The 144179-nt window shown below is 40.8% G+C and overlaps 1 protein-coding gene and 1 long non-coding RNA gene across 5 annotated transcripts; both read right to left on the reverse strand.

Annotated features, from left to right (window-relative positions):
• Window positions 1-287: 287 nt before the first annotated feature.
• sgcg (sarcoglycan, gamma) lies at window positions 288-63797 on the reverse strand. 4 transcript variants are annotated; one of them, XM_088638415.1, is made up of 8 exons: window positions 63314-63797; window positions 31911-32105; window positions 24257-24358; window positions 19885-19972; window positions 10693-10812; window positions 8054-8126; window positions 3030-3153; window positions 288-2554 (listed from the first exon to the last, which is right to left on the reverse strand). In XM_088638415.1, exons 2-8 carry the CDS (start codon window positions 32103-32105, stop codon window positions 2381-2383), a joined length of 876 nt encoding a protein of 291 aa, XP_088494541.1. In that variant the 5' UTR covers window positions 63314-63797; the 3' UTR covers window positions 288-2380. The 4 variants fall into 4 exon arrangements, with proteins under 4 accessions (XP_088494541.1, XP_088494539.1, XP_088494538.1 ...); XM_088638413.1 differs by having other exon boundaries at window positions 31911-32108; XM_088638412.1 differs by lacking the exon at window positions 63314-63797 and adding an exon at window positions 53009-53360 and having other exon boundaries at window positions 31911-32108.
• Window positions 63798-71357: 7560 nt separating this feature from the next.
• LOC148657742 (uncharacterized) lies at window positions 71358-74573 on the reverse strand. Its single transcript, XR_015940526.1, has 2 exons — window positions 74210-74573; window positions 71358-72717 (listed from the first exon to the last, which is right to left on the reverse strand). It is a non-coding gene; the product is annotated as an uncharacterized LOC148657742 (long non-coding RNA).
• Window positions 74574-144179: the final 69606 nt, after the last annotated feature.

The following is a 144179-nucleotide window of genomic DNA, read 5'->3' on the forward strand; positions in this document are numbered from 1 at the left end:
GGGGTGATGTGAGCAGAGAAATGAGTCACTAGCCTGGCAGAAGCACCCTGACTTCAATTTCTAACAGAATAACAGTCTTGCTGTCTAAAACCACTAATTTAAAAAATATGTATCGGTGGCCTTATTTAGGCAAAACTCTCTAATGTGAAGCTGTATTTTAATGTTCTAATCAGGTTGTCTGGTTATTCTCAATGAGCCTTGTTACCTGTACAGAGACGGTCTTGAGCAGTTGGTCATCTTTACACAGTGTCCACACATTGAAGGACAGGTAAGAGCCAGTAGGCAGATTTAGTTGAATAACACAAAAGCCTTTTATTTCTGCATACAAAGTTTGGTTGTTAACTTCATTGGATTTTATAAGATTGCCTCAGCTTTTTGCCTTAGCGCACAGTGCTCCTTCAATAACATTTAAAGGATTTTGTTTCTGTTATTAAGAAATAATTAAGAAATAAACTGGACTGAACAATGAATGTGCTATAGCAGAATGATACCAGCATCATGTTATATTTCAAAAGTTCTATTTATTTATACATATATTTATATATAAAGTGGGTGTGAAGATATATCTGGGAAATGAGGTGGCAACACTGCCAAATATTACTTTTCCCCATCAGAGAAAACCAAGGCATTTCTAATTCACAAATCACAATTCTTTCTCTAAGCATTTTTCTGGCACTCTTGAAAGGCTGCTTAAGCAAAAACAATGTATAAATAATATGAAGCCATTGTTTTGTAATATATACTGCAATAAGGCCCAAAGGAGTTCAAAGGCAAACTGTTTTGTTGATTTTTAGTTTCAGCTGCTATTTAAAATAGGTCTTGCATTTTCACTGCTGTAACTAGCTAGCTTTAAGGTTATATTTGTTCAGATGTGCCGGAGTAGGTCCTATCTCTTTTCCAGTGGCTGTTTTAAACCCCCGTACCACTGATCCTCATAATGTAAATCTCTTTGTAGCTCTGCCTTATTGACTATAATCTCTATATTTTAATTGCCACCAGTTTTAACACATCACTTTCCACAAAACAAAATGTCCAGGTCAGTAACTTTAGAAGTCTACCTCTACACTGTTTTTTTATTAGTTAGACTGGGCCTTTTCTAACATTGTCATTTCACAAATTTGTTTAAACAAATGACTTAACCATAATCCTAACAGTGGACACAGTGTTTTGGAAAGAGAGGGTTGAGAATATGCAAGGATGTCACATTAAGGAAAAGCATGATGATATTCAAATTAATACTGCTTCACCAGGCAGGCTATGTTTTCAGTTATGACCATATTGTATATGCTGGTGTGCGGGTCATATGTAGAATCTTTTGAATGACAAAAATATAGTGAATAAATATAATGAATACAGAAACTCAAAACAGGGAATTTCACATCAACTAGCGGGACCTAGCAGACTACTTGTACCTGCCTGTGAAGTAACTTCTGTAACTTGGTGCGGCCCCGTCATTCTCCAATGAATCAGAACCCTTTCACGACTTTTTAAATGCTAACGAACACCAAACAATCCTCTACTGATATGGCAGTGAAATGGATAACTACACACTTAGACAATAACTTGTTTTTGGAAGTATGTAGAAACAAAAAAATGAATGGATTAAAGGTTTCTACTTAAAAAAATTAAAGGATCTCTTGTGTGGCACGTTCTCATGTACTGTTTTCCCCACTGGACGTCTTGAGAAAGAACTGACGGTAGTTTGATCCCAGATCTTTAGGGTTTGCTCCTCTCACGCCAAGAACATGCTTGGTGTGTTTTCAAACTTGCTTTTAAATCAAAAAAGAAACAACATATAGTGGACTGTCTCTCCCATTCCTCGCGAGTAGATTACATTTCAAACAACCTCAATGTTACTGCAAGCACACAAACAACTTGTTGCATAGAAGACACAGGGCCAGGAGCCGAAAAGGCCTCTCTACCGTCTGTGCACACAGCAACACAGAAGAGCTCCAGACAAACACCCGGTTTGGCACTTAGCTCTTTTGCACACGTTAGCAGTAGCCTTTTTTTAAAAACATAGGTAAGTAATTCCGTATTAAAGTGGTGAAAGAATACAACTGTTTACGTGAATGTATACACAGCATTTTAAATTATTGTCTCTAGAACAGTAGAAATGTGGACAAAGCTGCTTGGTAAACTGGCAGTTTCCTTTAAAGCTGTATTGTGCTCTTCGGTGTCTCTTGAAGGCTTATGTACTGTAGTTAGTTACCCTTCAGAGAGGAAAGGGGCCCTGGGGATTCTCTGAGACGTCTTCGGTTTCTATTGAAGGCGTGTGTTTTGTCAGTCATTTGGGGCTGAATGTTGACCTCAGAAGCTGAAAGAAAATGAAATCCCAGGAAAAAGCCTCCAGAGAACAGGTAGGAATCCCTGGGGGGGGTTATTGGCAGACACGGCTGTATTCATGGCACGTGGAACCCACGCCCGCCACAGACAAGTACAGTTTTCCATCTGGGCACACACACACTTCGTAAAGTCCCTGAGAGTTTCCTGGCACTCCTCTCGTCCCCTGAGGTAACTTGGGCAAGCGCACTGTCTCAGCGTCCAGGATCAGCTGTGGAGGAGCAGAGATCAGTGAGAGGTCAGGCCGCAGTATTTATAGGCAGTTGCTACAGCAAGGGTTTTGTCCGTTCCCTGAAGCCTTCCTGCTGCGCGAAAGAGGAAGAGCGGCCGAAGCCGAGTCTACTGAAGACCGCAGAAACAAAGAGGGATAAAAACCAATACAGAATTATGAAACTGGCTGTTCTTTTACATGCCAAATCAAAATGCTGATGTTGAAAATGTTGAATAAGATATTTCATGCGGGAACAACAGACCTGAAGCTGAGAAGCTCCATGCTGCCACTATATTAACCCACCAACGTCTCCTACACAGCCAGCCAGAGGCTCACCTTTGGCTGATCACTGTCGAGAGACACAGCCCTCGTGTTAGAGCCAGAATACAAATGGTGATATCTTGCCGTTGCGATGACAGCTGTAGCTACAGGATGCTCTGGCAGGATTTTGAGGAAAAATGGCATTGTGTCTTACCGTTCCCTCACTCGTGTGGAGCAAGATGTCCATCTGAGACGTGGCCTCTATGTTGCCTGCCAGCGCCTTGATGTGCACTCCTTTAGGGGCGTCCATGCTCAAGGACCGGGTCGGAGACTCCAGTCTGAACTCAACGAGGAAAACAGTACAGGCCTTAAAACTGACCACATCTACCAACTATTCCACCTGGAACAAATCGCTCTCGCTTAGGTAGCCTGAGCCTGGATGCCAAGCTAACATCATCACGTTATGTGGAGCAATCTGTCTGGTCACACACATATGCAGCTCTACTTGTGTCAAAAGGCTTGACTGGAGCCCCATCTTTCTGCCGGACTCTCGAGGAGAGCCCACGTTAACTCAACCCATCCAGTTTTTTAAGCACACTTTCCTTAATAAGGCTTTGCATCCAAAACACATCCCACCATCTTGCAGGATCATAACCCTGCTATCAGGAATGTGCCTGCAGGTGCTCGTTTGCAAAGTGATTGTCAGGACGGAATTTGCTTGGAGAAAAACACCTGACAGAGAAAGAAAGTTCTGAACATCGCTGGGATGCACAGGGTATACAAGTATGCATGTACAGTTCAGCAAATCACGAGATTTGACATGGCTAAGCAATTTCAGACAAGTTCGTTTCCTACATGTGAGAGCATGCCCTCCTTAACCGAATAACGCTAATAAAAATAACTGTAGTTAACATTTAGAGCCTAATAACAGAATAAGAAATGAAGGGAACTTTTAAAGAATTATATTACACCAGACTAAAGCGGCATTAGGTAACACAGTAATGCTCTTGACATTAGAAGTCTACTAGTAATTCAGGCAAATATAATATAATAATATACTGTAGGAAAGAAAAAATATTTAAGTTCGGTTTCTAAGACAAAAATCCACAGGATGAATACTGAAGAAGCAAAAGCACTAATGAATTTATTTTGTTTCCTGGGAATACTTATGAAACAAATCTAGAAAATATTTCCCAGATAAATTATTCCTAGCTGCCTGTTTTGTATATATTCTTTAAAAGAAAAGGCCACAAGATGGCACCATCACCCTGTTAGAAAATAAAGGAGTTACACTCTTTCTTTTGCCTTATAATAATAATAATAATAATAATAATAATAATAATAATAATAATAATAATAATAATATAACCACTTGTACATAAGATTTATTAATCCCAAATTTTCAAACCATGTGTGTGTTCTATCAGAAATCTAGTGAATCATGCTGCCATTCATATGGTCCAGAACTGATGAACATAGCATCATGCCCATGAAGATAAAGCCCAAATTAGTAAACAAACACTGAAACAGCTTTACCACAAAAATGTGGATTTTCAAACAAAACCTTGTAATCTTGGACAGCCTAAATGCATCTTTGTTACAAAATGTTTCTAATTGTCATCACACTAATGCTGCTAACACTGCTCGGTGCTGTTCTCCACTACTGGAGGAGTCTCTAGGCAACAAATCCAGCGACATCAGACAGCAGGGGCTCAGCTCCTGATTTCAGAAAGTAATCTATGAAAAAGTGGCTGGTTTTCCATGGTACAACCAATGCAAAAAGAAAAGACGAAAAAAGTTAAATAAAAATAGCAAAAAACGTGATTAAATCTATATTCTGTTGGTACCTATTACTCACAGACTCTGCTTGAATAGTTTATTCAGCACTTCACAAGATCAATGGATGACCACTGATCTAGAGAAGACTCTTAAAAGGTTAGGGAACCGCCTTCTGACTCAGGGCTCCGGCGCTTACAGCTGCAGCTGCGATTTGCCTCGCAGAAATCTCATTTCTTCTTCAGTCACTGACTGAGTAAAACTCAAATCAACTAAAATATCCATTCATCCATTTTCTAAACCTCTTTATTGGTTCAGGGTCCTGGAGAAGCAGTAAATTAAAATAAAGCATATGCCCTTATAATTTTAAGTGATATGATCTTGAGAAATAATTAAATACACTTTTTTGACAGGAATTGAAACTGTTATTGCTTCTGCTCTAAAGCTGTATATGTCCCAATCGTAAATGATCCGAGAGACATGAAAAGATAAACATTTGACGTTCTGCTGTGATTTGAGATTTACTAGGGATATAAGGGTCTCAACTCACATTTTGCTCTGCATTTCTGTCTCAAAAGCACACACATTGTGTTCATTGCATTAACAAAAAGTAATATCGGGAATATTCTGAATTTTCTTTACATCTGCATGAGAAAGACACTCTGTTGTAGGTTCTTCAAAACAAAAAACCAGACCCTCAATGGAATTTGTGAGGATTTACATTAAACACCCTCAAACTGAACCCTGTCAGATGTGTGCTACTGTTTGGTTCCTGTTCATCAGATGACAGTTGCAGGGAGCTGCCTGGTGATGGCAGCAAAACCTCTCTGTAATGCTCTCACTGTCGACAAGTTTTGGAAACAACAGTTTCAACTTCATGTTGACTTCGTCTAGAATGAGTACACAAGGGATAGGCACTCTTGGACAGGGATTAGAGCATTGTTTTTGTTAGGTTTGTTACCATGCTTGGAACAGTGTTGCTTCAAGGTTTGAATGCTTCATGGGAGAATATTACTCTGCACATGAAGTGGGACTGTTTCTAACTCCACTAGGAAAAAAAGTAAAACTATGCCTATACCATTCTTAAAATTGTCTTTCACTTCTGAGTTTATAAGAACTTGGCACGAGATCCTGAAACGAATGAAGAAACTTAACTGTGATATATTTTGCTGATTAACCTCAACACACAAACTGAAACCTCAAAACACACAGACCTCTGGGAGGAGATCTTAAATACTTTAATTCCACAGATACAGATACAAACCAAGCCCTTTCCCAAAGGCACACAGCAGGGGACCTACTTCACCCTGCACTGAATTGCAGCTCCACCTGGGTGATCCACAGCAGCAGGTGGAGAAGTGAGAAATTACTTCAGCACTTGGATTAAAGATAATAAAGCCCAGAGTGGAAGTGAGCCAGAACACCAGGGTTAACATCCCACCTCTCCCAAAAAGCTCCACTTGCTCTTTAACGAGTGAGTAACCAGGACATTTCATCTCCAATAGCACAGTGTCCTGTGTCCCCATACTGGGGAACTGGTCTGGACAGTCCAGTCAGGTCCACCAAGACCGCTTGGAGCAGCAGCCTGGGTTTCTCTGAAGGCCTGCCCTCCCAGGAGCCACCAGGCCCAGCTGTGCTCTGCTCCAGGGAACTGACCAGCTCCGGCTGCTCAGGGGCAACAAGCAGCAGGGAGTTAGAGGAGTTAGCTTACGTAGCAGAAAGGATTGACAGAAATGTTTCTACTACATTCCCATAATATTTTCCAGCTTGCGTAGTAGTTAATGAAAACCTTTTGTGTGTTTCTGTATCGTGGTTCTAAAGCTGTAGAGAGAGTACTTTTCCACCAAAAAGGAGGTTTAACTGTGCCGCAGCTAGAAACTTATAGCAGTTGCAGTATATTTTTCTGCAGCACTAATGAGTGCAATTATCTCAAAGGACGAGAACTCTGTGTAAAACTGAAGTAAGAGATCTGCGATCCATAATCATAAATAGAACAAACGAGTACCTTCTCAGAAGTGGATTAATTAATCAAAATCCTACAGACAATGCACGGGTAACTAATGCAGCCTGTTTCCATTAATACTATTTTCTATATAGAAAATATATCCAAAGGTGCAAAACATAAATATATATCCATCCAAGACCAACCCTGGCTGAGACAAAAGAAGTTATCAATTATGTTCCTGTGTAATTTATTAACTACTTGTAATCAGTGAGTTTTCCTTTTCATGGACAAAAGGAGAGGTTTATCAAATACTGTGCTTCTCACCTGAAATGTTAAACCCTCCGTATAGTTTTCTTCTTCTGACATGTTTCTTCCAGACCTTTTGTTTTTATGTTGACACGTCATAACAGCGAATAAAACGGTTAGGCTATCAGCCAAAAGTGTAGAATTGACATCAAGGGATGTGAAAAAAATTGGATTAAACACTAGTAAGGCTGCATTTGGTATAATGTGCACAATTGTGGGCACCACGTTATAGAAATACACTGCTGCTCTGGAATCAGTCCAGACAAGAGCAGCCGGATATCTTCTGAGGCTTAAAGGAATGTGCTGCACTGACAGACTGAAGGACCGAACCTTTTTAATCTGATTCAGGTACTTACAAACTTAAGAGGTGCTGACAAAGTTAACCCAGCGGGTTTCTTCAGAATGAACAGTGAAACACGAAACACAGGGTGTAATTAGGAACTACTTCGAAATGAAGTGCTTTTTTACTCAAAGGGCTGTGTGGGCACGTGGGAGTATTGTAGCCAACACTGTTTCCTTAGAAACATTTGATCAATAAGCTACAGTACTAACTACCTAACAGGCCAACATTCATTTTGTTGTAAATGATGATAAAACTGAAAGCAGAAAAGTAATACGACTTATAATGAACCCCCAAAAATCATTGTGAAGGCCTGGGAAACACAGCCATCCTCATTTGTAAAGCTGTAGAAATGTAATAGATAAGATCTAGTTGAAAGCAAAGAACACACTGATGATTTGAAATTAATTTTCAAATCTTAATGCTCTGTTTAACATACTATTGCATTACAAGTCATCTTTTCTAAATGTATGCTTTTGTGTTGACTGCCAATAATCCAATTCATGCCTGAACTATTGTCATCGGAATCACAAAGGGAGATTAAGCAGACCCCCAGGCTGTGCACCTTTTCAGTGGAACAGGCAGGGGCAGAGTGAGGAAACAGGAGGAAAATGGTGCTTCTGCAGAAGACGTTCAGCTGGGATCTCGCCCAGAGAGCTGTAGGCCCTCCTGCCTGTGTGTTAGCATCTTCCCTGGGGGTATTTTCAGAAACATGAGCAGACAGTGAAGGTCTGATACAGCTATGGACACGATCAGGGATGTTCGGCGTGCAGCATCTCTAATTCACTTCCTGCCTGGCTGTCTGCTCGCGCCATCTCACCGCGGTCTCTGCGCCCTGCCTGTGCTGGAGCACGGGGCTCGACGTACTCACCTCAGGTCCTTAAAAGCCTGAGCCTTGACTAGCGGAGTCTCCACCGAGTGTTCGAAGAGAGCGCCTTCTGGACCTAAAGAAACGGAAAAGGTTTAGGTTGTATTGTGTATGGATCAGGCAACCACTCCTGACACAGCTGGACTTCCCTGGGCTTCAGGGAGGGTTTCGGACTGGTAAGATACTGGCATTGCAGGTGCAGAGAACAGTGTCACCTGGGGATTTTTTTTATTGGGAACATAGTACAACAAGCAAATAATAAGTGGAAACCCAATGATAGCAAGAGGCATAAGAGAATTATAATCTACCTTTGCCAAAATGGATAATTGTTACGATTACTGTACACCACTGTACCCTACTGTGAGCACACTATACTGTTGTGTACTATTGTACACTACTGTGAGTGCTGATACATCTGGAACAAAGCATAACAAATTATAGCTGCCAAGCAAGCATGAGAATAGAAACATTTGCCTCCAACATGGCTCAGGGGGCCTTTGAGAGTTCAGAATGGCAAACTTGTCTCCCTTTACCTGCGTTCCAGTTCCCCATCCTCGGCCCGGAGTTACTCCCCTAAAAACAGCTCCCATTCCACAGCGTCTACTGGCCTTGAGTGCCTCCTGCCCCTGAGTCCAGACTGACAAAATGAATATTTATTGCAATGAGCCCTGTCCCCAGTTTTGGCCATCAATGCTCTCTCTGTCTGATCATGCCTTCTTTATAGCCCCCCTTTCCCAACTTAGGCCTTTGTCGAGTCCAGTAACGCACAGCGCTGCTTGTCCGCTGGCTCTGGACAGAGGCTGTTGACCTCATGTGGCCGCACGTTCCTCTCCCTGCATCACAAACTCGCCTCCCGCTACTAATCTGTCGCTTGGAACGGAAATAAATCTTGCAGCTCTCATGACAGCTTAAGGGAGCATGTTGTGTGTTGTGTGTTGTGTGTTGTGTGTTGTGTGTTGTGTGTTGTGTGTTGTGTGTTGTGTGTTGTGTGTTGTGTGTTGTGTGTTGTGTGTTGTGTGTTGTGTGTTGTGTGTTGTGATTGTTCCGCTCTTTGGTTGTGTGATCTCAGAGATTTAAAAACACATTTAAATATTATTGCACTAGTCTTGTGCACATAGCAAAAAAAACTACTTAAAATATAAGAGCAATATAAATGTTTGTTTTACTACAAACTTCCAAATGACTTGAGCTAGAGAGCACTCTATTTCTTCAACATGCTTTCTGGTTGTGAGTAAATTCTCCAATCTCTGGGTAAGTGCCAAACGGGCAGCTCACAGTCCATCCTATCTTTAGGATGTTTGAAGGAGCATTAATGCCTTAATAACACTGGGATGAGTCCTTAAGCCTGGTAGAGCGAGATGGCAATGTTACAGATTCCACACACAATGGAGTGCACTTCTCAAAGGGTGAAATGTTATTCATGAAGCCGTACAGCAGATGCATACAGAAGTGATTGAGACATTTCCAGTGATTACCTCAGTCTGACTTTCAGGAAACTGCAGCGGCACCTGGCTTTGACTGGAGATGAGCAAAATCTCAAAGGCATGAACCTGTTTTACTCTGTTACTTATGATCTACACCAGCTTGAATACGGCTTGCATTTCAAAACGTCTCGCAAAAATGGAGTCCTGCATTATAAAAGCTGGAAATCAAAGCTGGAAGTTTCAAATGGCCCATGGCTGGTTTATTTCATTACATTTAATTTCTATGATGTAAAAACAGAGGAAGATCAGCTGCTCACTAATCTGTTCTCTTCGAGTAATTGTTTTCTGAAAACACCTAAATCGTGGTGTGAGACGTTTGAGAAGTTTCCACAGTGTTGTGGAAATGAAGAGGGCCTTTGTACATTAGCGATGACCCAGACTGCCCTCAGCAGCAGGAAGCACCCCCTGCTGCAGTTATTAGAAGAAGCTCTTAGCAAAATCACCCTCATTAGCAGAACGGCTAGCTGCTCAGAAGCCCAACACGCTCACTCTTCAAGTGTTCAAGCTCACGACGTTCGCTCCTGAAAAATCTTCAATTACAACTGACCTAAAAAAGCCAGCAGAAGACTTCAGGGAGATGATGGGAGAATAGGGTCGCTTTAAAAAAACCAAGTGAACATCTCTGGATGCTCAGTAGCTTAATGGCCCACTGCTGTTTCCAGCTCTTTGAGTTAATGAGCGGGAGGGAAGAAGCAAACAGGCCAACTAACTGCAGGCGCTGATTCCGCTTGGCGAAGCCACTAGCACAGAACAGAACAAGCGCTCGGAGCCCAAGACTACAAACAGTGTTGTGCCCCCACAACAGAGAGAGGCATAAGAGAAATATAATCTACCTTTGCCAAAATGGATCATTTTTGTACACCGTTACGATTACTGTACACCACTGTGCCCTACTGTGAGTACACTACATTGTTATGTACTTGTGTCCCACAAGGGGACACAACGGTCATGGTCAGTGGTCAAATGAGTGAATTTCGTGTCGAAGGTGCAAAAATGGGCAACATAACCTGTTTACAAACAGAAAACAGAAAAATACCCCACACATGAAATATAATTCTTATTAATGCAGGAAACAGCTTCCTGTGGCTCCATTCGAGGATGTGCCTGATGGACATGTAGAGTACGCGCACCAGCACATCGGCGCGTGGCGAAAAGTACCTGTCACGCGGAGCTTGTCTGTCCCCACCACCACTTCCTTCTCGTCCGCGGAGAAGAGCATCTTGCCGGTGGCGGAGCTGATCTCGAAGTGCTGTCCTTGAGCTTCCACCATCTGCGGACCTGCAAGAACGGCAAGCAACCAAAAAGACAGGAGGAACTATGAGAGCAACCAACAGGAAACTGTTATACTGAGAAAACTCTTTTGAGGAGTATTAGCTTTTCAAACTTTGATGTCAATCATCAAGAAAATTGCTTTTCTTATACAATTGTATTGTTGTCGTTTTTTTGTACTTCTTACCGTCCGAGAGCTAGCTAAATAGCATTTCGTTATACCATATACCTGTATATGAGTATAATGACAAACTTGAACTTGACTTGACTTGATCAGGACATAATTGCCTAGGAAGAAAGCTGAGACAGACTTCTCCTGATGCAGCTCTCAGTTTTAGTTTATTTTTCATTAATTAGATGTATTGCTTTCAGCCAGATTGGGTTAAATATCTTCTTGCCATTTGTATCACTCAGTAACATTTCAGAGACACAGTGAAGCATTCTCTGACTAAATCCCACTTTGCATGCCTTATTTTGCTATATGCAAAGACAGGGCAGAGATATACTGCTACTAGTCAGCATGATTTTATCATGAAATACTCTGACAAATGCGCCTTAACTCTCAGCTTCATTTATGTCCTATTACTATAGTCATTATGTCGTATTAGTTGAATTTTTACAACTTTACTATTAACTTTGATATTTCTGATGATTCACAGTGGTCCCTCAAAAAAACTTTCATTATCATACCATACATATCAGATTTTTGGTTCTCTCTTTCTTTGCCTTTTCTGTTTTAAGAGTTGAAGATTTAGAGGTATTTTTTTCACCCAGACATTTTATCCTCACAAATCTGCAGCAAGCAAGTCGCCGAAACCTCTTCTGAAGGTGACATTGACATTCACAGGCATTTAATACTCTTGAAAACATAAAACAAGCAGCAAAGTACCTCCATCAGATTATGTCTCTGGCGCAGGCTAGTAAAATAAAAATGTATCAAAGTGCTGCGCTCCCTTAAGTGCTTTCTAAAGAGGAAAATAAAAACAGGCCTTATGTCTGCTCGTGAAGGCATGAAAACAGCCCAGCTCCACCCACACCTCCCGCGTACAGCACAGCAGGGGCAGGTCAGAGCCGGTCAGAGGCCGGCTTGGGGAAACGGACACGAAGGATCGCTCGTGTGCATTTAGGCCTTCCAGGTATGCAGTAGCTGTTATCACTCGGATAAGACAGCCGGGCGGGCAGGAACTCTCTTTCACGGGCAGCGTGCTGCTCTAACGGAGACTGCATTCACTTCCATGAAAAACTGCAACCCAGTTCAGGCGAAATCAACATTCCAGCTCCTGCACCCAAGACGCAAGGCACTACGAATCCGATGACCCTTTAAATCGAGAAGCAGTCTGACCTCTCAGCTGGTCAACAGCAGCGGCCATGCGGTCTCTTAATTATCTAATTGAAGAGGAATTTGCTATCCTTATATATTACGGAATGACTATGTGTTCAGAAGGAACATTTAAGATTTGGCCCTGTAACTATCAATTTAGAATCCAGGAATAAAGAAAACTGCAACGTAATTCTTTACGGTTTAACAATTCTTTATGTTCTTCTTTAGCTCAGTGTGCAATCTGCTTATCTGCAGCTTTTTTTACAAATTCATTCCAAAGCGATATAAAATGTTGTTCATCCCTAGGGATCGGTTAGGTAGTGTACAGTAAATTTTTCATAAAAATATGCATTAAAAACATTGCATTTCTGACCACTTAGATCAACACTATGAGCTTTAAGGGGTGTGAATGTCACCACACTGCTGTAATTTATTTGGCGTCCCTAAATTCTAAACTTACAACATTTAACTGCCTACTTCACTAACTGCCACTAGAACAGTAGACGCATACATCATTTGTACATTACCATTTGAAAAGGACTCTTATTAATTTAATGGACCAGAAATTTATAGTCAGTGAAATCGGTTTAATACTTTTATGGTTGTGTCATTCTGGTGTGAGTCAAGCAAAACCCAGAATAAGACTTGCCTTTTGAATTTCATTTTATCTCAACAGAACCAAAATAATAATTTCTTGCAATGATATAACGCTTTTCATCCCAGAGAATCCGAAAGTGTTTAATGTAATCACCGAAGTGCAGCTCTGCTGGGGTGACGCACAGCAGCCCCGCTGCACTGCAGGTCAGGGGGAGGAGAGGGAATTACTCCACCAGCTGCATTATGGCTCACCTTTAGTGGGGCCAGTTTATGCAAGCCCAGAGTGGAGCTCAGCCAGGACACTGGGGACAACACACCTGCTCTTCTGAACAGTGCACTGGCATCTTCAAAGACCAAGCAGTCAGGATTGCAGTATAATGTCACCTGCCACAGGACGGTGTCCCCAATCTCCACAATAGGGCACTGGAGTAAAAATACTGGACCAAAGAAAAGAGCCCCACCTCCTGCTCCACCAACACCACTTACAGCAGCAAACTGGTTTTCCTTGCACATCTCTCTTACCAGTACAGTACCCATCCGCGCTTAGCTTCTGAAGATTATCTCAAGATTCCACATACAAGGCTTGGTTTAGAAACTGTTTTATGTGTTTGTCTAGCAGCGAAAGAAACTTCACTTTTCCATGCAGTAAGTAAACATTAATATAATACTACAATATCTCTGCTAACCTCACTGATATCCTCTTACTGTTTCATTGAGAGTCTGCAGTTTTAAAAGCACAGGTACTGCACTGAGCTCTATTGTGTTTGTTTGCTCCACATCCTAAAACAGCCTCTCAGCAGGGTCCCTGCGCAGTCCCACTGCACAGCAGCCCCAGACGCAGCTAGGCGTTTAAATTCAGCCTTCTCTGATGAAATGAAACGTTGAAAAGTGGACCTGCGACTGTCCCAGAAACACTGCTGTGGAATTTTACTGTTCACAGCAAGAGAACATGTTCTGAAGAACTACATGTTTCACTCTTTGGATGATGTAACAGGCATGCCGGGTTCTTCCAGGGCAGGAAATATCCACAATTCTTCTTCGTGCCAAACCAAAAATGAGGCATAACTGTGGTCCCACAAGCATTTCCTCCTTGCCTAGCACAGCTTTATTTGCTGTAAAGTATCATTGGTGATTGCAAAACCCTTCGATGTCTGTAATCGATGGCTGACACTAACCAGGTCAGCAGTGAGGGTGAAAAACTCTTTATCATGAAGGGATGGTCTAAAAAGAAAGCAGAACAGTTCCTGTAGAAGCCCCCTTGTGGACCTACAGACACAGAGCCTTAAATCATGTTTTAAAAAGAAGTGTGGAAAAAAAATGATTATCTACAACCTCCATGAATACAAAACAAGTTTAATGGCCACGCTCAGAGCTGTCAGTAGATTTTAAACATCCTTCCCTGAAAACCAAAGATGTCATGCAGAGTTTCTAAAGGGAAGAGAATTTAACACTACAGGCACAAGTGCTTCATATACTTTTATGAATGAGCTATCAAATGCCACCTGACTTGATTCAACTAAACGATTCATGCCATCAGATTATGGCAGTTTTATATGACCTAAAATGAAATGTCCCCTAATTGTCTTTCTGAAGATCGTTAATGCTTTCTCTCTTACTCAGAGTCAAAGGGTTACGTGGAGGAGGTGAGAACCTTCCAAAACCTGCACTGCCGTGGAAATATGATAATCTCTAAAATAATTCAATTAGTTTTGCAATTTGTCTTCACCTAATTACTTTGATATTACATTATTTTCCAGACCTAGCTGGACGCATATTAAAGACGTGCAAATAATAGTCTCTGTCAGCTTTGGGGTCTTGCAGAAATAAATATCAGCTCCTCATCGTGGAGATGAAAAGGAAGATATTTGGTTAAATTAAGTTTTAATGGAAATCTTCGAGGACAAATGAAAGAGGGAAAGCTAATGGGCTTTATGAAGTTATTAATTAAGTTTGGTTTATGAAATTGGCTGCAGGGTCTGACTGTGAAGGACATTATTGAGCCCCTCTCTCACAAGCAGCAATGCTTCATTAACGCTGAGCTCTGCCTATTATAACTTTAATAGACAAATCCCCATTGCTTCCAAGCACAACAATACCAGTGCAAAAAATGCAATCTGGGTCTATCAAGGTACAAGAAAAATATGCAGTCAGCCTTGGCAGTGATGCAGTTCAATCAATTCAAGCTTAACCTTTTCCTCTTGGAAAATGCCAATAAAAACACAGGCTCTTGCTTTGTATATTTAGTGTCCGTTTGCAGTTGAATATCGAAAGCCACGACTCAAATCCTCTTGCTATGCGGTGAAATCACTTTCGGATACCTTTTTCATAGACAGTTTTATAGTTCTAGGCAAAATCCTCAGTATGTGGTGTATGTAAATCACACCTCTACAACCCCTAAAGAGGATAAAAACAACATTTCCTTGGTATCTGTTCTAACAACAGACAGAGGGGCTTTGTCACTATGTTTTTGATTCCTCACTAATGAAACTCACCAGGTCCTAGATGATAATCCTAAAAATATAAACACAAATTCCAAGTGTATTTACACAATAGATTTGTAACATTTGCTACACGACGAATTCTCTGAGGTATGGAGAGATCCTCTGACCGAGGATACTATGGCCTGGGTTGAACAAAAACTGCTGGCAGATGATTCTCAGCAACCCAGCATTTCACAAAAGCTTAACTTGGCTAAAAAATAGATAAGACCCACTTTACAGTAAAGGCTTACGTGAAACTATTAGAAACAGGACTAATATCACCCGTTAAACAGAATTAAAAGCAAGTGCAGAAAGGCAAGTATTAAGACAGCATATGAAAGTGTCTGACTGCCTTGCAAGAACCAATATGGGCTGGGAGATCATTCGACAGCCTTGGAGCAACAGCATATAAAGCTGGGATCTCCCTGGGCTTCCCAGGATATGGAGGCTGGATACGGGACACGAAGGAAGACAAGAGTCCGTAGATCACAGACGCGCAGGTGTTTGGGGGGGAACAGGGATTCAATTAAGCAAAAACAGAGCGATATGCTCGTGCATTTTAGATACCCTTAAGATCTGAGCCGCTGAGCTCTGAAGACACCGTGACTTGTTAAGACCACATTTGGATACATCAGTAAGCACCGCACTGCAATGAACAAGCCTGGAAAAGATAAACGCATGTTTTAGGACGGACACGAATGGACACAGCGTTGTGAAGATGGAAAAAGACACAATGACAAAAAAAGACAACAGTGGAACATGAGCTTCAGATGCACGATTTAATCAGAGATGGTTCTGAGGCTCTTGACACCCACACCTGGACTAATTCCATTGCTAACAGTCTTTTCCATAAGGAACTTCCTAGTGAAACTAAAGTTCACACGGTTGTGGAATTGATAAGGAAGGTCAATCAGCATAACTCTGGTCTTGACAGAGTTCAGATGTAAAAAAATGTTTCATCCATTATTTAACAAAATCTAAGCCGTGTGACAAGGTGACAATTAGTCACTATGTGATGCAATTTGGGTGTTACTAATCAATATGATACCGTATTTATGAAGAATCTGACCCAATGGTAACATATAGATATACTGTATGAAAAAGGACTAGGACCAAGAACAGAGCCCTGTGGGATCCCAGAAGTGATAGAGTTTGGCGAGAAGGAGCAATGAACCATTTGAATAAGTCGAGAGATGACTTAAACCGTCACAGAGCGGTTCCATTAAAACCAACAGCCATTCCTAATCTATTCAGAACAAAGTTATGGATCAACTGTATCAAGGGTAGCACTGAAATCCAGAAGGACACAGGCGAACAAAAAATGATCGGCATTCATCAGCAGATCATTAGAACCTGTAATAACAGCTGTTTCTGTAGTATGCATCAATCTGAATCCCAATTAAAACCCTTCATACAGATTCTCAGTAGATCACTGAAATCACTGAAAACAAGCCATTACAGAACCTTTGCCAAAACCGTTAGACAATGGTTGATAATTAGTGAGTAGCTTGGAGTTGAGTTTCCACTTTGTCACAGAAGGATAGTAGCTGAAGTTTTAGGGTACAATTTCAGATGACAGTGATTCATTGAAGGTACGCCTGTCATCAGATCACATAACTGCAAAAGTTAAAGAAAACAGTGGAAACAGGATCCAGGGAACACGTGAGCTCGGCTGGAGACTCTGCGAAGTGAGATGCACTAACATTGAAAGTATATGAACTGTGCTCGGAAGTGGAATCTGATTTCTGATGTTATCAATTTCAGTGTGAGAGAACTCGGAAAACGTATTGCATGAAAACTGTAGACTCGCTAGGAGTGATATCTGTAAGTGGGTTTAGAGATGATGCATTATGGAAAAAAGGGTTATAGGATTACGTCTCCCTTCTTCGATTAGCTTCCCAAAAAGCGCTGATCTAGCAGTAGCCAGTGCATTACGGTAGGATAGCTGGTGTTGCTTTAAGGCAAGTAAATGAGCAGACAGGTCTGCATCCATCCATCTGTGTTCAAAATAATACACATGAGATGTCCTGGAGAGGCGCTGGCTGTCACAGCGGGGAAGGATGTGGAAATAACACTTCCGAAAGATTTTTCAGTAGTTGAACAATCCGAAATGCCACCAAGTGTGGAATTCTGAAGCACAATGGAGTCCTCAAGTCTCGCTGGCTAAGGGCAACTGACAGGAGAACTGGAAATCATTTGGATATATAAATCTAATTGATCAAATTGATCGAGCAAATCAATTGTTAAAAAAAAACAGAACCAAACAAATGACTGGATGATCTGAAATAAGATAAGATCAGTTTATTGGCCATATACAATTTCTTGCATTAGGAATTTGTCTTTTTGGATACCCCAGCTTGCTCTCCATGAGACACGCAGACGGGGAGAGAGAAGCTTGGAGTCAGAGTGCAGGGTCAGCCATTTATAAGGCACCCCTGGAGCAGTTGGGGTTAAGGGCCTAGCTCAGGGAACCAATGGAGTAGGATTCCTCTGTCGGCCGCGGGATTTGAACAGGCAACCTTCCAGACACAGCCACAGATCCTGAGCCACAGAGCCACCGCTCCGCCCATAGATTCAAGAAACACAACTGCCCAAACAAGGACTTGAACCCTGGACCCTCAAACTAAAAGTGCTCTACCAACTGAGCTATCCAGGCTCTGACATGCCCAACTCAAGGTGGTACAGGTCACTAAGAGTCTAAGCACAGGTGATAACAAGATCCAGTGTCTTCAGAGGTGTGATCAGTGGGCACATTCATGTGCTAAGTAAAGTAAAGCCAAAACAATCAAGGACAGCACATGTTCTGCTGAGAGTCAATACAAATAATTATTTAATTGTCTTAAAATTCAAAATCCTTATAGAATTGTGCAACAGGGATGACAAAATAGCTGAAAACTCTTAACAATAATTCTGCCTTGGTATCCTACATACAAGTGCAATTGCTAGAGGCAAGACAGACGCTGTCTTCGGTGGCATGAAATCAGGGTGATGTGCAGTCAGTGTACGAGGGCCTGTCTACCTGGGGCCGGATTCATGGGGTCTCACTAAACAGAGTTCCCAGGGGCAGGAACCTGCATCTAGCCTCATGTCACCACAGGGAAGCACCCCACTCTTGATTCAGTGATGCCACTGAAATCTAAAGCAGTTTGTGGCCCTAAAAACAGTCACTCAGCTGCCACACCCAGCACTGTGCAATAGTGTCTTCTGTATCACTGTGCCCGATACTGACTCACCTGGAGATGAGAGTCAAAGTCTCCAATCGCCTGGCATCCCTGTTATATTCTCTGAATGCGGTTAATCAGATCACTACTCCTCATGGGCAGCTTGTAGGCTTTCCTAATAAATTTGGATGTCTGTGAAATAATCTTGATACTCCCACTTCATAAAACAAAAACCAATTATCATCCCCCCTGAGAATCAGTGTATTAAAAACAGCATATTAGTCAATTTAATGCTGCTCTTCTCAACACTTTGAGAAAGGTGTACATTAATTATTAATAAGAGTTTAATTTCAAGCAAAATAAGTTGAGGCCTTATGAATTATGATGAGCATGTGTGGTCCTAATTAACTAATGATCAATAATCCATTAACCTCTATCAGTTTCTTGAGAGCAAAAGCTACATTTTGTGTTTCTGTCATCTATCCATTCCATAAAATTGGACTGATTTTTATCCATGCTGTGTACTGGAGAACTGTTCTGAAGCATAAAAATTTAATGGAATCTATTACTGTCCATGGCATCAGCTCAGCCGCCTGTGTGATAACAGATCTGTACCCACAAAGTGTAAATTATTGATTTTTTACAAACATGACCTGATGGATTTCTTTAAGCAAAATACAACTCCTTTCACAAAGTTCTACCTTAGGACATGATTAAAAATCTAGAGTACTGCGTGCGATATGGTAATACACACCTCTTAGGAGAAAATTGACAAGGTTGAATGAAGTTAACAGGCTGAGACTACAAGGAATATTGCAAAACAAAAGGCTACATGATTCACTCTCAAATAAAGTTGTAATCTACCGTCTTTTACTGTATTACATTTACAAAGTTGTGTTCTAAAATAAACTTATGTTGCTACTTTGTTATTATTTTCTGCATTGTTCCAAATAGCCTTAATTTTGTCCAACAGAACAGCACTTCTCAATAGCTTCTTGAACTGTGAGGGGTAACTTTCTTCCGAGTTTCACACAGCAGTATCCCTCAGCAGGTCACATCAGGCTCCCATCTCTTGTCTTTAAAAGGGATCTTTGGGGAGCACAGGGAGGGAAAGGTTACGGGGCGACGGAAGAGCCCTCCTTCTCAACCACAGTGAAACACGATCTCCTGCATTTCAGACGGACAGCATCAACATCCAGCTCAGCAGCCGAGCTCTTGAGAATGACGTCAGTGTGACAAAGCCACTGAAGAGTGCAGCTTGTGTCTGCGCTTTTGTTTGTCACATTTTTGTCAATATTTGGTGAAAACATCTTTCAGAGACCTTTTTTGGACCTGGTTGCTTGGGAAACGGAACAATAACAAATATCTAATCTGCTTTTCTTGCTCTCGAAGCATTAGAAAATGCTAGCAAAAGAGCAAAACTGTCCAAAACATTTATTCTTTTGATAGTGGAACGTATGAAATGGTTTTAGAACCAGAAAGTCCAGTGTTATGATTTTGTCAGAAGAAAACAAGTTCTTACCTACTGTTAATCTTCCTGTCACATCCCCGTCTTGGTTTCGGGCATTGACTGTAACGTTCTGAGAGGAGTGAAGAAGCAGGGAGGACTCCTGGAGAACAAAATAACCGGATGAATTCAAGACCTCCTACAATTTTTAGAAAAGTGGCAGCTCTAATACAAAGGTCAAAAGTTCAGTAATGCATTTTCCCTTATTGCAGAAAACTTCATGTTGTTTAAAATCCATTATGGGCGAACTAGCTCATGAAAAGCTCAGAAAAAGTCAGCTCAGGTCTGAATGAGTGTGACAGCTGGCAGTTCAGTGGTTGGGAGAGAGAGCTGGAGACCATGATACTCCCAATACCTGGAGAGTTCACACCAGAAATTGTGGAGCAGAACTGATGTGTAGCAAGCAGCTCTGTTTCAATTTAAGAATCTAATTGATAGGAGCAGCTCTTGAAATCTTTTCTACCGAATATATCCAGCACTGCTGTGAGCCTTGTGACTCCACACAGACTCACTGATGACCAAGGCCCATTAATGGGTGATGGGTCCAATAGAGGATATGAAGACCAGAATCAACTTACTAGCACTTGATACCATGTATAATATGAACTTGTATGTAACAGAAGCATTTTGCTGTTAAGAGCTGTCTCATATTGCTCTATTACCTTGTTTCAAGTTTTTTTGCTCCTTTATTTAAACAGATATGTCAACAGTAAAACAAGGACCTGGAGACCCATTTACATAGCAAGACACTTCCTGGAGCAATGTGACTGCAGCATCTTATTCAGGGATACAGCAGCAGTGTTCCCCAGGGGATGTGAACCCGTGACCCTCTGGCCATGCTTAGAAAAGCAAACTTAAGCACTCAGCATGCTTTTTGCTGTTTTTGTTTCTAACCAGATAAAATCCATCTTTCTTATGTGTCATAAACTGCTCTTCCTTGCAAAAGCCTTGATATAGCCACTTCAGCAGGAATGATATATTTCTGAAACATTCTTGCTGCAGTTCCCATTCCATTAACAGGTGCTCAATCCTGTATCTTTGGTTTTCCTCTTTGGGATTGGTTTTTAAAACCGTTCAATGGGAAGCTCAGGTAGTATCATGACTCCTGCAAGCTTGGTCATTTAGAATTTCCTTTATTGCCCACTAGAACTACCCATGTTCCAGCCAATAAAACACAGACAGCAAAGCTCCGCTCATGATACCTGTGCAAATGCATGTTTGCGGGCATATAAATCATGAACCCAGAATCCCAGGTGGTTCTCAACGAACGTCTCTATTCGTAGTTTTGCTCCAGATATCGATTTACAAACCATTTACGACAATGCACCATAACTCATTTAAAGAACACAAGATCTTAATAATAAAGTGAAACAGAGTATCTAATAGCGCCCCAAAGGTATTTATTAGAGCAGATTAGATAGTGGTGCTGGAAATCAAATCTCAAGCCTCAGCTAGTACACTTTGTATGTAGTCCTTCATTAACAGTTCAGCTTTTCACAGCTGACATTTAATCTTTGAACAGAGGCTGACGCGAGTTCCTGCTGCTTTCTAATTACAGGGAAATGTGCCCAAAGCATGGAACAGATTTGTAAAGCTCTTTTTCAGAGATCGTTTGAAAGGTTAAGTGTTGCCTCTTAGCGATTCCAGCAAAATGAGCACTTCTTAATTAACATGCTTTTTTTTTTTACATACACTAAAATATTTCTTCATTTTTAGAATGAGTTGCTAAGCAATTCTAATTGGAAATGGTACGCGTGAACTTTCGGATTCTTAGGTTGCAGAAAAAAAAGATTTGCTTTGAATAATAAAAGAGCATAATAGAGCTTTTTGCTATACAATACATGCAAGGAAAGGGTATAATATAAATGGAGTGGTTAGGGCAGCCAAAGTCCAACAGGTTTAACTGGTCACCTCCAATCAGTAATTTCTAAACACTAGGGGCCATTTCATTTTGATCACTTAAGCAGGTGATTTATGTAATTAAGCAGTTTCAGGGTCATTTAAAATGAATATCCCAACTCCCTGTAGCTCTCAAGGATCACAGTAGGCCATTCCCAACTGAATCCAGCTCTTTTTTGTGATTGATCTGCTTGACTATTGGTTTGCTTGTGTCTGCATCCAGTCTCCCTCACTTCAAGGGTACTGGTTCCTACAGCTTCGGCACAAGCATGTCCTCGGCTTACTGACCGTTCTTCTGGACTAAGCAGCTCTTAATGTGTGATCAATGTCTGAACAAATGGCACAGGTGGCAGAAACAAGAGACCTTCCTTCTACAAAAGCCCAGTCGGGTATTTTCCAGGCAGCACACCTGAATAAGGGCAGTTCTGAAAGGCAGGAACTGGCGCAGGATGACAACAATTACAAATCCAACTTGACCCTTTTAAAAGTTGAAAGCAATTTTAAAAATATGCCGTGTTCGTAGCTCTTGCCGTACAGTAACTTTAAAGTACTTATTTTTTACATTGTTAATTTTGTAAGTTTCTTCAAGTTTCATTTTTGTTTTTCAATCACATCCTCATCAAACTGTATATCAGATTTGAGAGAGGAGATCAGAAGTCACCTGATCCATGCGTTTCATCAGAAGTGCTTTGGAGTGTTTAAGCTCCGTACCCCGTGCGACGATTCATTTCCCAGAGTAGAACTAGGAAAATGTAACTAGTCTTAACTAGAAAGTTGTGGGTTCATATCCCAAAACAGGTCAGACACTGCTATTGTACACTTGAGCTAGTCACTTCACTAGAAATATTCCGGCAAAATATCCAGCTGTATAAATGTGTGTAAATGTAATTTGTTTTAGTTAAAAGCATCAGCCAAATATATTTGTAGTAATTACCATGAGTAGTAGTGTTTGAGCCAGTGGAAACACTGTGACTGGGCTAATCTGCATACAGTCTCACAACCGGACTCACCTCTTTATTATACCCAGAGTGCCAACAAAACCTGATTCCCTTAGTGAATGAAATAAGCAGTATCACCAGATTATCTCTATCATCTCTATCTCTATCTTCTGGACTCTATGCACTAGTTGCTGGGCCATTTGACTGTTATTTCAGGGGTAAAATGTATGTAAATTAACTCAACAAGCTTGCATAAGGTGTGAAGCAAAACTGGAAAATAAATCAAGAGCACACTTGAGTACGCGGAGCCTGTGTGTTATAACATTATCTAGGGTGAGCAATCATTCACAGGATCTCAGCTGCACTGGAATCTATTCAAGCAACCTTCAATGCAGCACATCCTGCACCTCATTCTATAAGGCAAAATGCCTTGCTCTCAAGGACAGGGCCGGAATGAACATGAAATGCATTAGGAAATTACTTGTCAGAGACAAAAATAAAGACTTTCTTCTGGTTCAACTATTAGGAACCTCTGCAAACCTGCAAAAAAATCAGGTTTGTAAAAGGACAACAAGGGTATTCATATAGACTTTCTAAATAATTTGAAAGCATTAAAAAATTCTTATGCTAATGCAAAAAGGCAATTTCTGAATAAACAGACAGAGAATCTTCATGATGACATTGAGAATCTGCCCTTAAGAAACTATTTTCTGACTAAAGGGAATGCATGTTGTCAGCTCCTACCAGTGTGTCTGACAAAAACAGCAACATAAATAAAATTGAAAGTACAGCACTTAAGACTGTAGCCTGGTAACACATCATAGCCAGTTCTCAAGCAATGAAGAACAACACTGTGGGGCAGCAACTGCCAGACACAGATTGTAGAAATACTAAGAGTTTCAACAAAACTATTGTGGATTATCTGCTTCTTCACAAAGAAGCTTCTCTCTCTCTGCTGCTCTTGCAACACTTTAACAAGAACGCGTTTCAGACAGAAATGGTTTACAAGTTAGATTTTTGATTGACTCTGACCTTCCTCCTCTTTTTAGACCTCTCCACCATGCCAGCAGTGGCGAAAGTTTTGTAATTGTAATTGCTGGGTCTTGGAGTCATTTTGTGTTGGGGATAATCACAAGTAAGAACAAGAGCATTTTTAGTCATAGGATAAAAGCAGAAGTACAGTTTAAGGACACCAGCTAAAATGGTTTGCTTTACTGTAAGAGAGGAAGTACAAGTGATATTCAGATCAAGATTCTTTGTAGACCACTTATGGATAGAGACTTCAGGATTCTCCATAAAAACTCGGTAGTATTTTAGTGCGTCTTGCAATACAACTAGAGATTAAAGGGTTTATTAGATCAGTCTTTAGACTGTATTGATATTACAAGCAAAAGAATGCAAACTACAACTGTGAATGCGTCCTCAAGGATTTGTTTTAAAGAGCCTGCTTTATTAAGTTATTTAAATTACACCACATTGATATCTGGTAAGGATGAGGGTTACAGCACACAGAAAGGAATTCTGTTTATCGACCTGAGAATCACACCTACCTCTCTGGAGTGAATCTCTTTGGCATAGAGTGGAAAGAGAAATTCAGACTCTCCTTCAAGTCTGAGCCCATCGCTTGTTACTCTTAAAAGTCCCATTCCTTCCTGCAAAAAAGTCAGAAAGAGAGAGTAAGAAAAGCACTTTATTGAAATAAATCCTTGGAAGTTTTGGATTATCACAGTCGGAACTTTTTTACCTTCTTATTTTTACCCAGTATGTTAACTATATGTACAACATTCCTGAAGTGGCCAATGAAGACATCAGGGCTTGTCCCTGCGAGAGAAAGCACTGTCTTCCTGTTCTGAGACTGAATACCACAGAGTGGTATTGCTCCCTGTTATTGATAAAATGACTAAAACGTGGTTAAATATGTCAAAGTCCATTTGCAACTACATACAATATTTATAAATTATTTCTAGAATTATTTTCAACAATCTTGTCGCAATAATTGCTCATTGACACTGAAGCTCAGTGTTTTGAAGTTCAATTTCATCATCCTAAAGTTACTCAGCTTCCACCTGCCTTTGCAAATGAGGCACCACTTTCTATCTAGTCTGCTTATTATTTTGCTTCTTCATACCCCCAGCTTTCACTGGGACATACTTTAACTTTCACATGCGGGGAGCATGACAATTCATTGTATTTCATCCAGCTGTTTTCAGGAAAGGCCTGTAGACATTAGGACAACCTCTGGAACATGGTAAATTTCAACACAAATTATTTTCAAGTCTTGAAGTGATATTGTTCACAAGAAATAAAGCAGTGTATCTACAGTACCATTGTGCCTTAGTTTTATGATTAAACATTGAGACAGCGAGTTCATGAATTACATTATTGGTTATTCAGAACAGATATACAGTAGTTCTCCTTACAATTATACACCACAATCACACAAACAGTCCCAGACAGTCTAGTTTCAGGTCTGAGCACTAAAACAGCCAAATGCTCAGTGCAATCTCATTAATTTGAAATGAAGCACTATTCTTTCATAGCCTAATAATACTGAAGGAAGAAAATCACATCCCATTGCACAGTTACATGTTTGGCCTACAGTGCTCTTAACCAGCTCACTTGTCCAGCGTGACAATGTGATGCCAATCTCATCCTTTCAGGTTTGGTTTGTAAAGTGGAAGAGACCCTCAAGGCATCAAGAAGACATTTATCATTCGGCGGTTTTACAAGGCAGAGTAAACTAACGTATTATGGGCTTCAATATTAAATTAACTTGGATAATTTCACTCTAATTTGTGCTGTTCTGGTCTGTTGGATGCTTCTCAGCTCACAGTGGTTATCTTGGCTGACAAATTAAATCTTTTACAAGATGTGAAATGATTCTATAGAGGGTCAGCATTTCACCTGATGATCTTTAGAATGTACTATAACAAAAAGAAGAGTCGATTTTTTTGTCAAGAGAAACACATTTAGAAAAATAATAAAAAATGATATAACTTTAACAATGCACAAGCTGTATTACTTGTGTCAGTTTTTTTTTTATCTGTGAAATGATATGGAAATGTGAAAGAGCTCACAGGAATGGTGAGCAAAGGGAAATGCTATAAATGTATGTAACCTAAACCATTTCTGCAACGAACAGTTGTCCGTAACATCTGAAAGCAGTTGAAAATGACTGGCTGTCTCCAGCAATGAAATCTGTTTTTCCTTTTATCCTGGGTGGAATCTGATTAGGTGGACTGAGACAGGGTGCCATTTGTTTCACCTAGACAGGGGCCTAAGCCATTGAGCATATGTATCTGATTAAGATATATATGTAGAAAATAAGATGTTTGGGTAATCTGCAAATCGTATACCATCATGACAATTTTGTTAATAAAACTAATTGACAGAAACATAGGTAGAGATGTGAGAGAGAGTTTCAGTGGTTGTATTGAAGAGGAACTCTAGGGAGGCCACATTGTAGAAGCCCAGAGTGGAGTTTAACCAGGACACTATGGCTAACACCCCTACTGTTTCAAGCAGTGCCACGCGATCTTTAACAATCAAGAAGTCAGGACCCCGGTTTAACATCTCAACTGAAGGGTGGCACCTCCCACAGCACAGTGTCCCCAGTCACTGGGACATGGCTTGGATGTTCTAGATCAGAGGGAAGAGCACCACCTACTGGTTCACCACCACCTGTACCAGCACCTTGATGCACCCAAGAAGTCTCCCAATCCCTGTGCTGCCCAGACCACTGTTTTCGAGAGCCGGTGAGATCAGACCACTGGGCGATCATTAAGCTTCATGTTTATGGAGAACTAAAAATGTTGTATAGTACCTCTCGCTGGGGCTTGAGCTCTGCAACTGGAGAAGGTAACACTGATGACACCATCTGAACTGACACTAAATGGATATTTCTAACACGTAGAAGCCTCAGTGTTATTGAGGAATCATTCTACCAATTGCTTAAGGAAAAATGTGTCCAGTGGAAAGGGACTTTGAGGAACGTACAACGTATTTTACTGTGTGTGTCAGGATTTCTAACAGCATGCGGTATCATGCATGAGACAGGTTCAGGCTATATTCAAATAAGTGTTCATCCTCACATTCTGAGTGTACAGCCTGTCGAGCTAACCCTGTCATTTCAAATCCACTGCCACCCTTTAGCTTGGTGAGGTGTCAGCAGGTTTAAAGGCAGCCAAGGAACAGATGCATCTCACTTAATGTTGATCACAGCAAAAGCCAGTACTCGCTCAACTCTGGGGCAAAGGAAAACTAGCCAGGTGTGGAGGATTCCAAGCAATTCCAGTGATAACGTTCCACTCTCATTCTGTCAGTGTTATGAGGTTCTCTCTGTGCAGTAGTCATAGTGAATCTTGCATCAGTTTGCTCTTTTCTTTTGTTCTAACATATATATGGATTTCCATGACTGGAGAAACATTTTTACAAACCTAAATATCCATGTAAACCAAGGGTCTGAGTTTATTTTTGCAAAATATTAGCAATGACACTAAGTAAGAGAAGAAATAACTAACAGTGGCAAAACCCTTTGAAAACAAAATTACTACAAGACCTCCCAGCATCATCTCAGTGTTTTCAGTGGTTAGCTGCAGTATATTAACAACTGAAAACAAAAGCTATTGGAAAGGAACATGCAATCACTTTACAGTGACAGCACCGATTGGGCCAATTGTGCAGATCTGCTGTAGTGTGTTGAATGTGACATTGCAATCTGTCTTTATTTATCTTCCATTAAATGCCAGTAAGAGAAGAGAAAGCAACAGAGCGAGGAGTGTAAAGGAAAAATCAATGGCACCAACAGAACAATTAAAAAAGACACAGAACACAGAAAGAAACATTCTATGCTTCATGGATTCCAGTGTACAAGTACAGTGAAGAAATCATTGCTGAGTGCAGAGTGAATCATTGAGACACACCAATTATCCAGAACAATCGGGCGTTCTTCAAGCCAAACCAAACTTTCTTTACAATAATTGAACCTTTCTAGGTTCAGGTCCTTTCTGCATCGGTGCATATCAGTGTGTGTTTTTCTTAAACTCACAGAGAGCTGCATCTTGCCTAAGAGACGGCTGTGGACTTGAATTCCTGCCGGACGGACCCTGCCATTGGGCGGGACTCCGAGGAGCCAGTGAGATAGAGCCCAGGTCTGTTGGGCTCGTCCTGAATGGGTGGATATGGATCCGATGCAGGAGTGCCCCTTCACAGAATGGGTATGTTTCGAAAAGGAAGGAGCCGAGGCTACAAAACTCCGAGGAGCAGACATGTTACCGCACTGCTGGGGATTCATGACCGCTTTTGCCCATCAGTGTGCTGGTCCTTCATCACAACACTCTCCTCCTGGCTCACACTGGTGCAGGTGTCTGGGCCCCCATCGCACGCTGTGGTGAAGTATACCGCTGGACGGCCAATCTGCTCTGAGAAATGTAGGTGCCGCCTATCGTACTCACCAGCATGACCTTCTCTCTTGATCGGGCCTCTTTGCCTACGAGGTGAATGCTTCACTGGTTCGACTTAATTTTCAGACCTTCTAATTGGGGGAAAATAATTCTTAGCTTAACTTATTGCAGTTCTCGGTAACATCCAACAACTTAAGATATAGTGCTTTTGGCTTATCTTTCTTCCCATTTTGTAAAGAAAATGACAGCTCACCTTATTTCACAGCTTAACATAATTCACATGCTATTTTTTGTAATGTTTTTTTTAATACAAAATGAATCTGGTCCCGATTTTTGGATTTACCAGAGCATGTCTGGTAAAAAAGACAGTCGAAGTTTAAGAATATTTCAGAAAGGGTATTACACCATACTTTTATGCGGGCCGTTTGAAAAACCCGAATGGCACAAGGAAATGTAAATATACACTAACAAACAGAAACAGTTTATTGCATGATCTTTTTAATTGTACCCTTTCATATACCCAAGCACAGAAATACCTCTACACCAGAACTGAAGGCCATCCTTATTCCATTTTCTCATTTAGATAACCTCTGCAAAAACGGCATGTTTTCATATTGCTGAAGATTCTGAGGATTTTTGCTCCCATCTGTGACAAATCTGATACAGCCCACGGGGTCAATGCCCAATGGTTTTTTAATAGAGATTAAGTAAGGCAATGTTAAATTATTGCACGCACAATCTACTGTCTTGGGAGTCGACAAATTCTATAAACTCAATGACAGTCAATGAAAACACAAGAAGTAATATTTACCCGCCAATGCAGGAGCCCGAACAGACCATCATCTGGCTCCAGTTACTAGATAGTGATCTGTAATGACTGTTCTGTCTGAGATGCTTCTGACGACCAGAGTTCTGCAGATACCAATTTCATTGAAGAATTATCCCTCCTGGGCTGTGTGCCAACAGTGATAGTGAATCAATGTCGCTTGTGTGAATTAAGTACAAGCCTCTGGGGAGCAACACTTAATCCAATACATATCACTCAGCCAGTCTCTATAGGGACAAAGAGAGCTGCACACTAATATCTTCCAAAGAATCACTTGCAGTATAAGAGACTGGAAAACACCCCCAGCAACACCAAGGTGTCAGAAGGCCACATAAACTAAAACTCATCTTGGATTAGAACCAAAAGCCATAATCCTCCACAAAAACCAAGCTCTTTGTTCACTGCTGCGTTCATTTCACAGATGACAAGTGGTATTTTTGTACAACACTAGAAGTTTCGTTGTTAAACATTAAGCCCTCTGCACATCGTCTTTATTCATTTTCCAATTCAGAAAGTACATGAGTATTTAATTCAGCACACAAAATCCGATATTGCTCCTACTAGAAAGTCATGCACTCAGACGCCATTGACTTTACTTGTGTGCCTGATCCAAGATCCAAATCCCACATGGTGTACTTAGAGGAATGTCTTTTTTTGACAGCAGCAGAGAGGAGCTTCCTTGGGTATTCGGTGCCTTCTTAAAAAAAACATTCAGAGCCACCAGACACCTAAAGAGCAGCTCAAGGTCAGCTTTGACTACAATCTGCTATTTGAATAACAGAAAGCAGATACATTGAGCAGAAACGCTGTCAGGGTAAACAGTTAGACGCTGTTTACAAATACTTGTAAAATCAATCGGCACTGAAACATGCTGTGATCTTCAATATCTAACTGAGTCACAACTTGGCAGTCCATGGCTGAAGTTACTGAGGTGGGACTTTCGTAAAGGACAGCCAAGGACTGTTCAGAATATTTGACACTGGAAAATATTGTAACACGAGCTCTAGCCCCCCTCCACTCCCAGGAGTCATCACGGCAGTTCATTGGAACTGTCTACAGAGGAGAGCTATATAAAGGATGTCTCCCCTTCCCCTCCCCAAGTAAAACTTTCCAACTGTCCCCATGATTTTTTTCCCACCCAGCTGTCACAGTGCCCTGGGATGTTCATTTACAATTGCAGAGTCACTACACACTTTACACACTTCCATAGGCAGTGTGTTTCAACTTCATGCCGTCACTGTGTCTGATCAGGACAAAATTACCGGGACGACCTCATCAAAGGGGAATGGAGTGTTATCTCAGCGTCAAAGGGCCCTGTGGTCAGCCGTGCAGGCATACAGTATCTGATCCACTAGCACGGGGCTGATGCTTCTGCAATGTGCTCATACTGCTGAACAAGGAACCTTGTTTCCTCAGCCTGCAGCATGTCGCCTATTTTACTTCGCCTCCAATACAATATTCTTTTCTCTCTTTTGAAGTTTCTAATATGGTGCGATTGCACAAATTACAAATTAATTGCACAATTGTTCTTAATGCAGTTCTCCTTTTTTGATTTGATGCTGTTCTTTTTTCTATAAAGTTCTTTCTTTCTTTTCTATTAATGTATTGAATGATTTTTAATAGGAAGTTTTCTATTCTTTGATGGATTTGGTCTTGGGATGAACCTGTCCTTCGCTTCAAGCAGACCTACAGCCGTTCCCATTCCCTTCCATTCTACTGATCCCACATCCCATGCATTCACAGTTCGCTAATGAGTCTCTGACCCCTGTTGACTGTTTGAAAAGACAAGATCAACACTGGCTAATTAAAGAGACATTATAACCTATATAACTAGCATCCATCATTTTACTGTCAGTTTCTGATGTCCCTGATGTTTTTTTTCCCAACCTATGGAAGGAAAATAACAATCTCCTGTGATAGCCCCATCTTTACATACTGCACACTCTAATTTAATTGCATAAGACTTCATTAAAGCTCTCAGAGTGTGATGGCCTGCATCATGCCCCTAACACCATGTGTTGTCTAATGTCCTCACACACTCTGATATGTTTATTATTATGGTAGAAAAAATAATGGAGTCCACCTCAAAGTCAAATGCAGCCTTGTTTACCATTGTTTTGTTGTTTTACTTTGCACCCTCACCCTGTCAATTGCTTTTCCTTCTTCATCTCAATCTTAAATCACTCTGCTTCAGGACAGTTGTTGTTTTAACTGCAGAAAAGTGCGGACACACACAACATTAATGGACATCCCTCTGACAAGGAGACCTAGAAAACTCATACATCAGAAATGTGTCTCTTGCCTGACATGTCAGCCTGCATCTCATCATTGACTGTATAATACAGGACGATAATAAACTGCTTTGAAGTTGCCAGAAAATTGGTGCTTTAGATTGAATGTCAACTCTGACAAGAGAGTTCTCTATAAATGATATCTGTGTAACAGATGAAGCCCAAGTCATCAGTATACAGATTTTCCTGCACTGTCAGAGGAGTTAAGATATGTCAGATAATGATATGAGGATGTCTGAGAAGAAGAGTTTATTATTCAAGATAAAACCAAGATATTTAGAAATCTTATTTTGAAAGTGCCAATGTCCGAATCAGATGTCTTAATGGAAATCATTATTTTTAAACTACAAGTGCCAATTCAAAACCTTTTCTATGATGAAAGCCCACTTTGCTTTTTAGAGTTCTGCATATGTTAATCTTGAAAATGTATACTAGCACAGCTACTGAACCCCCACCGAGAACTGAACCTTAATCAGGACTGCAGAGAGTTTCTCTCAACCCAGGTTTGAAATCCCCCCAAAAAACACGTCTCCAGCAGCACATCACCTTCTGACATAGATTCCCTCAGATTCCTCCCGACATACAAACGCCGAGAGTCCCACCCGAACCCTACGAGCACCTCGTTTAGAAACCTTGCCGAGAGCCCATACCGTGAGGCAGAGACGCCAGAAGAGCACACACTCACCGCATTGAACCACATCACTCTGAGGATCCAGATGGTCAGGGCGAGGTTCACAACCAAAATGATGAGCATGAGCAGGATGAACAGGTAGAGGCAGCGCTTCCTCCAGCCGTAGATCCCGATCTTGTAGACATGCTGGCTCTCGTGGCGCGGGAGGCTCGTGCCTTGCGTCGTGGACGTGTATTGCTCCCGTACCATCTGCTGAAAAAGACACCAGGCCCGTCTGTGAAACCCAGGGGCTCACAGAAGGTACCCAACACTGCGGTCGAAGGAAACAAGCAAGGAAAGCAAGTCCACAGGCCTCCTTTCCTGCTCTTTCATCCGGGGGGCGGGACAGCCTGCTGATCTACGCGTGACCCATGCTGTCAGCCAGTCAGGAGTTAAAGGCATCAGGCCACAAACCTTGGCTTGACCTCTGCCAGGCCAGGCACCAGCACACAGGAGGCACAAGGTGAAAAAAAATCACAGCAGCATTCTGCATGCAGATACAGAAACTGAGTTTTGTTCCACTTACATCCTTCTTTATTTCAGGATGGAAGTGGCCTTAAGCAACTTCCTTAGATATTCTAATTAATAAAGCTAACTCAGGATCTGCATCCAAACACAGCAATACAAAAGGATGATGGTTCTTGGGCTTTAAACTCCTGTTGGCAGAAAAGATCGCCACAACTGGCTGTGTTAAGCATAGTGTTAAGCAGTGAAAATCTAAAACAATGAGCGGGGTTCTCTTTGGTCATGGAGACACTGTCCATCTGGAATTCTGGTTCCAAGCAATTTCACAGACTACTGCTCTGGCAGTCTAGGGAGAAACCTCTTACTTGAAAACTAGATGTCACGTTAATATGTGATTCTGCCTATAAAACGTCCTCTCACCCAAATCTATTGTAAATTGTCCAGCAGATTTATAGAAACGGTGTAGCTATATATATACACATTCCTTCGGTATGTGTGACCAAAGTCAAAAGTAACATTTCATCGCTTTCTCAGGATATATAGGTAATAAAACTACTGCTGGAATAACAAGATTGATAAGCAGGAAAGAAAAGATGCTCAAGTGGTCTTGCTCTTTTAGGGAGAACCAGGCAGTATTCAGGGAAAGAGCCAGCACTGTATGGAACGCAGGACAGCACAGTCTAGGGGGTTTCACCTACAGCAAATATACTTGCTGTGTGGGATTCTAAGACTGAAATGTTCAAGGGAAATTTTATAGCTTCTGATTTCAGATACAAAGTTTTCCACCATTTTTAACTGAACTTCTCCCTCAATCAAAATAATTTCTATTGCCTTACGTAAAAGCAAGAAACCCAAAGACTAAGAGATTTAAATGTCAGAGTAATGCCAGACAAATTCATTTCATGCTGGTAGAATACCCTCAGCACTGAAGTTCAGCTGAAGAACTAAGTGACATGGTAACAGTGCCCCATTTCATTTCAATTCAGTTAGGGAACAAGATGACAGCTGCTGAGAACAGGTATTAAAAATGAGTCCAAATTGCTGTAAATTAGCCATAATTACCTAAAATGTTTTCGTGTGGCACGGGGCTTTCAACCTTAAATTATCAAGATTACAAAATGGCCGTATTTTAAAATCTTTAACTCTGAAGTCAATCTGTGCTCCTCCACTGTGAGTCCTACCCTTCTGTCAATCAGTAGGTCTTAGCGGCTCTTTCTAAACATAGTCCACCCCTGGAAATCTGAAGGGGTGGGAAACTGGAGCTGTAGAATTCCATCACTGTCCCTGCAAGGTCCATAGCAGCGACTGGCAGAAAAGATCGGATTTTTCATGTGCACACCCACCTCTGAACAGGAACGGGTTGGCAGCACCAGGGGAGGTCAAAGACGTGACATGAAGCGCCACACTGGGCAAAACCTGGCAGCAACTGCCCAAAAGGCAAATTTTCTGAAGATCCACACGCTCCACAAAATAAACAGCAGTCCTTATCTCCCTTTCAGTCCAATAAAACCATGTCGCCCCCAGACCAGGGAGTGGCTTCGGGTGCTCAGCAGGCAGAACGTTACCAACGCGATTGGTCTCCTGCCTTTCCCAGCTGCTTATGTATAGGCCTTCAGCTCATTCAATAATAATAATAATAATAATAATAATAATAATAATAATAATAATAATAATTGCTTACACTTATAGAGCGCTTTTCTGTACACTCCACTCAAAGCGCTTCACAGGTAATGGGGATCCCCTACCTACACCACCACCAATGTGCAGCCCCACCTGGATGATAACTGAAATCCCCTCTCATCTCCTTCAGAGTCACTGGGTCTAGAAATCAAGCTCCCTGGGGCACTCGTGCTCAGGGCTCCCGGCACGCCAGCTGGCTCCGAGGGTGACTGAGCTGTAGCCGGCCGGTGCAGAAATGGTGGATTTCTTAGGGAGAGACTTCCATGTTTCACTTTTCTGTAAAGCTGGGAAAGACACAAAACCTGCCCACCCAACAGTTGGTTCTGAAAAGTGACCCATTTCCAATGCCATCCCTAACCTAAAGTGCTTGAAAGAAAAATCTAAGATCCATACCATAATGAAAGTGCTTTATCAAGGAGAAGCCTTTCCCAAAAGCTATTACTCCATTTTTATAGAATTTGTTCTGGCTTTACCATTTCAAAGTCGAGAGGAAACCCAAGATTTAGGGCAGGGCTGTTTCTCGGAGAATATCCACCACGACCTAAACTCCACGTCCTAGCCAGCAATGGGGAGATCGCGCTGCATGTCAGTATAATTGGAAGCTAATCTCTAATGAACATGTGCAGCCAATTAATTTTGTAGACTGATAAACCACAAGTTAATTTAGAAAAGGCTTCATCTACAAACAGTTCAGTACCTTCAATTCTCCAAGCTAAACAATCCCAAAAACAAACAATAAAAAAACAGGATACAGTACAGAACCCCACTATTTCTTTCTACCGGGATGAAGTGATAAAATGCTTTAGACTTTGTCATATCTACGATAGGTTGTACCAGGATCATAAGATCGCCATTTGTGCCACGTTGGTACCTACAATAAATCATTACTACAATGTACAATGTTAAAAGGCAATGACATAGTCTCATTTAAATGAAGATTAAAAACAATTTTCTTTTCTTTAACTTTCTTCAAATACTATTTGTATGAATTTATATATACAGTAAATATTTTTATATATATGAAAATTGCTGCATTTGTATTGTACCTGTATTCAGAGGAAGAAATTCTGTCATTAAAGTAAATAATGTAAACAGCAAACATATTTTTGAGCACTTGTTTGACAAAGCAAAAACAGTTTGCTCATGTGTACCATTGAAGTCTCTGCTCTCTGCATGGTACATCACTAAAATTATTTTCTTAGGCTTCAAGATATGTGACTGCTCTGTCACAACTCCCATTGGCAGCAATCAGTTATAAGCTTGGCACATCCAAGTCTCACAGGATGAGGAGCCCTGTCTGCATCAATTTCTCTCTATTCTTCTTCCTTCAGCTGTCTGTGATGAGAACACGAAAAGAGGCTCCGAGAGGAACTTGTGCTGGAATATCCCTACAAGCACCGAAACAAAGCAACAATTAGTGAGGCTTTGCTATCCGAGGTCATCTTAAATATTATTTTAGGAAAACGATCCATAATTGATCCATAAAAATTCCTGTTCTCTTTCAGAAATGTTTCTTCTATTGACTCTTACTAGTTTAATCCTTCAAAACATTTCCGCGACACAAAGCACGCATCATTCCACATTCTTGAATGTCTGCTCCTGCAGCTTTCTTGAAGAACAGCTGTCACAATGCTTACAGGCTGAGGAGTGTGATAAGGGAGGTGTCTCAGAGTCTAGATCACTGTGTGTAACACCTGGCAGTGTAAACATTTCCAGCTTCAAAGCAGTGGGGATGAAGGGCTCCAGAGTCTGGAATCAAAGCAATCACAACGTTTGCATTGGTTTACCTTAGTTCATTTAGTTCTGGGTAAATGCTTAAGTCTCAATGAACAGTCCAGAAACACACCATGTAAGATCAGAGCAGGAAAAAAGAAGATTGGGAAAGAACAAAAGAAGATCATACCACAAGAGAGAGGAGGATTTGGAACTTGAAGCTTGAGCCAGGCAAGACTCCCTACTTCATGATCATCCAGGAAAAAAAAACTGATTGGATCTCCGTATTTGAACCGTGCTAGAAAGAGCTTGCTATTCTGCAGATTTTAGGGAACGTGGATTTCCTAAGAGGAATCCCTCAGGTTAATACTGCCTCTCCTGCTAGTGGGTGCATTTTAGAATGGCGGAGAGAGATTTAACTGCAAGCTGTATTGTATTTAGTTTAGAAAGTGGTTTATCTCTTCTTTGGCCTCTGTAGGGATTGTTTAAGAGTCAAGTAAATGGTAGCAGCCTGGAGTTTCCTGGGTGGTCTATATATAGGACCCTAAAACACCTTGTCTGTAAACTTGTAAGTACAATAACTTGTGTGTTGTACTGTATGTTTATGTGCCGTCAGTCCTACTTTCTGAAAGCCTGGAATGAGGAACAGTACTGCATTTGATTCCAACACTGATCATACTGCACATGAGATTCCTCTAGATAAACTCTGAAAACCTCAAGGATCATGTTTATATTCATGGTCCTTTGTAGAATTTCCTTCTCATTTTTAACATGCTGTTATCAATTAAAGTGCACTAATTTCAGTTCTCCCGCAGATTTATCTGCTCAGAAGGGAGTGCGTGCACTGAGCTGCGAAGAGAACACCACATCCTGCCCTAATGAATAGTGATCTTGATACAGAAAGGCCCTGCTTGCTGTAATAAGCTGATGCGTCATGTTGTCAACTCTTTTGAGTTTTGAGTCAAAAGAGAGGAGGACTCATTTGCAACACCTTACTTTCTTCTGGTAAATGTGAAAGATCACTCCAGCAATTTTCGCTTGCCACAGCAGTAAAACTGTTTCATTAGTGAACTGCATGACAATGCAGTGATTCAAAGCCAATTCGTCATTTGTGATACACCAGGACTTTCAAAGTGATTTGTGAAAGTCAACCTGCATTTACTTCATGTTGCAATTTGCATGCACCACAGATCCAACCGAGTTTCACAGGAACAGTTTTGCATTCTGATTATTTACTGGAAACGTGTTAACAGAGGAATTTGGAAAAGCCATGCTATCAGATTCTGCATGGATTAGAAAAAATTAAGAAAAAAGTTTTACCAATGCTGAGCACAGATATTGTCATTACAGGATTCTAGAGATGCTATCCCAAAACTTATTCTCTTGCTACATGCTATTGTATGTATCTGGCACAACTGTCATATATATTGACTAATTAAAAACCCACTTCGGGCACAAAGAAAACAAATTACCAGCTGTCAATGTAATGCATTTTGTGAGCATTTTATCATTACAATCCCCAGCAAAAGAGATATCAATTGGTCTCTGGGTTCTGACATGAAGAGGCTGCATTATAAATTAAAACACATCACCCTACTCCAGTACTGCTACAAATAATGGCTCAGAGTTGCCAGCAGGTAGACAGTGAGCTTCATCCTGTCATAACTACGGTAAATATACAGTATATATGAGACATGAAGTAACAGCCATTGCCTGCAGCACAATTCTGATTTGTGCATCAAATTTATGTAAAATAAATATAGACAACCTCTGCTATTTTCATGAGCATCTGATAAGAATCATGACACAGTTTGTGACTAGAAATGCTAGCAGAATTGTTATGGCCTCTGCTGTGCACACTTGCAGCCTCATACTCAGAAGCAGGAGGTTAAGGAAACTGATAGTGATAGTAAGAAAAACATTATTCTGCAACACTAATAATCATCTCCTAAATATTGGCATGCAGTCTTGCGAGAAGGCTTGTGGGCCTCTGCTTTCATAGCAGAAATCATGCCCATCAGAGAGAAGATTTATTATCACCACCACCTTAAGGTCTTAGGAACTAAGCAAAGCTGGGTCTGGTCAGTGGTGGGATGGGGGATCACCAAGGAAAACCAGGTTGCCAAGGCAGGGTACACACTGGACACACACACACACTCAAGCCAATTAGCCTACCAGCATGGTTTTTTGGACTGTGGGAGGAAACCAGAGCACCCAAAGGAAACTGACCTGAACATACAAACTCCACACAGACAGCAGCCCAGGTCTGGAGCTGAACCCAGGGCCCCAGCACTGCAGGGCAGCAATGAAAACACCGTTCCACCCTGTCGAGAATGTACTGTACTGTTTTTAAGACAAGAACTAAAAGTTCAAAAGTCTGAAACAGACTCAAACATCAAGGGGCAAGAACAGAGTTTTACAAAAAGTATGAAGGAAATGAATCCACATGAAACCAGGATTTTTAAAACTCTCCATGCCTTTAAACACATGTAATATATGTCACACTTTTCAAATCCTTCCGTATCTGTAAAGGTGTAAGAAAAGAAAAATTGTCCCACTACAATACATGTATCATCAATCAAAATATAGTAACATTTTTTTCTGTTTAGCTCAGACCATCGATCAAGATACAGCAACAGTCAATTACCTTTTCACCTTTATCTGTTATAAAGCTCAGCTTTCTTTCTTTATTCATTTATTGGAAAGAATCACCTCAATATTTTTCAGCTGAACTTTCAAACCATTACTGGAAATGTGTTTAGAGCACATTGGTCATGCAGATACTTAAAAAAAAATCCCAACTAAACCAGTTTAATCAGCCAGTGAAGAGTAGGAGGAGATTAGATGAAGGGGGAGTGGCAACGTGGAATGGGCGGAGCCTGGTGAAGTGGGAGGGGATTGTGTGGAGTGGAGGGAGGGGAGACCAGGGGAGTGGGAGGGGCGCAGGGGGAATGGAGGGCGTGGGAGTAGGTGGGGGGGATCAGATCAGTGGGATGGGTTTATGTGAAGTGGAGGGAGTGGCAAAAACAGAGTGGGAGGGGATGTTAACAGTGCCTCTGTACCTACCGTAGATCATTAATACACGTTTAGCTGGGACTGGCTATCCTATTTTGCTTATTTAGGCTACAGAGGGTACATACATTATTGTACCCCCAGCCCATAATACGTCCCCTCTACAACCTGGCCTTTTTTTTTTACGTGGGTCTGAATCTCCAGACAGCCAAGGAGTGTTTTCTTTCCCTCGATAAACATTCACGGGCAGCCCCTGAGCGCAGTGCTGCGGTGGCAGCCGCGGAGCCACGACGCTAACGAGCGACGCAGGAGTGCCATCTCCCGTCTCGCTGAAGCAGGCCTTCTGCAGCCACCTTATTTGCTGGGGTGAGGACATAATTCCACTTTAATGGACACGTTTCCCTGTTCTAAATTAAGACCAAGCTGCTGGATGGCTGCCACTTCGCTCTAATGGTCGAAAGGTAATGAAGCTGCATTCTGCTGCTGTAATTTGTCATTCCCGAATCTCCCAATTAAGCCAGCATCATTTTCTTTGGAGATTTATGATGTACATCAAGCAAAGTATACAACACAAAATGTCCATCATTTTTAGTGATTTGGAGAAATAATTGCACAGGCGGACAGGGTGCGCAGCTCTGTTTTAAGGAACGCAGTCCAGAAAGTTGACAACTGTAAATCATCAACAACAATTAAAAAGAAAATGTCTTTGAAAGGAAACACCCTATTTAAAAAAACACGCTAGTCAAGCAGTCAAAAAATCCTCACTAGTCAAGCAGTGTGATATCACTCACTTGATCAAAATGACCTATTCAGGTCAAGATCCCTCAGCCCTTCCTTCACTTAACCACTCTGGCAACGACAGTATTTCGACAGTAACGAAGAAAGGACGCTGCCTGGACAGTGTCTATGAAAGCATTAGCCATCCCCACAGGACAGAGTGCAGGCAAAGCTTTTTCTGACGCACTTCCAGGTGGTGCAGGTCAAACAGAGCACTTCATCATTTCTGAGGAAACAGATGCACTTGCACCGGCACTAATGTCGGACAGGATCTTTGGGAGCTGCCCCCCCACCTGACGGAACAGTCAACCCCTAACCCTAACCCCCCCACGAGTAAGAGGAGCAGGGGCAGGTCTGAAGGAAGGAAAAGATTCAAGAAAGGATGTGCACGATCTCGCCACATGAGCAACCCCTCCCCTTCCCTTTGTGGAAATGTCAGGTTTGTTTTCCGATGTCGTCACAAAGGTGTCATCGTAGAAATAGCAAAGGAAGCAGATCCCCTCCAGTGAGCATCCCAAAAATAGCCGGCTCCTCCACAGCATCAGTACATGTCCCATATCTGAAATGTGTTACTATTATTATTATTGTCCCTTTACCATTTTGCTGCCTAAGCATTTCCAGCTTTGGAATGGTAATGCACAGATCGTCAGGAGAGATATGCAGTAGTTTTTGTTCGCCTCCCCCACAAGGAAAAAGACATCTGCATTTTCTCATTATTGTTTTTTGGCATGCATGTATTCAATCCAGATAAAAACCTGCAACACCTCAGAAAACCGAAAAGGCAAAACCCAGCAACAGAGCAATAAATCTTGAGTGCAAATACAGGGGGGCAGCTCCACAATGAACTGAGATATAGAGTATGACATACTCCATTAATGAGCTTGGCAGTGGGTTCAGAAACCCACTGTAATCAATTACCACAGTGAAATGACAGTGCTTTCAAGGGCTGTGGCAAAGGTTTCAAGGTACGTTGCAAACCAGATACTCAGAAGCTTTTCTGTAGCTTTCAAATCACTGATGTGCATTCCATCATTATCAGAAAAACATTCTTCAAAAACCCAGTTAGAGAGGTGATTCGGGTGCTTCCTCTAGAAAACTGTTACCTGTGCTTACTCTTTTATTAAAGCTATGTCAAGGAGAAAGCTCTCTACAGATCTGAAATTAAATGAATAGAGAAAAAACCTTTGTTCAGTTAAAGCATATTTGCTTTTATCAGTATTGGTGTAAATGCTTTAATTTGAATCCAACTCTACATTTTCTACTTAATTTTACAGAACTGCTGTTATCTAACACAAGAAAGATTACAAACAAGAGGAGTCCATTCAGCCTATGTAGTATGTTTGGTATTTAGTAGTTACAGTAGTTGATCTAAGGATCTCATCCAGTTGTTTCTTGAAAAACAAAAACAGGTTATCAGCTTCAACAAGGTTTGGTAGATCGTTCCACACTCACTCAACATCTCGCACAACCTCCTGTACCTTCTAGCTCAAGTGTCACTGTTCATTCTGAAGAAGACTGCCTTTGAGGATTTTGAATACTTGTACAAGATCCCCTCATAATCGTCTCTGTTCAAGATGAATACAGCTGTTTTAAAGCTTTTAAAGGTTCAGTGTAGGACAGTCGCTTAAGCCCTGGACTGTATCTGGTTGCTCTTCTCAGAGCAGCAGTTTCTTTTCGGTGGTGTAAATTGTGCAGAATAATTTTAAATAAGGTCTTATAAGTCTGTCATATATTTTAACATGCCATGGCTTGGTTTAAATTCTACACTTCTAACTACTGCCTGTAACCTAGCATTCTTTGAAAAACAACTTGACGAGAACCTTTGATCAATTAGCTGCTATCTACCAGATGAGCTAGATAGGCCTCTTGTCACACTTCCTAGGTTTTTCTCTCCATCCAAAATCAGAAGTTCTCTTATTCCAGGGTGCAAGGAGGGACTATATCTGTGGTAGGATTATAATCCATCACAGATCACGGATCTGGACAATTTACTTAAACCAATTAACCAGCTTGTTTTTAGAAGGCGAGATGAAACTGAAATACCTAGAAAAGGCCCACACAAACAAGGGAGAATATACAAACTCCACACAAGTCCAGACGTGAATAAGACACTTAAGAGCCTTGGCACCCTTCTTATGGACCCATGCTCTTTTAATAAATGATATAAATAAATCTGTATGGGCCCAAGTAAAACTAATACCTCAGAAAATTAACCAGCAAACATGCAAATAGAAAGACATCCACAAAAGCAATATTTTATTGACTGACCTTTCAGAATATTAAACAAGTGAGAATGTAATTTTACTCTTCCCATAGTTCCTACACTCTTCATGATAACCTTTTCTGGACGAAAGTAAACCAATTTGCAGGGTAATAAATCCTGTGGTGAAACATGTGGAAGGCATCACAGAAATATAGCCTCGAGACAACAAGGACAAAACTGCATCTTAGAAGATATTGATAGGGGCATAAGCACTGCAAGAAATGATGTCAATTATTAAAGAGGACCTCCTGTGCACGACATGTTTCCAATCCTTTTTCCAAGAAGAGCACTTCAAAATTAACCTCTTGAATTTTGCAGCCACACAATCTGGCCTTGCCACTGCCAGAAAATCCACTGTTATACCACTAGAGCAGTCAGGCTCAGTGCCCTAGCAATTACAACATTTAAAGAAATAAACTACGAGAACTACATGATTTTAATGCCGAACGTTGGAACTGAAACAGAACCCTACAACCAAATCGGCTAGATCCCATGTTGCGTTTTACAGCTGTCCAGCTCCTGTACTCTTACTGGTCTGAGACAGGGCAGCCCAACTTCTGTACTCAGCTTCTATTCACTTTACTACCAGACCTAATGAAGACAGCCTTCTCATGGCGCGCAGAGTCTCCAGAAGAATAACAGACTCTGGGATTAAAACAGACTAAAAACATTTCTCATTCTCAGTAACACTGTTCCAGCCAGCCGTAAAAATCAATGAAGCTGTAACAACATGAAATACAGCTCTTATTAAATGAATGTAAAAAAAAATCCTACTGGGGAATTTGCCAAGTTCTACGCTCAATGATAATAAAATATCTAATTTTAGGAGTGACTGTCTCTGTAATGTTGTAAGGAGAAAATTCCAGCCTAGAATGAAGTATTACAGGCAGTCAGTCTAATTCAACCCAAAGTGACCCGAGTGAAATCAAGGGAGCAGAAATGTTTCGCTTAACATTCTAAATCCTCATCCTTTATATTTTATTGAAAAAAAGTTCATTTTTTATTTTCGTTCTATATGTTAAAAAAAAGCATCTGTTCTTGTCTGGTATGCTCAAAAGACACACTTAGAAAATAATTTTGCCCTGGGAAAAAAAAAAGATTTACACATCAACCCTGTTTATTTCCATTTTGCCCTTGTTCTTTAGATAATAACACAAGCTGATATCATTTTACTGATGTGTTAAATTGCCTACATCCCAGGCCTGGCTGTAATGTGTGTGCTGGAGTTTCAGGGGAACACAGGGGCTGCGGTGAAATATCATGACATCGGTGCCGTTAAACAATGCGAAAGAGCTGAGGGGCTCATTGCAGCGCTATGCTGACACCAGGCGTTTTAAAGCAGTCTTTTGTGTCGTAAGTGCTCTCTGGAGAGGGAAGGCTCACTCATGTCAGCATATCTACTGGAAGGGCTTTATTTAATAGACTGCCAGGAAGAAATAGTTTGAGGTTCGGAAATCATTTCATCTGTTTTTTGTGTGGGGGGGTGTGACACAATGGAACGATACAGGCCTCTGAATGTTACAGTACGGATGGGGGCGCAAGAACAAGCCACGGTGCTCCTGACGAGCCCAGAAAACACAAGGCTGGCAAGGAGTGTCACCGTGACAGCGCTTATGGGAATAAAGAGCTTAAAAAGAAACAGTGAAGTATGATTGAGCAGCAAAACAACAATTACACTCCCATCTCATCTGTCTTCATGAATGTGTGCAACTCGACACACAGACACTAAAGAATAGGCTCTGAATACAGAACAAATGCTCATTGCTTTTCGGATTTGTTTTCTCTCAATACAGGGCTATGATACCTGTCCCAGCCACTGGAAAGATGACCAACCAGTGTAAATGCAGGATAGTATGTAAATGGATATCCCAATTGTAACACTGAGGGGGCGGTACCGAGGAGGTACCAGTGTGAGGTGAGCGAAAACCGAAAAAAAAGCAGCATGGACTGTCTCTATTTAACAGGGTCCAGCCCGGGGAAAAAGAGCAGCTTGGGACAGCGGCATCCAGACTGGATTATCCCTCTTCAGCGGCATCCAGACTGGAAGAAAAGGAGTGTGAGGCCACTGTCCCAGTGGAGGTGCACGGCGGGACTGGGAGGAAAGAAAAAGAAAATGAAACGAAGAAAAAAGGAAGGCCTTGCGCTCGGTCACGGTCCCCTCCAGGACGGGTGCTGGAAGGTCCTCCCCTTGCGGGGCTCTGCTCGTCCCTCCGGGGAGGAGCTCAGTGTGTCTTAAAGAGCCCCACAGCTGCCGCTTGTCACCGATTAGCCAGGACAGCTGTGATTGCCAAGGCAACTAGTCTCCCTTATTCCAGGGCTCCGTCTCCACACTGGACACACCCCTGCGTTATGCCACACAATCTCACAGTGCCTCCTATGGGTACCTGTGTGCTGTTAGGTCAGCTTCTACTGGAGCTGCGACAAAAGCTTAATTAAATGAGTTATTAGGTAGACAGCAGTATTGTCCTGTTCTGTCTGTGCTCTGTTCTGTCTACTGGTGCTTTACACTTGTAAGAAATTGCACTCCCCATTTTGCTCAATAAAATAAGAAAGTTAAAATTGTTTAAAAATCAATTAATTATATTTCTGTATCCAGAGGGACAGCAGACAGTCAATAATTTGGCATTGCTACCTGCTGAAACACTTTCTGCTGCCTCCCACAGCCCTCTTGAAATCAAAACATCGAGTTTGTCTTTCCTCCACCCCTGCTGGGGGGTCAGGAATGACGTTAATTGATTCTTAAACAATTAAAGTTCTTATTAAAATCCAATCCCATCTTATTTCAAAGCGACACTTTCGGTTTGCAGTGTTCCTGCTCTGTGCATCATGCTGCCCCGGAAGAAAAGTGATGGTTTCGCAGGGGTTTCCCCAGCATGTCTCCTGGACACGGTGTGGCCAGCTCAGCTCAGCCCTGCGACAAAGATAGCATCGCTCCACAGTCCAAACGTTGTGTTTCTTTTCTTCTATCTTCAGCATGGAATAAACCTTTACTTGTTCCTTTGCAGATGTACTGTATTATGTGCAGGACATGCCTGACATACAGTTTTACGGAAGTCCCTCAACCGCTATGCCTCTACCTGGCGTTTTATGTCATCGTGTCTTCATTTAAGCGAAAAGCACATTTTCTTCAACTTTATTGCTTGATCGGTTTTCTAGTGAAAGTTGGCCTTTTCAGTTGGCCCTAGAAATACATAAAATCTTGTTTGTTCTTTACTTTACTTGAACAGAATTACACAAATTCACTCCCCCTTGTACCTTGAGCTTTGAAAGCACCAAATGGTGAAAGACTTCACCACCTCTTCTGTATAAAAATTAACATTCAGGTTGCGTTTTGCTCCCCTTCACTGCTATAGATTTGGAATACGCTTTTTCACAATTACTGGAGGTTTAATATAAGTTTTTAAATACGATAACACTCGTTATACTGCTGGATTATAAAATGGGAATTTTAGCCAACCTGAGAGTAAGCCTGTGTTAACTGAGGCACTGCGGAGTTCGGGGACCCGGCTCCTGACTGTACTTACGACATGGTTGACAGTAAGTGCACAGAATGAAAACACTGTTTCGAAATTAAGATGCAAGCCGAGAATGATGATCACACAGCATGTATTCCCCGGTTAGCTGTGAAACTAAATATAATCAGGAAAAATCCTAGCGCACCACTTTCAACATCAGTATTTTGTTTATTTCATGCTGTTTGGGGAAACTCAAGGGATCTTGAACTGTCAATCTTAATCCAAATTCTCACTCTGCGTCAGTGCTACAAGCCAAACAGGCAGTTTAAAATGGATGGAGGAAAATGTACCTTAAACATTTTTCAAACCAATTTACCTGATAGAGAAATACATGTACAGTATGTATTACTATATAACAAATATATATATAACAAAACTATCAATAGCTTTTGTTCAGAACATTAGGATGCCAGTCTTTATCCCTGGCAGTCCTCAGCTCATTTATAAACCTAGGAATTAAGAATATTACTGTAAAAGCTCTCTCTCTTTCTGTTAATAGTCTGTAGCACAAGAGAACACTCTATCTTCTGAGAAGGGCATAGCTCTACAAAAAGTAAACTTAAAATGAGCTACTACATGTATTACAATGTTAATGGCCTTGTTTGTCTTAAAATGAATGCAGTTTTATCATCCCTTCTCCATGAAGCACTTCTCTTGCCCAGTGGAATATTAAAGTTTATTGTCCAAATTAGTATTTTAGACTTGCTGTCTGGTGTAACTGTGGTTTCAGAGGTCACTCCCGTCCTCATAGTTAAAGCTAACTGAAGGAAAGGCAACAGGAATTTGTCAGTATTGCTCTTATTGCAGTAAATGGAGGGAAGATCTGGCAGGGCCCTTGGTACTGTAATCTGCCAGTTCTCATGTTGCATTCTATATTTCTCGGACCGGCAGAGTTCAGGGCATGTATCTCTCCTGTGTGTTAGCCCACCCATTATATTCTGCAAGCAGCCTCTTCTAGCTCGGTGCTTCCTATTTTTATTAACGGTTTATGCCTTTACTACCTGCATACAATCTCTTGCACCTGTCTACATGAAAGGTCACGTACCAAGTGTTTGTCCAGCCATGAATTTTAACTAAATCTTTTTGAGTATCATTTGCTGTTTCTACACTGTTTGCTCATCCTCCTATTTCAGCATCATCTGCAAGCCTGACTAGTTTATTAACGATGCCAGAACCCAGAGAGCAGTGGTCCTGGTACAGGTCCCTGTGGTACGCCACTAATTACATCACCCTAGTTTCCGCCATCACCCCTTGCCCATGTTCTCCGTTTTCTGTTCATTAACTAGTTCTCAACCCAAACATATGCACAGGAGCACCCTGAATGTAATATCTACTGGCTGCAATTTAAAAATTAATCCTTTTTGAGGAACTTTAGCAAACTCCTTCTGAATGTCTAAACATACATGACCAGATCATGTGCTTTGTTTCTATGCCGAAACGTACTTTCGGTTGTTTGTTCAATGTTAGCTTGGCACGACACACCTTTTCAAAATCCCTGATGACTGTTTCCTGGAATCCTACTGCGTGTTAGAACAGCGGCACAGCTGCTCTCCATGGTGAACCACAATGTACAGTACGTCTTTTACTCAAACGTTTTCATTGTCTGTTTGACAACATTTGCTGTGATCTGGACAGCCTCTCTGTCTGTGTTTGGCTTAATGGGAGGAGAGTTTCATTGTGTTCGGTGTGTTTGTCAGGGGTAGTTTTCTATCTCTGATGCTTTTGCTAGTTTGTGTCTCAGTTCTTTAGTAAGATGTTGATTGTGGTCTGCATGATTCCCCTTTGTGTTGAGAGAGCTGAATTCTTTTTAAAAAATGATGTTTTTCTTTATAATATACACATCGTCCCATCCATATCTTCCTATTTCAATATTATTTCCCTTTCCCAGTCTCTGCATATTTCAGATTGTGCTAGAATGACCAATTAATCCATATTGCCAATTACACAAACCATGATCTTCATTCCATAGACTTAAAAAATGCAATTTATGTCATTGAATGGTCCAGTAATTTAATAAACTACCACTTTAAAACAAGAAAAATGGACTTGATTTACAATAACAGGCTGCTTTCAGATGGAGCCCTTAATGCAGAACCTATTGTAAAAGCAAAAACAAAAAAGGCAAAACATATTACTGGTAAAGAAATCAAAACATTAGACCACTGTACACCGAAGTTGTACCACACCAGTACTGAATGGTGTCATGTTAAGCACTAAAAACCAAACAAAATAAATTTCAAGTTGGCTTCCAACATGGACTCGAGATAGCAATTCAAAAGCACACTTACATCAGTCTTAACCTGAGCCCAAGTTTAGCTGCTTCTCTAGGCAGCACGTCTGACGAGGAAAGATCCTCTTGGAGCTCCACGTCCAGGGTGACTGACACCAGTGTGTAGTTCATTTAGTCTGTTACTTCAAGCAAAGTGTGCTCATGGGCTGCTCCAGGGAAAAACCTAGAACATGACACTCTTGCTCATAAAACAGGATGTGTAATGGCAAATACCTCAAACTGCATTTCCACAAGTTCCAAAACACAAGAACTATTCAGTCCTTCCATGCAACCCTGAGATATAACCCTAATATGTGTAATTACAATGATACTTATAGAAAACAGTACCCAGCCCAAGGAGCTGCTGAATCTAACTGAAATGGCGTTTGTAATTTATCAGCAGTTCTATTTGTTTTTGTGACACGGCTTTGGAGAGGCTCATAAAAAAGCAGCAGGGATCAGTTCTCCAAGGTAAACACAATCACAGCACATGTCTTATCAAATCCAGCAACAATGTAATTTCCTATCTCCTATGACAACACATTAATGGAAGCCAAGCACCCTTCTGGAATTACTGAGATATATTTCTGCATTTATCAGTACTGCTTATCCAATGATCAGAGGTAGATACACAGTGCAGGTCATTATATTGGTGCTGGGTACTAACACTCTGGAAGGCAGGCCTGGAAATAGCAGAGCTGTATCTAGTACTAACACAAGCCAAACACCATACTGCAGAGATGACACAGATACGAAGAGCCACCCTGACTTTTAGGAAATGAGTCCTTTCTTTTATTTACATTTGCATGGATTTTCCTCTCTTTTAAGGGAGACGGCTGACCTGGGTGATTATGCTAAGAAAGCATGAACTCCACTGCGCTACTGTGCTACGGCCCAGTAGAGTGAAACCCAGCTGGCTTGGGTTTCGAATGGAGCCAATCTGGAGAAAGGCAAGCTGGTGGCCAGGCAGCTGGAAGGCAAGCTGTGGCAGGACTGTACTCTGCTCTGAGAAGCCGTAGTGGAAAGTTACTTCTTCTGTTCAGAACCACTGATGTTAGTCTTGAGGGAGAATGACCCCTAGGTAGTAAAGAAGAGATGCTCCCTCAAGGCTAAACGGCTCATCAAGTTTGTTAACACAATGATACTTACTTACACTATAAAATTAACTAAAAGAATTAATGGAGCCACATTCTAATGAACATCGTACAGACTCAATTAAGAAATAAGAAAGGGCTGCAAATTAAACTTCTGATTCTGTACTGAGATTGGATAAGAAAAGGCTTTGGTACTATACTAAAACAAGTGCATTGATAAACATGCACCGAACCGCACCTGTAAAAGGCTGCGGTAATATTGACAGTGGGAAAAAACGCATTAGCAGCTGTAGCAGCGCCAGGAACTATTTGCAACATTGAGGGAATTATACCAGCAGATCTTCAATCTTCAGAAGCCCCGGAAAAGCCTTTAAACAAAGTTCGAATGATGGTGTGAAGCTGTAACAGAAAATCAGGGAAGGAGAATCTCAGGAGCTGTTCTCCAGGCTTCACAGTGTTCAGTGAGATACGGCGAGGAAGGGTTTGAATCAGGATGCAGGCAGCTTTTATTCAAGTTGCTCTCAGTAACAGCACCAATGTTTCTCTCTGTTTATATTCTGCTTGCAAACGGTTGTAAATGCCAATTACCCCCCAACACAATGCACCACTTTTCAATCAAATTAAAAGTCTTCACAATGAAATTCCCAATTTCTCCCAAACAGATTGCTTTGGTAGACTCAATTCTTTTGAGTGTTTCAGGTGACCTGAAAATGTGGCTGAATTACTAAATCCAGCATGTAGATAGAAGAAGAAAAGCTGAATGAGCAAGCTTGCACCTACTCAGGAAAAAAATAAGCTGGAAAATGCGAATGGAAAAAAATTCAATGAAAACTAAATGACAGTGAGAAATTAAACTATATTGATTAACTGAAACAATTATATTTCTCTACACCCATATAGAAATAATATTTTAAGATATAACATTGCCATAGGCAAAAGACTTTATAATTCAGGGTTGGTTATATCTCCCTACCAAGACAAAATTCAGTGTGTCAAGCGTGTTGAATCTTCAGGTGCCTGTTTTCTGCACCTCCAAAGACTGAGTGGGGTTTGTCACGTTTGCCCCTACGCTGCCGGTGGAGAAATAAGATGCCCCTGTGCTCGACATCTTGCTTCTTCACAGTCTCGGACTGACAAACACATGGCCCTCTCACAATTTGGAGCAGATTGTGTTTTCTACACCTAGACTCTGGACGCAGATGAGGGCTCTCCTGTGAAGATATTTTATACAAAGGAATTATTCTACTAACATCTGAATCTGAAGGTCGACTTTGGCAAAGATCACACATGAGCACACTTACAGCACATTCTCTCTAAAACACAAAGCAGAGTTTACAACACTGTTCATCCCCCTAAAGTGCAGGACAGTGAGATGAGAACAAAAGTGCTCTCCCGGGTTTGAAATACACTTTAAGGTTTACCGTACACCACAGGACAGTTAGTGGGCCAGAAACCTTCCACTTAAGACCAGAGAGACAACTCATTTCCAGTTGATACGGCTTCTGTGAGTAAAAACCACCTTAGCTGCACCGATAATGAGTATCTCTTTTCCCCAGAAGCCACTTCTCTGGAGCTTATCTGTCACACGGCTCCCATAACTCAAAATGATGAATAATCCTTTTTCCCCACAACCGTTGGAAAATGTCGTTGTGGAAAGCTAATCGGCATCGCCCCCCTCCCCGGAGCGATGATATCGGGGTGCCCCGGAGGAGCACGGCGTGCGCCGTCGACGGCAGACACAGGACGCCCGGGTTCAAGTTTGCTGTTCTAAGCCGGGGGGCGGCTGCAATAAAACAAGGAAATATTTTGCAAACTAATCAGGGGTCCTGAGAGATCCAGATCGATGAAGTTCTGTCTGTCAAAAGAGCTTATCCATGCCCGGAAACAAAAAAAACATCTCAAGGCTGAACCCAGCAGCCCAGACCGCTAGCGCCTCCTGCTGGAGGACAGCCTCTTCAGCATCAAGGTGCGCCAGCACTTCTCTGTCAACGAGAGAAGACCAGGAGGGTGTTTAAAACCGCTAAACAAAACCAGAAATTCAAAGCGGTTTATCAGAGATGTGGCCATATTTGGCTTTCAGCGTTGCAGCAATTTTAGGTAACCTCACCCTTTTTGATCACACATTATAATCTCACCCATTTGCTACAGACCAAGTGTGAAAGAGCTGTCATGTTCCACCAAGCTGTAGCTGTTTCACTACATGCTAATTTAAGGGCTGTGGCCATTCGGGACCAGACGCCCAGCCAGGCTCTCAGAGCTGATACCCTTGTTGCCCTCAAGACACAGCTGCAGGAGATCCTGTGATCCATTAGCCACTAACTACCAGATGTGCTGGATGGGCTGCATGGCCTCCGCTTGTTTGAAGCTTTCTTATCACATTAACAAGAAATTGCAGTTACTGCCGGGTAGAATGACTGAGCTGGAGAGCTTAGTTTCAGTGTTGAGCGTGAGGTTGTGCAACGCGTCTCTTCCAGATTTCTCTAGGGATTTTATAATATTCTATTTATCAGTGCCTAGAGGTGGCACTGGAGATGAGTGAAAGTTGGCTTGATATGTTTGGACCCAAAGGTCTCTTCATCAGTTACCTCCAGGAACATTTTCCCTTCAGGTCCCGGGGGAGGATGTTTCACTGGCAGCACAAGAAATTGAGATGCACAGCACTTAAATTCAGGTTCAATTTCAATAAAATCAGAAATGAGCAAACCCTTCACAAATAGTCCGCACTCAACCAAAATAACTTGTTCGGGCATTTCTTCACAAATGACACCGTTTCAGTTTAATTTACAAATGAAGAAAAATCTTTCTGGCAAACCTGAGCGAGTTGTTCTGGTGTTGAGAGTGCAGACCATCTGTGAGCCGGTCGTGCTCTGAGGAGATCTTTGCGCTGATATGTTTGAACAGATTAAGACCGAGTGTGATGGTAAATGTTATATAAATAAGCAGAAAAAATACAGGAATACAAAAACAACCAAATAAATCAGAATCGTTCTAGCAACACTGTCAGCACCCTGCCAACACAGACAACTGCTGCCACATTAACAGATTAAATACTTTAACCATGACTGTTAAGGCCTTTTAATATAACTTGTTAAAAATGTCATTGATTGTAACAGATGTGTGACAAAATTAAATTTCCTAAATTTTAATCTAAAATAGCACATGAAAAAGATCAGCTGTCATGACAACACTTCATACCGGCTCATCACAGTGTAGTGAAACTGAAAAACACCAGCCAGATACACAGATCCTCTATAACCTTCAGGTAGCACCACCTTGGCTTTTTTTTGCTGTGTGTGACCTTGGACGCTTAACATGACACCTCTCCTGTTTGTTGTTTATGGGATCCAATCACAGTGAAAGAGGTGTTAGCATGTTAATACTCCTCTGAGGCCTTCAAAACTCTGTTAGCCTCTCAGCATGACTTCCTTCTTACATTGCACTGAAATTAAACTGAAAGAAAGCCTTGTGTATCTTTTTAACCTTTCTGTTTGTCTGGCCTGTATTTTCATTATCTTTACAGCTGCAACACTGGTTTTACCAGCTTCACTTTATGGCCTGAATTGAAAATCTCAGCATAATGGCTCTTCACATAAATTCTTTTTAAACCACAGGAGTCTAACTCTTAATTGAGATTTTGTGCAGACATTTTTATGTTACATCTTGACCACAAACTGCCTCTAGTTATCAAAACCCAACACAAGGGTGTAAACAGAGCCTGAATGATTCATTGTTTCCAGGGTTGTGACTGTGTAGAACAAGCAATATTAAACCTAAATAATAAACTTCAGCAGATTTGGCCATTAAGTATTCAGTTTTTGTGAAGAAAAAGAGACACTCAGATGCACACTGACTAGAATAAACACAGTCATAAAATCTAGCCTGAACAATCTGGAACCGTTTACTCACACATGAAGCCAAGCCTCACTGTTCCTACTGTATATTTCCAGAACACACCCTCTCCTAAAAATACTCTGGCATGCTTTACCCTTTTCACTCTGCAGTACATATCAACTTCTTACAAGTAAAAGCACAGTTAAGGTGCCTCTAGTAAACGGTATGTTCTCCAAGAAAGAAGAAACGGTAAACTGCAATGAAAAGTTTGCAGAATTGACCTTTTAAATGCTACAGGCTACACCCTCCTGTCTCTGTTCCTTTAGCTTGTGGTCAGGACACCAAAAGGCAAAGGCAGCACAGAAGCAGCAGACTGGGACGGTGAGTAACTTTTCCAAGACTGTAGCAGTAAAAGGTTAAAGCCAAAAGAGGTTTTCCAAACTACTGCAGAGACACAGACGCAAGCCAACAACATGGGAACAAGCGTTTCCTACCCTGGTCTTTGTGCTGATTGCCGTTTCCTCTGGAGTAGCAACTGTGCTCCTGTGTATCGCCAGCAGCCCTGAGTCCCAAGACGTCTGTCAGACATTCAACAGCTGCGAGCCATAAATTTAACTCTGGCCTCTGCGCTAACTAATCACGGGGAGATGGCACCGACCCAGAGAGCAGCGTATCATATGAACCCCTGTGGTGAGCCTTCCTTTCCTCTTCATTAACAGGACAACAAACGTGTAGGAAGATAATCTCAGAGCTCCATATGCAAGTCCTACTTTTTTCTCTAACCTGGAAAGAGAGGAAAGCAGCAGCACAAAAGCAGTGAGGGATGTCTGCCCTGTGAAGGAAGGGGCGGTGATGAGCTCACTGGGCTTTGGCTCGGGCAGTAACTCCAGATGAGTTTTTCCAAGGGTCTTGTGACAGAGTCAAGCTGAACAAGGGCTGTTTCAAAGAAGACTACAAAATGGAGGAGATTTTTTTCTCCTCACTTGTTAATTAAACTTCTAGTTAGTTCCAAAGCGACATAAAATTGCATTAAAATATTCTTTCAAAAGGTTTGAAGATTTTCTTAAGATATGTTTTAACGGCCAACAGAAGAAAGAGGCTGCAAATTCATGATGGAAGACAGCTTTTAAAAAAAACTGTAATATTGTACTATTGAGTGGATAAATTAGCATCTTTTTAAAAAAAACACGCAGATTGGAAACCACGAGCAGCAGGGTGTCCCATGCTAGAGTATCTAAATTGTGAAACTTTATGTTTTTAGTGGATTTTAAAAGATGTGACTGATTAAACAAACACTTGCTCCAATCCACTCTGTTTTACAAGACTGCAACAACGTTTCCTCTCCATTTCAGGAAAGGAGCTGGAGTGTGTTTCTATCTTGGGGAACGAGAGCCGCCCAGCCTGTGGAATCTGCCCTCTCCACTTGGCTCAGTGCAGACACACAGCACAGCTGAAGAGTCACGACTGTGCATTGCTCTTACAAAGCTGCAGTGCCCAAAGGCGTTGTGTTTGCTGACTAGAGTTCTTCTGGCTGCAAGTCAAAGTAAACCATTCAGTTTAAAATAAGGACATCTTAAGTAAACTCAGACAGTTTTTTTTTAATATGCAGCTGCTTTGAATCCCATCTCTCTAGAATTAAAATGCTATGTATTTACTTTGCTGCTGCATCAAATTGTTATTGACACTACCAAATTATACAGGACTCATTGAAAATATGAAACAGAGTGGAACACCTACCTATTCTCTGTGCAAATATGAAAAACAATACTGTAAACCTCGGTGGACTGCTCCAGTGCAATATCAAATTATGTAAAGAGCTACTTCACCTTCAGACAGAAACATCACACGATGCCCTACTCCAGTGTCAACGTCAGAGAGTCCCCAAGCCATAACAGACCCAATTCACATTTAAATTTTAGGCCTAAATTAGGACACTGTACAGCATTAATTGACACCTGGGCTTTTCTGCACATTACTCCCAGCCGACACCAACAAAGGCTCACATAACAATAAAGCTGGGAAATGCATTGAAGATTGCCTCGTGAAGGAGGACTTAAAACACTGTCATCTGCTTCAGATCAGATTTTGTTAACTCAAAAAAGAGTTAATGACAGATTCTGAGTTCACATATTGCTGCATATAACCAATCCCTTCCTCTGTAAATCTGAAAACAAGTAAAAACCAACATCAGATGTCACAAGCACTTGAAAATAACATAACAGAATAACAAAACACTTTCTTCTTTCTTACATGTGTCACACTGTCCTAAATTAGTTACATGAGTGGATAGGAGGAAACTGCAAGAGGGGAATTTGCACCAACAGAATGCAAGTCGAATGGCTAAAACGTTCTTTCTTATTGGTACGTACGAAAGTCTGGCTCATCCCACAATAACATTTACAAAAAGCCATCCGAACTGGACAGGTGGTAGACTGTTATAGCCTCAAGTAACACCACATTCACTTTGATATCCTACCTGCAGAAGTGACTGCTATAGAGTCCTCGAAGGCCTCAAAGCAGGGAATTTCAAACTGCACGAGACACGTCTTAGGAGATCAAGACAAACTTCAAAATGAATGTCATGCTCCGACTCTATCCACGTGAGTAGGTCACCTTGCTATATCCCTGAGTGAAGGGATAAGAATGAAGAAACAGGACCATCTTTGCACTCACCTAGCATATGAACGGTGCCTATAACTTTCACCAAGGTTCTGAAATCTGCCATCCGTCACTGCAGTGAAGTTAAAAGCCCCTCTTATTGATTTTTTGTACAATTCATGCAACTTTAAAGCATGGGAATTGCTTTGAGAGAATATAAACTCCAGCAATAAAGTCTATTCTTGGCACTAAGTGTATTTCTTTTTTCAGAACCATAGATTTATATACCACATTTGCAGATTCTGACAGAAAATGATGATTAATCAGCATTGCTGCTCAATCACTCCATTTATGCCAATGGCATTGCATCATTAAAAAGTTAACTTAAAGTAATGGGCTTCTCCATTTTATTGGATCCAGATCCTAAGATGGATATGTGGAACTTTCCTGAGACTCTATAAAAAAATGATTTAATATTTTCTTCTTAATTTAATGCTTTCACATAAGACACATTGTTGTATGTGCACATCATGCAGCTTATTTAAAAGGGTAACAATCTACTCCATTTGTAAAGCTATTTGATTACTCTGATTTATTTATCCCGCTCTCCTCACCTGCAGCAGGCAAACGGTTTGGTTTTTGTGTTGACCAGATGTAATTAACTTTTTTTTGCTTCTGCAGATCTATTTTTTATCTCTGGAAAAGCCAGACAAGAAGAAAGAGTTAAAGCCAACCTAAAGCCCAAGAGAGTCCTCCCGGTTTTATTGCTGATTTTTAACAACTATACATGACATACTATTTTCTCGGGAGCAAACAGTAGGCTCAAGTCACATGAGAAAAGATGCAGAGAGTTTCCTTCACTCCAGGACAGGTTGTTCTGAAAAATACCAAAGAAGACGTCTCGACCACTGAGAGCTCATGGAAGGAACCACGTGTCTGATGGAACATGAGCAGACTCCTAGGGAGGAAGCCATCACAGAGGACACACTGTACCAGAAGGGAATTGCAGTGTCCAGGCTAGTATACAGGTCGAGTGTAGCAGCAGGAATCAGAGACTTTGGGGTCACACAGACGACTAAATACCTGGCAGGCAAAGACAAAGCAAGCTGCTGTAACAGCAGACAGAATACCCCTAATAATTACAATCAGAATAAAGGTGATATTTATAGATGCAAGGCTGTATGTCACATCTTTGAATATCACCTTTAAGCAGGGGAATAGTTAGGGAATTAAATTTTAGGCATTTGAATAAAATGAAAGAAATGAAAGCTTATAAAATACAGGGATTAAAGCTCTGCACCTAACAACTCAGAGCACAAGTGGGAAATATGACAATATGGACAATATAACTCAAACACTATCACAATGAAGTGTGTATATTCCTCTGGAGACAGGCTGCCATAACACCTGCAGCTTTTAAAAGCATTTGTCAATCATTGTCAGATAATACAATTATCAACTACTGCATTCTAATAAACTTCAGTTTCTTTCCAGAAACCTAGGAGAATGTTTTGCACAGGTGTCAGTTAGGTCAAGACCATTACAAAGACAGTAGTCTTCATCCAGATTCAAAAGCAGAATGAATACCTGGAACAACAATCTTTGCATCATCTTATCAGCAGATATATACAGTACAGTCCCAAACATCTTGCTTTACACAACACCTTTATGGTATTAGTAAATACTAGTGTTAATGTTATTATCTAATGTTCTTTTGTGCACCTCTGGAATACCTGCAAGTCTTTATCATACCCGGGGAAAAACATGTTTACTGCAATAAAATATGAGTGACGGAGACTGATAAGCTCTGAGCTACAAGCAGACATCCAAGATCTAATCTTAATTTATTTACAGAATAGCACAGCGGTGAAGCAGCACTCTTTTATTGTGGGAACATTAAATAGAACAAGAGCATGTGTGACCCAGCCAAGAACGAAAGTGCCGGACATGTGTGAAAGGGGAGCCCCATGTCAAAGGTTATTGCCTTGTTTATTTTTCAAGCTCTCAGTACGACTGGATCTGACCAGGAATTAGAAATTGAGATTAGTTTAAAGAAGAATAGAATAATATACAGCGACTGAGGTACTCTCTAAAGGGAAAATGTAATCGTATTAAAGAGCTTTGTCAGTTGTGTCGGCAATCCACAAAACTGATAACCATAAAATACCATTCATTTGGGCTCTGCTAAAATATTAGGTTTTTGTTAGAAGAATTATCCTTTTACAATTTGGCCGTCGCAGCGTCTCTTGGCTCTGATGATCTTTTTCTATGAGCTACGATAGATTAACTTAATCCCTCTGCAGATTGTTTAAAAAAAGAAATAAACTGCTGAAGGCAGAAGGTGTCAGGATGGCTTTTCTAGTTTAACACTGAATAAGTCTGCAAGATCTCAATAAATGTGAAACTTTGATGGTATTAGTAAACATTTCTTAAATAAAAAATGTTAAAAATCTTAAAACTATACAAATTCCAATAACATCTGAACATTGTTTATGCTTAATAATTAAAGATTTCTAGATTGATTTTTCCTTTGTCTGTTAAGAATATAGTATAACCATCTTCCCCAAACTACTGAAATGCTGGAGATCAAACTCAGATTTCTTTTTATAAAAAGTGGAAATACAACCTCTGTTCCACAAAATTAATTCTATGAATAGTGTTTCTTGAAAGTTATAGACAGCACAAACTGATCTCAATAACGGCCTCTGGGGGTTTTCAAATCTCAATAACCATGCATCAGAAAATTGCAAAATGCTTTAGAAAATGCTTTCTATGTAAATATTTGCAACCCTAATGGTACTTTGCTGCCTGGACTTTTAGATATGAAAGAAAGAGGTAATAATTTCTATTACAGCTTCTCTGTAAAACAATTTAAACCTCATTGGAGGTTTCCTTTATTGGTCATTTAAGGAAGCCCGTTTGCTCATTCTACCGACTTCAATAAATCCATAGACTGCATAACATAACTCACTCTTCTTCGCGGTAAATGACACCGCACAGACTTGCAACATCCAGACGTTTTGTTTAGGAATAAAAACAGTTTTGAGATTATAGTGCTTTACACAGCATTAATATTCCAAAAAAGACTAGGCACAGACACGTTGACACACAAGGAGACCCAAGACGTCGAGCGTTGCGGGAAAATGATGATTAAACATGCAGTCCGAGACCCTGAACTTCACAGAGGCTCTGCAGTAATGAATCACTCATCTGAGGAAGAAATGTACAGTGTCTGGATTCATTCTCTTGAGGAACAGATGAGCCAAAGTACAAGCTACACCTGTGAAAGCAGTGGTCAGTCAGCTCATAGTTGTGTCCGATTGTGTGCAGGTCTGAATTATTTTGTGTGGTTACTTTCTCATTCTTCCTTTCTTATGAATTGTAGCTGCACGTGTTTCGGCAGCATGCTGGCTCCTGAGTGATGAAAAGATGCCCGATTATCCAGGAACCCTTCAGTGTCATTCTTACACAATGTAACTCTGAGCTCCCTTACCCTGTCAAATCAGCTTCCACTTACAGTATAGGCTGGTTATGGAAACTTTACTCCCTAGAGATTCTGACAGTCAGAGAGGTTAAAATAAAGATATATAGAATAGGATTAAATATTGACTTTACTCAACACTTAAAATCTCTAGTAAAGGAAATAAATGGCATTATTAAACACCCACAGCATATACAGCATAATACAGCCAATGACAACAGAAGTGAAGACTCAAGTTTTGTGCTTCAAATTCCTTAACCTGCAAGCTTCTATTTTTACCCTACTTATCAAACTATGGCTTATTCTCAAAAGGGCTGTGTGTTATGTGTTAAATATAACATTGTCATATTTGTCCTGTCTGGTGTATTAAAGTTGCTGTTTATGTAAGAGGATAATTTTAACCATCACATTTTAATTCAATCTCAGCTCCTCACCATTTCATGTAAACAATGATCTTACAGAAAAGTGACCCCTGTACCCACTTTTTATCAAACTAACATCTTCCTCATGGCCTGAAATCAGAAGCTGAGGTCATACGAGTGGCTTCTAACAGTGCTGTAGGCTGATTTAACTGTGTTTCTTATGGCTTAAGGAAAGTAAAAGTAGGTAGATAGGCAGGAACACTGTGCAATCCTTGATAAATGAGATTCTTCTCCAGATGTTTAAATGAAAACATCATATTCTGATGTAAAATATACTGTATCCCTGGTGCTCCCTAAGGGTAATACTGCAAAAAAGCTGCTTCAATCAAATACAATTTCAACTGAGAAGAAACTTCAGCGTTTGTAATGAGGGGCTGTGATGCACTGACGGCATCACCTCTCTCACTCAGCTCCTGCGTCCAGATGTTTCCTTCCCCGTCTACAATCACAGCTTCCATGCAGCCCAGGGAACAAAAAGGGTTACAGCTAAAATAGAGGGGCTTTCAAACCCACAGCTAGTCAACAAGAAAGAGCCCTGTTTTTTCACCTGACATGCACGGAGCAGTGCCTGTCCTCGGACAGGAGTCTAGCAGAGGCTCTAGAAGACGGAATGAAAGAGCATCTTGCCAGAGAAAGACAGGGATTGTTGCTGGAATTCACCTGAGCTGGACACACTAACATGAAACTGCACACATCAACACAAGGCTGTGTTTTGGCACACTCAGCAATAATAACAATAATGATCACGAATGCTTATTAAATCCCGGTTTCAGTAACAGGATTCAGAAGGTGAAGTAAGTGGCGGATGATTAGGCAGGAGGGGGTGGTGCCTGGGTCCAGGAGGGAAACAGGAGTGCCAACCAGGCCGCCTGACTGCAGAAAAGAAGGAAAGGTCAAAAGGTCAAAGTTAAAGGAAGCAAATGCAACATTTCAGCAGTGGAAGCTCTTCAGGTGCGTCCTCTTTCACTTGAAGAGGCTCCGCAGCTGAAAGGCTGTGCATCTCTTTCCCCCTCTGGATCCACTCGCACAGCGACGCCGCTCCTCACCCGAACCTCTGAAGAAAGGAACCGCCTGCTCTCGGAGGTGGTCCAGAGTCGAGGGCTGGGAGGAGAAGCACAGTCCAGCCAATCAAAGTGACCGAGTGGCGGCAGGCTGTACCCCTCTGCACGGACCCAGTCCCAACCGGCTCGGTCAGAACCAGCTCGTGAGAGAGCCTCCGCGCGCTGCCTGCTCAAACGGATCAGAGGGGAGGCCACATGACAGGTCTGCAGCTCCAGCTGATGAACTCGCCTCTCAGCGAGCGCCTCTGGGGCTGTGGATTGACATCCCAATTCGTCTCCGTGCCGCTGTCTTGACAGCAAAATCACTGCACCTGCGATTAAGGTATTAATTGTTTAGATTACTAAGGAAAATGGGAAACTGAGGAAGCTGTCCCCTCCCCAGCTCTGTGAGGATGGCTCAGGCTGCACCTTTTCTGAACAAAAACGAAGCCCTCAAACAATGTGTGTCGGCCCGAGTTTTTGTTAAATAAACAGGTGACAAAACCTTACTATTGTGAACACAACAGCTACAAAGGAAAGGAGGCATTGCAGCCTATCCAACTCGATCGTCTCCGAGTCGCGATCCGAGGATCTCACCCAGCCACCTCTAAGAAAGATGCCAAGCTCCACCTGACCACAATACAATATATCCTTTATATCCAACAATCCTTTATCTACCCAGATACGTCAACTGAAAATAAATTTACATAGACAACTTAGTATTTGGGTATTTGGAGGTAATCCATTTATGCAACACAACATTTACTGGAAAAGTCTGTGAGAAGTCCCTTGACCAGCGGCACAGCACCCCAAAATAGAATCAAACCTGCAGCTCTTCAATTAGATTGGATTAGAAATTGTGATAGGAAGATCACATCTGATGAGAACTGCTGCAGTGTAAGGATATACTGTATATTTTCCAATTATTTCTAGGCGACCTCTGGTGGCTGGTGGTGGTGATGGCGACCACCGATTGTGCAGAAGCAGCCAAGCCAATTTCTGGTTTTGAAGGGCTGGCATTTCCACATGGTTTCCTGGCCTTTTTATACCACCAGCAGTTGAGGAGCTGGGTTGGTCCAATTAAAGCGACAAGTTACTTTAGTTCACTGAGAGCTGAGCTGTAATGTTTGCATGTTGACACCCCAGCGCCCCCCCAGACGAGAACTGGACAGCCTCAGAACGACAGCTGATGAGCTGGACCCTGAAATGTATTCTGCCCCTTGCTGCTGTTTGACCCCACAACCTCATCCAGGCACTTCCTGGACTGGCTCGTTCCCTTTGGGCCGAGACGTGCCCCCTGTCCCCGGAGTTCAATGCCCTTCCATGTGCTCTGTGAATCGTGTTTCACTGTGGGCTCTGAAAAAGACCACTGTGGTGACTTTGCTGGCGAACTCTGAGGATACTTGGATCAGCTTTTTCTTTGTTCAAGACTCTATTTGTTCAGTTCCTTTGGCTTGTCAATAAACAACAGTCCTCTAAAACTGGGGAAGCATTTGTTTGCTCTTCTCTGGGCTGATCTAAGACCAGCAACCTCTTTTTTAATGTAGTGACCAAAGTCATACACAACATCCTAACTGGGGTCTTACTAGTGCATTTCAGCACAAGATCGAGATGTATTCTGTCAGTTTGCCTGCCTTTCTTACCGCTTCCCCACAATTCTGTGTCAAACACAAAGACCTTGGCTACTCAGTGCGACTCTATTGCTGCTTTATTAACAAATTGAACTGGCAAACCTATGATGCGTACTCTCACAGCCTTTTAATGTCTTATCTATATCTACTAAATTCCACTCCTTTTATTTTCCGTAGTTTCGCCCTTCATGTTGCGATAAAAATAATAGATCATGAGTTATTTTTCACTTTTAAAATGCATTTAAAGATTGTGTAATAACCCCTTCCTTTTCGTCAGTTTTGTTTCATTTTGCATCACCGAATTTAGGACTGAACTACACAAGTTATAAAAACCCAAATGATTGATTCAATATTTGTTATTGAAACCCATTCTTCCTACAATGCCAGCATTGAGCGCGAACACGGTAACAGTGCAGAATTACCTGGCTGAAATATACAACTGTAAAGTGATGACACCACATGATGAATAACCTCAGCTTAAAATCTATTAAACTCATTTAAATTCCTAATGCAATAAGCTGTATAGGGCTAATAAAGTGATCTTATGAATTCAACAAAATAAACAAAGCATAGGGAGAAACGGACGTGTGCCAGCACCACAAACTGTGTACAATATTGCCAGAAGTTGGAAATACTTCGGGCAGCAATTAACCGATCTGAAAGCCCTAACTTGAAAAATGACCCTGGCTAGGGATAGAGGCTACAGCGTATGTCATGAAAATACAGCCCATATTCCTGTTTTCAGTGACTTGTTTCTTGTTTTGCTAATCAGTTTGTGCGCTTCATACAGTGGATTTTAGCGCGGAAAATTTCTGCCAAATCAGCCCAAAAACCCGAAACAGCACAGAACCCAAAGCAACGTTGTGTGGCCGCTCTGAAATGCGCAAATGAGTGGCCACACAGCTTCTGCCGTGGTACGGACGAGGTCAGGCTCACCATAAACTAAATTAGGTGTGTACTGTACGTTTTAATTGATTTTACTGCATAAAGCGCTGTGGTCTATTCGCGCAGCAACTTCACAACTTCATTGCGCAAAGCAAGATTCCCTTTCAGAACATGACTCTATGACGAGATACAGTACAACTCAGAGAAGCAACAGAGGGTCGAGATCCCTGGTCTCGGGTGAAGGAGATGCTCACAAGGCACTCGGACGAGCGAAACATTTGATGTAGCCTCTGAGCTAAAATATGAACATTTGAAAAAGAACGACCACACACCTGGTACTACAAAAGATGCTTTGATAAATTCCTTCATTGGAAATTTTAAATACATTTTTTACACAATTAAAACATAACGATATGTACTGTAGAATGAATTTCATATTCTGCTGGGTTTCTAGATCTTGTGAAAGTTGCTGCTTTCTGTTTAAATTAAGCTAAACAGCCACATTCTCAGGAGAGGTCGGGAAGCGACAATTCCCAATATCAGTCCCGGCGCGCAGTTTGCTTTCCTAAGAGTCCTGCTCGACTTCAGTTGTTTTTTCCTCAACAACAGACTGAAATAGGATTTACAATCTTATGCCGCTCACAAACAAGTCACCCTGCTTCCCAGATTGCCCAAATGTTTTACGGCTGATCCACAGTAACTCAGCCTTAACACGAATCTCGTAAGACAGAAAAAAGCTTACCTGGACAATGAGATCTGACTGGAGAATATACCGAGATGCTTCTGTTCGGCACAGGAAGACAACACCGTGGAACTGTGACTCATTAGTTCAGGCGTTAGTTCGACCACTTAGTTGGATGCCTGAAAACCATCCGGCGGACTTTTTTTTATTGGATTTTAGGTAGAGAAATAGCGAAACACAAGCAAACAAAACCTCACGGCTTTACAGTTGTGAAACGCTGGAAGCTTTGACAATAGCTTCCTGGGCTGCACCGCTGTCTGAAGACCCGAGGTTTGTGAAAGAGTAGCCCAGCAGTCTTCAACTTAATGAGAGCATACTAGGAGAAACAGATACCTCCCGGCGGCGACTTGTTTTAATATGAATCCAGGAAATATCCCTAAAACAGTTCAGTGCATTTATTCGCACGTTTTATTTACGTTTGCACTTTCTAATGTTAAGCATCGCCACATCGCCGAAAACACAGCGTTGCGTTATTACAACCGAAAGAGAATTAATAGCACCTCGCTCGGACTCTGTAGACTGACGGTACCGTATATATGCTAAGATGAGTGAGCATTATAATCAAGGAAACGACACATTAGCGTTAGACTGACAAATCCACCAAATTTGTTTCGTAGGTATCATTCTAAAGAGCGACAGAAACACTGTGAAACTAATTTATGTTATTGCGATGCTTCTAGATGATCCTTGTGCGCCATAACTTTGCATATGTACATACAGTACATTCTTGTAACTACAGAAGATGCTTACAGTCGTCCCTTGATTTGACAAAATGTAAGATTGGGAAAAAATCATGTCAATCTATTCTCACAGATTAGAATATATTTATACGTCTCGGCTAAAAGAAAGAAAAACGCACAACTACAGTATAAGGGCAGGAACACCTGGGGATTTTAGTATCAGGAAAACTTGTATATTTTAAAATGTGCTTCAGCTTGGAGCCAAACTACAGGAGGAAATGTGTACAAGAAAAGGCTCCATATAAGAGATTCGCTCCGTAAATAATGCGGAAACTACAGTATATACTGGCATGTACACGTATCTGCACATTTCCCTGTGCAAAATGAAGAGTAGATCTCTAGTTTGTTTGATAGAGTCCCCCGAGACACAAAAGCGATTGTTTTTACCCTGAGGCACAATGCCACCTGAGCTCTCAGGGGCAGGCACGGAGCACGCTGTGGTAATCCCTGCGCCGTTGTCCTTTCTGTTTCACAAGGTATCACCGCGCACTGACAAAAGTAACAGCTGACCGCATCAATCAGCGCTCGGTCCCACAGCCTGTGGAGACAAGGTTATGATGTCATTGCCTGCCTCACAGCTGTGAGCATCCATTCCAGACTGGGGATTCTCGGACTGGATACCTCTTGCTGCCTGCCCACCAGCAGCTGCCAATGCCCACCCAGAGCCACAGTGGAATTTGTCTACCCATCCATTATCGGAAAGCTTCTTATGCATGGCCAGTGCACACTCACACTCACACTCACACGATGTAGGAAGGTGGGAGAAACTAGACCACCCAGAGGAAACAAACATGAACACTGGGATGTAGAAATATATTCAACATAACAGAGTAATAACCAGGAGGAGTGCTGTAGTCCCCAGAGCAGTGCAGTGACTTTAGCTGTTCGTCCCAGCACCCAACACCAGGAGAAGGGAATGAAACTGGACTGATTCCTGGGCTTTGGAGCTCAGCTTCTTAATTACTAGAACTCAGGTTCATGTGTTTTCCAAACAAACATTGTGGGGAATCCAAATAAGAAAAGGCATTAACGTCAATTAATTCAGAGTCCTTAACATCACAGCTTAAACTGTCTCTTTTACAAGTTTTCTGCACTGTATTTGAGAACTTCCATAAGGCTTCTGCGACTTTTTCTTCATTAGAAAGCTGAAATCCAAAGGATCTTTAAAAGAATGCCATTTTAAAAATGTTTCTGATTGTAAGAAACCTATTAAACCTGTGCAATGTTTCATTTCTACTAGCCTGCGTGGGGTTGGGTTGTAAAATGGTTAGTGGTGCATTGGATACAACGATAGAATGAACAGCAGTTAGCATCCACACAAAAAAAAAAATTATAAATCCTTATTTATGGAAAAATGTAAAACCCAAGCAGAAGTGCTTCTATCTAAACAGTAAATTAAGAACTACTGCTTACACTGCTCTGCTTTCTGAAAACAAATATCTCCCCAGTGAATGCTTGCATATGTAGTTTCTCCCTTGTTATGTACAGCTCTCTCTTTGCCTTTATAAAAAATGCTTTTGGCATTTCCATTGTGCAGAAAAAGTGTTTTACCTACAACTCCTATGACTCACATTAATGCTTAAGCATTAAGACATGAAGAGCAAGCTCTTTTTTGTTGTTGTTGTTGTTATTGAGAAAAACACCTCAGGCACAATGTGAGTGGTGAAGAAATACTTACTGTAGGTCAAAGAAGAGATCCATCTCCCAGCAGTTAAACCACATCTGAGTAAACACTGAGAAAGGTGGTCCATTTAAAAGCACAGTATTATTTCGCTAGAATCAGCTGAGCAGAACTGATTGCAGAAAATAGCAATGAGACAATATATATGCAAATGGTTTCCCTCTCCTCTTCAGAAAACTGGAAATCAGAAGCATTACAAATTGTAAATCACAAAATTAGCATTCCCAAATTAATAACTTGGAATCTGCTCATTGAAATCATTTTATGAGGTATCCTAAATAATCTTTCTACAACTTCGGACCCACCATAAAGCCTTCGTACAAAAAAAAAAAGAGGTCAAACACTATAAACAAAACTGAAAATCAATTTGGAGAAGAAAGGCAAATGGTAATAATGACTTTCCTCTTTAACTAAAGCCTTCAAAATAAAATATGCAGATTATCAATGGTCATTGCTAAAAGTCATATTTGTATCATGACAGAAACCAGTGCAGATTGCAGAGGAAGGAGGGGCACCTGCTGTCTCACAGTAGCTGTTAATGTGTTATCAGAAGGTCAGTTATTCCAGGTGAGGGCTGCAGCCACACACACCCTGTCCTGGACCCAAGGGGGAAGAGGCCAGTGTACTGCTGGGCACAAGCTCACACAATCAGGGGACTCTCGAGACACCCATGAACCCAATCAGCTTGACTTTGGAATGGAGGAGGAAACCAGAGCACCAGGGAAAAACCCACCTGAACACCGGAAGAAACATGCACACGCCACACAGAACAGGCCACAGGTGTCATATTCCTCTTATTGCACCCAAAGCTGAGAATGCTCTACCATGTCATACCTGCAGTATCAATGGACTGAACTGAGGCACACTGTTTCTCAGGGATCTGCATGAATTCCTTGTCACAGAATTACAAGAGTTATGCCGGCAATGAGCAAGAGAGAATCAGTCGGATTCAGGGTTGCACGTTTTTTTCTTCAGTTCAGTTCTGGAAACAAAGCTCTGCAAATGCAAGGTTAAAAAAACTGCGCAAAGAGACCCCTGCATTGGGTTACATGGCTGGCTGGAAAAACATGGGGCACCGGAGTCCTTATTGGTACAGGAAAATCTTTCTACTTAATGCCTTTGCCTGCTGTTAAACTTGCTCCTAAACCTCTGAACAAAAGAGAATTCAATACTATTCCCAGACAGACGTGCAGCCGTTTCATCAATTGACATAGAATTCAACAGACACTCTGCTTCTACGCTTCTACTGTAATAGTGCCCCTCATATTAAAGCGATGAAGGTGCACAACAAGGGTTTTAGGGCAATGTCGCTCCTCTCCGATTGTGATCTCTGATCTGATTGGGCAGGGGGTTTTACTCTGGCTGGGGCTGTGAAGCTGGACTACATGACGGCTTTTCAGATTTTGTGTCAGGCTACACACGCTGTGCAAAGATCAGAGTACTTTCTCCATCCTGTCTTTCTCACGTATGTGCGCTGCATGTGAAAGAACGGAGGCACACAGAGAGCTTCCATTCTTCTTCCATAAGGAAGAAGGAATGTTTCTTCCTTAGATAAACTCCTGGTGTACAAAGCATTATATGCTGCTCTGCTGTGTGTCCCTCAAAAGCTACTGATAAGCTATTACTATATAGTGGCAGCCCAATGCACTTATAATTGATTGCATTTCAGTCTTGGTGTATATAATTTCCATTCAGAGGACTGTCACTGCACTGCATCTAATGTCATGAAATCCTTGGGCATATATATCATCCACTGATGAATGTAAATGTGCAGGACTGAATTCATATTACTAATGGTGCATTATGTGCTGCTATATGCCAGTTTATGGTTCACTAGAGAAAACTCTAGGAGTTTCATTTACCAATAAAATGCAGGAACACACCCCCCACCAGCTTCAAATGTAATTGAGGGAAGCACATTTGACATTAAATTACTCCTTGTACATTTGGTTATGCTGTAGGAGTTTTAATGCCTTATGACTACCATAGACAAGTGCCATAAACCTGTCTGTATTACAGCTTCCTCTGTAATGGATTCCCTTTTTTAGTATATTTCCAGGTCTGAAAAACACCAAAGGAAGTGAATGCAGTTTTGGGTGGGTCAAAGTCACGATTAGTGTTTGTTTCAAATTATTGATTTCACATTAAGTAGCAACCTTCCCTGTGCTGAGAAGTGGAATTTCTTTTACAATTCTGTTCAACATGCTGTGTTTTAAGCGCTGGACTTAGACCACCTTCTCTAGAATAAAACAGTCATTCAATATCACCAAAGCAGCCATTTACTGTGCATTAGAGATCAACACCCCAACAGATGAGAAATCAGACAAATAAGATCTCAACAACACATCACAAGTAAGTGACTAATCTGCACATTATAAATGACTCTTATGGTCACAACAATTCAGCTTTCAACAGACTCCATGGATTTTTCACTTACCCTAAACTAAAATCTTTCTGAGCATCTGTATTACAAGATGCTTAAACCAGATTTCATTTTGAGTGGAAATAAAATTGCAAACTATCATCTTCAGGTATAAGTGCATCTCAGTGTCACATTAACTAACCAGGCAGATGTACAGTCATTCTTTGGATAATAGCACACCCACACAAAACGCATTGGAACACAGCGAAGATTTCTTGTTGATTTTTGGATCCGTGTGCCCTACACTCCATACATTTCCAGAGAGAAATGACAACCTGCCTGTTAATTACTCATGTGCTGTTTGCCATCATCCCAGTTCGAGTTTCCTCCCTTTTCTCCGAGCACCTCTAGCACGTGCAGAGCATGCTTGTGGTACAGAGAAGACAGGCTTGCTCCTCGTGCTCTTGTCTTCTGCACATGCTCCCAGGTGGGCCTGCTCCCCAGATTCTGTATCTTATTTATCATGCACACAGTAATTGGGTCAACATCTGGGTCGGAAAGGTGCTGATCCAGCCTCCTGGTCTCCAGATTGCCCTGCTGCTTGAGGCTTTTATTTTCCTGAGCCGGCTCAGCGGCCCGGCTGGCACAGTTTCTGCCACACATGCCTCCAGGCTGCGGCGTTCCCAATGTGTCATGCGAGACAATGAACGATTTCAATTAACTTCCGGAAGCAGGACAGAACTTTTTAAGTCCGTCTAGAACGGTTTTAGAATGACTACCCCCCCCCCCCCCCCAGAAAAAATGCTGTCTAAAAAGCAGTTCTGTTGATATCAGTTTCAATGTTTATATTGAATTAAAAATGTAGGGAAATGGAAGGAAATAAACATCCTCATGTAGTGCATTTAAATTGCCGGGTTAATTTGAGAATACGTTTTCCTTTTTAATGTTGATTAATAAAATCACAGACAAAAAAATGGAACACTTTGTGTTCACTAAAAATCGTATGCATTTTTCATACCTTTCATCAGAATTCTAACAGTACCGCACAAAATAAAAATTGTTTCAGGGATGCATGTACACATTTTTCTATTTTTTTCTTCATGCAGTGATGTGTGCTTGTCGTGAAAGATCTTTCGGATCTGGGCGCCTTCACATGCAAATTTGCTGTATAATAGCCAAGGACTAGTTTAAATGAAATTTCAAAAATCTTCTGGAAATAGACTCTCCAGCTGAGAAATTCTGAGCAGTGATCCATGACAGTAGAGAACTCCTGCTTAAAGTGCAATCTATTGGTTATATTGATAGTTATTGGTGTTTTGAAATTCATTTGCAGGACTCTGATATTCAATATAACTAATAATTATGCAGGAAAGAGTACTTTTGTTATTGGCTTATTCATTTAAATACCCACAGGAAACTCAATTTTCAAGAGAAGCAGTGCCTACACTTCTTATTGAATCTATTTCAGCCGTTCAGTGAAGGGCAGTTTGTCTTCTTCACTCCGATCTTAAGTGCCCTGAAGCTCCCATTAGGCATTTCACACAAACACGCTAATCAAGCACTATCAGTCTGACTTGAAGATGAAAAGAAACTTCTAATGGTGTAATTGCATATGAGCATCTTTGCTTTCGAGTGCGGAGGAATGGGGAGCTTGTATATGCAAGACTTTAAGGCACCATAAAGCTTTTGTATTGTTTTATATCCTGGATTTGCTATAGGTTTATAGAGTGTAGAAGCATATCAGATGGATACATACTAAACACTTGTAAACTTTTGTTGTTTAGAAAGCACTTGTTTATTTAATCTTAAAAAAAGATTCATTATTAATCTTTGTATTCTCTTATATTCGAAAACTGTCAGGTATGCCAATATTTCTCAAATTAATTTAGTGCTCTGTTTAAAACAATCTATGGCCCTTGTCCATTTGTGTTCATTGCACTACTTGTAATTAATGTTCAACTATTGAACCCATTACACAAGCCATTAACTTGAACCACTTGAATTTACTTAAAATATAAGTCAATGGAAAAGGCATCCTATTTTTTTTTTTTAAAGCACAACATCAAATGAAGACATGCTGCAAATGAACTAATTTTGCATTTTCTATTATGGTTTGGTAGCGGTCTCCACACTGATCCATAATTTGTGAGTAAATCTGTCAGAAAGTATTAACTAATTTCCATCTATTTAAAAACAGCTGTACTGTTCAACATGGAATTATTGAGGGGTTGCTTCATGGTATTTGAAGTCCAGGCATTAATATTGATTAAACACAGCACTTCAAATGAGGTGTAAAATGAGGCGCAGTTCGGCATTTCTCCCCGGGTTTTCACTGAGCTCCAGAAGTCATCTGACTCTAGTCACAGAAACATATGAACCTCTCAGCCCGACAGTCATGAGCTTCAGGGTGAGACTAGATGGCCCAGATGAAAGTGCAGACTTACCGTATTTCGGAACGCTAAATTTAGTTCAAGCTTATTTGAAATTTAAATGAACATTTAGTACAACCCTGCTTTTTCCTCGTTAAAATGTTAATTTCACACAGTCTCTTTTTTCATAGTTACGGCACATATTGTAGCTGTTTTTCCCTGCAAAAAGAAATAAGTAAACCCCTCTCATCTTTAGGTATACAGTATCTAGCTTTTACAAACAGGTCAGGCAATGCTTGAATAAAACTGTGCTTGCATCTTGAGAACCTTGTAGTCAGAGGGCTTTCTCCAGTCTTCCCTATATCCATGAAGACGTCTTCTAGCTCCTCTTCTGCAGGAGTGCACTGCCTTCTGAGACACGTACTGTATTTCTCTGTAGAAAAGGACCCGAACTGGAGCTACACAAAGCACTGTTCAAACCCTTCAGCAATGAATCAGTCTTATCCACAGGAAGGGTGCATCTGAAGTAAGGGCCTGTCTGGACACTCTCAAATGAATGTTCCCAACTGCAGATGGACCAGGTGTGGACAGACTGGGGAGCTACAGCCTGCAGGGTCACTGTGCTCCAGGTGGGGACAGACTGGGCCCGCAGGGAGCCACCCCTCAGCTGGTCAGCAGTGATCATGTGCTCAGACTGGAAACTCCCTCTCCAGCTGCGCGTTACTGAACGCCACTGCGCTTGGTGCTCGGGACACTGCTACTGAATTACCTGGCCTTTTTGGTGTGGTCTATAATTCATTTGAGCAATCTGAAATTGCTGAACTCCTGTCTTGTGTCATTATTATGTAAAGACATAGAATGTGTACTTTTGACATTATATCAGGACAGTGAATGAAGGAATAGGAGGACAAAACAGTTTTTTTCTTTCAGTAGTGTTTGATAGACTGATGTCTATCATCACAGACTGATGTGCAGTATCAGATGCTGAAGGCACATGTCTAGGAGAGTTTAAACACTTGATTCTGCCCAAAGTAAGAAGCAGAAGGCAGCGTGAACAGTGATGTGGATGTCAGTACATTGCTGAACAATTGTAAGCACAGTTAGCTCTGCATCCAGAACCTATCATTCTGACACTTATAGATCCTTCATGTCTGCAGGTGACTGTTGGCCATTCATGCACAATACTTTTAAACGTGCTGTTAACACAAAGGGAACACCAGGCCCAAATCTACAGACTCCAGAAACAATATTTAAAGCAGACACTGGGAACCCAATCCTATGATGTTGTGTTGTTGTAGTTACAGGGGGGAAAAAAGTGCAAGCTGAAAGAGTTGGCAAATGTTTTATGATTACAGCCCAGTAAATGTTTTATAAGCTCACTGCATTGCTGGCAGCTCAGAGCTGGAACTGAGAGCAGGGTTTCTCGCTCAATTGCTTGGTTTAGAGAGAGCAGGTGTGACCTATAGTTTTAATAGTTGTGACAATAAATTTATCAGGCTCAATTGGGTGTTATATCACAGCATGCTCAAACTGAGTGTCAGCTTTAATGAGAAGGATATCTTAAACACTAATTTAGATCAATATCAATACTGAGCAGAGACCTAACAGGTGACATGTAATGTAGACAAATGCATACTATTACATGTGAACTATACTGCATATACAGAATGGGAATCACTGAGCTAGAAGAGGCTACTTCAATAAAAACTTTGGTCTTTATGCTGACACATTTATATCCTATAGATAATGTGGCAAAGTAATAAAAAAATCAAGATAAATGTAAAGACATGAGATAAAGAGCTTCAGTGTGTGTGTGCAAAGGACTACCGGCGAAGGTGTCTCGTGTGGAGTGATTTTCAAATGTTTCTGTCAGACACTGTCGTGAGCAGGGCTATCAGTGTCATGGGAATTAACAATATTTTTACCGCTAGAATAAAACAGCCAACAACCACGTCAATGGTAAATATAAATATTTACAATATGACTTTTCCTTATTAAAACCCAAGAACATCTTCTCCCTAAATGTAACAGTGAATACATCGCTCCCTATATATACACATTTTCATTGCAGTTCACAGAACGAAATCCTCACCAGTTGGTCTGCTTCCAAAGCAACAAGACGTTATAATAAATATATTCATGTACTTTCTGTCCTTGTGCCACCGCCCCACGAGCATCCTCGAGCTCTCATCTGAAGGTCGACGCCAGATGACGTTTTTCTTCTGGAGTGTCAAGCTGAGAAAGCGCCTGCTCTAGAAATACAAGGGTTCCCTCAGCCCATGTCAGAAAAAATAAATACAAAACCTCAAATCACAACCGTGCCACAGACACACAGTAACTCTGAAAAACAGGCAGGTTGAGTCAAAACACGCTCGAAAGAAAAGAGAAACACTTCCAATTATCATTTACACCTCTCACAGAGTCCCCCCCCCCAACACCGAATATCTTTCAATCACATAAAAAGAGAGAGACGCGTCAGACGGATTTATCGCCTGTGTGACTAGGATGCACACCGTTTGAACTATTTATCTTTTAATTTGTATCGATAGAAAATGTGTCAGTTTTTTCTTGTGGTAAAGCCGGTTGTTATTCACACAGTTACAAGACACATTGAGGGCAGTTTGAGTGATTTTCTTTTTTCCTGGTGGTGAAACAAAACTCTTATCATCTCCCCTCAAAAGTTCTGCTTGTCTGTTAATGCATTCCCATAATGAAAAAATCAGGTCTGCGCAGCAGAAAGATAAGCAAAAGCACAGCGATTAGATTCCCACCAGATATCAGACGCTACCCTATCAAATCTCACACTTTTAAAAACTTTTGACAAGCCACACACTGGAACATTATAATGAGAATAAACTCGGTGGTTCTTTTTTGGAAGTTTTATTTTTAAGATGAAAGGTCATAGATTTTGTCTTAATTGCAGGGAACTTACGAAACCTGAGTGTTTTTGACATTCTAAACCAGACACCTGCGGAACACGCGGGACAGAGCGAATTAAGACGCGCATATACCGTACAGTATACAGTATATAGGATAGGACACTGATCAGTTCAGTGACGACTACATGGAGGGAGATAAGGCATACAAGTGAGACAACAGCTATTTGCAAAAATAGTGTGTTGTTTTTAACATGGAATCGCTGACATTTGGTCTTACATGCCCGTGTTGGGTCCATGATCTGTACAGGAAAAAGAGCCGAGATACAGCCTCTGAGAAAAGAAGTCAGGGTACCAAAAGCTGATCAATCACGGTAGCACCCCTGGGGTCCCCACATAATATAATACATTCTCGCACGATGGATTTACTCCTAAAATGATATTGTTTAGCAACACTGGGCTTCTTCGGCCACGATAAAACCCGTTGAGTTTGTGAGAAAAACACGTCACGTATTTATGGAAATAAACTAGTAAAGGACTAGAGGCACCGGTAACGGCGCTCGTTGAGACACAGTGGTTGTCATTTTATGTTGCACACTGGAAAGTCAATGCTGAAGTTTTTGTGTCAATTATTACTCCTACAGGTTAGACCTGTCAGGAAGCCAAAAACCAAGTAGTGAATAACAATGAGTAGCTCTAGCCAGGAAAACCCTAATTCTGAGCACCGGGAAGAGTGTGAGGCAGCATTAAATAGGCTGAGGAAAAGAGCTAATTGGGAACCGTGTTGAAATGTGAGGGGATGCCGATTCCTCCGGGGGTCGTGGAGTAACAGTACGAGCCGAGGCTCGGGTAACACGTGTGCACTTACCCAGTGAGTTCTGCGTGATGTCGTACTACGGTCCTGCATTGACTTGATGTGCCCCGTTTTCCTAACTTCTGCTTCAAACCTGTGTCGGGACCGTCTCACGTTTCTACATTCCTTTTCAGGAAAGCATCGGGAAAGTTCGACCGTCCGGCGTTCAGTGTTTGCGTTGAAAAGCCCCGAAAACCCATTTGTGTTTCATTCTGACCCGACGCCACAAAAGGAAAAAACAATCGTCAGTCTTCTTGTTTAAATGGAGTTTATATAACGAAAGTTCGGGAGGGACGACAACAAACCACGCTCAATCGGTCCCAGCCGTCAGTAATCAGCAATCACTCCCTTCACCCTTCCTCCACCGAACGCTATAATACCAACGTGATATCCCTCTCCCTTGCCTGCGACTTTTGTATCCTCTGCAGTGACCCCTTGGTTACCCAGCAGGAGGCCGGCCCTCACCCAAGCCGGTTAAGCCAAATATTGTCTCCATAATAGTTCATTACGCTTTGATCTTGGGCATTGCCATTCTTAGTTAATTCTTGTTTAAGCAGAAAGGGGAGAACAAGTCACCCTTTCTATCTACCATATCTGTTTGCTGTTAGCTTCTTGTTCTAGCTCCATGCTGAACATGTTAATTTACCTACTGTGCTTTCCACGGATATATAACACTGCTGGGACTGCTTCATCAGTGTTCAACCAACTGCTTATTAACATTATTTCTGCAAACGGTGCAAATCAGAGTCTTTACATGAGCCGGGAAATACGGAAGTCATGAATTTGTAGCCCCGAAGGAATATAGGTAATCAGAAGTAAGAGAAATGCATCCTTCGTATTGACGCAAGAAGGTTTAATGGTCATGTTGGATCTGCGGTCTGGATCTGCCAAGGGGATTTTAGCTGAAAATCAATCACATTCATTGTTTCAAAACAGACAAGAGTTTGATTATGTGCTTTTAGTGCAGTATTGCAAAAATGCAAAGAAAGTTTTGCTGAACAATTATGCCCGAAAGCTATCACATTTCCTCCCATATTAAAAATTATCTAAGAAGAATATGGAAATACAGGATTTGCATTGAATGGATTTCTCGTACTCTTTGTTAAAAGTAAGGCAAAGTAAAAATAAACTAATTGCTAGTATCCCTGACAGGTAATAATATATTTAAATTTCTTAAGAAATTCATTCTTAAAATGAAATGCACATTTAAATCTAAAACAACTTGCCTACCTATAAAAGTATTTACATTTTTTCCTTTTGGATTTGAGAATTGGAGTGCTGCAGTTTGAAGTTTTCATTCTCTGAAGAAACGGGTGTAAAACTACAACTTGTGAATAAAACAGTTTGACCACCTTATGCAGCCTAAATTTCTAAATAGCATCAACATCATACACCTTCCAGTGAAGCTTGACGTCCTGCACAGTTCTCGAGGGGCCCCTTGTGCTCTTGATACACATCCCACAGAGGTTGTGAAATAGGGAATGATTTGCTGACAAATTGAAATGAACAATGAAAAAACAAACTGGCAGTCGCAACATGTCAAGAAACATATGGTACAAACTCTGCTTGTAATTTTAATGTCTTTTATTAGGCCTCAGTGGGAAAAGAGGCTATAAAGCCATGCACACTGTTTTGTTCTCATCCAGATGTGTGTAGATGCCACTGTACTGTACATCTGTGGCTGAGGCATGTGTGGGATCTGAACCAGACATGAACTGTAAATTTCTGACCTCAACCATAGCAAAGCTGTTTATCGCGAAATAAGAATGTATTTTATACTGTTTATATATATTGTATATCCATTCAAATACTGTGTGTGAAATTTATAAACTATTTGTAATGTTGTATTAGTCAGTTCCTGTAAGCCTATTGTTTTCAGTGTAATATTGCACGTGGAGTGATTTTGCTTCATTGCCAATAGAAAGGAAGAAGATTCAATGAACTTTAAGCCTGTAAGCTACACAGACTCTCTTATAGTTTAGGTGTTTGTCTTCATTCTTCAGCTATACAAATATATTTAGAGTTTTATAAAGAAATAAATGAAGCTCTGTGATGTAATTAAATACCTCTGCCAAATAGTGCCAAATCAACTGAGTGATAGAGCGTAGTTAGAGCTCTCTTACAGCTCTCACACTGTTTTCATTTTTGTCATCCGGAAAATGGATGGAGTTGGCTGAGTATCAGCTCATGGTACAAGTTCAGCTGCACTCAGTGATGTTGCCCAGGTCATAACTTCCATTCGGTTCAGAGATGCTATGAATCAATGACATGCTGATACTTCCTTCTATATTACAATGAGTCCCTGATTGTGAGTTCAAATGAATGCTGTCATTCTATTATTTTCTCTTCAGCAGCTGGTTTTGATGGGACATTAGATCAGAGTCTCCTGCTTTGCATGTGCTCAAGGTTGTCAAATGTAATTTAATCATTTTACAAGCTTATCGGTTGGAACAATGATTATATCCTGAGTGCTTTTTTCCCCTTTATGCAGCAGTTTGAAAGGAGCCGTGATGTCCTGGCACAGGAATGTATGGGCAGGTGATGCATGTGTTCATAATTCTTGCATGGAATCTGTTGCACCAAGACGTTTCTCTTTAAGACGGTTTGACACTTCCTCTCTCCAGTGATAGCACAGTGGCAATAAGCGTGATCTTTATTTTATTCATTACTTGCCTTCCAGCTCTTTTTCAATTTTTTGAAGAAAATTCTCATCAGGTGACATAAAAAACGTATGACAATTAGCCTTGTCTGGAAAAGTTCAAAGCCCCATGAACACAGAATAGCTGTTGGAGTTTTTTTGTAGTTGATGTTGGTTACAGTACAGCCAAGAAAGTATAAGATAGAGTATATAGATAAAGAATGTGTTCAACATTTTTGCAACTGGACCATAAGTAGGACTGGAAACACAAAATGGAGTTAAAAAATGAACGTCCTTAGAATTATGATCATCTCCTAGCAATCTCCTCCTCTCAGATATCAATAGGAGATAATTATAGAGGTATTTATAAGATATACATACAGAACATTCGATGTTCATTCCCAGTGTTGCATTATCTCCCTTTACCAACCCACTGGCATAAAGTCTCATCTCACGAGGAAAGTTCAACTACCTCATTATTTGAGGCCCAAAGAGAGCTAAAGCCAAAGTATGTTCTTAAAACGCATGATCTTTTTTAAAAAGTACAGTTTTGGAAGCAGTCCAAGCATTATTTGTTTGGCTATTGTCTTTATCCCCATAATTATCATCATGGTCACAATAATGAAAGCAATCAAAGCTGTTATGACCTTTTTATGAAAATAATGGCAATACAGTAACTAGTTTTATTCATAACTCAAAAGAAGAACAATGTTCTTGCAAATTCAATACTTTTTTTTACTGTGTGAAATTGGGATTATTGATTGTCAGAATAAATTGATGACTGCTTCTCCCGTTATAATTTAGAAAATAGCATCACCTTATGTGCTTAAAGATGTATTTAACAAAATGAAAGTGTAAACATTCATATTCACGAACAAAAAAAAAACAATTAATTTCTTTGTGCTTCTTCTACAGTGATTACACTGACATTATGGAATGCTTTAGTTACACTCTTTCTTGGAAACAAAACTCTAGATTAAATTATGGTAGGATGCAGCAATTTACTTATCACTAGGTAGCAAGTGTGAAAGTGTGGCTGATGGTATTTATTAAACAGTGGCCATCAAAAATGTGCATAGAGTAGCAATACCTGTTTAGTAAGGCTCTTTATAGAAATATAATTTTGCTGTAGGTTTTCTTGAAGAATGGATCGGCGTTGTTATAATGATACAAGCAAATAAGCATGATACCACTGATTCATCTGTGAAATCAGATATTGCACTAATGCAACACAGTTGCCTTTGTGTACGTACAAAGAGAAAATCTTAATTGCAGTCTTTTCAAAGCAATTTCACAGAAATCGTACCATCACAGAACAATTTGTAAGAACAAACTGTGATATTAAATGAAGGGGAAAATTAAATATTTTGGAAAGTAAGTTTTTGAACACAAATCTGCATTACGTCTGGTACAGTGGGTGCCATTTCAGTCCTTTTTCAGTGGGATACATTTGGCTCATTATTTCAAACTTATGGCAAAAATGAAGACACTCTCAGAACTTAAAAGCCATCAAAGTATGAGTACTAGATTATCTTGCAGACACTATGGGGAAATAAAGAGAAGTGTTGTGGTCTGAAAAGCTATGCCACCATGATGTGGAAGCCAATACCCTAGCTTCTTTAGATTATCACGAGGTGACGTGTTCTACAAAAAAGTAAAATCAGTGTTGCCTTGTGCTGCGAACAGAACAGTGATCTACAATGATCTCACTTGAATCTCAAAGCATGTTTACTGTTCTGGAGATATTATTCACAGAAGATGTTATCAAAGACTGATTGAGGTAAATGGACTAGAATTCATTTATAAAATTCTAATCAAACACACTGAAGGAAATATGAAAAATTTTGGAGTCCACTCAGGTGTCAGATGTGGATGGTATCCTGGTTCTGTAATCACAATTTGGCAGGAAGGAATGAAACCACAGTCCAATCAGCACCAGATACACCAGAAAACAAGAAGGCAAAGAAAAAAAAGCCTTTGGATTCCCAAACTGCAAATAGCTGATGTGCTAGGTGATATTGTAATTATAGCACAAGTGTGTTAGTCACACTGCAATAACACACTTTGTTACAGATCGAGAGCTACGGATCACAGCTGAAGGGAAATCTATCCATCATCATGTCAGCTTCTAGATTAAAAGGTATAATTTTACACTGTGAAGTGATAGATGGTTTCAAAGCAGTTCTTTAGGTTGCCATTCGCCCGCAAGCGTAGCATAACCAAAGCAATTAATATGTATTATAATTGAGCAGAGCTTTTGGAGTATCTAAGTCATTTTGGATACTTTTGTAGCAGTGGAGAATCTCCCAGTGTGTCAGAAAAACTGACTGATTATGTAATTGCTTGGACTGTGATTGTTTGCTGGAGTAATGCTGATTTTCCCATCCAATGAGAAAATCATACACTTATGAAGGAATAGGTTAATAACAATAAAAGTCAAAGTGTACAGCTGATGTAGACATGTTCAGGTCGTACTGATTGTCGTAGCTGTTCAGCTGAAAATAGTGTAGAAGAAATAAAATATGAGAAAAGAAGGCACTGAAAAAACTAGATAGCACCTGCAGTCTGTGATAAAGAAGGTACACTCACTATCTACTGTACCTAACCACATTGAATACATAACTAGAAGAACGACTTCCCCTTTATTTAACCTGCTGTTTAAATTACAAAAATACCAAAAACAAAGACATACTGCAATATCAAACAATTTAACACAGAGGCAGTGTGATTTTAAATTACTTTAAAAAGATATTGTTGTCGATTACTGTCAATTTTCTTCCAGGGCAATTTAATTTCAGTTGCTCTTGACTGCTGCTGATTGGCAATTGAAATTCAATACTCTTCTTCTATAGCGATCAGTTTGTAGCAGGCCACATTGCTGCTCTTATCCAGTTATACAGTATTGATAACCTTCCTGAAATTGCTTTGAGAGAGTCATATGATAAATGACGAAATGCATGATTTATACTGCAAAATGGCATTAAAAACTCGAATATAGAAGCCATGGATGCAATCAATGCCGATTATATGGTATATTTTCTGAGGGCTTTTGGCTGAATAAGATCCTAGGAAAAAGTCATTAACAAATTTTTCATAACAGATTAATTCTCAAACAGGAAACATTCAATCCATGGACTTGGACTGGACTGGACAAGAAACAGAGAAACTGAGTGCCGACATAAGGGTTGAAAGACTTTGTCATTAGAGGTGTGCCACAAGGATCTGTACTAGGACCACAGCTCATCCTGCATAACTAGGCATGCTGGCTGATGATAATAAATTGTCAGGGTTAGCAAACACTGTGAAAACAGCTAAAGAACTTCAAAAATATAAAATCTGACATTGGGTAAAAACCTGGAATTTCATGTTTAGTGCCAACAAGGGTGTTGTGTGCAGGTAGCAGAAACAAACTCCAAATATAAGATGAGCTTGATTCTAATTACAAAAAAGATTTAGCTATTTGTGTAGAATAATTATCTTCATCTTGCAGACACTGTGGGGAAATAAAGAGAAGTGTTGTGGTCTGACAAGCTACGCCACCATGATGTGGAAGCCGATACCCTAGCTTCTTTTAATAAATAACTAGATGAGAAACATGGACCAATTAGCTACTAATTAACTATTTGGATAATACTAATGACCTGCTTTTGTTTGTTAGTGTTTTTGTTCATGTGTTCTAATGCCCTAGGACTTGGTAACTCAGACTCACATCATCCACCATTTCGTCTATCTAATTAACTTTTTTTATAGGAAATGAAGAGATTTTTCAATTACTGAGATGGTGTCACAATAAATCAGAGTGTAACCTGGCAGGCAATGGGCACAAGGTGGAATACACCTTGAGCATGATGCCAGTCCACTACAGGGCACACACAAACACTCACATGGTGGGACTATTTAGAGATGCTAGTCAACCGAGACAACTTTCAGAGCACCCAGAGAAACTCCATGAGCCATGAGACCAGATACACCCATGTAAACTCCTCTCTCCAGAAGATGCCCCAACACCCAACCCAGGACTGAGTGTGTCACGAACCGTATTCCCACGTGCAACTCTCAACACCTGCGCCCTAGTTAAGCTATTAGCACTGCTCACGCCCTTTCATATCCTCTCACTCCTCGCTCACTGTTGAGATCGACTTTTGCTTTTCTCTTTTGCGTGTACCTCACTGACCTGTCTTCTGGAATCCCGACCCTGTTCTGTCTCCGGCTTCGCCTTCGTCTCTGTCTAGAGGCTTTTGGATGTGGATACCTTACTGAGCTGACTTCTGGATTCCCGACCCTGTTCAATCTCCGGCTTCGCCTTCGTCTGTGCCTAGTGTCTTTTGGATTTGTATACTTTCATTCTGACTCTCCGGAAACCTGACCAAGCCTGCCTACCCCGACCTCGTATACTGCCTGTCGCTCCTGGGATTTGGACACCTATTCAGCACCGCATAGGGTCCGACCACTTTCTCTCACAAGTCCCTAGTGACAACATTGACAGTGTGAGACAGCAGTGCTACCAGCCACAGCAGTATGTCACCCTACTGATACACTGCTTTTAATAATTTAATCTACCACACTCATTTTATGTTAAGTAAAAAAACTTCTGAGCTTCTGACAGCTAATCTATACTCAGGAGAAAATTATCAGTCTGTTTTTGCATGTATGTTTTTTTTTAATGTTTCCGGATTCTGGGATATTGATTAAATGCTCTCAGTGTCATTCTGATTAATTGATCATTCATGACTGACTGAAACACACTTGAGTGACTTTTACCGTTGGATAAGAGCTATATCACCTTATTAGTGAGAGAGTTGATTGCGCAAAGGTGATGAGGGAATTGAACCTGCTGAATGTCAAGTCTGGTTAAAATCAAGCAAGAAAAACATGGAAATGAAGCAACATGCCCCAGCAAGAGAGAGCAACACCTTCATGTGATTGGGATGTTGGGGGCTGAATGAAGTCTCCTCTCTGTCAATCCGTCAATCACTGGCTGTGATGTTCTCAAACAGAAGTTCCTGCCTGGTAACAGCTTACAGCCAACCACAGTCCAGTAAACACAGGCCACATTTTGGAAGCCCACTAGTCAAGATGCCTTGCCAGGATTGATGGTCTCAGCAGGGGTGTCTGGTCGCTATAGATTTCGGCCTGAAGTGACAGATTACTACCTGACTGCACAGCACTGATCAAGTCATCCTGTGGGCTCATCCTGCCTTGCTCTGAGACCAGTTGTCACGAAACAGTTCTTTCCGGGCCCTGTGCAGACGACACGATCCGGAATAGTGAAGAAACACTGGGGAAAAAGTCATGCAGGAGAGGGTATGGAGACAGGGGGCGTGTCCAAGGGGTGCAGGTGTCCAGGGAGAGTGAGTCCGGGGTGAACAATCCATGAGAAAATCCAAGCGGGTATCCAAGACAGAAGGTAGAGTCCAAGGCCAGGGGATCCATCCAGGGAATAAAACCATGAACCGGGTCGGGACCGGCAGGGCAGGAAATCAGGAACAGAAGGTTAAAATCATAACGGAGGCAGACGCAGCAGGACCCCGGGCTCTCACGAAGCAGAATTCAATGGGAACCAGTAGTGACGTCTGCGTCTGGCATTTAAGGTGGAACAGAAATAAACAGGTGCAGGTAATGGGGCGGAACAAGAAAGGGCTGGAGCGCTCTTAAGAGGAGGAGTAGCGATCGTGACACCAGTGAACAGGCACATGCTTGCCTAGACTCAAGGAGAGGAATGGGTCGGAATCCCACAGGCGCTGGTGCAAAGCATGTTTCACACATGCACAATGGTGGCAGCACATACTAAGGGCCGGTGACTTTTATCCCCCATGTTGACAACAAATGTTAATTAGCATAACGAGTTTGATAAGGAAAGTCAAGTGTATGTGTCATGTACACTTGATACAAGTACAGTAAATAACTTTCTTGATAACTTTGTGACTTTGTTGCTGTTATAAGTGCTATTTCTTTTGTTGCTCAGAATAGTTGATGCTCCTTTGCTCTGGGTAAGAAATAATTTTTTTTAACAAAAAAATCTGCTAACAACTTCAATTGTTTTCTCGGCAGTCCAAGTTCAAAGTGTCCGATAAATGAGCAGCTATATTTTTTTTCACTCGACTTTGCACTGAAACAAAAGCCAAAAGTGGATAAAGAAGGAAAAGCTGAAAGTAAGATAAAGTAGCAGACACTAGACCTCTGATTCAGCATTGCTTATCTTACACTGTCCTACAAATTGCCCAGTCGTTGGCTAAATTAAGTCTGTGTTTTGCCAAACAGAGAAACTGCGTTTCCAATGACAAGATTAATTTCAGTCTCTGAAATGTGAACATAGCCAGATAGGAAAATATCCAGAGAATCCTTGCAGACAGCCTTCATTGCTGCCTGCTTAATGTCTTTATTAGCATGATGACCCTTTTTTTCTAGTCTTCTTATCACTGGACCACCATCACAAATGAGGTGTGCAGGCAAGGTTAAGATTAAAAGTCAACCGTCTCCACTCATTCTTACAGTTCTCGTCGGCTGCCTTCATTGGCAGAAAGAGACCCCTTGCTTGGTGATGTTTCCTTCCTGTCCCTGACAATGCTCTTCACCGACTGGGATAAAGGACAAAGTGTCACGAAATGTCCAGTGCCTTTCGCACTGTGAATAACAGCAACAGGAAGAGACGTCCCAAAGTCTTCCTCTGTGTCTCATTCACATCTAAGGATCAATATTCGAATTACACCTTTCACACCAGAGACACATCTTCACACTGGTGACCAAGTCTTTCACACCAGAGACACATCTTCACACTGGTGACCAAGTCTTTCACACCTGTAACTCATCTTCACACTGGTGACCCCATCTTTAATACTGGTGACCCATGTTCACACTGGTGAACCCATCTTTCACAATGGTGATCCAAGTTCACACTGGGGAACCCATCTTAAATACTGGTGACTCACACACTGGTGAACCCATCTTTCACAATGGTGATCCATGTTCTTCTTCTTTTCGATTCGGGGTCCGCAGGACAAAGAAGCTTAAACTGAATATGAGGGTCCCAGAAATAGTGTACTTTGCACTTCTGTGCCACTGCTTGTGTCACTGGACATCCTCTCTGCAGTTCTCTTTGATATAATTAAACACAAAATATGTTGACAAATAACAGTCCTCATACCATCTGACAGGTTGCCAATCACCCGTCTCAGTGCTTACACTGTTTCTAACTTTCTGGCATGCCACCAAGAAGTAAAATTACAAGACTCCTTCAAACAGGATTTTTTAACAAGGTCAAATTGATTGAGTGATGGATTTCAAATAAAACTAATGCAAGGTGAGAATGAGACAACAGATCAGTGTGAATAAATGTATGTAATTACGTACTGCCAGGTGTGGAGGACAGTATCACATAATTAAATTCTTTATGAAAGCCTTAGATATTGTGTCATATCAGAAGTAATAGTGCAATAAAATATATACAGCATATATTTTAAAAATGGCTTGGCTTGTAACACTTTTTACACTCATTTTTAATGTGTGCCTATTAATGGATTATATATTCCAGCTTTGATAAATAAATGGGCCCCTTAAACAACAAATAGCATAGTTTATGGGACAAGAGTATATATCAGTGCGTATTCTGTCTGCGTCCCCCTCCAAGGACAATATTAATATTTCCTTACATGGTATATGGAACGGGACAACACTTGGTCAGGATTCTCTCGTGGAGATGATTTACAAAGCCAGCCTGAATAATTTATACAACAGTATAAAGATGGCACTGCACAAGTGTGTGTCTTATCAAGGGCTGTGTATTCAACATGACATCATTTTCATTTCTCATCCGGCAATATCTGCCCCTTCTCAGAAGTGCAACCAAAGCCCAGAACCTAACAGCCACAGGTTTTGTTGCACAATATCATTCTAAGTCTGCAAACAATCAGTCAGATAATGTAGCCTGTCAGTCGCACCTGCCCCAGCTGGTTTACCAAGGATCACCAAGAAACATCAGGAATATTCTGACAGACACAACTCCATGCAGTTGACCTTTTGATCAGAAAATGTGAGTGGACATACCTGTTTAACCTCTGTTGCTGCATAGAAGCATCCTGTTATTGTGCCTTGGGGCAACCTTGTTGTGAAAGGCGCTACGTAAAAATAAATTGAATTGAATTGTTATTAATCTAAATTGACACAGTACTTCCTGCCTCCAGCATCGATTTCTTAAAGTGAGAAATTTGAATATTAAATATCCTACTTGCTTCTCTCCTTATCCCTGCTGGGAAGCAAGTGAAAGCTCTGTCGGCATAATTGGACTGAAACCTTGATTGACTCCGCTGAGTAAACCAGAGTGCGAAGCTCCAGCAGCAGGAGCAGCTGTCTTGGCCCTGAATGGTGCTGTGCTTGGATTTACAGCCATGGGGTCCGCTGATAACACCTCTTTGCTGTACAGGTGCAATAGACATTTGGCCTATTCTGAAGAGGATGATATTAATAATATTTTATTTTAAACAGTGCTTGTAATGATACATCCGCTCAAGGCATGTTCTTTACAATAAAACAATCATCAAACAAAAGAGTCAGGGAATTGAAAGTGTGAGCACAGAAATGAATCTTGAGGCAGGATTTGAAAGTGCTGACTGACAGAAAATACCATTGAAGAACATGATATTTTGTCCATGCATTACATGAACAAAAGGAAAAGGAAGTTATCTTCCTTTCTTAGATATTAGTAAGTGCATTAGCATCAAGTGCTTATGTTTCAATCATTCTGTAAAATATCCCTATTTAATGAGCATTCTATTAGATGTGATTAAAGTGTGATCTGTTTTAATACATGTGAGCTCATGTTGCTCACAAAATGTTTCTGGTGAGAACTAAAGCTCATACATACTTGCCTAACATTGCAGTATTTGCATCATTCATTTTTACAAGCATGGAATAACATTGTAATAACACGTAACTAACAATAGACGCGTAGATGCATTCTTTATGCCTCGTCAATCAGGAACATCAGACTTGGTCTAGTGTGTCAAAATCCCTCTTTAATATAGCTTTTCTCATTTGTAGATCATAATGAAGGGGATTCTGCTTGACGTGCAGAGATTTAATGAATTAGTGAGAACTCATAGTTCAAGAATTGTCAGTAGTGTGCCTGGTTTAAATCTGATCATAAAAATAAACAGGGAACAGGTCTTTTATCCCCACTGATATTGTCATGTTTTGAATCCTCAACCATTCGTGCAAAGCAGCTGAGAAAAAAAAAATGAGACAATTCAACCAGGGAGAAGTCTTTTAAAAAGAGTCCAACATCACTACTAAAACAGTCTAAAATTGATAAATTAGGGCTTAAAAAACTGGGTTTCAAAGCTAGCAGAATAACTGATGTCTTGCAGTTGCAGTTTTATTTAGTTCCGGTTACAGTTTGGGATTGGCAGAGACTGACATTCTTATTGCTAGGTGTCTTCTATTTATTTTGCTAGGCATGGAAAGCACTGATAAGTGCACAGATAAGTGGAATGTCAGGCAGATCACTCTTAGCTCTGTCCCGTCCAACATTTATTATGGGCTAGAGCTAGAAGATAACATTATCATCAGTGTCTCTTAGAATTGTTCTCTCTGGATTAATCAGGGGTCAGATCAATGTTCACTGTATTACTCACTCCAGGATGCTCTGAGTGCACTAGGATTCATTCAAATCCTTTGCACATGTGTAGAGTACAGGGTCACATCTGCACATATTACACCCCTTTTGTTTCTTTTTGATGTGCAGTGATAATATATTTTGTAATTCAAATGCTGTATATGTAAATATTACAGAATGTTTGTCTTCAATAATTGCATTAGACACAAAATCTCACACATATCAATACTGCTCTGTACTGTATACTGAGTACATATATGAGCATTTGTTTTTCATTCAGATACATTTTCATTCAGTGAGCGTTCCCCTTCCAGGTAGTGTATCTAAACATTAATCTATCTTCATACTTAACAGACATTATTCATATCTCACACTTCTGCAGTGTGCTAGATTGCTGGAAGGTAATGATTCTAGGAGAAAAGGAGAAAAGTACTCCATGGTACCCCTATACCCAATATGTAAACCCCATTTTTCTTCAGAGACAGTCGCTCAGGTCTTGTTTGAAATTCAATGCTTCATTCGACCTGAAAAGTCACGAGTCTTCTCCACAGCACACAACAAAGAGATGTTTCTCATAGATCACAATGTCACTAGGATCTGTTTGTGACTGTTTCTTTGAATTAACTGCTTTAGGGCAGGTGACTGCCTTCAGAGTTCATTGCTAACAGCTGAGCCTTGTAGGCAACCATCTGAGTTTAATTCACACTTACTGGACTTTGACATTTTAGGCTCAGTTTTTTGGGGTTAAATGAGGTTGTTAATCAAGGCTGCATCAGTGTGATTGTACTGTATAATTCAGGTAAGGTTCATGAGATCAGCTCTATATATGGCTGTTAAATAATTTATAACACGTTTATAACAAAAGTTTGAGGTGGCTGACAAAAGCCAAATTCAATTAGTCTCAACTGTCAGTAACCTGTAATCAATTCTGACATAATTTCCTCACTCACTTTTTCTTTTTCTTGAGTCTAATGCAGTTTTAATAAGGTTAGTAAGGAATTAAACAAAACGTGATAAATACTATATGTGGTATCTCTCTCTCTCTTGCTCATGTCTTTTGCATCCCTCCTCCAGCCTACCTCCCCCTCTCCAGCTGCCCCTGGGTCACCCCTCTCAATCCAGGGGGTCCCAGCCTCCCCCTCCTCTGGACAAGAGGGTCACCCGTCAGCCAAGCCGGTTAAGCCAGATTTATGGCAACTAAAACTCAATAAACCTTTCTATATGATTAATTCTTGGCTGTCATTTTTCCTAGTGAAATGTTATTATCTCAAATACCTTAGAAACAGTGGCCATATCACCCTGCAGCTCTCCCCTGGCATCCCACTGAAGCCCAACAGGTGTGAGCCTGTTCAGTACCTGGATGGGAGACCTCCTGGGAAAAACTAAGGCTGCTGCTGGAAGAGGTGTTAGTGGGGCCAGCAGGGGGCACTCACCCTGCGGTACATGTGGGTCCTAATGCCCCAGTATAGTGACGGGTAAAAAGGTGCTGTCCTTCGGATGAGACATAAAACCAAGGTCCTGACTCTCTGTGGTCAGTAAAAATTCCAGGGCGTTCTTCAAAAAGAGTGGGGTGTCGTGGACAAATTTCCCATTGGCCTTCACCAATTGTGGCCTCCTCATAATCCCCATCTATGAACAGGCTTCATCACTCTGTTCTCCTCCCTACTGAGAGCTGGTGTGTGGGGAGTGTGCTGGCGCACTATGGCTGCCGTCGCATCATCCAGGTGGGGCTCACAGTAGTGGTGGTGCAGGGGAGTCCCCATTACCTGTAATTACACCATTACCTGGTGTCCAGGAAAGTGCTATATAAGTGTATTTATTAATTAAATGGACAAATAAAAATAGTTATTGTAAGACTTCCCAGTTTGACATAAACAATAACATCAGTGTTAAAGCTCCTGAGCTAGTTGAGCTCTTGATTGAATGTGAGCTTGGTAAGAAAAGATTGAAGAGAAACTAGACTAGAAACTAGAGAAACTGCAAGACAAGCACAGTATCTTCAGTGGGCTGCTTACACTTCATTCCTTGCAACTGTTGCCAAAGGGTACCATCTAGTTAAAAAGTTTGTCACTCCTCATTATTGTATGATGTTATAAAAGTTACCAGCTACTTGACACAGTGATTTGCTTAAGACCAGCATTTTATTTAAACTACTTCATGCGTATAATCAGTTTTTAATGTCACAGACTGAACTGTACTGCTAATATGCTGTCCAATGTAAGCAACATTATGTACACTAGCTTGGAAGAGATGAAAATGAAAATAACACCTATGAGGATAGAATGAATGCATTTTTGTCCTAACGTTTTCATCAAATTTCATTAACTGGTTTAACTCATTAACTACGCAAACTAGGAGTATTAATATTAGCTTGTTTTTTTGTGGTTTAGGATGGAAGATTTTAAATGAGCAGAAATGAGAATTTTTAATGTTTAATGTCTAGTGTCCTGTACTTTTTCTTGAGTCTAATGCAGTTTTAATTAGGTTAGTAAGGAACAGTACACATCAAACATTTTTCAAACATTTACTGAAATAACAGTAATCTCACACTGTCTTATAATGGCAGGTTGATATATCCAAGAATGCAGCACACTGCCAGAGTGAAGCACTATCCCAGTCAGACTTCATGGACACAATTAACCAAGGAAATATTGCAGAGATAAGAAAACGTACAGTGTATTTGGATTTGTATTTGTTACCCACACTGAAACATCTCTAGCATTTGTACGATGGTGCAGTGATGAAGTTGTTCCCATTCATACTTTATAATGTTCTTGTCTTGTACTGTGGTCCAAATGGAAGAATGCTCAGTATCCTTTATGCTGTAATTAGGACATCTAAGAACTGTCAGGCTTCTATACATTGTCAGTCCTCTCACAGGAACAGCACAGTGCATTTGACTGTTTTCAGTGCGATTGCTGGCCCCACTAAAACATCTTCCAGCAGCAGCCTTAGTTTTCCCAGGAGGTCTCCCATCCAGGTACTGAAGGTACAGACTCACAACTGCTGGGCTTCAGTGGGCTGCCAGGTGTGAGTTGCAGGGTGATATAGCTATAGATGAGCCTGATGAGACTATACATTTGCTGTGCCTTGCAGTATGACATGGAAAAAACAGCACTACCAGTCAGCACCTAATTTTTCCTACACAAAGAATATTGAAACTGTATTTCTGTGTGAGTCACTGCTCAAAATATAGCTGGAAGGACTGAAAGACTGGTATGACACTAACCCAAGCTGTGTGCTCTAGTCGCTGTCGTATGGTATTAATCAGGGCTCAAAACTGTTATTGCTCTTTTGCACAGAGTGAAGAAAATATATAATATACTTGTCATGGGTGAAGTGTTTGCTTTCTGAAGCGTGTTTATTCATAATGGACAGACTAACAAAACCTAATAATACAAGAAAAGGGTATTTAGGATTAGAAAATGTTTTTTTAAATCATTGTGGAAAATGTGAGAATAATAATTCCAATATAATGACTCCAGGGGGTTGTATACTGTACTTCACACTTTTTGTGTTAACTGAAGCAACAATTATGCTTTTGAAACTAATGTTCAGTAGTTAATAAACAACATGAGAAATTATGATAGAAAAATCTTCCACAATTATTTGGATTATTTAATAGTAAAACTGAAACATTTATTGTAATATGCTAACTGGGATTTCTGCATGCAATGTGGTGCATTTTAACTGTGGAATGTGGGCCATACCTTAGTTATTTTATCTTCCTAGTGTGTTTTATATCAAAGATGAACAATTAAACATACATAAAAGCAGATGTTATTGGAATTCATTTTAGCTAATTTAAAAATACTAGCATGGAATTTAAAGGTTGGTACAACTGAGCACATCCTGACTGGGGTCATCACATGGAAAATGCCAATTGCTAAATTCTTACCAGGGAATGTCTTTCTTCTGTGTGAAGAAAGATTATTTGATGAGTCTCAAATTTACAACAATCTCTACTGCTTAATGTTATAATCAAGCTGGCATGAAAATCAGAAATGACTCTTTAATGCATTTTCTTAAAGGCTCTTTCCCCTCTCACCCTTCTGCTATTTTGTAAGAGTTCAATATAAATGATAATGGTTGGTTTCTAATTGCATATTCCACAGTAAATTAGAAATATAAAATTGCAGTTCACTATCTATTTTTTCTTTTTTACCCCTTTTGAAAAACCCACCACTATTTTAGATTAGCCTGGAACTATCTCCTCCATGGTTGCAAGCTAACAGAGCATGAAATATTAAATCAGAAGAGCTATTACATTTTAAGAGTCAAATAAAATAAATTCAAAAGCACTGTTGCTCTGATGACTTTCTTTTCCCTAAAATACATGCGCTTAAATAAAACCTGAAGCACTCGCAAGAGAACCTGAAGTGGCCCCAGTCTGAAACACTTGTGTGATTTTCTGAGCTCCGTTAAACTTGGAAAGAGCACAAAGACAAAATATGAGAGCCACATGGTGACCCAACAGCAATCTCATGGCCCAACATGACTTAATCCATCATTTGAAGGGGGTGGAGAGGGCTAGATCCATACATTTTGAAAAACATTTGAGAAATGCCAAATTTAATTAAAAAAAAAATATTCTTATGTTCTTAAGGGCTCATGTTCTTATGTTCTTATGACCTTGTGTTCTTGCATTCTTACATTCACTGCTCACATTCTTGTCTTCTTATGTTCTTGAGTTTGTGTGCTCTTGTGTTCTTATGGTCTTATGCTGTCATGCTCTTATGTTCTGGGAAAGTTCACATTAGAATATAAAGAAGATCACAATCAAGAAGTGGCCTTTTGGCCAATCTAGCCTGTTTGGTAGGTAGTAATCATTTGAATCCAATGCTCAATGTGTGACTTGGCGCTACACTAGAATGACGTCTTAGTTTTCTAGTATTCTTTCATCAGGTGGGAGACGTTTCAGCTTCAAATACCGCCTACAGTAGTTTACTAGATGAGTCAAACGATGTTTTCTTGTCTGTAACTTTTCTTATGCTCTTAAAGGGGATCTGCAACGCTATTTTTATATTTGCGGGTTAGAAATAGACAAAACGTCCAGGTCTGCGCAGCGCCATATTCTGTGATTCAGAATGAGGCAGCAAAACTTCCAGTGAGGTGAAGTGGCTGTATGACATTGTAAACAAGCAGGTCTGTGAATCGATCTTTCTTAATCCAATAGAAATATTGCTCTGAACTTTGAGACGGTTTTGCCGATACATACTTCTTATTTGTTACCTCTGTCTGCAGATCACATTGGAACGTTTCTGCAGTGAAATGTCTGCTGCACAGCCTGTGCTTATTCACTCATACATCACATTACATTAATCATTAGAGTGACTAGTAAGCAGGAAGGGCTGTATCACGATACAATTCGCCCAAAGTCTCGCTCTCTCGCCCATGGTGAGACCAGGGGTTTGCAACAACATGGTGACTTACAGTACTTTCACAAATACTTTCACAAAGTTCACGATTTTGTGCTTAATTCGAAATTCGTAAAAAGGTTTCTATGCCGATCAATGAGTTTATTTTGTTACCTAGATTTAATAACCAGTCTGAGAAACTGGGACTGCAGCTCCCCTTTAATGGGAGGACATACAACAGAGAACAGCGAAGATTAGGAGAAAAACAATCATATTTACCCATTACCTACAAATCAAGATGGGCAGGAAAGCAGATCAGTCAAAACAGGGGCAGATAGATGTAGCTGTCAACCATTAATGTAAAAAATGTAATATAAATACAGCAGTGCTTTATTAACAAACTTGATCATGCAGTTATGTGTTAAGGAACTGAGAAGGGACGTGAAAATAATTAAATAATGCTCATGAACATATTTAAATTTTTAAGAGTGGCAATGAAAATAAATGTGAAAGCGCTAGGCAGGAAAATAAAATGCTGCAGCTGCAGATCAGCGACTGCAGTATCAGGTGTGAAAACAAAATCCAATTGTCCCTGAAGGTAGGTGCTGTACCAAAAGGAAAAGGGATTCAGGACCCATTCAGTACAGAAAGCTACAAGTGCGAAAGTCATCTGTGCCTACTTTCTCAAAGTGAAACTTGCGCCTCGCAGGAGAGTGATAACAGAGCCTTCAGCGGAATTCCCCGCATCACGTTAATTTCATCACATGATAAAACAGAACAGACCAGCCCTTGTCCCAGTCTCAAAGAGCCCCAGCCTCGCAGGGTTGGTCTTTAGCAATTATGGAGCATTATTAGCTCTGCAGAGGCGAAGTGACATCAAGGAATTAGTTTATAATTAAAATTTTATTGGCCATATCATTACTGATAAGATCATTTGGAAGGGACTGAGATGTCGCGGAGATTTTCTGCATGACACATTACTGTGCTGACTTTGATTTTATTTAAGTGGAATTGGGGGTATAATGGATGACTTGTCATCGAACTAAGAATGCCCATTAATGGATGCAGCCGCAGTGCAGGGAGGTTAATGACCAAGGGCCACATGTAATGACCTGAGACTTTATAGAATGGTATTTGTAACATGGCAGCTCTATGCAATTAGGAATGGAGTCTCCTGGAGGCAGGCAGCTAATGCCATTGTTTTCTGAAAAGCCCACTGGCCGTTTCTGATGCCTCTGTCACGATCATGCTAAAAGGCCTTGGAAGAAAATATGCAAATGGAAAAGGACCTTTTTTTTAACCACTCATAGCCTCTTATTCCTGGTGAGCAACAAGAAAACCTGGAAAATATCCTGGAATCACAGGTGGAGCTACACCCCAGACAGGACACCAGCCTTCGTTTTGTGTTTCCAATTAGTCTGTTATCCAAAATTACGAAAGGAACATATTCCACTGATCATTCCACTAAAATAATGTGTGAAAATGTCAGAATGCTTGCAGTTTACGTTTTTTTATAAACAATTTTGTGGTTCAATATCAGTCGGTTTTCTAGTTTGTTGCCTCAGAAGATCCATCACCCTACTGTGACATTGTTTTGGTCGGACAAACATACAAACTGACAAATAAATAAGGACGTGTGTATTTATATTTTCAGTTTTATCAGTGACCTGTACGAGCGTTGCCTTGTACCCTGTTTTGTATCTGAAAATCTGCAGAGAGACCTGACCTGAAAGAGATCATCAATAAAAGATACACACATCTGGTTAACATCTGTTTTCTATGGTTCTGCTTCTATCTCAAGAAAATACTTCACTGTATGAATTAGATTAATTAGATAATTGGCTAGTTGGCATGAACAGACGGGTAAAACACCTTTATCTAGAAAGACATCGTTGCTAAAAAGGTCAAAGTAAATCATATTTTGAAGTCAATCAGTGCTGCCCGAACCCTGAAGCCCCGCCAGGCAGCGGCGGGTTTCCCACCGGCTAGCTGAGAGATATTAGTGGAGACCGGATGGGGCTGTGGGACGTTCGGGAGTCTCCTGCTATTTGCTCCTAGGGAATCCGTCTGGATTTGGAGAGGTTACCTTGAATTCAGATTTGAAAAACGAATCAGCCTTTTCGTCTCCCCAAATCGCACTGTCGGGTTCCAGTAAGATTCCTTTTCGAAATGCCAAGAGATGTCTGTATGGTCGGCGCAGAGAACGGAGCACTGCAGTCTCACTCCCTTTTCCCCGAAAGGTTTTCCGTGTTCTGCCTTTGCAGTTCTGTCGCCGTTGCTCTTGTAAGACACTAACTGTGCGGCAGCTGCGCTTAGAGCAAACAGAACCGACAAAGGCCAGACGGGCCAGGCAGCGCCGTTTAAAATGAGTGTGTGTTTGGGAGCTCTCATATAAAGACGTGAAGTCAAGACGTGAAGTTGACACCTGAAGAAGGCTCCACGGCCGAAACGTTGTGTTCTCTTTCTTCTTTTTTTCAGCATGGAATAAACCTATTACTTGTTCCTTTGCAGCCTACGCATGCTGACGCAGCTCCCCACCTGAACTACTATAAAGACGTGTACCCATTAGGGCTCTTGTTTCTGGAAACCCTTCGGTTTAGCACAAAAATCAACTAGAGAGATGCATAAATCCCGCGTGCCACAGATTCGCGCGAGGGTGCTCGTGCAGAAAGTGCGGTCCGCGTGTCAGCGTGCTTCCTCAGACCTGTCCCGCCTGCAGGCGAGTCATCCTCATCTTCACTCAGGCACAGCTGGCGCCCTGCTGGCGGGGGTTCAGGAGAGAAGAGGCGAGAGCCGCCACCGCAAGCGGTTGTTCCCCGCATTGCTTACATGGCGCTTGTGTTGCCATCTGATAATGATAAATAATGAAACAGCCCAGAGCTCCAGAACTCTCACGGCCCCTCAGCCCTGGCAGCTGCTTCGGAGCGACTTCCAGAAATATCCGTCCTTCACCTCCTCCCGAGCCGAGCGCTGCTCCCATCGCCTGGCGCTGTCAGGACTGTGTGCGCTCTTGGCTGATCTTGGCTCCAGAAACTGACTTTATCCTTTATTATGTATCAGGTGTGCCGAAAAACAAACAAACAATGTTTACTGAGTATGAAGTCAGGGTGAGGGCGAGACCCTTAGAAATACAGTATAGCGAATATAGCCAACACAATAGAAATATGGCTGATCTTGCGAAAACAAAATAACATGAAGTGCTATAACAAAGCATTTCGCAATACTGCAGACATTCTTCCTTTAAACTGTTGGGCTTCAAACTGTAAAAAGCGGGCGTGCAAGGGTGCATCGGAAATTGGAAATGCTTGTGTGTTAAAGGCCGGTGGCTCGCTTGATGTGAGACCTCTGGCATACTGTAAATGCCACTGTGCAGGCCGGCACGGTCAGCTCCGCCCCCCCAGCACAACGGACTGTCCCCGATGAGCGGAGCAGGAGCACTCGCACCCCTGACCGCCGACCCGGGCGAGTCCCTCACGGGCTGGCTGTCACGGTGAGTTTCCGCGCCGTGTGTCGGGGAGAGACCCCGCGTCCCTGTGCGGGTGATCTCTCCGTGCGGAGGAGGCAGCGGGGAGGTAGCTGATTAATTGGGAGATGCATTCGCAGAGAAAGATGAATGGGAGCCCCTGCAGAGGCCGTCTGTGTTTTATCAGTATGGATTACGCTCGCTTCGCTACCCTCACATCAGCGATGCGAAGGCAGCGGCGGAGCCTCGCAGGAGAGATTCCACGGGGTAGAAGTGCCTGTGGCTCGTAGGGATCACCTGGTCACAAAGCGAACATACAGTACGGTGACACCTGAATCCTGACATGTCCATTAGCAAGCATGGGCGCCGTGACTGTACTAACCATGTTCAGTGTGTGTGCGCTCACAGCGTGTGTGGCTTTGGGGAGGTATTTCGGAACTGGCAGGGACGTGTCATGCTGTTCGGAGATGACGGATTTTAGATGAGATCTCCGCCATCGATTGCTTTCTTCTACTTTTTTCGTATGTCAGCCTTCAAACAAGACCGTGAGCGATTGTGAGTTTCTAAATATTTAGTACCACAACTTTTGTATCCCATCAAATCAATAACTGCTTCAAGGAGCGACCTACAGCATGACTAGACAGGTTTGGACAGAAATTATCCATGCACTGCGCACATAAAGACATCCCTGCTTGTCGTAGCCTTTGCAAATTGCCTCAACTCTGTTAATTCCAGCAATACTGGGTATTACAGGGCTTAGTAGCCACTGCTGTCTCATCTTTTCAGCATGCACATTGGCACTGAGAGGGTAACTGAAGGTCCCAAGAGCATTTGATTTTAATTAGCCTTGTTTTTAATGAAAGTGAAGAGAGAACCTGAGATAAGTTAGTTGGAGATCAGCAGGAAACTGGACAGCAATGTCTGTACATTTTGAGCAAAGCAATGGCCCCATGAAAAGCTGTGAGTGGATCACCCCTGTATTCAAGAGTGGGGGACACTGACTCGGACCCTGGCTCCTCCCCACACTCTCCACATTCCAGACACAGGCAGCTCCCCTGCTGGGTATTGCATTGCACAAACTGCTCATTTTTCCAGCTGCAGGATCGAGTTGGACAAGTAAGAAAGATCTATGAATTCTGCAAAGGCGCATTAGTGCTCATATCCTATATCCTTAAGACAGGATAGTCATTAGAGAAGAGTAATGATTCATCAGAGAGAAAATAGGACGTAGATGTAAGTTGACACAAACAGAGCACGTTCTACAAATTTTTTGATGATCTGAATTGGTTTAGATTATTTTTCTAGAACCGAAAGGAATCATCTTTTCAAAAGGACAAGGAGAGAGTTACATCTCTGCAGAACTCTATTAAAGCAGAATAACTGTCTTTTTTTACCAGTTTGGTGCATGTGTATTAAAGTCATATTCACTCCTGATCAACAGAATTTTCAATGATTGTTCTAGAAATAAACCACTTTAGAATAATACACGTAGAGTAAATGAAATGAATTTTAGCCTGTATTTTTATTTTCCCTATGTTGCTGATCAACTGTTTAAATCAATTACCAAATATTTTTCCTTCTTACAGTTGTATCTCACCTGACAGCAGGGGGGGACACATACCAATAAATTAAAAAGTGACAAGCCATTAATTAACATTCATTAATAAAATTAGAGTTGTGATACTCAGCAGACATTTGTTGAATTCCCCCAAACTGAGAGAGAACGTCATTTCAAGTGGTCCCATGTTATGCCTCAATATTTCATATATACAGTATTCCAAATGCTTTGATGCTGAACTGTCTCATGCTGTGGCATTTTAATTACTCCTGGCACGGTAAGTCTGTCCAATATCAGCTGAGGTCAGTGGGGATGATTCATTAGCGCACAGTAATTACTTGTGAAAACACGCCATTATGTCACCTGTCACCGAGTGCAACAGGCTGAGAGGGTAACTGAGAGCAGAGACCTAAGAGGTACTCCAGCACCCCAGTCGCGAGACTCCGTGCTAAGGTATGGTGTGACTAAGCAACTATTTCAGCAGCACTAAGTGGAACGTTTACAATGGATGATGGGAGAGGAACAGTGTGAGCCCTGTGCACTTTGGCAGAAATTCGGTGTGTTAGGTCACCTTCAATGGGATTTTCTGCACTTCTGTCCCAGACATAGTGCCAACCCCTGGCAGAATACATGCACAAACAGAGTAACCAAGCTTGTACATGGCCCAGTCGTGCACAGCAGTCAAAAACATAAAGGAGGCCCAAGTAATGTAACCTGAGCCTTTCTAGGGAATGAAAAGAGATAAGTGCATATAGAACCCATACTGTATAGATCACATATCCTTCAGTGGAGCTATAGATTATGGATCTTTGAGAGCTGCCTTGAGCCATTTTATAATGGAGTGTAATATAATTGCTTTCCTAAAACAAAATTTGCCTATAAGACAAACTTGTGGTTTTATTTAACTGTTTTTTAATTTCTTACAGAATCAGCAGCTGTATTCTTGACAAGATTACCGCGCGTCTCAGGATGGCTGTTGTGCTTGTACAAGGGCTGCAGCAGTTCTCTGCCCGCGATCAGGCAGAGCTGTGCTAGATGGAGTGGAGCAGTGATTGCAGTTCAGTTTCATGTCTCACACGTATCTTTCACTGACACCTCGATGTGTTGGAGCTGTCAGCTTGTTCGATGACCGGACTGCTTACGAGGCTGAGGCACGAAGACCTGTGATGATATCAATTAATTAATTCCATCTCTTTTTTAATTCTGTGTCCTCCATTATCACTTCCACTGATCCAAAGCATCCATCTTATTGTTCCAGCTGTAAGTTGGGATTGGATGTGCCTTGTAGTGTTTGCAAAAGTTCTTGTGTTTCACAACCTGAGGCTACATCAGGGGAGTGCAGAGCATTCAGCCTCCTCAGACAGTCATAGGATGTCTGAAAATCCACTTAATCCATGAAGTCACCCAGTATTGAGTGATGCAATGACCAACGCACAAACAATAGGCTTTATGATAAAATATTATCATATTAATGACCAGGCTTTATCAGTTTACATGATAAAATAAAATATTGGGCTAGTTTGCATTATTACTATCACCCATCTTTTCCATTTCGATATGTGTTCTGTAAATCTTTCATAGTTTTATACACGTATGAGTACAGAAACAGTCTAGTGATATTTGATCCATCCTGTTGCTTATAGATGACAAATTGCAATGTGTATGAGCAGAATTACAGTTCCTGTGCATGGTCACATGGTCATGCTGACGATACCGTATTCTTGCAGATTTACAGATTCTGCCACAAACTCTATGTGGGATCATTCCTGACATTTTTGTTTGACATATACAGTAGGTGTGCAAAATAGTGGAGCAGTGTCACTGAGCCCTCAGAAATACCTGTGCACAGAAGTCTCTCTCTAGGATCACATTGCACCTGACCGCTCGTTAGCTTACATGGACGAATTGAGCACCAGTTCAAAGATCTGCTGTTGAAGACTCAAAGACATCAGAAACACCTGCAGGACTCTGTCAGGCTCCAGATCTGCCCCCCAGTGGCACAATCAGGAAAACTGGCGTTACAGCACTTATGCCAGGCTGTGTTTATGAAGGTTTTCATCACAGCTCAGCTTTGAACGATCTTAATCTGCCCATTATTGACTCGTTTAACGGTTAAACAGTTAAACAGCTGCTGAAGGTTTAATATAGCTCATTTATAATCATTTACTGTGGAATAAAGCTCACTTTCAATCACCTCTTGATGTTTGGAACCCAATTGTCCATCTTTTTCTTAGTTTAAATAGTGGAGCCTTTTATTTATCATAAAGCTGGGAAATCATAGATTGCGAACACAATTGCGTTGTGATTAATGCTGTGTGATTTAAGAGCCCCAAGCCATTCAAAACTATCCGGTCATGTCCTTGATGTGTGCGAAGGTGTCTTAGCCCAGGGACATGGTATGGGAGAACATCACTAACTCAGAACAATAAAACCATCATTCACACCCTGAGCTCAAACCCAAGGTTTCCTTTGGCATTTCCAGTTTTCATCAATTGATTTCTGTCAAATCATGCCTGACCTGTTAAATGGTGCATCAAAAACTAGCCATTTCTTTTTAGCTTTTATGTACTTAACAGTGTTTTTAAAACTTCAAAGTGAACTGCTTGAAGACGAAGAAATGATTATTTGCTGTATTTGTAATTCAAATATGTCATTCTGTAATGGCTATCAATAAAGATGAATTTCACGGGTTGATTGAAAAATGTCAAGTACTGTATATGCTACTCAGACCTTCGGCTGTAGAGCTGCAGCGCTCTCTTGTGGTTGTAGACTAAATAGGACAAAAGTTCACAAATGCACAGTACCAGTCCTTGTTTCTTATTCTAATATTATTTTATTATATAAACGTGTTATTTTATTTATATAATATTTATTAATATAATAAAATTATAAATATAAAATGTTGTTCTAAGTGCCACTATGAGCGAACATCGATTAAACTCGATTAAACATCGAGTTTCCCCTCCAGGACACCGGCGGTGAATCGCGCGCATGTTTAGACTTTCTGCATTTGCTTTTCTGACCACAAGAGGGCAGCAAAGATACATCGCAAACTGCTCAGGGATTAGTTTTTGATTTCGAAACAGACATTTTTTTCTCTGAACAGGTTTTTGTGAGAGAAAATATTCGAACGTTAAAGAGATTAGAGACATTAAATGACAACAAAAAAAAAAACATCTTTAGGGCAGGACTTTTTTTGCCAACGTTTTTGTTTTAAAAGGTTGTTCAACTCAGTTATTAAACTGCATATTAAATTAGCTACAGCAGTTTTGTGGTTGCTTTTAAGACCTATTGTAAACTAAATCAAGTGACGAATAGCTAAAGGTCTCACGTAGTGAGCAAAATCCACTGGAGTGTAATACCATGTTTCTGGAGCTTAAAGTATAATAATAGACACCAGCTGATGATTATTAACCTCCACCGATTCAGAGAGAATTGGCTGTCAGAGCCCCTCACCCGGCTGTGGGTCAGAACTCCCACAGGCAGAGAGCGGGTCACCCCCGAGCTCACGTCAGGGTCTCTCCCAGGCAGGTAACTCTCTGGGGCCGCTCTCCAGACAGTTTAAGTGCCTCTAACGTAAACTCCAGCAAATGAATGTGGTATGCGGATAAAAGCTTCATTTGTCTTCTGAACACTTGCTGAAAATAGGCTCATTATGCAATTCAGACCTGGACAAAACGTATGGGTGTGGGTGTCTGTGTGTGGGGGGGCTTTTTTTCCTCTTCTGTGCAGAGTTACTGACCCAGCGTCCCGCCCTCCCCGCCTGGCAGAGAGTGGGTCTCTGCTCAGCGAGAATCCCCCCACCGTGATAGATGTGTCTCATGAACTCTGTCTGCCCGGGCTCTGGGCTCGGAGTGTCCCAGCAAGCTCTTTGTTGTGGCTAATGGTGTCAGGGGTTCGCTGGACTCGGATTATCGGCCCAGAAAGCTCTTCAGTGGCCGGTTGGAGACTTCAGTTCACTGGTGCAGCACAAAGGTTTGCTTATAACGCTGCCGCGTGCCATGAAAAATAAGGTTTTTGTGTTGGAATTTATTTATCATTAGCTCATGACATCTTTTTAAGGTTTCTATGGCGATTTATAGTTTTGGCTTGCAAGAGCCTTTTATCTTTACATGTTAACGTTTCTTTGAAGATGGGTCTGGGCACATATTTCAGCAGTGCTGAGCACCAGAAAACAGTTCATTCGTGGGAGTAGGGGAACTGATAGCCACAAGTCTGAAAACAGGCCACATCAGGCAGTGAAGAAACAGTTCCTGGGGCTTTTTGTGTTTCAAATGTGCAAAGATAGCTTTAAGGTTTAGTGGAAAAGTTTGGTGTCACTTTTTTTAGGACACCCCTTATCCAGCTTGGTCACACCTATACTCTATTGCCAAAACAGTGTGTCTCTGTGACGCAGTCTGGCCTGACCGCACAGCACGCTGGGACTCCTGCCTGCCAGCCCAGCCAGGGGTTTCCAAAGACAGCATTACGGTGGCCTTAGTAGGGAGGCAGACCAGCACATCCTTATACAATATCTCCCAGCACCACAGACAACATTCAGTGTTCCTGTTACTCCTGAGAAACATGTAGAACCCCAGCGTGTATGTTCAACTCAGAGCTCCTTTATCCTCTAACTCGCAGCACCAAATGATGATGAATTTCTCTGCTCTTTTATCTGCAGGCCCTGGGTATTTATGGGGTCTTCGCTCCTGGTCTGTTTCTGTTCCTGAAAACGTTTTAAAGCCCCGGGGCCAAGCAAGGATCTTCTGGGTGTGCGGCACTTCTTTTGAAGTAGTGCAGTCGGCCGCCCTTCTCGCCCTCTCCAGAGTCCAAACAAAGCGAAGGTGGTATCCATCTCCAGCTGCGCTGCTGTAGATCTGCACCCCTGTGGCTGCTTCTTGTGTGGCTCGGCTGACTCGCCCTTGCACCGCGTGTTAGCACTGACTCTTCATCAGGGAAAGTGTGCAGTGTCAAATCCAATGGAGGGAGGGGTCATTCTGACACGTTCTATAGTCAAACCGCCAAGCAGGGTTTAGTGTAAACTACTCCAAGGCTATTTGTTTCATGCTGCTGGCGGTATTTAAAAATGCATCTTAGAATGCATTAGGAAGGAAGGGCCAAGTCTCTGCAGGTCAGTGTTGCTGTGCATGTTGCAGGAATGACATCGGCCCTCTGCAAGCCTCTGGGCAGGTAAGAGCTCTGCGGCAGGAGGCCTGGTGTCTGGGCTCAGTGGTGCTTGTTGCTGTGTGGCTATCACACTATGCATGACCATGATCCGATCCCAGCAGGAGCACAACAGTTCCCATCAGAGTTGTCTTCTGTTAGTTATTCTCTTCTTTATTTTTGAGAGCTGAATTTTTATGAGAACCTTGGCCAGAAGCCTTCTTTATTCCTTTCTTACAAACAGCCTCTTGTTTGCATCTCCGCTGTTAATCGCAAGTGGATATTGCTATGCATTCTTTTTCATTTGATGCTTCTTGAGGATGCCTGGAGGCACTGGTGACAGCATGACAGCCATATTATTAAAATGGATTGTGAAAAAGCAAAAGCTATTCTGTAACAAAGTAATTTCTATTTTTTATGTATGTGTGTACAGTATCTCTGAATAAAAAAATCAAGGATAACTTCAGGAAATCCTGGAAATAACAATGTCATCTAAATACTTAAAAATGAACAAGCTTGTCCTTGAGCACTAAGCAATAGCACAATTAATTTACACAGGTCCAAACCACACCTAAACTGCAGCTACAGAAACTTCAACTCAATTTTAAGCATCAGTCATGGGACAGGAGGGATGGTGCTTCAGTGCTCCAGGGTCCCAGGTTTGAATCTGTCTCTGTCCGTGTGGTGTTTTCTCCAGGTTCTTTGGTCTATCTTACAGGTCACAAACACGTGTCGGAGTTACCTGGGTCTTAAGCATGGACCATACATTTCTAGTACAGCAAAAGGAAGAAGGAAAGCACAAGTGTTTTTACATGTGTACATTACTGCATGTGCATTGAAACATGATAGAAGACATGCAGAGCAATGATAAAAGGAGATTTCATTAGTTTAAAAGAAGGAAAATTAATGAGAATGAGACACAAAAGGCATACAGTATGTAGATGTACAAACACACCACAATATGTAGTGCTTTGCTAGATAAGCTGAAATCATTAATCATAACAAGCTATTTTCTTACAAGACCTAACTAGAACGAGAGATTAAAAACACTTACTCATGCCACTGATTAAATGCGGACAAAGGGCTGTATTCATTGAAGTGCTTCTTCAAAATCCTTAAAAATCCTTCTGGTGGTAAACCTATTTTCCTTAAGGATTAGAAGCAATCAAGCTAAATATTTATAAAACGTTTTTTTTTTTCATTGACAGCTGCTGTGATTTGACTTGTAAATGGGAGTGATTGTTGATCAAGAATTTGGTTTCGCAAAGTTTCACATGTGCTTGAAATGCTGTCCCGAAAAGGGTCAGAGAAAGCAATCCAACTAAAGACCCTCGTTCAGTCTTGCCTCTGCAGTGTAGAGAAGGCAGCAGTAGTGCCAAGGAAAATGCATTCAGTTTTGAACAAAGAGCAACACCCATTGTGGTTGGGTTTTGTATTTTGTATCTGGAAGGCAAAACAATTACTGTAGAATTGGAGATAAAGTCGGTGCTTTGTGACACTGATTAGCAAGTTCAGGTAATGCCTGATAAGCATGTCTTTAAATACAGGTAAACACACAGGAGCATGAACTGAGTGTAAGAGTCTGAAACTTGCACAAAAGCCATAGACGTATAAACAGTACTGTGATTTTTAAAGGAATACGCAGATTAAGTCTTCATTCATGAAATGTAGATGTCGCCTCTCTTTCCTTATGCCACTCAGATGACAGCCACTCAGTCACATGAGTCATATAATCCTTCAAGAAGAAAAACACAGACAAAGCTACATGTTTTCTCAAGTCCCTCAGCCATTTGGATTAAGAAAATTCCACATGAATGAAAAAAAAGAGAAAAGGAAAAAGAAAAGTAAAAGAGCTTTTGACATCAGCAGTGATTCTAGCTGAGTGAGACTCAGCTGTCCTGTAACCACACACAGACTGTTCCACTAACAGCCAGGACTCACACCACTTTCTGCTCTGAGTGCTTGTGAATGATGTGTCATAGGTCACAAAGTTTGTAAAGGTGATTATGAGATGAATAAGGGGTGTTACGCTGAGCCCTGGATTATGCATTTTAGATGATGTGCCCTTGAGATACTGTACAAAGCTTGTTTGCTAGCTCTCTCAGCACCATTAAAGATCCTCTGTTGCACACCTGTGTCAATAAGTGCCAGTATTTACAATGAGCCATCACAGGACTCTCTTTAATCTACACACAGAGGCATCTTGTTAATCTACACACAGAGGCGTCTTGTTAATCGCCCACAGAGCCTTTAGTACATTTTTTGAAGTTCCAGGGCGATACAGTGTCTTGACAGCTACTGTCCACCTCAGGCTGTTGTGATTTGCAGTTACTCAACTGCATGAGCAGAGACAACAGAAAGGCAAGAGAGGACCACTGGGGGGTGCCATCGCTCTGTGAGTTCCCTGTGAGTGTACCTCGTGCCGAGGAAGGGAGTAACATTCCCATTCCCAAGTCCAGCGTTGTTCCAGTAGCCTCTTGACCTCTCAGTGCAGTCGAGATTCAGGGTCAATTTTCTGCTTTTACTGAGCTGCTCTGCAGACTTGTGACAGGAAACAGAATGCAGTCATTTAAGCCCACCTTGCTTTGAGGTGTTTCCAAGAACAGGTGTGCTAAAGCTGAAAGCATTTTCAGTCTGATAAAGCCGTGAGTGAATTCAGGGGAGCAGGTAAACCGAAGGGCAGTTTTCAGTTTAATCACTGAGCATCTCTGCTTCCTACTGTAGATCCCTAGTTTGTACAGACCAATCAGCTTTACTCAGCTTCCTATCCAAAGTAATGGAAATCATTATAAGAAACAAAACAGAAGCGCATCTAAACTAAGGCTGTGTTCTAAGAGAATGTCATTGTGCATTCAAAGGAGGGTGACTGTGCCTAACAATCCTACCGGGCTTCTCTGAGCAAGGATGCTTCAGGGCATATCTTTGGACTTTCATGGAAACATTCAATAAACTGCTGCATGAAAGAGGTATCCTCAGCCTTGAAACTGTAGGAATCCAGCTACAGAAGACTGGAGTGGGGTTTGTAGAGGGGTCAGTCACAGAGATGAGCTCTAGAACCGCTCTGTTCTTAATCTAGAGTCTGGTACAGGGAGACAAATGCCACAGATGACACAAATCCAGGAGCAAGGGAACAAGTATAGGGTTTTTCCATGCAGAAAAGGGAAGAAAGGAAACACGACGTTCCGCCTGCTGGATTACTGGTTAACAACAGCACAAGCAACTCAAGAGACACATCCCAGGACAGGACGACCCGGAAACAAAGTTTACTGTGGATGACAGCAAGGTAGTGTTGTATATGCTGCAAACAGGAACTCATGTTTCAGATGGCTGGTATTGAACTGGAAGAAGCAGCAGATGAGAAACATCTGAGTTTACAGTATGTCGGCTCATCACTTTCTTCAACTAGCCAATGTGGAGAAACAATAAAAACAACCAACAAAATGCTTATATACAGTATAGTTAACAATGCAGAATTTAAATCAAGTCATGTTGAACTTAATGAGCATTGGTCTCACTTACAACACAGTTCTGCTTAGCGCACGTCAAGACAGATATTGCTTACAAAGAAGAGTAACCCAGCTTGCTCCTGGTTGGAAAGGAATGTCATGCTGGGATAAATTAAGGGAGCAGATCAGTTTCTAGCCAAGAAACAAAGAGAGAAATATATATTAATTTACGAGCCATTTAACATGGAAGTGGAACAATTTTTAAAAATGTATTTCCTAAAAAATAATCATAGACTATGTACTGTGCGTTAAATCCATTTCCTAGTGCAAAACCAATCTTGGTGCTTTGGTTCTTATTTGCTATTTTACACACCTTTGTCCTAGGAACCACCTTTTAACTCCTGGATCAATAGCATTTAATGAGCCATGCCACGCTTCTTAACAGGACCTTAAATTTGTACCTTTGCAGTACATTAACCGCTGCACTGCATGTGCATAAATTTCCCAAAACTGGCAGCTATTTAAAAAACAGGAGTATTTTTCCCTTTAGAGTTTGTACAAGGTGTACCTGAATAGCTTTGTGACAGACTATTAAAATTTGTTTCTAACGTGGGTAACATACTACAAAAATACAGCCCACTTTCTCTAAAATAAACAGTATTCATTTCTTTCTTACAGGTTTGTATTTAAGACAAGATGCCTAAAATTTTAATAACTGGAAGAAAAACAACATGTCTTCTCTAAGGACTGGACATGTACGTACAGTATGCACTTGAATTTGTGATAAAGAGAAAAGTAATGCACAACTAAAACAATCTGCAAAAAAGTTCAGACCAGATATTTTTTTTTAACAATCAAAAGTGCGTTTGCATGTTTTATTTACCTGCGCTTGATTCGTTTCACCTTCAAGTCAGCATTAGTATAGGCTGCATGCACTAAAACCCACAACTCTCCAACTACAGTACTTCCCTGCTTGTAAATCATTTAAATGGGAATGTTTTTGAAAGGCAGAGAGGTGTTGAAATTCGGAGTGGATTCATACTGGAGTACATGCATTCTGAGGCGACGATGACATGGGATTAAGCCCAACAGTGCTGCAGTCCTGTGATGTGCCGTTGGTGAGGTCAGCCGAGTCGATTACCTCAGCCAGAGGAAAGCGGGGCATGGCTGGGTGTCAGCACCAGGACGAGATAAGTCACAGCGTGTCAAGTCCAAGTCTTTCCAGGCCAGAGAGACACATCGAGAAGTAACCGCAAATGTAAATATGGGCTACTTATAATTAATGTGCTGGATTTGTGAGCAAAGGCTGGACTCTGAGCTCTTTGCTGGTTTCTGGCAACTGTGACTCGCTGATTGATTCTGATTAAACATGAAAGTCTTTCTGTAATAAACCTTTCCACTAAGCCCATAAATCTCCCCACTATTGGCAACCTGGCAGGGGGTCTCTCACACTGGTTCCTTGAGGATTTTCCTGTTAAAAAAGAAAAGTTTTATTTAGAAGTCCCTTCAATCTTTTTTCTTTTTATATGTGTCTTAGCAAAACAGCCTGGTTACACCAAGAAATTCTGGGGGTACTCAGGAAGCGCTTGTCAGAAGCTGAGGGAGTCGGCGCTTGAATTTATTACAGCGGTCATTTACAAATGCAGCTGTGAGAAGCAGTGGTAGCATAAGAACATAAGAGAGGTTTCAAATGAGAGGAGGACATTCGGCCCCATCCAGCCCGTTTGTGGGTTAGCAGCTAATAGATCCCAGGATCTCATCCAGCTGTTTTTTGAAGGAATCCCGAGTATTGGCTTCAGCACCAGGGATGGGGAGCTTGTTCCAGACTCCCACAATCCTCCCTCAAACGTTCCCCCGTTGTCAGTTTTAAATGCTCTGCTCCCCCGTCTTGTGCCTGTGTCCTCTGGTGGATGTTTCACTGTCGATTCTGGAGGAGTTTCTTCTTCAAGAAATTACTGGGTGGGATCCAATGAGCCACTAGCAACCAGATGAGCAAGCTGGGCCGAACGGCTTTTACTTACAGTATGTTGGGAACTTTTCTTATGTTCTTTAAGAGAAATAGTTAAAATGTTTTAAAAAATCTTTATATAACAGCATTCAGCTTTTGAATGGATAACCAATCTGCTCGCTCTTTTATATTTTGACAGTAAACCTATGAGGTTAGAACTGAACTGTGAGAAAATGTAACCAGTTGCATGTAAATTCAAATTATGTGACAGAGGTGTTACTAGTGTGGATTAAAAAAAATGAATGCGAGTGATAAAGCTACACACAAAATAGTATTCCTTTTCTAATAGATAACATGAAACTTGATATCAGAGGAATAATGTTGGTTAGGTTAAATGTTATTTAAAACCCAATGAACCCAGAGCAACCTTGCTCCTGGAATGTAGCTTCTTAGAAGATTTTGCTATGTGATTCTGACATCTGCACATGTGCCAGAGGTGTACTTTTGTTGACAACACCTCATGTCAGCAAGTGTGCACTGAATGCAGAAATGACCCAATGAGAGACAGTGATGAAATATTGTACAACATTTTCAGACTTGGTGGTGTTATCTGCTGTATACCATCCAAAGATTCATTTTATTTTGTATTTGTCTTTTTCAGAAATTCAACAATATTTTTTAACTCCATTGTTGGTGTATAATATTCTGCAGATTTGGGGATAACTGTACAGCCTTATAAACACTATATACCGTGCATATTTATAGGAACGAGCTTAATTCTCTGTTTTGAGGTCACTGAAATGCACAGTGCCCCCCAGCGGTGGTGTAGGTGAATACCTTGAACATTTTCCAACCACAAATCCCAAAGATCTGATAGTCCATTTAAAAACATTATGTCATACTGCAAATTGTATGCCTTTCTCCAAATCCCCAAATTCCCTTTAAAAATTTTGTTCCCTCTGTTTTTATACTCAGTGCCTGAGTGGAAATTAAATCCAGTCTTCCATTTCTGCTTATCGCCTTCTTGGGCATTTCATGCAAAACACTGGGGTCTTAAATCCAGGAAACACTTTTGAGGGGAGCGCAGGCAGCACAATTCTGTTTCCAAAGTCGTGCCCCCAGGTGAGTGACAGGCCAAACTTTTTACACCAGTACCAGCACCGCAGCTTGCTCTCAGACCCTGTCCAAGCTGCCACCACTTCAAAGCCAAGGAAACCTAAGAAATACTCAACTAGTCATATCTTGAAAAAACATTATGCATAATTACCTTGAGAAACTGGTGGTGTTCAGGTCATGGAAATCCCCCAGTCAGTGAATAAAAGCTCAGAATGCATTTATGAATATAGAGCATGTTAGCCAATTTATGAGGTCATTATATTTTATATAAGTGTTGCATTACATAGCAGAGTACATTTTCAGCACGGGTTAGCATATCCATTCACGTTTTCACTTTCCTTGGCATACACATATACATTTTCGTTGGAAAACACATACCTATACTAAATTGTTCAACTGCTGTCATGTAGGAATATTTTAATATGTGCCAGGTGGCACTGAACTCTCAGTCTGGAGAGTATAAGAGTCTGTGCTGTCTCTGTGTACCAGCACCTCTGTGCTTCCCTCGAAAATCCCAGAGGTCTCTTTCTGAGTAATGCACTTAATGAATGGCGGTGACGAAGGGTCTGAACCCAAATATCTCTAATTTGCAGGTTCTTTTATCAATGTAGGTGGCTTCAGATCTGCAGAATAAGAGTATTGTTCTGCTTTGTTTAATCAAGATTTTTAGAAAGCGCCATGTGTCTTTTAGTTTATTTTAATTTTAATCGTTTTGTTTTATAATAATTAAACAAATAAAATCAGCTATTAACGGTCATTCTACGTGGATCAAGGTAAATTTTATCTTGGTTCAAAATGTAGTATAACAAACCAGAGCTTTGGTGAAGTATTCTACTCATTAATCTTTAACTCAGATCTAATGAGTTCTAATTGATTTCTAATTCACACATTTTTTTAAAATTATTTTTTAATTGTCTTTTGACAACCTTGGTCTCTAAATCTTCCACACGTTATCACAGCATTGTTCAGTACAGTATTCCCCTACCCTCTCATGTATTAACTGGCCTGTCATTGTCTCCCTTTGCAGTGAAGTGCAGGCACATAAGTGGTCAAAAGATACCCCTAAAACTTTCCAGCTCTCACTGCTCTCAATTTCCTCCTCATGCTTGCCTTGTTATCACATCTAAATCAGTACTTGTTTCTTTTCTTTTTCCCCTCCATCGAAACTTGAATCATTCCTGTCTGACATTGTAATTCAGTTTTTACAACATTTTCATTGGTTTTCAGAAACGGACAATACACCTGTATGCCCCTTTGCTAGCAGTCACTCTGTAATCAGTCAAGTATAGAATTGAAGCTTTTTTTACCTTGTCTTACAGGACCCAACCTGAAGCCTTTTGTGCTGAAAGGAAAAAAAAATGCAGATGGACCATCAGCTCAAGTTTCACGATGAACAAATCCCTTTGTAATTACCCGACCCACTCTTCTTTCCCTCCTGGGCAGGGGAAGGCAAAATAATTACAGTAATTTGCCAAAATAGTGCTAATGGTTATTTAGAAATTTGTACAGACAAAAAAGCAGGGTCTGTGTTTGAAGTTAAATGCATGACTAATATTCTGTCTGTATAATAAGATTCCAATTCTGTACTAATGTTGGCTGGAAAAAATAAAAAATCATCAGATACTGTACAATTGTTTTTATTCCCCGTTGTTACACCTGAGTTAACTTTCCCTTTGAGCTATTTACCCTAGTAAAGAAGAGTACTCATTTACTTACTGGACAGTGTTGAGGTTATAAAAAAATCTTCTTGTTTTCTCCCCAAAGAGATTCTCTGTTGGTTTTCAAAGGCATTCTTCTGCCTGCATTATTGAAAAACATGTGCTGCTTACTCAAGTAGGTGAAGGCCTCAGATACATCAGGAAATGTAGATGAGCAAAATCCCAAGTTACAGAAAGTGAGCTTTTCCTCCTAGTCAGCCAAATCAAGTAAAATCATTCTCTTCACAAAATTAAGCTTTGTGAACTGTAAATTCATGAATTACAGTTCATGATCAAAATTTAGTTGGTAATACCTTTTCCACTTACAGGTACTTTGTACTTGACTAATTATTGAATAATTGATTCAGGTTCTGAAAAGGTACATTGCTTCCATGTTTGAAATGCTTCAAGTGGCCTCACTCCTGCCAAGTAAGAACAACTTTTTGAAACAGATTAATGGGGACATATATTTCATTGCGGTATTTCCTTAGAAGATTTATTGCAGGTCATTCATAACAAACAAAAATCTGTTTATTAAAATTGAAATAGCTGTGAACCAAGAGCAAGAGGAATAACTCTTCTTGTTCTTCTTTTGCAGAAAACGGACGATCTATCAACAGAGCTCTCCTGACTGAAACCCAAGACTGCGCTCTCAGTGTGCTCGAATGTAAAAGTGCTGATTGAAAAGCTTATTTTATGTTAGTGGTGGCGTTCTCCTCAGACAAGAATCTAAGTCATCTGTGTCTGTTACAGTGCTCATACGACTCTGCCTGCCCACAGAGCTCAGCTGGGCTCATCTTTGCGAAGGTGAGATATCAACAGGTCCCTCATACAGTAATCTAGACAGTGAGGCCAGTACACAGGGCTCTATGATCAAGGCTGCCAGCTCTTACCTTTTACTGGTTGCACTTTAACAACCAGGCAAACGATCGTTCAGGGACACATGCTTTGAATTGGATCCTACTTAATTCGCAGGTGGACAAAGGTGTTTCAAGAGATGCAAAGCAAACAATTTTAATTTTTCTTAGCTCTGACAAGCTTTAGATGAGGCCTGAGTTAGGAATCACAATGCATGGAAAATTCTGTACGGTTTCCCTTTTATTTGGTTCAAATTCCCTGCTAACAACCTCTGACTATTTTACTTATTGTAGGTCTACCGTTTCCTGCTCTTCATGGTTTGTTAGAACTCCCCTGCAGCAAAGTGCTGATATATTTCTGTCCACGAGCCAGGAGAGCACGTTACAGTATATTACAACCCCAGTTTAGCTCGCTCCATTTATCTGAGGGCTATTTCTCCAAGTCAATGGAAATAATATCAAAACTGCCTAAATATTCTCCTCTACAGAAAGCTGTTAGAATACAGTACCTGCCTCTGAAGCAAATGACCCATCTGAGTGATATAACACAATTGCACTGCAAAGCATTCTGAAGGTGCCAGAAGCTCTATGTTTGGTGGCGATAAAAACAATGTAATTATTGGCCGTCAAATAACCCAACAAGACCGTTGGACCTGCTCTAATAATAACCCAAATTCTGCCTTTTGAAGCAAAAAAACTTTTTAGTTTCCATAATTGCCTAAGAAGTTCAAAAATACACTGCAGTCCCTTCGATCCAGATCTTTAATTATTGCGCTATTTTACTTGGGAAAAATAACTACACTCACGAGCCTTCAGTGGGACTGTAATTATTATCAAAATAATAAATACAATTATTATAAAAATAATAACAATAATACTTTTCATGATAGGACAACAAAACAAATTAAGCATTTTTGTTCTTGTATAAAAGCCAGATGGTTTCATTGTAGGCTCTAACAGACACAATACATAACACATTACCGTTTTAAAATACACACACCATAATCAGCTCTGAGTACAGGCATTAAGGGCTTGTGTGCCTTCTAAAGAGGAGGGAATCTGGAAAACTGCCTTTAAATTCTAATATGTTATAAACAAGCAGGCTAATATATAACACACCTAATACATAATACACCTATCACTTTAACTCACAGATGGAAAACTATTTTGTACAATGTGTAGGGTCACCGTTTCAGGGCAGATGAGTTTTAGCGAGTGAGTCAGACTGTTCCTATGAACAAAGGTCTCGCTGGCTTCTCAGGTCAGTCCCTGTTCTGCCCCGTTCATTATCAAAGAAGGCTACTTTGACCTGCACTTCAAAGACATCTCTCAACAGGACCTGTCGAGGAGGAAAGTCTGAAAGGACAATACCTGCCGCTAGTCAGAGCTGGGACAGCCTCCCTCTGCTGACAGACAGGGGAGAAGCCCGGGCAGCCCTGAAAACTGAGGGAAATGTCAGCCAGTGTCTCAGTTTACCTCTGTTGCTTTATGCAGTGGAGTCCAGTTTTCCGTTGTTGAAAAAGCCTTATTTGACCTGACATCACAGGCCAGGCTCTCGTTAAATTAGCAGTAAGCAGAAACTCAAAGAAACTGTTAAAACACAAACTGCTGAAGGGTGCTCCTTTCGATGAGGAGCTTTCAGGAGCCCAGGCGAAGGTCTCACGCTGGTTCCCCCTGATTGTTTAATGAGATTGCTTCTTTTGTTGAATGATCAGACACTGCGATTACCAATCGCCATGACGATACGTCTGGGTGACTTGCCATTGAGTTGATGCTGTCATCCTTCGCCTTTTCTCCTTCTCCATCTGCTCAAGCGTGCCTGGAGAAAAGGAAAAGAAACACAAGGACTAATGTAAATTTACCACACCACCTCCCAGCCTCAGGGACTGAGAAATTCCCTTTAATGTGTGTTTACAGCAGCCCATGGAAGAGTTTAAACCTAACAGAGAGCAATACAGAAGTGCTGAAGCAATCAGCAGATATATACAGTGCAAGAAGAAAAAGCAAAGGTTTTGACGATCTGGTTTACTTTTTGAATGCCTACATGCCAAAAGGTAGGAAAGGAATTGTGTTAAATGAATGAACAGCCTTCACCAGAGGGTTTTTCATGTAGTTACCTTCCAGCCCAAGTGAAGGACTGCTGTGTAGAGACAAAACAGAAATCAAGAACCTCAAGAGGCTCTTCAGGACGTTGGGCATGAAGTTAAAGGCGTTCAGCTAGGATCTTAGCTCATGGCTGTAGAATGCGCTTGAGGGACACTCTGCAGGAATGAGCTGGGCCACTAGTCCAGCTATGTAGTATTTGTGCCACAGATGTGATTAGATGGACCTCTGCACCCAATCTTCCAAAACTAAAAATGAAACAAATTAGGTGAAATCTGGTATTTCTTTATGGAGCTGCAGCGAAGCCTCAGCTAACCACAGGTGATAAATCTACTTACTGACAGAAGGAAAGCGCAGGATTTTTTTTTTTGTCTTGACAATAAGCAAAAGCCTTTTTTTCCCATTAGGGCTGCAAAGGCTGGCACAGCCGAAATGAAACTCAAAACTTTTTTTCTGAAACGTTCAATCGGTCATTTATATATTTCAGCTGAGGAGTGAGTGCTAAGTGATAGAAGCAGAAGTAGAAAAGGTGCCGAGACATTCACCAAACCAGCATCTGTTCCTGATCAGATTAAAGAGGCTAAACGACATGACACAGAAGAGAGAAGAATTGATTTTTGACAGTGTTTAGTTTACACGTCCCCCCCGCTCTCTGAAATACTCAGTCAAAATGCCATGTGAAATGACACTAAAGTGATAGGTGTATAATTTTTACAAGATGTGTATCTGAAACAGTGAAAAGAAGATATTCACAGAATGCAGTCAAATGTCTGGTTAAAGTGCTGGACTGCTACCAAGGCATCCACAAGAAGAGACACTACAGGTTGAGCTTTTTTTCTTTAGGTCGTTCCACCCACAAACATTCCTTGCATTGCTCTGACATTAAAATTGCTCGCGTTTAATACATGTCAGTGATGTAATTTATGGTGAGAACATGTTCTTGCACGGATCACAGCCAGGGCCATGTAGCTGTTTACTGTCACACTGACGGGCGACTGAAGCAGCAGTGGAAGTGGACGTGGGGAGGTCTGTCCTTTCACAGCTTGGGGCCTCTGGGGCTGGAACTTCTGCAGACGGTGCAGCTTGTGCACATGAGCATTTCACAGGCCGAGGTACTTTGCTTCTGTCAAAGAAGAGTCAAAGAAGTCACGAGACGTGTGAGATTCTCCTCCTGGCAGCTCCTGGCATTTTCAGTGCTGTCCGCAGGCTTGCTGAGTCCTGTTTCAGGGTGGGTTCGGTCAACCATTGCTCCTCTCCTGGCTGCAGAGCTGCTGCTGGAGGCTCAGCTACTGACTCCACATTGTGGACACCGAAAGACACTATTTATATTCTGTTTAAAGGGATTCACACACACATTGTAGTCACATTTGACACATGAATTTAAAAAGGGTTTAACCTTTGGTCAGGCAAATTCCCATTTCATTTTGCTTTCTCTTATACTTATTTTGACATCTTAGTGACATACTAGCCTAACAGTGGATGTCAGTACCTTCTTAACTGCACTGCAAATATTGCTATTTTGCTAACACAACTTAACCACAGGGCCTAACCACATCTATTGCAAGCTGATGTAATCTGATTGAAAATAAAACAGCCTCTTATCTCTTCTTATATTATATGTGCTATATTGTAAGTATAGATATAGCTATACAGTAATTGTATCTATTTTTATGGGAATGTAAGTAACAGTAATCATTTTATATAAATCTTTAACACATCTGGAACACCACCTTACAGAAATCCAACTGACTTCACAGTCTAAAGGAGGCTGGTTGTGTAGAAATTATGTCCTAGGAGAGAAATTATAGGACTGGTAGATTGGAAGACTGGGGAGGGGGGAGAAAAAGGATGAACTGTATCCATATCGTCAAACAAAGGAAGCTTCTCCAAAACACTTTGCGTGCAAAATCTAAGGGACATTGTAGTGAAGAATGTCCATCCACTGGAAAATGTTGGCAACTGGAATGTATGGGTGTATTCTCCCGGGATCTCATTCCTCAATTATCTTCACTATTACAGCCTCAATCGTATGTTTTCAAGCACCATAAAGAAAAATAAATAGCTTTCGTCTGCTGCTATCACAATGAAAGTCCCGACTTCTCGTCAGAAAAGCTTGACAAATAACATCGAATCTCTGTAATCCAAGGGAAAAATTGAAATTCTTCACAGACTCAAGGAAACATTTTAAAAGTTCTGGCTCAGGACGACTGTGTAGTCTAAGATGGAAGACTGCTGGCTTATTTAATACTGTATGTCCTGGTTTATCTAATACATTTTTCAAAACTGAGAAAATGCATTTAGCAGGTTGGATTTGTTGCTGGGAACGGTCGGCAGTGAAACGTTTTGTTCCTTTGTTTTCACTGTGAATGTGTCCTAACCCTTTCTGACTCTGGAGTGCTATTTAACTGAAATCTGAGCTCTCGCCTGCGTTTCTCAAAGCGGTTTCATTTTCCTTTGTGTCTCTGTTTTGTTTGGGGGGGGGGGGGGGCAGGAACATTTTGTAAATTAACTTTTGTGGATTAAACTGATTTTTGACCTCCCAATTGAAATGTTTATTTTCTAAGGAACATGTTTCCTTCTATCACTTACAAGTTGGGGTGTAACTTGTTTGCATCTTCTGCAGTACGGTATGGCTTTCTCCACACAGTGACTGTGCGCTGATCTTTATCTGAAATGATACAGCAATTCATTCACGACGTCCCGCTCTTTTAATCAAGAGGATAAGCACATAATGCAGATGGGCCATGTGCCCTGGAGCCTCATGCTCTAGGGGCCTTTTCTTACCCACACACCTGAGCAATTCAAGTGCTGCATAAAGGCAAGTGTTTAACAAACTGTCTGTTACTGTGTTCATGGAAAAGCATTGACAATCTTCTGGATTCTGGAAAATGAAGAAAATGCTCTTGGGTAAAGCCCAGATGTTGGAGAAGTTTGAACATACCTTATTTTGGAAGGGTAAAGACGACAACTGTAGAATCATGTGACTGTACTGCATTGTTTGAATCAGCTTCCATAATCCTTTTAAATACCTCGATGTCCATTGTAAAACTGTCTTAACTTAAGTTACGTTTCGGGCCTCAGTTTGCAGGAACAGCAGCCACCCGCTTCAGAAATACTACGGCAATATCTCTCCAGAACACGTACAGGGTGTACAGCGACAGGTCCCAGCTCAAAGAAAAATAAAGTTTGTACAGAGGCGAATAAACCATATGACTGAATATTTCAACCAAAACCATTTGTCTTAATTAGGGAACAAGGTTTTCACACTGGCTCTTTCATGCTTCAGGTTATGCATTGTGAGTAAACAGAATTAAAAAAGATCAGTTTCTGCAAGCCCGATTTCTAAAATTATTTTAGGCACTATACGAAACACTGTATTTCAATGCATTAACGTGCTTTGTCCATCTATTAATAAAATATCAGTGCAGGCGTGGTTTGGTGACACAATTACTGTGTCAGTTTTTACTCACATTCGGGATGAAAGTTTTTGTCATTTTCTGCCTCTCCTTGTAAATTGAGCAAAGGCTGTTTTATCTAATGTCTACGCTATACTGCAGGAAATGTCTCCGGAAGACCATAAATGTGACTGGAGTGCAATCAAATAACATCCCTATAGGCAAAGTGGCCAAAGAGAACTCAAAGCACTGAGCTCAGTGCTTCCAGCATCAGCTTTTTTTGTGAGAAAGTGTAATGATTCCAGACACAATAAGTACAAACAAGTGATGAAGTACAGTAAGCAAAAGGAAGGTTATTTTTTGCTGAGCATTTAAATGTAATTTAAAATTAATAAAAACCTGCCATTTTTTCCAGTGACTGTGTAGAATTCCTATCTTTTGATACAGAAATATCTGCAGGAAGAAATTTTCAAACAGAAATTTGTGTTTTGTTCTTATTCTTCCTTTTTGATCCCCAGCAGTGGAAATACATTAATTTTAATTGACTTCCTACTGCTGTAATGCCATCTCAAAAACTGCTTTCAACAATAACTCTTCTGGGTAGTAGTTCTGATGCTCATGTATCAGATGTACAGTATGTAGAAGACCTACTGTACATGATTTCTACACACAAACATACTGCACAGCCAGAGACAGAAATATTACTAAGATGGTTGAATATTTTAATACATCTCTGAGAAGAATTAAAAAAGTCAGTTGCAAATGACATGCTAAAACCTAGTAAGATTATCCTTATATATTCAAAAGTATTCAAGCGGGCTAACCTTCAGTAATTTGTAACTCACATCTGGTTAATACTGTAATGCGTCATTAAAGAAACACATGGTGCTCATTTCGACTTTAAGGATCACAGCTTGAAGTAGAGCTGCAAAATCTTAAGCAAGTAAATGACTTCTGTTTTTATATTCAGGAATGACCAGCCAAAAAAGGACTTAAATTCTGTTTTTCTGAAGGAGTGCCATTCTCAAAACACTCCCTTCTTGTTTTTTTCTAGCTCAGTCTCCCTTGATACACAGAGTGTCATCTGAAATGCTGATGAGATTCCAGTTCTTTACTAAAAGGCAGCAGTAAAATATTTGCATGATTTCATTTGTGCTCCAGACAGTGTTTGTCTTCTGCACTCTAGTTTAACTTTGCAGCTTTGTGTGGTGCTCTATAGCCTAATTAATGATGCCTTACTGTTGCACTCTGATTTCATTTAGCGATAATTAAATGTTGGCCTTCTTGTACTCCAAACCAGATGAAAAGGTTGGGGTAAGAATCCTCAGGTTAATCCATCTGCTTAAAATTTGTGAAGCATTTGAATGGTTGCCAAAAAAAGAGCAAGAGTATAAGAGCCAGCTGGCAGTTTAGTGGGTGGTGGGAACCAGTTGATTAGAGCCACGGCTGAGAATTTTTCACAGACTCTTGTTTTTGAAATACCAAAGAGCAATAGACACTGCTCTTTGTCAGGCCCACAATTACACCATTGCTGCAGTCTTTAATTTCCTCACTGTAGCTCACAGCTACAGTTTCTCCAGGCTGCAAAATCTACCTGAACAAAGATTCCAATCCCAGTTCATTCCCAGAGGGAAGCTGAAGGTGTCTCAGAGGTGTCTTTGATGCAGCTATTCACTCTTTTCAGACTAGTTGTCCCTGGGCTCTTGGCCAGACGTTTGTACTCCAGACAAGTTCGTCCTCAGCAAAGGCTGTCTCAGTATGTGTCCAAAGTAAGATTCATCCATCCTTTTTCTACCTGCTTCATCCAATGCAGGGTCACAGGGGAGCCAGCAAGCAACGGGCGCAGGGCAGGATACACACTGGTTGAGAGGTCAGTCCCCCACAGAGATATACTCATTGCTAAGTGTATAAAAAAAAAACCTGACAGCAGCTCCACATCTCTCCAAAACAAGAGAGCATCATAATTTAATCAAGACATATTTGAGCACAACATGGGAAACCAATTTGTACCCGCGATACGTGGAATATTGGAGGCTTTATTCCAACAGTTTGTCTTGGGTACTGTGTGCCAGACCCAAACCATAGATCCGAAAGTCACAAACAGAAACAGTAAGGGAGCTCTCCTGAGACCTCAGGTCTTTGAGAGAGGGGCAGGTGGGAGGCAGAGTTTCATTCTTCTGCAGTTTCTACATTGCAAAGCATTTATAGCTTGGTTATTAAGATTGTTTGCCAAGTTATTGGTCATGTATTGTGAAATACGTAACCAGACTGAGAGGGATATTACAATTAAACACTCAGCATGGAGAAACAGTGGGACAGCTGAGTTCTTCCTGTATAATTTTCCTGTTTGCAAAATGGGAAGTAGGGGATATTTTGGAAAAACACCTAAAAAATCTGCTGTTCACCTTTAGAAAAACACTTTCTTTCCCTTCCGTCATTTTGAAATTAAAACAATCTAGGTGTCAATAACAAAATAGATTAATGGCTCCTTGGTAGCAGATTGCCTTAAAGGGCATCTGTAAATTTCAGAGAAATGGGAATTATTGGAATAAAATAGAATAAAAAATCCTGCCCTGTTTATAGCACCCCTGAGTTCCTTGCTGACGAAATTATGATCGATATGGCCTTAAAAATTCCTAGGCGTAAGAATTCAAATCTGTTTATATCAGCTGCAACTAATATTTTAAATGGCGCAAGTACTATTGGAAACTAATCTTTCAGACAATATCCAAATCCAATTAAGGCAAGATGTGCAATTTTACAACCTGCTGAGTCATTGTTTTGTCCTTTTCCTGAAAGCTAATACATGTTTTAAGATTAGACACACAGGCTGAGCAATATTCCTGCCCTCTATGTTGATAGAACCAGAATTCCAGGTTGCCCTGTTTCCTGCTCCTAGCTTCTGCACCTTTCTGAGGAAAAACGGGTGATGTCACGCTCAGGCAGGTCCTGAGCAGGCATTCCTGAAAATGCAGCCGTTGCATGGCGCTGTAGCAAAAAGGGAGAAGTCAAAAAAGCTCTTTACATGCTACCTAGTCAGGAAAAATTATTTTACCTCAGATACTAGATAGGCTCCTTCCAAGACACATACAATTTTTTAACATTGAACCCCTGACACCACAACATCATCTCCAGGAACTGGAATGGTAGAACGACGACACTCCTCCATGAGCCGCTGGGAAGCTGGGGACAGAGACTCCTAAGAGAGGCTATTAAAATATCAGTATCATGCTTTTTCAGGCAGGATTAAAATTGAAACGGACAGTACACAATGGTAAACAGTGCCTCCCCCTCCACACCACACACACTGCATTCGAAATAACTCAAGATGATGGCATTTGGCATGTGATTTGAAATAAAAAAGATATTTATGAGACAGAAGAAAACCACAAATCCTTAAAAAAAAACTACCACGCTATTGCTTTGGGAACTTAAGATACTAACTTCGAGATGAGGCCTTGGGGTGGTGTGAATACTGGTCCCGGGGGCTCTGCTGATGAGTGATCAGTGCACATCTCACTCCTGCAGGGCTGAGGAACATCTGTCGGGTCTGTGAGCTAAAGAATGAGAAAAATAAAGAAATGGAAACAAATGTCAGCCATATTGTTCTCTACTGAATGTCAGCAGAAACAAAAAAAAGCCCAATTATTGTATTTTACCTCATTCTCTAACGCGGTCATCTTTTCCAGGGCCCAAATGACTGTGATGCGAGGTGATACAAGCTTCTCATCACTAATCTAAACCTCATGTTTTACAGAGGATGAAGATTTTGAAACACTTTTTTCCCTGTTTGGTTACTGTGTTACTACCCTCTTATTTAGTGTTTACACACAGTCTCCAAAAAAACCTGAGCTGGAAAGAGAGGCTGCCCTGACCCCTGACCCCTGACCCCAGACCTCCACTTCCAGCACAGCGGCTCAAGATCCAACACTGATCTTCCAAAAGGGGATCAAAAGCATTTTGTTCAGCTGCGGTTTGCAAAGCTGCTGCATGCGATGACCTTGTAAATCTTAGAAATTTAATTGCTTTGAAAACACAGTATGTAAAGAAAACCACCCACTAATTGAGAACCTGACTGCCAGTCGTTTCCCTGATTGCGCTGTCAAAATGTGCCTGGGGCAAGCACAGAAACTCCTTTTACAAACGTTTGGTAAACCTAATGTTCTTGTAACACTTCAATGTAGTCACTGACCTGATGACACAACGTTTGAGTCTAAAACGTGTATGCTTTGTTCCTTTGTCACTCTTTTCCCCCCTCCATTTGTCCAACAGCACCTCATACTGTATGTGTGAGGGGGACTCCTGAGATGATATCCTTCAGTCAGAATGAGAATAAAGAACAGTTACATTATGAGATCAGCACATTGCATGTAGGCAATGTGTAGGGCCCCAGAAGCCTCACTTTGAACATCTGTGCATCTTATCCCATCTAAACTAGTCATGTCTTCCCACACTTCTCAGGACAACTCACTAGGTGGAGCATTCTTTCACAGGGGGTTCGCCCAGCTTGGAAAAAATAACACTTAGCTCTGTTTCCACTTGTGGTTTTCATATTTACAGTTGAAATGTGTTGAAGCGCAATCTGTATTTAAAGGTTAAACAGATATAAATGATTTGGCAAGAGAGATTCTTCCTTGTCACCATAAACAGACGTTGGCATGACTGGGCGGCAGTCACTCCCTTTTAAAGTGCTGCCAGGATAAACACCTCTGAGAGAGGAGAGGTGAATCTCTTGCATGCAGGAGAAACAAAGACAAAATAAGAGACAGTCAAGAGCAGCATAGAGTGTGTTGCTCCAAAGATAGAGGCAGTTAGACACAGCACAGGGTGTGTGGTTAGAAACTGGGAGACAAGTTCACCAGTGTTGCAAATGGAAAAAGAGCTCTATAGTTATCTGTATTTAATTCACACACTCTGCAAACACAGACAGTTAATTAGAACTCAACAAAATGTTTCCATTAATTAAAGTCAGCAGATAACACAGGATGACTTAAAATCAAATTCCATGTTTTTTTTAAATCTCTTGTGCAAAATCTGCTACCCCAGAAAGCTTGCATGGCAACTGTTGAGGTCTATCACAACAAACATGCCTTCTCCACTTCAGCTGTGAATCAACGTGTCTTTCCGTCAGATTCGATTTCGATTAAGCCACTTGCTCTTTCTCACGTATTAAAAACACTCAATACAACCGTTCAATGACATAACGGGTTTCTGATGCCAAGTGTGGAAAAATGTGTTTACTCCTTTTAATTTTTGAAATATGAATCAATGACCACCTCCACCCTTTTCCAATACATTGAATATTAAAAATGTCACAAACTGAGTCACAACAAGTGTTAGCGTCCTATGTCCTCAAAATAAAACTCACTTGGGACGTTTACATTGTTGCTTTGGTGCCCCTATTGGAAAGTTAGACAAGCCTGAAAACATTCAGTACAACAAGGTTCTGCAGTTTGTATGCATATGAAGCAATAATTGGACAAAATATTCATATGTGTAAGTTTTATCTTGGGAATTAAACAGAATGCTCTCTTTTTATGCGTTTGATATGACTGACTAGAAGGAGCAGTTTTTTATGACAAAATATGACAAAGAAACATTAGCAGTAACTTGACTACAGCTATGGTATCAGAGCAGGTTTTTGGACAGAGACAATACAACTTTATGTCTCATCTCCCAGGAGCACCTTGGCAAGTTAGGAGCAGCACTAAAACACATAAATCTTTAAAATCCATCCCCTGTCGTAAAAAACATCATATAACAAAATGATAAAAACAGGAACGCTGACTGTGAAGTGTAGGCATAAATCTTAACTGATAGACAAGATAGATCACATGTGTCCCATTTGCTCATGCCTTCCTGTTATTCTGTTATAAAATATCTTGTTTTGTTAATTAACTGATCTCAAAATCTATAGTTGTGTTTTTACAACAAAGGAAGCTTGTGTAGTTTTTTAAACTTATAACAATTCACAGTCACATACTGTTTCTGTGTGCTGCGCTGTCGTCTTTAGGGGCGATTAACTTGGAAAACAGATATAATTAAAAAACCCAAATACTGTCAGTCTGCAAAATGCATCATTGTCAATTTCCATTGCACACCTTTTTCTAGGAAAGAGACGGAGAGTGCAGGCCATAAATTACCCCTGCATTCTTGTAGTTCACCTGTACTTTGGGAAAGGGAAAGGGACATTTCAACAAAGACAGGAAAGCAAGTATAGAAAAGCATCTTGAATTTCAGAGCATGGTGCATACAGCTTCAAAAACTAAAGGTCTAACTAAAGGTCAGCTTGTAACGGATTCCAGCTCCTCTTTCCGAAGACAAGTGGAGCGGTGGGATAGGTTTATTCATGGAGCACCGCTCCGCACACTGACCCCACACCCTCACACTGCCCTCTGAAGACAGTCTGTTTCAATCTGCTCCGCAGCCTTGAGCTTTCTCTTCATTTGTGCCTTTTATTCGACCCTGTCAACAACGTTGCCTGATTCAATCGCAATATCCTGCATGTTTTTGAATTATAATACTTATTGCGCCATAAATTATGCCTCAAAGTGTTCTCACCCAAGAACATTAAATACATCTCCAAAGCTCGCTCCTATTTTGGCTGAATATCGCTTGCAGTTTTTGGCTCCTTGTTTCTGGAATTCCCTTCTTTTCCCTGAAGTGAAAAGCAACAAGGGGAAATCCACAAAGACATATATTCCCGTGGCATTTGAACATTTTTTTCCACCTATATTTCGTTTACTTATTTTAAATCAAAGGTGCAAAGCCTTAGCAGATCATGCGAGGCCTGAAGAATTATTGTACAGTATATTGTTTTGAAATCCTTGGGTTTTCAGTGAGATTCCTTTGCACTTACATTAAAATACGCCTCACTTCTTAAGAAACAAAATGAGGGCTTGGAGTAATTTGGAATAAAACACTTTGTGACATTCTTTCTTGATGTGATTAATCTGCAAGATTTAATCTGACTCTTGTGTATTTTACCTTCCATACTGCATAAAGATCACTGATTATAAACTTGTTACTGCCTTCAAATTGAAGATCAAAAAAAGATAAACACTACACATCAGATGTGTCAACCTGGAAAAACCTGGTTGTCATACAGGATAAGGTAATGTACAAGAATGATCAGGTTTTACATTGATAGCTCATTGGGCACAATTGTATATACAGTACATTTCAAAGTGAGTGCGATGATGTGGTGAAGGAACCTCCTTTAATAATAACTGAATAATGCATTTGGTGCAGATTGAGAACAATCTCACTGCCCTCTGACACGTTGATAAATTAAAATTGCATTCCTGCAGGACAATCCAAAATTGTCAATCCCTTTCAGTGTTGGGATTATGTCAGTGGCAAGACTTTAAGAAGACACTCTCAAAGTCTTGACAGGTCCAGGCTTTTCTGCTGACCTGAGTCAAATAGAACATCTGTGGAAAGACCTCACTTATGGCATTAACAGGGGAGAATCATATTCAGCCAGCCTTCACCAGCTGGCTGCACCTGTACAGGAAGAGTGGCATATCACAGCAGTCTGGCCAGGGACTGATCAGGTCTTGGCATCGTTGCCAAACTATAAGCTACCAGATGACCAGAAGTGGACCATAATGATGGTCATCTTAGAGAAGCAAAACACAGTTCTTTCAGAATTCAGTCACTAGCTGCAGCATTATTTAAAATTGTGTATTTCCTGTTGGTTAATTCCACAAAAGTTTATCTTCCAGACATCATTTATTTTCATAACGTAATCATACAAAATGTTATCACCTTAAAATGTTATTTCTTAGAAAAAGATGTAATAGTGGAAAATTCGCAAATCCAAGACATCTTTAGGTCTCCACTTTTTGAAGGCTGGGTAGCTACAGTATAGTAACCCCTACAGTTTGCTTTTCTTCATTATCACAGCACGCACTGCTATCATTGGAGCAGAAAGAAAATGTACCCTGGGGTTCATCAGAAATATTTTTAGTGGAACTTTACACTGGTTTTAGTTTCAGCTTTTGTTTTGAGTAAATGTAAGGCTTTTCTCTACTACAGTACCTAATCACCAGGTTTCAGACATCTAAAACGAGACATGGCATACTGACATCTCTTTTCATATGTCGCTTTGAGAAGAAAATGTGTTAACATGGCTGACTGCACATACATGACAGTCTGTCTTTTGGAAAACATTATGTAGCGTTCAAAGCATTTTTTTCAAAAAAACGAAGTCTTTGTGGACTGAAAAATTTTATTGGGGAAGGCAAGAAGTTTAGAACCTGATACTGTTCCAAAAATATCTGGCATATGTTTCAAAGAGAATGACTTCAAATGAAGTAGAAATAAACTGTTGCTTTAAAAGAAATGTAAGAGCAGTATACTTTAACAAGACAGGGGGATAGATTGCAGAACTGTATTGGAAATAAATCTGCACTCCACCTCAAACCTTGCTCACACAGAACATCTATTTGCTCAGGATTTTTCATTTGGACATTATATATTCTACATGTGTTAACTATGGAAGTAATTGAGCAATTGCTAAGAGTCTCTTAGAGACAAGAGAAATGGAAAGTTGGAACCAGTCTTTTTCATGGCTTTCAGAAATTAGCACAAAACCACATCCTCAAAGATACTAGTCTTGCTAATAATCAGACATTTTTACTATGATTACACATACTCTGTCTACTCCTAATGTACTGTATGAACTTAATCTTAAGATAGAATAAAAACAACAGAAGAAAATTGCAAGTTGTCACCCAGTGGGGACCTATTTTATAGGACATTCCACATAAACCTAGGATCTCTGAAGCAATATGAAAACAACCCATTCTGCAATAACTTTGAGTCCTTTCAAATGAAATTAAAAACTGCTTTTGTATGAGTGAGTCATAAAAAAAACTCCAAATGGAGAAATAGCACACAGTTTTTCTGAACAACAGGAAGGAAACCTCATGTCTTTAGTGTCACAATGGTGCCTCATGGTGTATTCAAATAGTTTTTAAACTTTTTCTGTGTGTCCTCGTGTGTTTCAAGGTATTTTTTCAATTAATCCATGAATCACTAACAAAAAAAGAAATAATAATTGCTGTAATGCTGTCTCTGTGCAGTTGGGATTTTGAGGTGTTTTCAAAGCTAGTCACCATCCAGTCTCTGTATTTCGATAGATGAACTGTCTGTGGCCCAATGGCACAGAGCAGCACCTTCAGGTCTCCTTGATGTACTTGTTTTAATAAGCATAATAATAATCATTCCTTACACTTATATAGCACTTCTCTGGACACTCCATTCAAAGTGCTTTACAGGTAATGGGGATCCCTCACCACCACCACCAGTGTGCAGGCCCACCTGGATGATGCTCCAGTACGCTCCCCACACACCAGCTCTCAGTGGGGAGGAGAGCAGAGTGATGAAGCCAGCTCAGAGATGGGGATTTTTAGGAGGCCATGATTGGTAAAGGCCAATTTGGGAAATTTGGCCAGGACACCAGGGTAACACCCCTACTCTTTTTGAAGAACACCCTGGGATTTTTAATGACCACAGAGAGTCAGGACTCCAGTTTTACATCTCATCCAAAGGACGGCGCCTTTTTACAACATAGTGTCCCCATCAGTATACTGGGGCATTAAGACGCACACAGACCGGAGGGTGAGCGCCCCCTGCTGTTTTTCCCAGGAGGTCTCCAATCCAGGTACTGATCAGGCTGACACCTGCTGGGCTTCAGTGGGTTGCCAGGTGTGAGTTGTAGGGTGATATGGCTGCTGGCTTTAGCCAATAGGGAAAAAAGAGCAGACACAAGGACTTCACTTCTCTGTTCTGATGAGTCCAGTGATCAGACCGCAGACTTCATTAATCTCATGGTTTTTCTCAAGCTTGTTCCCTCATATTATGTCATCCACTACAACAGCACGTGCAAATCCAAGCCCTTACGTAACTGAATTGAAATGCATCTGATCTAACAGAATGGCAGAGGATTAAAAAGGGGGGAAAGAGAGAGAGGAACAATCCCTGGGCAGGCGAAAAAGACAATACGAGAACTCCTTCAAAACTGGTAATTGGCAACACGTGTGAGTGTTTTTTTCTTCAGTTTAATATCTCTTTATTCATTTTCCAGACACAATATACATTACATAAAGATGTCATTTGGCATTAGCAGAAGAGAACAATAATTAACTACCCAGTGTCAAGAGTGCAAGGGCTGGGTTTCTTTCATACGAGCATTGCACAGACAGCAGTCATGAAACATCATCTGCTGCACGTGCAAGGATCGTCAGGTGTAAAACCCACACAGTTATGAAAAATTTACATCAAGCACAAACCTCTGCAGCATCATATTTACCTCAGCAGCTTATTAAGATAATACCTCTTTACTGAAATCACGAAGTGTGAAACCTACATTTTTCCATGCTCATGATCTTTTTGGTGTTTCTTGCTGACTTGTCTGCAAGGGTTAGTGGATGTTAGTGCAATTTACTGCCCCACACTATCACACTCCCCCTACGGACGTGATCACATCTCACTGCCTAGTAAACTTTTGAATAAATATACTGTAGCTCTTTTGAATAAATATAGCTTCCCTGAAACTGCAGGTCTGTCAGAGATACAGTCTGAGAAAGCCTGGCTCCACTATCAAGACAAGGTAAAAAATGTTATTTCTTTTCCAAACAATCAAAATGCACGTCTCTTCTTCAACCCCGCCCTTAGGTTAGGTAAAAACCTAAAGTACTAGCCAGGCAAAAGATTCACAGTTTGCATGAGCACATCAGAAGGCTTGGAAACAAGGGAAAGCTATTTGGCCCATCTAACTTGTTTGGCAGTTTAGCAGCTAAATGAATCTAAAGTTCTGTCCAACTGGAAAGCCAGTTCCAGAAAACCACAATTCATTGTGGGTGATAAGTGTTCATAAGTGTTTCTTATTCTCTGTTCTAAGAAAATTAGCCTTTACTTTCCTGTTGTGATCCCATGTCCTTGTTTCACAACTGAGTGAGCAATAGTCTCTTGGCTGAGGCTGTCTGTACTCCCCAAGACTTTATAGATTTGAAACAAATCTCCTTTCAGCCACCTCTGTTCTAAACAGAAGAGTTCCAGTTCCTTTGACCTGAACATATATGACATTCTCATACTGGGAACCATTTTTGTTTATCTTCAAAATCTTTCTATAGCTATATTTTTCCTTTGATTGCATCGTGACCAATATTGATCACATTATTCTACATCAGGTCCGAACTTTGTCATAATTGTGCTGTTTAAATACCACACATTTTTCTATAAAGTCAAACATGTAATTTTCCTTTATTTTATCAGACATATTTATTCAAATTTCTAGAAACCCATTTATACAGAAGGATATTCATAGGTCCTCCACACTGAATTTAAACTCACCACCTTCTGGTTTGCAACAGAGTGACCACTGCTCCACCCTGCTGTCAGCATTGTTTTGTGTGAGAACCGAGAACAATCTACATAACCACCCAGATCCATTCATGCCTAACTTCCTGAAGCTCCATCACCATGGGAGATGTTTATGAAGAACATAAAACAGGTTTCAAACATGAGGAGGCCAGCTGGGTTGACTTTGTGTCTGCCTTTCAGGATTATATCATATCAGGTCCCCCCACAGTCTGAAATAACATCTGTATTAAAAAATGTCTCTATTCTCTTAAATGAGATGACACATCTTTTTATTGAACTGCAATATAAATTGAATATCAACAGAATGTGATGTAACCTACAGTATGTCCATGATGGCATCAGAACTATGGAAGAAAATATACATTTTCTATATCTTATCGAAATAACCCTGTTTACTGCTGAGGCACTGAGTTCCTGGCATGTCACTGTACTGTATGTGAGGCACACAACACATCTAAAAATAATCTTGTGTCAGTCACTCATGCTCAAAGAGAATCTCAAGGTAATGTTTGCTCGGCAACCAGAGAAGCTGAAAGTTTACAATATCAGTTCCAATAGGAGTGGTTTTGCTTAAAGTAAAAGCAGAAATCCTGCTTGTAATTGATGGACTTCTTGGAAACAAGCGCTTAATCAAATTAAGTCATTTTCCATTCGGATCACATTTACTACCATCTGCGAACCAGTCTCACATGTCAACTTCACATGACAAGTGCACGAACAAGTGATCAGAAATCTCAACATGAGCTGGAGATGACGAATGCACTTTGTATCCACTGGCCCGTGACAAACTTGGCCGTAGAACAGTGTTTATTGTAATCAGCCTGAGACTGCGCTCCAGGCCTCGGCAACTCCATTAGAACAGTTTTCATCTCTGTCTCATCTGTGCTTTCAGTCAGGAGAGCCTGTTGCAGAGTGACAGGATTATAGCAATCCCTCCTGCACTTTTTACTGTGCATATTACATTCAGTATCATCCAGCTCTAAACCGCACTGATTTTGCTCATGTAAACCCAGTAATCAGTAGAGCAAGTTGACAGTAATGCAGGTGGCTCTTTATTTGACTTTAAATTCCACTAGATGCGTTCTTACAACCACTATGCCATCCTTCACACCTACAAGACTCACAGAAGTGAATGATTTAAAACTCCAGTTTTTGTGGGATTTCCCTCAGGGTGCCTTTAGTTAATATTAGCTGACAATCATTCCAAACGAAGGCTCAAAACCAAAAGCCTGTTTGACGATTTAAACTGAGACGTTAGTGTAGCAGGCCAGGTTAGGGAGAAGTTGTAGTTACACCCAATCGGCCTGACACTAGAGGCCGCTAGATGGCCTGTAATCAGTGTAAATAGCTGCACAGTGGGTGTTGATCAGGTAGTTAATTGGATTTGTAATGAATGCTGTTCCTGCGTTTTCTTACACGGTGGAATAGTTTGTGTTTGGTATTTAAAGGTTGTTCCTGGAGAGAGTGGTGGTGTTTTCTGTGTTAAAATCTGAAAAGATGAAGTCTTCTGGGCTTGTGCCATGGGCTGTGCATGACCCTCGGGGCCATTCTGCATGAATGTAGAATTCTTTACAAACCGATTTTGCAATGCAAAATGTCTTCTTATATACAGTATACTGTAGATGTGGTGCTATATAAACAAAGCAAAAAGGTATGATAACATGCACTGGAACCTATTTTACTGAGCTGTCCATAAAGCAGTGCTGTGACCTGGATATAAATACGACTGTAATGTTCATGTTCTGTATTGGTTTAATGATTAACTGTATTAAGTAAGTGTGATTTTGTCTTAAGCTTTCCGGAAAACAGCTTGGTTGCCTGAGTTAATCTCTTTACTGTTCTATTATTAGTGGTTAAAGAAACCAAACAACCCACAAATCTATAGATAATCTTGCATAGAGATCAGTCTTTTGCATATTTCCTATCTGCAAACATCCAGCCCATCTGCATTTGATAGATCCATATCACCTCATCATTAGGAGCCGTCTGATTGCTTCCTCCAATTTTGCTGGTGATAAGTTTATCTGGAAATTTACTTTGATTCTGAAATCCCACATCCTCTAGGAGCATTGCAAACAACAAGTCACGCATGTCATGGCATCGTACAGCAACACATCCAAGAAGTTTGGATTCACCTCAAAACCGAGCTGCGCCAGCTGGAATAAAGCACAATGTGGTGCTATTATCAGATACCTGCCACATCTGCTTATCTTACGATTTTGGAAAGAAGAAGATAATCAGCTTACAGCAAGCTATTCATTAGCAACATGTAATGAAAACTGCTGCTCTGGGAGGAGGGTGGAATTATGTTTTGAGAGCTTGTATGCAAAATGGAATCAAACACGTATAGAAACTGACTGCACCTCCAAGAGTCTCCGATGTCATCAATATCATCGTCTCCATTAACGCCCTTATGAAGATTTACTCTTAGAAATATTACATTAAGTGTGAGTACAATATGATATTTAATAATAACGTAAAGGCTACCAGTGAGAACAGGCCATGATAGTTAGTAGTTAATTGATCCCAGGATCACATCCAGCTGTTTCTTGAAAGTAAACAGGGTTTCATCTTCAGCCACATGACTGGGCACAATTAATTACAAGATTAATTTAGAAAAATGACAAGGAAGCTCAAACAAGTTGGACTAAAAATGCTGTTTGAAACTAAATGAAATGGTAAGGATTTTAAAAAAGCACACAGTGGAAAAGGGACCAGTAATTTAGACACCCTATAGACGTACTGTATGTGCCTTGTTTACAGCGAGTAACATTTCCTATCTAAGAAGTTAAAACATTAGTGCAGTACTGTGTAAGAGTATGTTATGGCCAGTACTCAAAATAAAAACAGCATAAAATTTAATACACAGTTTCAGACTTTATTGATTGAAAACACTGTTTTTTACACCAATAACTTTTAATAACTTAATATTCACCTATATGACATGTTCACCCTAATGTGTAAAACTTTTATTTATCTATATAAATGTTTATGATGGCAGACCCAATGCTAAAGTTGATGTTATGTGCCTCCAGAACACATCTGACTGCTGCTCATAACGACAATAACAATGACTCAGGTCAAACAGCACTTGAGGCAGTTCGGCTGTTTGTCCTCAGTGACTCCATCTGCGGTATCATCATTCCAGCAACCAAATTTGTCTTTATGTCAGTTTCAGATATGAACCTCTTGAGGTGAGTCAAAGTGAGCTAGAATACTATGTTCTAATTACAGACTTACGGTATGAATGTGTACCCTCTTCTTGACTTCCAATTAGAACTGTCAGATGCAGGATATTTTCCTACTGTATATAAGTCACTTTTCACAAATTGAAAAGAGAAGCTGAAATAAGTTGGTGCTTTACAAAGAGAAACTTAAAACGGTTGCTGTAGATGTAAGCCCTTGGTTCTAAAGACAAGTGATGAGGATTTGATCAAAATCTAATGACAGGAATACTCTGAACTTTGTCCCATCTGATACCATAAAGACACGTGATTCAGGCAGATTTATTACACGGCTCTGAAACAAGCAATCTCTTTTACTGCTGTCCTGAATACAGGAGCCTGGCTGAAGGATTTATCAGACATAATGCTTCTTTATAGACTGAGCAAGTATATCAGGAAGGTTTAAGGTTTAGTTGAAAAAGAGATACCAGTAAAAGTGAGTTTCTTTCTACAGAAGAACTAACTGTCATCATCACCACCAGTCCTACTGAAGTTTATATATATACTGTATGTACCCTTTTAAATTCCTCTAAAACCCTGTCTGTAAGCTGTTTCATCCAACTGATCTTGAAGAATCACTGCTTCTCTTGTTGCCAGGGTGACAATTTGAAATACATCTTATCATAAAAGAGTTCTCCATAAAGTTAGGCTATTTTTAAAAAAATAACGAATGATACATAATATCCTTATTAATCATAATTAAGCGTACGGGAGTAACTTGAGAACTCATTTCATTACAGACGCCTTCAGATGGCAAATCCTGCTCCGCTTTCTCTGTTGCTGTGGTGTGTTTCTTGCTCTCTCCCACCTTGATATACAGTCAATGATTCCCTGCCAAGGCTCTGTCTTTCCTCTGTCTGTCTCGGAACAGGACCATGTCTGCTTTGAAAATCAGAAAAAAAGAACCATTTAAAAGAAACCTTGTGAAATATTAGAGGACACTTTCTTTAGAATGAAGTACACAAAGATATAATTTATTTCCTCTATATATTTTCGTTCCCAACCCAACCCAACCCTCAACCTCACCTCTGAATATGAGTTTTGTGACACAACGATTGATTGCGTAGCTTTCCTGTCATTATTATGCTCAACAGTAGGGTCATTGTTCCCTGGTAAATACACAGAACGAAGGAGAACTATCATTTACATTAAAATAAAGGGGTTCTGTTTACAGACTTAACCTGCCTTTGTAATGGTTACATGTATACTAGTGGGAGAAAGACCTTTTGGCATAACTTGGAACAGTGGAAACCTACAGAAGTGCTCTAGAGCCATTGTGACAATTCATGAGAGAGAGGCTGAGCTGATGTGTCATTTAGACATGAACATGGCTGACTGATGAGAATCAAGAATTGCAACAAGTTTTTATCTGCAAAAAAAGCCTTCAGCTTTCCCTCGCAATTCTTTCAACATTGAAATGATTTTTCACAGAAAAACTTGCCAGAAAAAACTGAAATTACAATAAATGCACTCAAGACCGAAATACTGTGGGTAATGTAGTTAGGAGAGACCAGCCTGTTAACATCCCGGGAGTTTTAATAAAAGACACACAAAGCAACCCACTGCACTTGAATGGAAAAGACAACTTAACGGTCTTCTCAGCAATATCTCATACAGCCTTAGTTAACTGTACCACCGCCAAAATCAGAATTGCAGAGCCTGATTGTGGCATCAACTGTCAGGTTTTACTTGGATGTATTTTAGTATGGCAACATGGATCATTCTACATAATTGAACAAAATATCAAAAGATCTTTATGTTGTTGTCTGGTGAAATGACCAGACCTAAATAGAAAATGATGAGTTAAGCCAAGACGATGGTCAGAAAAGAGAAGTTGTCTGCCTACAATGAGTCAGCTGGCATTCTTTTTTAATTACATAAATATATATATAAACTGAGAAAAATAGTGGCCAATGAGACTTGTTTTAGTGAAGTACCAGGTCTGAACGTGGTTCACTGGGACCTGAAATTGTTACATTTCTGTTTAGAACCAGGCCTCGGTGTTAGTTTAAAAGTCTGTGCTGTGGCCAGGATCACGTGTTGGGCTAGGTTCTGTTCTAGTGTTGTGGCTCAAGACGGGTCTGTGGTTCAGACAGAGAAAAGGTCCCACCTACCTAATTTTTTCTGTAAAAGCAAAACTTTTTTACTACTCTACATGCATTTATATATACTGCATATACGTGATCTTGCTACAGTAAGAGTTCCATCTACATTATTTACAGAGTACTAACACAATTCCATGATTTAGGGAGATGATACTGTGCTTTGTACATGGTAAATCATTAGCGTTTAACATGATTAATCCCTCCTAATCACATATTTAGATAATTAATCGCAGAAACTGTCAATCAGTTCTTTTTAATCATTGACAGACATGTTGTTTTAGCTTTGTTTCTAACTCAGAAGACCGGGCAAGCCATGTGGGTGCTCTGGACCAGCATTCCTTCTTCATTGTTCTTTAAATAGCCAGTGATCTGCGCTGCTTCCGGCTGTGTGGGATTGATCACACATGTAGCTCTGCAATTAACTCCTATCTATTGTTTCAAACCTCAGAACTGGACTTCATTAATACACATATCAGATGTGCATTGCTTGCAGCCAGTACAGTCTTTGCCTTCTTGATGTGCCACGTTTCACCAGAAGACACTGTAGCTGTGTTCCTCCCACTGTTGGCTGCAAGCAAAAATGAACAATACAGAAAATCAGCAAATTACTGTGATCCTTACATATAGTATGTGCCAGATCATATTTACAGTACATGATGGAAAAGATATATTTATGATAACCCTATTGTAACTTTGTTTCAAAAACAGTGCTCTGTTTCGTTCATTCCAAATAGCATTCAGAAAACATTACATTTATATTTCATTTTTAATCAATTGATACATTGAGAGTGTTTGATAGTGGTTGATACAATTAGTGATAAACTAATTAAGAGCATTTTATTATCCCTCACTGCATCCCCATTGTGGATACAGAATCTCAAGACAACAAGCAGCCCAATCTGTTATTAAAGAAATTGTTCATGCATTCTCATGAATAATTCCAAATCTGCTTAGTTTACAGAAAAGCAGGAACAATAAGGAGGTATAGAATTACCAGTCTTCTGTTGTGTTATCACTCTCTGCAGGGTGAGACCTAATCTGAAGGCAGCTCCTCTGGGTGTTGAAACAGTCAGTCTGGATGGGCCGACCTGAGTGCCCTTTAACCCTATAGGTTTAACTGCCCTTGCTAATTTCTAAGAGTTGTGAAGCAGTCCAGTATGTCCATCGTAACAGTGCACCTGCAAGGTCTTTGATAGAGATGTTTTGTTATTTTCCAGAAAACTAACACTTTTTCTATTATTCACCTATCCGTGGTGAGCAAAAAAAAATAGAGACATTTTCCACTGTACTGGCATCCCCCATCGTAAGAGGCACCGGAGACAAGGTGCCTGAGTATAGTTTACCTTGAGTTAGATTGTGATCATGTTTAAATTAAATTTTGCTACACAACATGGATTCTTCTCCGCCAATCTGTACTATACTAACAATCAAAATGGAAGTTCTTACTTGAAGTTCGGGTGGAATAATGACAGACAAGCCAGTCTCACCCAGCTGTTTTACATCACAATCATTACTGACTTTCGCTACTGACATTACTGACATATATAACTCTTATACACGACTCTTCTCACATTTTTGTCACATTCATTCTATTTGTGGACTATGCTTCAAACAAGGAAAGAAAGAACAAGACGGAACGTAAAAGAAAAATATGCTACTTGTTTCATATTAGCCTCACACATTGTGATGATTCTTTTATTTGTCACATTCATGCTATAAGTGGAGTTTGGTCCAAACAAAAAGCAGAAAAGCAAAAACAAGACAAAACAAAAAGAGGAAATAAGCTACTTGCCCCATAGTTGCCTCATACATCTAAACATAGACTCTACTCCTGAGAATTAAAAGGACATGCCTTCTTCCTTCTGTCATGTTCTTTAATCTTTAATCGTTTTTCTGTGCCATCTTCTGTTTCTGTTCCCTGGTATCCAAGGTTCCCCCCTCTCAGACCTGCTGCTCCTGATGCCATCACCTTGTCCTCGGATCTATCCTGTGTCCTACCTCCGGCTCAGTCAGCGGATGTTCCACAGTTAATACTGTCCCTGGATTTGTCAGCTGTCTTACCTCCGGCTCACAGTTAACACCGATATGTCTTGTGTCCTACCCCTGGCTCGGCCAGCAGGTGTCCTACAGTCAACTCTGTCCCTGGATCTCTCAGGTGTCCTACCTTTGGCTCAATCAGCGAGCATTCCACAGTAAACACTGTCCCTGGATCTGTCAGGTGTCCTACCCCTGGCTCAGTGAGCGGGTGTCCCACAGTAAACACTGTCCCTGGATCTGTCAGGTGTCCTACCCCTGGCTCAGTGAGCGGGTGTCCAACAGTAAACACTGTCCCTGGATCTGTCAGGTGTCCTACCTCTTACTCAGTGAATGGGTGTCCCACAGTAAACACTGTCCCTGGATCTGTCTGGTGTCCTACCTCTGGCTCAGTCAGTGGGCATCCCACACATAACACTATCCATGGATCTGTACGGGGGTCTTGTCGCTGGGTCAAGCAGAAGGCATCCTAGAGTCTGCCTTCTCTTTTTATCATAATAAGATAAAATAAGATTCCTATATTGTGCCTGTACGCTTCTTCTGTATCTGATTCTGCACTGCTTGATTTGGGGTTCATTCATTTATTTGTCAGGACCACGTGGGTTAAGCCAAAATATAGTATACTTAAATACTCAATACACATTCACAAAGTATCTGATTCTTGGATGTCATTATTCTTCATGAAGTTATTATAACAGTAGAAAACATTAGTGTAGCTTTGAGTGAATTGCTGATGTATTCAAACAGCATACTGCATAAGATTTCTAAGAATTTTACACCGAAGTATAAATATTTATATTGAGGACCTGGGCCATTATAGGGTATTATTCTGTTCTTTGGAAAATCAGAGGAAAGAAAACTTTATCATTTTCTATGTTTTTCCATCAGTATTCACTCTTAAACAAATATAATAAAACAAAAAACTCTCGCACATTTGAGAATGAAGGATTTATGATTAAGACCGAAATAAACAAAATATATAAAATATGTTTTTCCTGATTTCAATGGAGCGGCCTAATCTCGAAAGTGACCTGTTCTCCTGACTCCAAAGCAACCTTGCTCTAAATTAAGTCTCCTACATCACTTAAACCTGCGATTCTTTTCTTAATCCTCTGTATATATTACAGGAAACCTGAATGCAAGAAATAATTAAACTACCTGTAATTTAACACCTCCACAGATTTTTTTTTTGGTTTAAAAGATCATGTGGACGAACAAATGCTCCACTTTAGAAAATACCTTTTTAATCAAGAGGGAAGAGAAGAAAAAAACCCCATGCTGAAAATGTCTCTCCTTGCAAACCTCTAAGGCTCATTTGCTCTTGCTGGCCTTTCACTGTTGGAATTGCTCTTGTGACTCCAGACCAGCCACATGGCCTTTGTATTCCTGCGATGAGCATGGCGATTATGCGCTGCAGGCAGGAGCAGCATTAACATAGTGGTTGGGATGGCAGGTTTTTGCAAAACATAAGCCTTGTTAATGTATAAGGACTTGTCAGCTGTATGTGTGCCGCAGCTGTCTGGAAGAAAATAGATATCTGGCTCATAACGTTACTATTGTCTTTGGTTTATTTGAACCAAAAGTAGATTCTAAAACATCACCACCAATAAGACACAATTCGAACAGGTTGGCATATTCTCCTGGATGAGGTGTCTCAAGATGAATAGCAAATTGGACTTTATGTCTTTTTATGTTTTATGTTTATGTTGATGGGATTCTTTAAAGATCCACAACAGATTTGAATTCTGACATAGACGTTTATCTGGCAAGTTTTCTTTCAGTTTTGGTGTCAGTGGCTCCATATCAGGGAGGAGTAACTTTTATTTAATTGAACACAATCACACATAGGAATCTTCTTAAGTGATGTTCAGAAAGAGCCTTTCTTTGATTATAAACTGACAAGCAAGTTAATGCCATTCATCTGGGCCTTTGATGATTGTGAAATTTAAATCTGATGCCAAAATAAAGTGTTACCAATAGCCAGCCCTCTTCTGGAGCTCGTTTTAATAACTGTTTCTTTTAATAAGCACCATTTGAACAAGTCAGATGTCTGTATAGACTACAGGGATCAGAAAATAATCTGCGAGGCTGCTCCAGTTTGATAAATATTTTGCTTTAACATTTTGGAATTTAAAGAAATAAAGCATTTATTATTTTATGAGTAATGTTTCCCTAATACACTCATTGAATTTTGGCACAGTAGTGAAGTATTCTCTGTAATGAGACAGGCCTGTATTGCACTAAAAACCGTGTGGAAAAAAATGCATTTGAAAAGTAGGTGTGGAGACTAAGGGTCATTGAGCAGTCTGAGAAAACAGAAAGGTCTTAAGACCTGGGTGTTGGCCTTAGACACGTGACTTTTTCCTTCTGCATTCTGAATTCCCTGTGTTGGTAAAAACAATAATATTTACAGGAGCCAAAAGCTAAGTAATCCTATAGTATCCAAAAGTCAGGTCCCTGTTCAAATGACATAACCCACAGAGGATAAAGTCATTCGGATAGGGCCCTTCCCTGCGTGACCCGGGCCATACAGTAACTCTGCTGAAAAGGACACTACCAGTTCAGGGCTTCTCAGATACTGAGAGGTGTTTTCCTGGCTGGAAAACAGAAAAAACTTCATTCAGACCTTTGTTTTAAGTTGTTAATGCAGGTCAGTTCCCAGATTCCCAATACAAAGAACAAATGAATTCAGATCTGCGCTGAGATCAGCTAAGCATCAATTTGTTTTTGATTCTTTATCTGCAAAAACTATCCAATGTGCCAAAGAAAGCAATGCTTGAAAAAACAAATTCACTTGGGTTATCAGATGTTTTTGCTGAGACAACTGTTAGAAGAGACAGATAGTTTTGTCGCTTCTTTTTTTTCCCCACAAAAAGCACATGCCACACAATTCAGAAAATAAATATCACCAGTCTGATTTAAATGCAGACTCCTGGAAGCCATCCAGTCTCATAACTGTCTTATTAATAAATGCATGCTGTCCATAATCACATTAATAACGGGACACAAAAGGAGGGCTGTGGAAATTTCTGCTGGCAGAGAGGATCAGTTGTTTTGGTGGAGCAGTCTAAGTCAGAGGGATAGTGATGGCTATCAACACCAGAGTGTTTAAAGGGGCAAACAGCTGTTTTCTCATTTCTTGCTGCTTTGCACATTCTGCAGATTGTGGAAATAGCTGGATAGCTTATAGCACAATGGAGGCTCACAGTGCTGGAAGTTTCAGCATGCCTGCCAGAGCACGGGACTTTCTACAGCTCGTTTCGTTGCTTTCTCTGGGAAAAGCACAAGTTGCAGGATTGTAAAGGGTGGTGAGGTATTTTTACAAATGAGTAATTTTTTCAGATATTGGGAGCGATGGCTGCACTCACCTGGGGAGCAGGGCTAAAGTGATAAGCTGGTGGAAAGAGGCTGCATGCACGGAGCACACTCTCATTTCTGCAGCATGTCCACTCAATGTAAATTGACGTAATAGCTGTCCCACTGAAAGAAAAATATGCTTATTTGAAAATCAGCCCAGAAGAATTAAAGATCATGACTTTTTTTGCAGTTGCATTCCCTATTTTCAAAATATGTCTGAACACCTAGCAACAGTGTTGGTGATAATTGTACCCCTGGTGTTGTGGGACATCTGCATATTCACAGAGTGGAACGTCTTTTCATTGCTGTAAAGATGTTCCAGTGCACAAGGCAACTGGAAAAGGTACTTGGGCTCAGATGTTTTTTCCAAATCTCTGAGACTTGAGCGATCCGTCCAGATTCTGGGTCATCGTGGTAATCAGCTCAGCATGGCGCATGCTTTAATCATGCACCTTCCATGAGGATCAAATAGAGTTATCCTAACACCTTTTCCATGCCATCATAACATTTTTATTGTGTCTCTCTAGTTTTTAAGAGTTTTTTTTTAAATATCTGATATTCACTATAAACCAGACAGACATGGTTTTGTGGTCTTAGCCAATACTTGCAATGGATATTTCTTGTGAGTTCAACATATATCCCTTTACATACAGTTTCAGACCAAGCCTAAACCTTCTGGAAATAAATGCTAACGTACTTTATAATAATGCCAGTAACTATACCTTCAAAATCCAAAACCAATTATAAAACATTAACATCTAAATAGAAGTGTGTCATTGTGGTATTACAGTTTTTTTATTATTGTTCTTATTATTAATGAGCTGCATTCATTAGTTTTGGGTACTTTTGCTGTTATATTAGTGCTAAATGGCAATGCAGGTAGTAGTGATACTGTGACAATATGAGCAACAGCTCAATTCAAGCACTGAGAACAACTCTATGAACTGCTGGTACGTTGGCTCTTTTGCGCTCCGGCAGTTTGCTTGTTTCTTGCCATTGTGAGTTCTGTAACTCAGCATATTTCTGCCTGTGGCTTGTGTTCTGAACTTTGTGTCTTTTTTGATTCACAGTGTGCAAGCAACTGTGAGCTACTAGGGGCTTGCACACCTCTGTTTGGACTTTGATACTTCACAAAAGCACAGCAACGTTTCTGTTTGAACTTCTAAATTAACCCAGCCACCCCAGTGGCTACAACTCCAGGCAACACTTAAATGCTATTGCTCTTGATATGATTTGCACTTTAATATCTGCTCCAGGTGGAAATTGAAAAAGAACCACAGCTGTTGCATATGAAACAGTTTCACGCACAAGAACGATCCCCCCAGGACACCAATTCAGTATCATAGTACTTTGTATTTTAAATGCATTTATTTATCTGGAGACGCACTTCATAGCTTTTGTCCTCTTAACTGGGCAAAACATCCTCTATTGCAAAGTGTGCTATTATTGGGAGTTAGTTTTGAGAAATTAGACTTTAAATGCATAAAATATATTTATTAAAGAAATTATTGTTACACCTTTAAGGTCGATCAGCAGGATGGGATGGATGCCAATGGAAATCCCATTGTTTTTATAAAGATTTGGGAATCAAAGCAGCACAGATGTCTCCATATATCTTTTACATATAAAGGGAAATCCCCTCACTTCAGTTGAATCAATCTGCGGGGAAATACTGCAGGGACTAGCCAGCTATTTCTGTGTAGCTAAGGAAGGCATGACTGGTTTAGACAAGCTCTACTCCTCCTTCGTGCTTAAGTTGTTTGCTGTGGCTGACAGTCAGCTTCCAAGTGTGGCATGATCCTTCACTCTCCCTCTCATGCGCTGTTGCCCAACGAAACACAGGAGCACAATTTCGCTTCAGCCTTCTCTGTTGCCACGCTGTGCTCAACATTGTCTCCGTCTGCAGGACAAGCTGTGTGCCACCAGGCTGCTTCAGTACGCCCCCTCTCAGGCCTCTTGTGTTAAGATGCTATATACTGTACTTTCCACACGTGCGAAGAATACACTGATTTCAATGCCCTGAATCACAGCAACTGTGACAAACTCAGTGGTCCTGATCTTTCTCCTCCGACAGCGTGCCCAGAGTGGAGAGGCAGCTCCAGGACAGAACGGTCTTCCTGTCTGACCTCTTCAGGAGAGCAGAAGACGGGATGCAGGTGAAGGGAGGCCGTTCGTCTTCTCCAGCTAATTGATCCTAGCATTCCACCCAGCCTTGTCCCAGGCTCCCGCCCCCTTTTGTGTAAAGAAGTGCCTCTTGCTCCCAGTTTTAAACGTGTATCCATGCGCTTCCCACCTGTGTCCAGAGTGAGACCACTGGTGGGTGTCTCCCTGCCCGTTTTGAAGAGGCTTGGCTCTGGGCTTGGAGGCATCGGTCTCTGTCAGCTGAGGAGATGTGCACCTGCAGACCTCAGGCTCTTCCAAAAAGATAACAGTAAAATGCTCTGAAATCTGCCAAATCCTGCAAAACAGCAGGATTTCGCATTTTAACTGTCTGGTTTGGGGAGGGGGTGTAACCTCTGATTGTTGAAGATCCAAATTATTTTACTTAGTATCGCAACATACTACATACTGTACAAATCCTGTCTGCATTGTCCCTCCAGGAAGGGGCATGTATTTTAACAGAGTGTGCTGACAACAGCGAAGGCCACTGTTACATAGGGCCTGCTGGTTGGCAGGAAAGGGCAGAGAGAGTGAAGATAAATAAAAATACAAATAATCTGCTTTCATGGTGCTGGAAGCTGAGAGGAGCTCTCGGAGACACCCTGTGGTACAGACTGGACACTGCAGTGCCCTCGTCCTCTCAGGAGCCACTTGCAGTTACAACACAGCAGGGGCTTGACAAACCTGCCGTCTTTCATTCGTTTTAGAAATGAGAAGATTTCTTTTTAATTTAAGGTTTAGAAAACATTAAAGGTTAAATAAAATGTAGCAAATTTTTGTTGACATTTATCTTGTGACAGTTTTGCTCGTAGATGTTAAAAGAAGCATGACCGCACTGTCAGTTTAAATTTTCAGTCTAGCTGGAATTAAACCCTCATTAGCACAGTTACATTTTTATCTCTTGTTAAAAGGAAATGGATGTGAAACTAAATGCATGATAAGTGTGCTGATAAACCAAGGCTATACAACTTTGCCTCTGCCAGTGTTTTTTTAAAGGTAACATACCAAACATGTGTTAGTGGTCTGCTCTGTTGAATAAACTTCTAACCCAAAAAGTAATTAAAGGCTTCAAAGGGCTGAGTTATTGTCTTCTGATAACACATTAATGAAAGGCTCATGCAGCAAAGTGTCTGCAGTAAATCAGAGTGTAAAGAGTATTAGACATGACAGTCTTAAACGGTAATTTCCCACATAAGTGGACAGATGGATTTATAGCCACAGCCTTCAAAGGTATCATTAGGTTTAATATGTGTGGAACATCAAAGACATCCCCATCACAAGCTGGTTCAGAACTCCTCTTCACACACTACCTGTAAGTCCAACGCACTTCCTCTCCACCGATTCCAAGAAGTCCACCCGTATAATTTCACCTGGGCAGCCAAACACCAGCTATGACACTTTCCCAGACACTTAGTCCTCTAATCAAAGCAAACTTCTGCACTTGCTTCACCTTGAAGTACCTGAAAACAGCTAAAGAAAAAAATGACTCTATTTTCCGTGGCACTTATATATATATATTTATTTTTTTTACTAAAAAAATACAGTATTTTCATTTCTGACGTGTCTTAACTGGGCATCTACACTGTGAAAAAAATCAACAAGTTTCCATTCTATTGTTAACAACGTTTTTATCCACTATTAAGATTTATTTCCCCCGTTCTTGACCCCTGTCATCAACATATTGGACAGGTGCAACAGAACCGTTGAAGTTGCAGTGAGACCAAACCCATTCAATCTTTATTCTTCCCACTTTCTGAGGCGTACACCGGGCAGAAAAATGCAAGAATGAGATTTAAAAGCAGCTGCTGACAGCTGGGTACAGCAGACATACAACTATACGACAGATTAAAAAACAGACGAGCAAATTCCAGTCTAATTCCGAAAAGCAGTCCGGGTTGCTCCTACAGTAGCATCTTGCCCAGCCCTGCTCTTCTTCCTTCTCTGCGTCTGAGCCTGCTGAGTGAAATACAGAGCGCAGCCAGACCTCACAGTCCAGGAGCTGGAAAGTTTCTGTGTGTCTGCCAGCTGGAGCTCCTGGCACGTGCCACTCTGTACTGCTGACCAGAGGAGTCCCTCTCGAAATGACCAGGGGGCGCAGACAAAGAGGGGTGCAGCACACAGCCCTGCAGTGATGAAAGAGGTAAAGGCTTTAACCTGTCACAAAATGTGTAACAACTACATTTCACTCCCTTATAATGACTCGAAATACACTCTCTTTTCAACTCTCACAGCTATTTGCCACAGGTTTCTTTAAAAAACTGGAAGATGACTCTTGGGACCCTTTCAGGAATGGCTGGATGGGATTGCTGTATCCTTGAGCTACAACCAGCCAGGCCAGCGATATACAGGACAGGTCCCAAAGCTGTGTCTCGTACTGTATATAACCTTTTCTCCATCTTCAGAACCTCATTACAGCTTCTGTGAAGAATCAAACACAGGTGTGCTTGGTACAACTGTTGGTACAATCCCTCTCACAGAAAAGATCCATGAAACCTTGTACAAAACATTTTAAAACAGAATCTGACCTGGAACTGAACACTTTCATAGTCTATGCATTAGTGAACTTGGTTATATCCTTTATTTTTATTCAGGTTTTCTTTTGTAGCTGACCTAATATTCTTTAAAACACTCTTATTATCCCAAACGTTTTAAATGTTTTTAAAATCACATCTTAAGAGAGATAGCACTCAATGCTATGTGAATTACATGTCATTTCTCCAGTTGGCTCTGGGAACAAGCTTGGGGAATCAGACAGTGTCTATTTTTAAAGCTCACAATTGACTCTATGTGTATTTATAAGTTTGTAGACAGCAGGTGGTGTTGTTATCAGCTGACAGGTGATTTAAAAGAAAATTAATATTCACCCAGCAAGGGTTATTTCTAGAATTGTTTAACAGAATTGAAATAATTAAAAGTTTTTTTAAGAATTCCATTCTATGACAAAACCATATGGTACTTGGAAAAGCAAAAATGAGCTTTTCAGTTACTCATTGTTAAAATAGAAGGACTTGTGCCAAACAATTCATGCCTAATAATTAAGGAGTAATGTATTAGTTTGTCTCTAAGGTATGAGAGAAAAAACAAGTGGATGGAGAAAATTATTCTCCATTATTCTCAGAATTTGCCTTGATTACCTTCCCCTGCACACATCCTTGCAAACAGTCTTTTCAAGAAGCTATTTTTACTAGAACAGTAATCTAGCATTGTAGATAATGCCCTAAAAAAGTTAAATTAAGAAATGTCGTAAAGAACATGTAGCATGCACACGAGCAATAAGAACATTCCTGAATGGAGAATACAGGAAATTTTCAGTACAGAAAATGAAAGACTATGTAAGAGATTTTATTTTTTGCCTTAGATAAATCTTTTCACTTCAAATCATAT

This window comes from Lepisosteus platostomus, chromosome 7 (genome assembly GCF_059453375.1).
Source record: "Lepisosteus platostomus isolate fLepPlt1 chromosome 7, fLepPlt1.hap1, whole genome shotgun sequence".
Classification (NCBI taxonomy): domain Eukaryota; kingdom Metazoa; phylum Chordata; class Actinopteri; order Semionotiformes; family Lepisosteidae; genus Lepisosteus; species Lepisosteus platostomus.

Bases quoted from the DNA above. Each gene is read 5' to 3' on its own strand.
- sgcg (XM_088638415.1), bottom strand. From the start codon at position 32,105: ATGGTACGGGAGCAATACACGTCCACGACGCAAGGCACGAGCCTCCCG. The intron at 19,973-24,256 runs GTAGGTGTGATT...TTTGTTCTCCAG, and splicing joins AAGAGATTCACTCCAGAGAG to GAGTCCTCCCTGCTTCTTCA. The intron at 10,813-19,884 runs GTAAGAACTTGT...CCGTTCTTGCAG, and splicing joins GACAGGAAGATTAACAGTAG to GTCCGCAGATGGTGGAAGCT.